The 144,179-nt window shown below is 42.9% G+C and overlaps 1 protein-coding gene, 1 long non-coding RNA gene and 1 other non-coding gene across 10 annotated transcripts; 2 read left to right on the top strand and 1 right to left on the bottom strand.

Annotated features, from left to right (window-relative positions):
* The first annotated feature begins 37,841 nt into the window (after positions 1 to 37,841).
* On the top strand, positions 37,842 to 45,557 carry LOC129622804 (uncharacterized). The gene is made up of 3 exons (XR_008700137.1): positions 37,842 to 38,100; positions 44,287 to 44,458; positions 45,195 to 45,557. It is a non-coding gene; the product is annotated as an uncharacterized LOC129622804 (long non-coding RNA).
* Positions 45,558 to 45,936: 379 nt separating this feature from the next.
* Positions 45,937 to 136,937, bottom strand: IL1R1 (interleukin 1 receptor type 1). 8 transcript variants are annotated; one of them, XM_055539512.1, is made up of 14 exons: positions 136,540 to 136,937; positions 135,446 to 135,613; positions 83,718 to 83,869; positions 79,912 to 80,011; positions 73,866 to 73,932; positions 64,646 to 64,880; positions 64,349 to 64,538; positions 63,295 to 63,463; positions 59,912 to 59,977; positions 56,671 to 56,788; positions 55,362 to 55,513; positions 49,726 to 49,869; positions 48,328 to 48,495; positions 45,937 to 47,489 (listed from the first exon to the last, which is right to left on the bottom strand). In XM_055539512.1, exons 5-14 carry the CDS (start codon positions 73,924 to 73,926, stop codon positions 47,071 to 47,073), a joined length of 1,722 nt encoding a protein of 573 aa, XP_055395487.1. In that variant the 5' UTR covers positions 73,927 to 73,932; positions 79,912 to 80,011; positions 83,718 to 83,869; positions 135,446 to 135,613; positions 136,540 to 136,937; the 3' UTR covers positions 45,937 to 47,070. The 8 variants fall into 8 exon arrangements, with proteins under 8 accessions (XP_055395487.1, XP_055395488.1, XP_055395490.1 ...); XM_055539513.1 differs by lacking the exons at positions 135,446 to 135,613; positions 136,540 to 136,937 and adding exons at positions 95,810 to 95,937; positions 96,531 to 96,682; XM_055539515.1 differs by lacking the exons at positions 135,446 to 135,613; positions 136,540 to 136,937 and adding exons at positions 95,810 to 95,934; positions 96,531 to 96,682.
* Positions 132,489 to 132,573, top strand: LOC129623929 (small nucleolar RNA SNORD86). Its single transcript, XR_008700678.1, has one exon. It is a non-coding gene; the product is annotated as a small nucleolar RNA SNORD86 (small nucleolar RNA).
* Positions 136,938 to 144,179: the final 7,242 nt, after the last annotated feature.

Here is a 144,179-nt window from a genome sequence, read left to right as displayed (position 1 = left end):
GACCTAAATCAAACCCCTTGCAATTATACAATGGAAGTGAGAAATAGATTTAAGGGACTAGATCTGATACACAGAGTGCCTGAAGAACTATGGACAGTGATTTGTGACATTGTACAAAAGACAGGGATCAAGACCATCCCCAAGAAAAAAAATGCAAAAAAGCAAAATGGCTGTCTGATGAGGCCTTACAAAGCTGTGAAATGAAGAGAAGAGAAAAACAAAGAAGAAAGGAAATATATATCCATTAGAATGCAGAGTTCCAAAGATACGAAGGAGAAGCAAGAAAGCCTTCCTCACTGATCAATGCAAAGAGAGAGAGGAAAACAGAATGACAAAGACTAGAGATCTCTTCAAGAAAATTAGAGATACCAAGGGAACATTTCATGCAAAGATGGGCTCAATAAAGGACAGAAATGGTATGGACCTAACAGAAGCAGAAGATATTAAGAAGAGGTGGCAAGAATACACAGAAGAACTGTGCAAAAAAGATCTTCATGACCCAGATAATCATGATGGTATGATCACTCAGCTAGAGCCAGACATCCTGGAATGTGAAGTCAAGTGGGCCTTAGGAAGCATCACTGTGAACAAAGTTAGTGGAGGTGATGGAATTCCAGTTGAGCTATTTCAAATCCTGAAAGATGATGCTGTAAAAGTGCTGCACTCAGTATGCCAGCAAATTTGGAAAACTCAGCAGTGGCCACAGGACTGGAAAAGGTCAGTTTTCATTGCAGTCCCAAAGAAAGGCAATGCCAAAGAATGCTCAAACTACCGCACAATTGCACTCATCTCACACGCTAGTAAAGTAATACTCAAAATTCTCCAAGCCAGGCTTTAGCAATACGTGAACCGTGAACTTTCAGATGTTCAAGCTGGTTTTAGAAAAGGCAGAGGAACCAGAGATCAAATTGCCAACATCTGCTGGATCATGGAAAAAGCAAAAGAGTTCCAAAAAAACATCTGTTTCTGCTTTATTGACTATGCCAAAGCCTTTGACTGTGTGGATCACAACAAACTGTGGAAAATTCTGAAAGAGGTGGGAATACCAGACCACCTGACCTGCCTCTTGAGAAATCTGAATACAGGTCAGGAAGCAACAGTTAGAACTGCACATGGAACAACAGACTGGTTCCAAATAAGAAAAGAAGTATGTCAAGTCTGTATATTGTCACCCTCCTTATTTAACTTATATGCAGAGTACATCATGAGAAACACTGGGCTGGATGAAGCCCAAACTGGAATCAAGATTGCTGGGAGAAATATCAATAACCTCAGATATGCAGATGATACCACCTTTATGGCAGATAGTGAAGAACAAAAGAGCCTCTTGATGAAAGTGAAAGCGGAGAGTGAAAAAGTTGGCTTAAGGCTCAACACTCGGAAAACTAAGATCATGGCATCTGGTCCCATCACTTCGTGGCAGATAGATGGGGAAACAGTGGCTGACTTTATTTTTCTGGGCTCCAAAATCATTGCAAATGGTGACTGCAGCCATGAAATGAAAAGATGCTTACTCCTTGGAGGGAAAGTTATGGCCAACCTAGATAGCATATTCAAAAGCAGAGACATTACTTTGCCAACAAAGGTCTGTCTAGTCAAGGCTCTGGTTTTTCCAGTGGTCATGTATGGATGTGAGAGTTGGACTATGAGGAAAGCTGAGCACTGAAGAATTGATGCTTTTGAACTGTGGTGTTGGAGAAGACTCTTGAGAGTCCTTGGACTCCAAGGAGGTCCAACCAGTCCATCCTAAAGGAGATCAGTCCTGGGTGTTCATTGGAAGGGCTTATGTTGAAGCTGAAACTCCAATACTTTGGCCACCTAATGTGGAGAGCTGACTCACTGGAAAAGACCCTGATGCTGGGAAAGATTGAGGGCAGGAGGAGAAGGGGACTACAGAGGATGAAATGGTTGGATGGCATCATCGACTCAATGGACATGGATTTGGGTGAACTCCATGAGTTGGTGATAGACAGGGAGACCTGGTGTGCTGTGGTTCATCAGGTCGCAAAGAGTTGGACATGACTGAGCAACTGAACTGAACTGAATTTTAGAAACTTTAATTTTATATTGGAATCAAGTTGACTTACAATGCTATGTTAGATTTAGTTGTAACAACACAGTAATTTATTTATATCTGTCTTCTTTTAAGATCTTCTCCCCTATAGGCTATACAGTACATTTAGTTGCGTTCCCTCTTTATACATTAATACGCAAATATGTATTTGTGCATAGTAGTGTGTATATGTTAACCTCTAACTCCTAAGTTATCCCTGCCCCCCACCAGTCCCTCTTCCCAAGCATAAGTTTTTCTTCAGTCTCTGAGTTTGTAAGTCTCTTTCGATGTTATAAAGAAGATCATTTAATTGTTAAGGAACCTCCTTACTGTTCTCCATGGGGCTGCCCAGGTGGCTTGGTGGTAAAGAATCCACCTGCAATGCAGGAGGTACAGGAGATTCAGGTTTGATCCCTGGGTCAGGAAGATCCCCTGGAGAGAGAAACGGCAACACACTCCAGTATTCTTACTGAAGAATCCCATGGACAGAAGAGTCTGGTGGGCTACAGTCCATAGGGTTGCAAAGTGTCGGACACAACTGAAACGACTTTGCATGCACTGTTCTCCATAGTAGCTGTACCAGTTTACATTCCCACCAACAGTGTAAGAGAGTTCCTTTTTTCTTTCACACCCTGTCCAGCAGTTTTATTTGTAGATATTTTAATTCTGGAAATTCTGATCATAGAGGTGATACCTCACTGTGATTTTCATGTGCATTCTTTAAAGAATTATTCGTGTTGAACATCTATTCCTTCGCTTTTACCTGTCAGTAGGTCTACTCTGGAGAAATGCCCTTGTAAATCTTCTGATGGGTTTTTTGGTTTTGTGTTTTTTTTTAGTTGTTAGTGTTTTGATATTGACATGAACAAGCTGTTTTTATCTTTTCCAGATCAGTGGCTTGTGGATCACATCGTTTGCAACTATTTTGTCTCATTCAGTGCCTTGTCTTTTTATTTTGTTACTGGTTTCCTTGCTGTGCAAAAGGTCATAATTTTGATTAGGTCTCATTTTCATATCATTGAATCATTTTCTATTGCCTTGGGAGACTAACCTAAGGCAAGAACTGTACAGTTTCTGTCTGCTAATCTTTGCCTACTTTTTTCTCTAGGGGTTTATGGTGTGATGTCTCTTATTTAAGGCTTCAAGTCATTTTGAGTCACTTTTTGTTGAATGGTGTGCTGGTGGGTTTTAATTTCAGTGATTAGGATGTGGCCCTATAACTTTCCCAACACTACTTGCTGAGGAAATTGTCTTCTTCCCCTTTCATTGGGTTGTCTAAAATGTTTATTCAAACTTTTCCATAACATCTTATAGAAAAATCAGAGTGAAATTTGTGGCTAGCCCAATATCTTCTCGCTCCCACTGTGGAAGATTAATTGGCTGTAGGTGTGCGGGTTTGTTCCTGGGGGCTCTGTGCTTTCTCATTGTCCCATAGGTCTGTTTTTGTGCCAGCACCCCCTTGTTTTGAATATTGTTGCTCTGTAGTGTGTGCAGTTTGGGAGGGTTATGTCTCCTGCTTTGTCCTTGGTTCTCAGTATTGGTTAGGGAATTCTGTGTCATGTATGCTTCTGCATAATATAAGGATCATTGGTTCTAACTCTGTGAAAAATATCATAGGGAATCTGATATTTATTGTCTTTTTTACACTCATATCCAAGTCTTTGAGACCCGTGGACTGTAGCTTGCCAGGCTCCTCTGTCCATGTGATTTCCCAGGCAAGCATACTGGAGTGGGTTGCCATTTCCTACTCCAGGAGATCTTCCCAACCCTGGAGTTGAAACTGTGTCTCTTGTGTCTCCTGCATTGGCAGGCAAGTTCTTTACCACTAGCACTGCCTGGGACACCACGAATCTGTAGATTGCTTTGGGTCATATGGCCATTTTGAAAATATTACTGCTCTCAATCCAAAGATATGTGATATCTTTCCATTTATTTGGGTCATCTTCAATTTTATTTGTAGTATTTTCTGGTTCTCAGCATATAAGTCTTTGACCTCCTTACTCTGGTTAATTCCTCATTACTGCATTCATTTTGATATTTTTTGTTTTTACTGTGCTTTTTCAAGTTTCTATATTGTGGTAAAATATATATAACATCACCTTTATGATCTTAATTTTTACAAACTTCTATTTCTTATTGAGAAAGTGTTGATTTACAGTGCTGTGTTGGATTCAGCTTTAATGCACAAAATTTTCTTTTCCCATACTGTTTGTACAGTATATTTATTTGAGTTCCCTAGGGTACGCATTAGGTATTTGTTGAATATGTATTTTGTATGTAGTAATGTGTATATGCTAACCTCAAACTCCTAATTTAACCTGCCCACCACCAGTTCCCTTCCTGAGCATAAGTTTGTTTCTCAGTTTCTGAATTTGCAAGTCTCTTTCTGTTCTGTAAACAAGATCATTTAGTTGTTCAGGAACCTCCTTTCTACTCTCCATAGATGCTATACCACTTTACATTACCACCAACGGTGTAGGAGAGTTCATTTTTCTCCCACCCTGTCCAGCATTTCTTATTAAGACATTTTAATTATGGAAACTCTGATAGTTCTGGTGACACCACATTTTGGTTTTCATTTCAGTAAAAAACTATTCATGTTGAGCATTTATTCTTATGCTTTCTGGCCATCTGTCTTTGTAGATCAAATACATCTATGTAGATCTTCTGCCCATTTTTTGATTGGGTTGCTAGTGTTTTGATACTGAGGAAATGAACTGCTTGTACATTTTTGAGATCAGTGTTGTGTGGACCACAATGTTAGCAACTATTTTCTCCCATTCAGTGAATTGTCTTTTCATTATGTTTATGATTTCCTTTGCTGTGCAAAAGGTCATAAGCTTGATTAGGTCCCATTTGTATACCTTTGATTCTTTTTCCATTGCCTTGGGAGACTGACCTAAGAAAAGAGCAGTATGATTTCTGTCAGAGGATGATTTCCCTACTTTTTTCTCTAGAAGTCCATGGTGTGTTGTTTCTTGTTTAAGACCTCAAGCCATTTTGAGTTCTTTTTGGTTGAATGTTGTACATGTGGGTTCTAACTGCAGTGATTTAAATGTGGCTCTATGACTTTCCCAGCACAACTTGATGAGAAGACTGTCTTTATCCCCTTATATTGGGTTGGCCAAAAGGTTCCTTCAAGTTTTTCCATAGCATTGTACAGAAGAATCCAAATGAAATTTGTGGCAAACTCAATATATTCTCGCTCCCACTGTGGAAGATTAATTGACGATAGAACTGTAGGTTGTTCTTGGGGTCTCCGTTCTTTTGCATTGTCCCAGGTCTCTCTTCTACCAGGACTTCCTTGTATTGAATACCATAGCTCTGTGGTGTTGTGTAAAGTCTGGGAGGGTTATGCCTCCTGCTTTGTCCTTGATCCTCACTGTTGCTTCAGAAATTCTGAGTCATGTATGGTTTTGTGTAAATTTTAGAATTACTGGTTGAATTCTGTGAAAAAATCATGAGTATTTGATAGAGATTGCATTAAATCTGTAGACAGCTTTTGTAGTATGACCATTTTAGGAACATTAATGTTTCCAATTTAAGAGCATGGGATATCTTTCCAGTTTTTTTGAATCATCTGCAGTTTCCTATCTTAATATTTTATGCTTCTTAGCCTATAAGTCTTTCACCTCCTTGGTTAAATTTATTCCTAAGTATTTTATTCATTTTGATGTGATTTTATTTAATATATTTTTTCAAATTTCTTATTGTGGTAAAATATGCATAACAGAACATTTATCATCTTAATTATTTTTTAAGCTTTTCTTTTATATTAGAGTAGAGTTATAGACCATTCAGGTATGACCTAAATCAGATCCCTTATGATTATACAGTGGAAGTGAGAAATAGATTTAAGGGACTAGATCTGATAGAGTGCCTGATGAACTATGGACTGAGGTTTGTGACATTGTACAGGAGATAGGGATCAAGACCATCCCCGTGGAAAAGAAATGCAAAAAAGCAAAATGGCTGTCTGGGGAAGCCTTACAATTAGCTGTGAAAAGAAGAGAAGTGAAAAGCAAAGGAGAAAAGGAAAGATATAAGCATCTGAATGCAGAGTTCCAAAGAACAGCAAGAAGAGATAAGAAAGCCTTCCTCAGGGATCAATGCAAAGACATAGAGGAAAACAACAGAATGGGAAAGACTAGACATCTCTTCAAGAAAATTAGAGATTCCAAGGGAACATTTCATGCAAAGATGGGCTCAATAAAGGACAGAAATGGTATGGACCTAACAGAAGCAGAAGATATTAAGAAGAGGTGGCAAGAATACACAGAAGAACTGTGCAAAAAAGATCTTCATGACCCAGATAATCATGATGGTATGATCACTCAGCTAGAGCCAGACATCCTGGAATGTTAGGTCAAGTGGGCCTTAGGAAGCATCACTGTGAACAAAGTTAGTGGAGGTGATGGAATTCCAGTTGAGCTATTTCAAATCCTGAAAGATGATGCTGTAAAAGTGCTGCACTCAGTATGCCAGCAAATTTGGAAAACTCAGCAGTGGCCATAGGACTAGAAAAGATCAGTTTTCATTGCAATCCCAAAGAAAGGCAATGCCAAAGAATGCTCAAACTACCGCACAATTGCACTCATCTCACACGCTAGTAAAGTAATGCTCAAAATTCTCCAAGCCAGGCTTCAGCAATACGTGAACTGTGAACTTCCAGATGTTCAAGCTGGTTTTAGAAAAGGCAGAGGAACCAGAGACCACATTGCCAACATCCGCTGGATCATGGAAAAAGCAAGAGAGTTCCAGAAAAACATCTGTTTCTGCTTTATTGACTATGCCAAAGCCTTTGACTGTGTGGATCACAATAAACTGTGGAAAATTCTGAAAGAGATGGGACTACCAGACCACCTGACTTGCCTCTTGAGAAACCTATATGCAGGTCAGGAAGCAACAGTTAGAACTGGACATGGAACAACAGACTGGTTCCAAATAGTAAAAGGAGTATGTCAAAGCTGTATATTGTCACCCTGCTTATTTAACTTCTATGCAGAGTACATCATGAGAAACGCTGAGCTGGAAGAAGCACAAGCTGGAATCAAGATTGCTGGGAGAAATATCAATAACCTCAGATATGCAGATAACACCACCTTATGGCAGAAAGTGAAGAGGAACTAAAAAGCCTCTTGATGAAGGTGAAAGAGGAATGAAAAAGTTGGCTTAAAGCTCAACATTCAGAAAACGAAGATCATGGCATCTGGTCCCATCACTTCATGGGAAATAGATGGGGAAACAGTGTAAACAGTGTCAGACTTTATTTTTGGGGGCTCCAAAATCACTGCAGATGGTGACTGCAGCCATGAAATTAAAAGATGCTTACTCCTTGGAAGGAAAGTTATGACCAACCTAGATAGCATATTGAAAGGTAGAGGTATTACTTTGCCAACAAAGGTCCGTCTAGTCAAGGCTATGGTTTTTCCAGTGGTCATGTATGGATGTGAGAGTTGGACTGTGAAGAAAGCTGAGCGCCGAAGAATTGATGCTTTCGAACTGTGGTGCTGGAGAAGACTCTTGAGAGTCCCTTGGACTGCAAGGAAATCCAACCAGTCCATTATGAAGGAGATCAGCCTTGGGATTTCTTTGGAAGGAATGATGCTAAAGCTGAAACTCCAGTACTTTGGCCACCTCATGTGAAGAGTTGACTCATTGGAAAAGACTCTGATGCTGGGAGGGATAGGGGGCAGGAGGAGAAGGGGACAACAGAGGATGAGATAGCTGGATGGCATCACTGACTCGATGGACATGAGTCTGAGTGAACTCCAGGAGTTGGTGATGAACAGGGAGGCCTGGCGTGCTGCAATTCATGGGGTCGCAAAGAGTCGGACACGACTGAGCGACTGAACTGATCTGAACTGTGCCTCTTTCATTTGTAAAGCCTGAAGATTTATTTATACATATATATATTATTTATTATATTTTATTTTCTTTTTTTTTTTTTTTTCAAATAAACTTGAAAGTGAAGTCGCTCAGTCATGTCTGACTCTTTGGGACTGTAGCCCATGTACTGCAGCCCACCAGACTTCTCCTTCCATGGGGTTTTCCAGGCAAGAATACTGGAGTGGGTTGCCATTTCCTTCTCCAAGGGATCTTTCCCACCCAGGAATCAAGCCTAGGTCTCCCACATTGCAGGCAGATGCTTTACCCTGAGCCACCAGGGAAGCTTGATATTTGTATATCTTAGGTTCATTTTCTCTTGGCTTGGGAGACTGGCTTAAAAAGAGAAGAGTTCGATTTCTTTCAGAGATTGTTTCACCTACATTTTTCTCTAGGAGTCAATGGCATGGTGTCTCTCATTTAAGACTTTAAGCCAGGGGCAGTCCTAAAGATGGCGGAGGAATAGGACGGGGAGACCACTTTCTCCCTCAAATTCATCAAAAGAACATTTAAACACTGAGTAAATTCCACAAAACAACTTCTGAATGCTGGCAGAGGACATCAGGCACCCAGAAAAGCAGCCCATTGTCTTCGAAAGGAGGTAGGAAAAAATATAAAAGACAAAAAAAGAGACAAAAGAGGTAGGGACAGAGCTCCATCCTGGGAAGGGAGTCTTAAAAAGAGAAGTTTCCAAACACCAGGAAACACTCTCACTGCTGAGTCTGTGGTGAGCCTTGGAAGCACAGAGGGCAACATAACAGGGAGGAAAATTAAATAATTAAAACCCACAGATTACGAGCCCAGCGGTAACTCCCCCAGCGGAGAAGCAGCACAGACGCCTGCACCCGCCACTAGCAAGCGGGGGCTGGGCAAGGAGGCACGGGCTGCATTGCTTAGAGTAAGGACCGGGCCTGAATGCCCCGAGGGCAATCTGAGGGAACTAACTTGGGCTAGCAAACCGGACTGAGGGATAGCTACCACATGAAAAGCCCTAACTTAAGACACCGCCGGGCCCCTGCACAGAACAAAGGACAACAGAACTAGCCAGCTGCAGACCATCCCCCTCTGGTGACAGGCAGCCAGAGCCAGAAGGGGGCATCGCAGCCCCAGAGAGGCATTATCTACCAAACTGCAAGCAGGCTTCTTTGCTAACTAACACTGCTTGGGGTTCTGGGCAGTCATCATCTGCCTGAGAAGGTGCACCGCTTGTACACCCAGAAAACTGAGCGGCAGGGACAGGGGAAGTGATAAGTCACAGCGACCACGCTCGCCAAACACCTCATCACCTGAGCTGCTCGGACCTGGGAAGGACACTAAATGCAGGCCCAACTGAGTCTGTGCCTCTGAGGACTACCTGAGTGCCTGAACCTGAGCGGCTTAGACCTTGGAGGTGCATGCAGCCCAGGGCCGGCCTCAGATGGTTCCCAGCAGAGCAACCTAGAGCCTGAGCTGTGTGGGCAGGGAGGGCACAGGCGCCGTGAGCGGGGGCAGGCCCAGTGTGGCTGAGACACTGCGAGCACATGCCATTATTTGTTTGCAGCGTCCCTCCCTCCCCACAGCGCAACTGAACAAGTGAGCCTAAAAAAAGTGTCCACCACTGTCGCCTTTGTGTCAGGGTGGAAATCAGACACTGAAGAGACCAGCAAACAGAAGAAGCTAAAACAGAGGGAACCGCCTTGGAAGTGACAGGTGCAATAGGTTAAAACCCTGTAGTTAGTACTGACTACATGGGAAGCGGCCTATAGATCTTGAGAAATATAAGCCAGACCAAGGAACTATCCAAAAATGAACTGACCCCACACTGCCCACAACACCACCAGAAAAAGTCCTAGATATATTTTTTACTATTTTTACAATCATTCTTTTTTTTTAATTAAAAAAAAATTTTAAGTCCTCTATTACTCCTTTAATTTTCATTTTTATAACCTACTATTACTTTGCAAAAAAAAAGACCCTATTTTTTTAAAGCAAACTTCATATACATATATATTTTTAAATAATTTTTGTGACTTTTGTTCTTCTCTTCTTTAATATTGTATTTTTTAAAATCCAACCTCTACTCTAGATTTTTAATCTTTGCTTTTTGGTATTTGTTATCAATTTTGTACCTTTAAGAACCCAATCTTCAGTACCCATTTTTACTTGGGAGTGAGATTACTGGCTTGACTGCTCTCTCCCTCTTTGGACTCTCCTTTTTCTCCACCAGGTCACCTCTGTCTCCTCCCTCCCTCTTCTCTTCTCTACCCAACTCTGTGAATCACTAGTGTGTTCCGGACAGTGGAGGACACTTAGGGAACTGATTACTGGCTGGATCTGTCTCGCTCCTTTTCATAACCTCCTTTTATCCTCCTGGCCACCTCTGTATCCTTCCTCCCTCTTCTCTTTTCTGTATAACTCTGTGAACATCTCTGAGTGGTCCAGACTGTGGAGCACACATAAGGAAGTGATTACTGGCTAGCTTGCTCTCTCCTCTTTCGATTCCACCTCATCTCATTTGGGTCACCTCTAACTCCCTCCTCCCTCTTCTCTTCTCCATGTAACTCTGTGAACCTCTCTGGGTGTCCCTCACTGTGGAAAAACTTTTCATCTTTAACCTAGATGTTTTATCAATGGTGCTGTATAGAAGGAGACATCTTGAGACTACTGTAAAAATAAGACTGAAAACCAGAAGCAGGAGGCTTAAGTCCAAATCCTGAGAATACCAGAGAACTCCTGACTCCAGGGAACATTAATCGACAGGAGCTCATCAAACGCCTCTATATCTACACTGAAACCAAGCATCACCCAAGGGCCAACAAGTTCCAGAGCAAGACATACCATGCAAATTCTCCAGCAACACAGCCCTGAGCTTCAATATACAGGCTGCCCAAAGTTACTCCAAAACCACTGACATCTTATAACTCATTACTGGACACTTCATTGCACACCAGAGAGAAGAAATCCACCTCCACCCACCAGAACACTGACACAAGCTTCCCTAACCAAGAAACCTTGACAAGCCACCCGTACATCCCCACCCACAGTGAGGAAACTCCACAATAAAGAGAACTCCACAAACTGCCAGAATACAGAAAGGTCACCCCAAACTCAGCAATATAAACAAGATGAAGAGACAGAGGAATACTCAGCAGGTAAAGAAACAGGATAAATGCCCACCAAACCAAACAAAAGAGGAAGAGATAGGGAATCTACCTGGTAAAGAATTCCAAATAATGATAATGAAAATGATCCAAAATCTTGACATCAAAATGGAATCACAGATAAATAGCCTGGAGACAAGGATTGAGAAGACGCAAAAAAGGTTTAAAAAGGACCTAGAAGAAATAAAAGAGTCAATATATAATGAATAATGCAATAAATGAGATCAAAAACACTCTGGAGGCAACAAATAGTAGAATAACGGAGGCAGAAGATAGGATTAGTGAAGTAGAAGATAAGAATGGTAGAAATAAATGAATCAGAGAGGAAAAAAGGAAAACAAATTAAAAGAAATGAGGACAATCTCAGAGACCTCCAGGACAATATTAAATGCCCCAACATTTGAATCATAGGAGTCCCAGAAGAAGAAGACAAAAAGAAAGACCATGAGAAAATACTTCCTAAAATGGGGAAGGAAATAATCACCAAATCCAAGAAACCCAGAGAGTCCCAAACAGGATAAACCCAAGGTGAAACACCCCAAGACACATATTAATCAAATTAACAAAGATCAAACACAAAGAACAAATATTAAAAGCAGCAAGGGAAAAACAACAAATAACACACAAGGGGATTCCCCTAAGGATAACAGCTTATCTTTCAATAGAAAGTCTTCAGACCAGGAGGGAATGGCAAGACATACTTAAAGTGATGGAAAAAAAAAAAAAAACCTACAGCCCAGATTACTGTACCCAGCAAGGATCTCATTCAATATGAAGGAGAAATCAAAAGCTTTACAGTCAAGCAAAAGCTGAGAGAATTCAGCACCACCAAACCAGCTCTCCAACAAATGCTAAAGGATATTCTCTAGACAGGAAACACAAAAACGGTGTATAAACTCGAACCCAAAACAATAAAGTAAATGGCAATGGGATCATATGTATCAATAATTACTTTAAACGTAAATGGGTTGAATGCCCCAAACAAAAGACAAAGACTGGCTGAATGGATACAAAAACAAGACCCCTATATATGTTGTCTACAAGAGACCCACCTCAAAACAGGGGACACATACAGACTGAAAGTGAAGGGCTGGAAAAAGATATTCTATGCAAATAGAGACCAAAAGAAAGCAGGAGTAGCAATACTCATATCAGATAAAATAGACTTTAAAACAAAGGCTGTGAAAAGAGACAAAGAAGGACACTACATAATGATCAAAGGATCAATCCAAGAAGATATAATAATTATAAATATGCACCCAACACGGAAGCACCAAAATATGTAAGAGAAATGCTAACAAGTATGAAAGGAGAAATTAACAATAACACAATAATAGTGGGAGACTTTAATACCCCACTCACACCTATGGATAGATCAACTCAACAGAAAATTAACAAGGAAACACAAACTTTAAATGATACAATAGACCAGTTAGACCTAATTGATATCTATAGGACATTTCACCCCAAAATAATGAATATCACCTTTTTCTCAAGCGCACATGGAAACTTCTCCAGGATAGATCACATCCTGAGCCATAAATCTAGCCTTGGTAAATTAAAAAAAAAATAGAAATCATTCCAAGCATCTTTTCTGACCACAATGCAGTAAGATTAGATCTCAATTACAGGAGAAAAACTATTAAAAATTCCAACATATGGAGGCTGAACAACACACCTCTGAATAACCAACAAATCACAGAAGAAATCAAAATATGCATAGAAATGGATGAAAATGAAAACACAACAACCCCAAACCTGTGGGACACGGTAAAAGCAGTCCTAAGGGGAAAGTTCATAGCAATACAGGCATACCTCAAGAAACAAGAAAAAAGTCAAATAAATAACCTAACTCTACACCTAAAGCAACTAGAAAAGGAAGAAATGAAGAACCCCAGGGTTAGTAGAAGGAAAGAAATCTTAAAAATTAGGGCAGAAATAAATGCAAAAGAAACAAAAGAGACCATAGCAAAAATCAACAAAGCCAAAAGCTGGTTCTTTGAAAGGATAAATAAAATTGACAAACCATTAGCCAGACTCATCAAGAAACAAAGGGAGAAAAATCAAATCAATAAAATTAGAAATGAAAATGGAGAGATCACAACAGACAACACAGAAATACAAAGGATCATAAGAGACTACAATCAGCAATTACATGCCAATAAAATGGACAACGTGGAAGAAATGGACAAATTCTTAGAAAAGTACAACTTTCCAAAACTCGACCAGGAAGAAATAGAAAATCTTAACAGACCCATCACAAGCACGGAAATTGAAACTGTAATCAAAAATCTTCCAGCAAACAAAAGCCCAGGTCCAGATGGCTTCACAGCTGAATTCTACCAAAAATTTAGAGAAGAGCTAACACCTATCCTGCTCAAACTCTTCCAGAAAATTGCAGAGGATGGTAAACTTCCAAATTCATTCTATGAGGCCACCATCACCCTAATACCAAAACCTGACAAAGATCCCACAAAAAAAGAAAACTACAGGCCAATATCACTGATGAACATAGATGCAAAAATCCTTAACAAAATTCTAGCAATCAGAATCCAACAACACATTAAAAAGATCATACACCATGACCAAGTGGGCTTTATCCCAGAGATGCAAGGATTCTTCAATATCCACAAATCAATCAATGTAATACACCACATTAACAAATTGAAAAATAAAAGCCATATGATTATCTCAATAGATGCAGAGAAAGCCTTTGACAAAATTCAACATCCATTTATGATAAAAACTCTCTAGAATAGAAGGACTATACCTCAACATAATAAAAGCTATATATGACAAACCCACAGCAAACATTATCCTCAGTGGTGAAAAATTGAAAGCATTTCCCCTAAAGTCAGAAACAAGACAAGGGTGCCCACTTTCACCACTACTATTCAACATAGTTTTGGAAGTTTTGGCCACAGCAATCAGAGCAGAAAAAGAAATAAAAGGAATCCAAATTGGAAAAGAAGAAGTGAAACTCTCACTATTTGCAGATGACATGATCCTCTACATAGAATACCCCAAAGACTCCACCAGAAAATTACTAGAGTTAATCAATGAATATTGTAAAGTTGCAGGATATAAAATCAACACACAGAAATCCCTTGCATTCCTATACACTAATACTGAGAAAATAGAGAAATTAAGGAAACAATTCCATTCACCATTGCAACGAAAAGAATAAAATACTTAGGAATATATCTACCTAAACAAACTGAAGACCTACATATAGACAACTATAAAACACTGGTGAAAGGAATCAAAGAGGACACAAATAGATGGAGAAATATACCATGTTCATGGATCGGAAGAATCAATATAGTGAAAATGAGTATTCTATGCAAAGCAATCTATAGATTCAATGCAATCCCTATCAAGCTACCAAAGGTATTCTTCACAGAGCTAGAACAAATAATTTCACAATTTGTATGGAAATACAAAAAACCTCGAATAGCCAAAGGTATCTTGAGAAAGAAGAATGGAACTGGAGAAATCAACCTGCCTGACTTCAGGCTCTACTACAAAGCTATAAAGCCACAGTCATCAAGACAGTATGGCACTGGCACAAAGATAGAAATATAGATCAATGGAACAAAATAGAAAGCCCAGAGATAAATCCACGCACATAAGGACACCTTATCTTTGACAAAGGAGGCAAAAATATACAATGGATTAAAGACAATCTCTTTAACAAGTGGTGCTGGAAAACTGGTCAACCACTTGTAAAAGAATGAAACTAGAACACTTTCTAACACCATACACAAAAATAAACTCAAAATGGATTAAAGATCTAAACGTAAGACCAGAAACTATAAAACTCCTAGAGGAGAACATAGGCAAAACACTCTCTAACATAAATCACAGCAGGATCCTCTATGACCCACATCCCTGCTGCTGCTGCTGCTAAGTCGCTTCAGTCATGTCCGACTCTGTGCGTCCCCATAGACGGCAGCCCACCAGGCTCCCCTGTCCCTGGGATTCTCCAGGAAAGAACACTGGAGTGGGGTGCCATTGCCTTCTCTGACCTACCTCCCAGAATACTGGAAATAAAAGAAAAAATAAACAAATGGGACCTAATTAAAATTAAAAGCTTCTGCACAACAAAGGAAACTATAAGCAAGGTGAAAAGACAGCCTTCAGAATGGGGGAAAATAATAGCAAATGAAGCAACTGACAAACTAATCTCAAAAATATACAAGCAACTCCTGCAGCTCAATTCCAGAAAAATAAACGACCCAATTACAAAATGGGCCAAAGAACTAAACAGACATTTCCCCAAAGAAGACATACAGATGGCTAACAAACACATGAAAAGATGCTCAACATCACTCATAATCAGAGAACTGCAAATCAAAACCACAATGAGGTACCATTTCATGCCAGTCAGAATGGCTGCTATCCAAAAGTCTATAAGCAATAAATGCTGGAGAGGGTGTGGAGAAAAGGGAACCCTCTTACACTGTTGGTGGGAATGCAAACTAGTAGCTACTATGGAGAACAGTGTGGAGATTCCTTAAAAAGCTGGAAGTAGAACTGCCTTATGACCCAGCAATCCCACTGCTGGGCATACACACTGAGGAAACCAGAATTGAAAGAGACACATGTACCCCAATGTTCATCGCAGCACTGTTTATAATAGCCAGGACATGGAAGCAACCTAGATGTCCATCAGCAGATGAATGGATAAGAAAGCTGTGGTACATATACACAATGGAGTATTACCCAGCCATTAAAAAGAATACATTTGAATCAGTTCTAATGAGGTGCATGAAACTGGAGCTGATTATACAGAATGAAGTAAGCCAGAAAGAAAAACTCCAGTACAGTATACTAGAGCATATATATGGTATTTAGAAAGATGGTAACAACAACACTGTGTGAGAGACAGCAAAAGACACACAGATGTATAGGGCAGTCTTTTGGACTCTGTGGGAGAGGGAGGGGGGATGATTTGGGAGAATGGCATTGAAACATGTATAGTATCATAGAAGAAACGAATCGCCAGTCCAGGTTCGATGCAGGATATAGGATGCTCGGGGCTGGTGCACTGGGATGACCCAGAGGGATGGATGGGGAGGGAGGTGGGAGGGGGGTTCAGGAAGGGGAACACGTGTACACCCATGGTGGATTCATGTTGATGTATGGCAAAACCAATACAATATTGTAAAGTAATTAGCCTCCAATTAAAATAAATTTAAATTAAAAATAAATAAATAATATTGCTTATGCTATTAAAAAATAATAAAAAAACAGAAACACTAATTCAAAAAGACATATTAACACCAATGTTCACAAAAGCATTGTTTACCAAGATATGGATGTACCCTAAGTGTCCATTAACAGATGAAGAGATAATGGATACACAAACACACACACACAGTGGAATACTATTCAGCCATAAAAAAGAATAAAATGTTGCCACTTGCAGCAACACGAATGGACTTGGAGGGCATTATGATAAATGAAATAAATCAGAGAAAGACAAATACTGTATGATATGATTTATATGTGGAATCTAAAAAATGCAATAAATTAGTGAATATAACAAAAAAGCAGCAGACTCACAGAAATAGCAAACAAACTTGTGGTTAACCATGGGGAGAGGAAGAGGGAAGGGACAAGATAAGGGTAGAGTATTAAGAGGTACAAACTAGTGTATATAAAATAAGCTATATTGTACAGGGAATTCCCTGGCAGTCTCATGGTTAAGACTTCACCTTTCCCAGGGTTCCAGCCCTGGCTAGGGAGCTAAGATCCCTTATGTTTTTGCTGTTCAATCACTAAGTCATGTCCAACACTTTGATCCCAGGGACTGTAGCATGGCAAGCTCCTCTGTCCTCCACTATCTTCCGAAGTTTGCTTAAACTCATGTCCATTGAGTTGGTGATACCATCCAACCATCTTGTCCTCTGTCATCCCCTTCTTTTCCCGTCTTCAATCTTTCCCAGCATTAGAGTCTTTGCTGCTGCTGCTGCTAAGTCGCATCAGTCGTGTCCGACTCTGTGAGACCCCATAGACGGAAGCCCACCAGGATCCTCTGTCCCTGGGATTCTCCAGGCAAGAACACTGGAGTGGGTTGCCATTTCCTTCTCCAATGCATGAAAGTGAAAAGTGAAAGTAAAGTCGCTCAGTCGTGTCCAACTCTTAGCGACCCCATGGACTGTAGCCTACCAGGCTCCTCCGTCCATGGGATTTCCCAGGCAAGCGTGCTGGAGTGGGCTGCCATTGCCTTCTCCAGAGTCTTTTCTAAGGAGTCAATTTTTCCCATTAGGAGGCCAAAGTATTGGTGCTTCAGCTTCAGCATTAACCCTTCCAATGAATATACGGGATTGATTTCTTTTAGGATTGACTGGTTTGATCTCCTTGCTGTCCAAGGGACTCTCAAGAGTCTTCTCCAGCACCACAATTCAAAAGCATCAATTCTTCAGCACTGCTCAACCTTCTTTATAGACCAACTCTCACATCCCATATACTTTGCAGCCAAAAAACCAAAATACAAAATAACAGCAATATTGTAAGTTCAATGAAGACTTTAAAAATGGTTCATATAAAAAAAAATCCCTTAAAAGGAATATATTGTACAACATGGGGAATATAGCCAATGTTTTGTAATAACCATAAGAGCAGTATAACATAAAAATTGTGAATCATTGTATTGTACACCTGTAACTTATATAAAAAGACTTCAAGCCATTTTGAATTCCTTTTTGCTGAATGGTGTGCATATGGGTTCTAATCTCAGTGATTGGCCTGTGGCAGTATGATTTTCCCAACAGCACTCTGAGGAAACTGTCATTTTCCCTTTGTATTGGGTTGGTCAAAAGGTTTCTTCGGATTTTTCCTTAATATCTTATAGAAAAATCCGAATGAAATTTGTGGCCAATCCAATATATTCTTGCTTCCACTGTGGAAGATGAATTGACCACAGGTGAGTGGGTTTGTGCCTGGGGTCTCTGTTCTTTTTCATTGTCCCCTCCCTCGGTCTGTTTTTGTTCCAGAACTCCCTTGTTTTGAATACTTGCTTGGTAGTCTTGTGTGCATTCTGGGAGGTTTATGCCTCCTGCTATCTTCTTGGTCCTCCGGATTCCTTTGGCAATTTTGGTTTTGTCTTAATTTAGGACTATTTGTTCTAGTTCTGTGAAAAAAGTCGTGAGTAATTTGATAGGGATTGCATTAAATCTGTAGATGGCTGTGACCATCTTGAAAATATTACTGCTATCAATTCCAAAGCATGGGAGATATTTCATTTCTTTGAATCAGCTCAATTTTCTTTTTTAATCTTTTATATTCTCAGCATAAAGGCTTTCACCTCCTTAGGTTCAGTTCAGTTCAGTCACTCAGTCATGTCCAACTTTTTGTGACCCCATGAACTGCAGCACTCCAGGCCTCCCTGTTCATCACCAACTCCCGGAGTTTACTCAAACTCATGTCCATTGAGTTGGTGATGCCATCCAACCATCTCATCCTCTGTCGTCCCCCCTTCTCCTCCCGCCTTCAGTCTTACCAAGCACCAGAGTCTTTTCAAATGAGTCAATTCTTCACATCAGGTGGGCAAAGTATTGGAGTTTCAGCTTCGGCTTCAGCATCAGTCCTTCCAATGAATATTCAGGACTGATTTCCTTTAGGATGGACTTGTTAGATCTTGCAGTCCAAGGGATTCTCAAGAGTCTTCTCCAACACCACAGATCAAAAGCTTAAATTCTTCAGCAGTCAGCTTTCTTTATAATCCAACTCACATCCATACATGACCACTGGAAAAACCATAGCTTTGACTAAATGGACTTTTGTTGGCAAAATGTCTCTGCTTTTTAATATGCTGTCTAGGTTGATCATAACTTTTTTCCAAGGAGCAAGCATCTTTTAATTTCATGGCTGCAGTCACCATCTGCAGTGATCTTGGAGCCCAAAAAAATAAAATCTCTCACTGTTTCCATTGTTTCCCCATCTATTTGCCATGAAGTGTTGGGACCAGATGCCATGATCTTAGTTTTCTGAATGTGGAGCTTTAAGCCAACTTTTTCACTCTCTTTCACTTTCATCAAGAGGCTCTTTAGTTCTTCTTCGTTTTCTGCCATAAGGGTGGTGTCATCTGCGTATCTGAGGTTATTGGTATTTCTCTCGTCAATCTTGATTCCAGCTTGTGCTTCCTCCAGTCCAGCATTTCTCATAATGTACTCTGCATATAAGTTAAATAAGCAGGGTGACAATATACAGCCTTGACGTTATTAGTGAGGTTATTCCTCACTAATGTATACATTTTGATGCAACTTTTTTTTCCTTTTTATTGTACTGTATTTTTCAAATTTCTTTATTGTGATCTAATATGCACAAGATAATTTGTATGATCTTAATTTTTAAAAGTTTAGCTTTGTTTTAGAGTTAAGTTGATTTACAATGTTGTGTTAGATTAAGTTGTAACAGCACAGTAATTCACATTTTATTTGTCTTTTATTAGATTATTTTCCCATATAGGTTACACAGTATATTTAGTGAGTTCCCTATTCTATACATTAGGTATTTGTTGAGCATGTATTATACATATAGTAGTGTGTATATTTTAAACCCAAGTCCTAATTCATGCCTGCCTGCCTGCCACCTGCCTACTTTCTTAAGCTTGAGTTTGTTTTCTCAGTCTCTGAGTCTGTGAGTCTCTTTTGGTTTTGAAGTAAATTCACTTAATTTTTCAAGAACTTCCTTACTCTTCTCCACTTTGCCTTCCCACCAACAGTGTAGGAGAGTTTCTTTTTCTTCACAACCACTCAAACATTTATTTGTAGATGTTTTAATTGGGGAAATTCTGATTGTTGTGACATCTCAGTTTGATTTTGATTAAAAATCATCAATGTTGATCATCTTTTCTGGTGCTTCCTGGCCATCTGAAGGTCCTCTCCAGAGAATGTCTATGTAGGTCTTCCATCTGGTTTTTTATTGGGTTGCTAGTGTTTTGATATTAAGGTGAAGGGGCTTTTTGTATAATTTGGAGAGCAGTGATTTGTGGATCACATTGTTTACAATTATTCTCTCCCATTCTCTATTATTCATTTCCTTTTTGTTGCGCAAAAAGCCATTGATTTGATTAGGTCCAGTTTGTTTATTTTTATACTGCCTTGGGAGCCTGATGTAAGAAAACAGTGGGAGAACTTCTGACCGAGTATGTTTCCGTTCATTTTTCTCTATGAGTTTGTGTTGTGATGTCTCCTTTTTAAGTCCGCTAGCCATCTTCAGTTCCTCTTTTTGGTAGGTGTGTGTGTGGATTCTAATTTCAGTGATATTTGTGGCTGTCCAACTTCCTCATCCCCAGTTGCGGTGGAGACTTTTCCCCATTGTATATTCTTATTCCTCTGTCAAAGATTAATTGACCGTAGATGTGTGGGTTTGTGCCTGGAGTCTGTGTTCTGTTCCATTGTCCCCCAGGCCTGTTTCTGTGCCAGGACCTCCTTGTTTTGAATACTGTAGCTCTGCAGTGCTGTGTGGAGTCTGGGAGGGTTCTGCCTCCTGCTTTGTTCTTGGTCCTCAGGATTGCTTTGGCAATTATGTGTCAGGAATGGTTCCAAGTAAATTTTAGGAACAGTGGTTCTAGTTTTGTGAAAATGTCACAGGGAATGTATTAGTGATTGCATTAAATCTGTAGATTGTTTTGGGCAGTATGGCCGTTTTTAAAAATTTCTGTCATCAATGTAAAAGCATGGGTTATTTTTCCATTTCTTTGAGTCATCTTCAATTTTATTTTTATTGTTTTATGGTTCTCAGCATATAAGTTTTTGACCTCTTTAGTCAGGTTAATTCCTCAGTTCGGTACTCATATTGATGTGACTTTTTGTTTTTTATAGTATTTTCTTTTTGAATTTCTATATTGTGATATGGAGAAGGCAATGGCACCCCACTCCAGTACTCTTGCTTGGAAAATCCCATGGACGGAGGAGCCTGATGGGCTGCAGTCCATGGGGTCGCTGAGAGTCGGACACGACTGAGCGACTTCCCTTTCACTTTTCACTTTCATGCATTGGAGAAGGAAATGGCAACCCACTCCAGTGTTCTTGCCTGGAGAATCCTGGGGACGGAGGAACCTGGTGAGTTGTGTATGGGGTCACACAGAGTCAGACGCAACTGAAGTGACTTAGCATAGCATAGCATAACATAGCATAGCATTGTGATATAGTATTCATAACAATTTTATGATCTTAATTTTTATGAATTTTTATTTTATATTGGAATCAAGTTATTTACACATGCTGTGTTAGATTCAGTTGTAACAGCCCAGTAATTTTCTTATGTCCATCCTTTTTTTCAGATTCTTTTCCCATAGAGGTCATACAGTATATTTAGTTGTTTCTTCTTCCATACATTAGGTACTAGTTGAATATGTATTGTATATTTTTTACTGTGTATATGTTAATCTCAAGCTCCTAATTTATCCCTGCCCACCACCAGTTCCCTTCTTAAGCATAAGTTTGTTTTCTCAGTCTCTGTGTTTGTTAAATCTCTTTTTGTTTTGTAAATAAGATAATTTAATTTTTAAGGAGCTGCCTTACTATTCTCTATACTGCTGTACCAGTTTACATTCCCACCAGAAGTGTAGGAGCATTCCTTTTTCTCCACACCCTGTCCAATATTTTTATTAGTAGACATTTTAATTCCAGAAATTCTGATCATAGAAGTGATGCTTCATTGTGGTTTTCATTTGCATTTTGTTAAACATTATTGATGTTGATTCAATAACACAAACCATCATTCCTGTGATTTTTGGCCATCTGTAGGTCTGCTGCTGCTGCTGCTGCTAAGTCGCTTCAGTTGTGTCCGACTCTGTGCAACCCCATAGATGGCAGCCCACCAGGCTCCTCCGTCCCTGGGATTCTCCAGGCAAGAACACTGGAGTGGGTTGCCATTGCCTTCTCCAGTGCATGAAAGTGAAAAGTGAAAGTGAAGTCGCTCAGTCGTGTCTGACTCTTTAGCGATCCCATGGACTGCAGCCCACCAGGCTCCTTCGTCCATGGGATTTTCCAGGCAAGGGTACGTAGGTCTACTCTGGAGAAATGTCTATGTAGATCTTCTGGCTGGTGGCTTTCTAATTGCATTGCTAGTGTTTTGATACTGATGTAAACAAACTGTTCTATAATTTCCAGATCAGTGTCTTGTGGATCACATCATTTACAATTATTTTGTCCCATCTAGTGGGTTGTCTTTTACTTTTGTTTATGGTTCCTTTGCTGTGCAAAATGATATTAGCTTGATTAGGTCCCATTTTTATATCTTTGGTTCATTTTCTATTGCCATGGGAGACTAACCCTAAGGCAAGAACTGTGCAATTTCTCTCTGAGAATCTTCGCCTACTTTTTTCTTTAGGAGTTCATGGTGTGATGTCTCTTATTTGAGTCTTCAAGCCATATTGAATTAGTTTTTGTTGAATGGTGTGCATGTGGGTTTTAATTTCAGTGACTGGGATGCAACTCTATACTTTTCCCAACACTGCTTGCTGAGGAGATTGTCTTCTTCTGCTTGTACTGGGTTGGACAAAAGGTTCCTTTAAGTTTTTCCATAGCATTGTACAGAAAAATCCAAGTGAAATTTTTGGCCAACCCCATATGTTCTTGATTCCACTGTGGATTAATTGACCTTAGGTGTGTGGATTTGTGCCTGGGGTCTCTCTCCTTGTCCATTGTCCCATGGGTCTGTTTTGTGCCAGGACCCCTTGTTTTGAGTACTGTAGCTCTGTAGTGATGAGTCAAGTCTGGGAGAGTTCTGCCTCCTGCTTTGTTTTTGGTCCTCAGGATTGGTTAGGGAATTGTGTGTCATGTATTCGTCCACATAAATTTAAGGATCAGGTTCTAGTTCTGTGAAAAATGTCACAGGGAATTTGATAGAGATTGCATGTAATCTATAGACTGGGTAGTATGACCATTTAAAAATATTACTGCTCTCAATCCAAAAGCATGTGAAATCTTTCCATTTATTTGGTCATCTTCCATTTTATTTGTAGTATTTTTTTTTTTTAATTTTATTTTATTTTTAAACTTAACATAACTGTATTAGATTTGCCAAATATCAAAATGAATCCGCCACAGGTATACATGTGTTCCCCATCCTGAACCCTCCTCCCTCCTCCCTCCCCATTCCATCCCTCTGGGTCGTCCCAGTGCACCAGCCCCAAGCATCCAGTATCGTGCATCGAACCTGGACTGGCAACTCATTTCATACATGATATTTTACATGTTTCAATGCCATTCTCCCAAATCTTCCCACCCTCTCCCTCTCCCACAGAGTCCATAAGACTGTTCTATACATCGGTGTCTCTTTTGCTGTCTTGTACACAGGGTTATTGTTACCATCTTTCTAAATTCCATATATATGCGTTAGTATACTGTATTGGTGTTTTTCTTTCTGGCTTACTTCACTCTGGATAATAGGCTCCAGTTTCATCCACCTCATTAGAACTGATTCAAATGTATTCTTTTTAATGGCTGAATAATACTCCATTGTGTATATGTACCACAGCTTTCTTATCCATTCATCTGCTGATGGACATCTAGGTTGCTTCCATGTCCTGGCTATTATAAACAGTGCTGCGATGAACATTGGGGTACTCGTGTCTCTTTCCCTTCTGGTTTTCTCAGTGTGTATGCCCAGCAGTGGGATTGCTGGATCATAAGGCATGTCTATTTCCAGTTTTTTAAGGAATCTCCACACTGTTCTCCATAGTGGCTGTATTAGTTTGCATTCCCACCAACAGTGTAAGAGGGTTCCCTTTTCTCCACACCCTCTCCAGCATTTATTACTTGTAGACTTTTGGATCGCAGCCATTCTGACTGGTGTGAAATGGTATCTCATAGTGGTTTTGATTTGCATTTCTCTGATAATGAGTGATGTTGAGCATCTTTTCATGTGTTTGTTAGCCATCTGTATGTCTTCTTTGGAGAAATGTCTATTTAGTTCTTTGGCCCATTTTTTGATTGGGTCATTTATTTTTCTGGAGTTGAGCTGGAGGAGTTGCTTGTATATTCTCGAGATTAGTTGTTTGTCAGTTGCTTCATTTGCTATTATCTTCTCCCATTCTGAAGGCTGTCTTTTCACCTTGCTAATAGTTTCCTTTGATGTGCAGAAGCTTTTAAGGTTAATTAGGTCCCATTTGTTTATTTTTGCTTTTATTTCCAATATTCTGGGAGGTGGGTCATAGAGGATCCTGCTGTGATGTATGTCAGAGAGTGTTTTGCCTATGTTCTCCTCTAGGAGTTTTATAGTTTCTGGTCTTACATTTAGATCTTTAATCCATTTTGAGTTTATTTTTGTGTATGGTGTTAGAAAGTGTTCTAGTTTCATTCTTTTACAAGTGGTTGACCAGAGTTCCCAGCACCACTTTTTAAAGAGATTGTCTTTAATCCATTGTATATTCTTGCCTCCTTTGTCGAAGATAAGGTGTCCATATGTGCGTGGATTTATCTCTGGGCTTTCTATTTTGTTCCATTGATCTATATTTCTGTCTTTGTGCCAGTACCATACTGTCTTGATAACTGTGGCTTTGTAGTAGAGCCTGAAGTCAGGTAGGTTGATTCCTCCAGTTCCATTCTTCTTTCTCAAGATCGCTTTGGCTATTCGAGGTTTTTTGTTTTTCCATACAAATTGTGAAATTATTTGTTCTAGCTCTGTGAAGAATGCTGTTGGTAGCTTGATAGGGATTGCATTGAATCTATAGATTGCTTTGGGTAATATACTCATTTTCACTATATTGATTCTTCCAATCCATGAACATGGTATATTTCTCCATCTGTTAGTGTCCTCTTTGATTTCTTTCACCAGTGTTTTATAGTTTTCTATATATAGTTCTTTAGTTTCTTTAGGTAGATATATTCCTAAGTATTTTATTCTTTCCGTTGCAATGGTGAATGGAATTGTTTCCTTAATTTCTCTTTCTGTTTTCTCATTATTAGTGTATAGGAATGCAAGGGATTTCTGTGTGTTGATTTTATATCCTGCAACTTTACTATAGTCATTGATTAGTTCTAGTAATTTTCTGGTGGAGTCTTTAGGGTTTTCTATGTAGAGGATCATGTCATCTGCAAACAGTGAGAGCTTTACTTCTTCTTTTCCAATTTGTATTCCTTTTATTTCTTTTTCTGTTCTGATTGCTGTGGCCAAAACTTCCAAAACTATGTTGAATAGTAATGGTGAAAGTGGGCACCCTTGTCTTGTTCCTGACTTTAGAGGAAATGCTTTCAATTTTTCACCGTTGAGGATAATGTTTGCTGTGGGTTTGTCATATATAGCTTTGATTATGTTGAGGTATGTTCCTTCTATTCCTGCTTTCTGGAGAGTTTTGATCATAAATGGATGTTGAACTTTGTCAAAGGCTTTCTCTGCATCTATTGAGATAATCATATGGTTTTTATTTTTCAATTTGTTAATGTGGTGTATTACATTGATTGATTTGCGGATATTGAAGAATCCTTGCATCCCTGGGATAAAGCCCACTTGGTCATGGTGTATGATCTTTTGAATGTGTTGTTGGATTCTGATTGCTAGAATTTTGTTAAGGATTTTTGCATCTATGTTCATCAGTGATATTGGCCTGTAGTTTTCTTTTTTTGTGGCATCTTTGTCAGGTTTTGGTATTAGGGTGATGGTGGCCTCATAGAATGAGTTTGGAAGTTTACCATCCTCTGCAATTTTCTGGAAGAGTTTGAGCAGGATAGGTGTTAGCTCTTCTCTAAATTTTTGGTAGAATTCAGCTGTGAAGCCATCTGGACCTGGGCTTTTGTTTGCTGGAAGATTTTTGATTACAGTTTCAATTTCCGTGCTTGTGATGGGTCTGTTAAGATTTTCTATTTCTTCCTGATCGAGTTTTGGAAAGTTGTACTTTTCTAAGAATTTGTCCATTTCTTCCTCGTTGTCCATTTTATTGGCATATAATTGTTGATAGTAGTCTCTTATGATCCTTTGTATTTCTGTGTTGTCTGTTGTGATCTCTCCATTTTCATTTCTAATTTTATTGATTTGATTTTTCTCCCTTTGTTTCTTGATGAGTCTGGCTAATGGTTTGTCAATTTTATTTATCCTTTCAAAGAACCAGCTTTTGGTTTTGTTGATTTTTGCTATGGACTCTTTTGTCTCTTTTGCATTTATTTCTGCTCTAATTTTTAAGATTTCTTTCCTTCTACTAACCCTGGGGTTCTTCATTTCTTCCTTTTCTAGTTGCTTTAGGTGTAGAGTTAGGTTATTTATTTGACTTTTTTCTTGTTTCTTGAGGTGTGCCTGTATTGCTATGAACTTTCCCCTTAGGACTGCTTTTACCGTGTCCCACAGGTTTTGGGTTGTTGTGTTTTCATTTTCATTCGTTTCTATGCAAATTTTGATTTCTTTTTTGATTTCTTCTGTGATTTGTTGGTTATTCAGCAGCGTGTTGTTCAGCCTCCATATGTTGGATTTTTTAATAGTTTTTCTCCTGTAATTGAGATCTAATCTTACTGCATTGTGGTCAGAAAAGATGCTTGGAATGATTTTAATTTTTTTGAATTTACCAAGGCTAGCTTTATGGCCCAGGATGTGATCTATCCTGGAGAAGGTTCCATGTGCGCTTGAGAAGAAGGTGAAATTCATTGTTTTGGGATGAAATGTCCTATAGATATCAATTAGGTCTAACTGGTCTATTGTATCGTTTAAAGTTTGTGTTTCCTTGTTAATTTTCTGTTTAGTTGATCTATCCATAGGTGTGAGTGGGGTATTAAAGTCTCCCACTATTATTGTGTTATTGTTAATTTCTCCTTTCATACTTGTTAGCATTTGTCTTACATACTGCGGTGCTCCCGTGTTGGGTGCATATATATTTATAATTGTTATATCTTCTTCTTGGATTGATCCTTTGATCATTATGTAGTGACCATCTTTGTCTCTTTTCACAGTCTTTGTTTTAAAGTCTATTTTATCTGATATGAGTATTGCTACTCCTGCTTTCTTTTGGTCCCTATTTGCATGGAAAATCTTTTTCCAGCCCTTCACTTTCAGTCTGTATGTGTCCCCTGTTTTGAGGTGGGTCTCTTGTAGACAACATATGCAGGGGTCTTGTTTTTGTATCCATTCAGCCAGTCTTTGTCTTTTGGTTGGGGCATTCAACCCATTTACGTTTAAGGTAATTACTGATAAGTATGATCCCGTTGCCATTTACTTTATTGTTTTGGGTTCAAATTTATACACCATTTTTGTGTTTCCTGTCTAGAGAATATCCTTTAGTATTTGTTGGAGAGCTGGTTTGGTGGTGCAGAATTCTCTCAGCTTTTGCTTGTCTGAAAAGCTTTTGATTTCTCCTTCATACTTGAATGAGATCCTTGCTGGGTACAATAATCTGGGCTGTAGGTTATTTTCTTTCATCATTTTAAGTATGTCTTGCCATTCCCTCCTGGCTTGAAGAGTTTCTATTGAAAGATCAGCTGTTATCCTTATGGGAATTCCCTTGTGTGTTATTTGTTGTTTTTCCCTTGCTGCTTTTAATATTTGTTCTTTGTGTTTGATCTTTGTTAATTTGATTACTATGTGTCTTGGGGTGTTTCGCCTTGGGTTTATCCTGTTTGGGACTCTCTGGGTTTCTTGGACTTGGGTGATTATTTCCTTCCCCATTTTAGGGAAGTTTTCAACTATTATCTCCTCAAGTATTTTCTCATGGTCTTTCTTTTTGTCTTCTTTTTCTGGGATCCCTATGATTCGAATGTTGTAGCGTTTAATATTGTCCTGGAGGTCTCTGAGATTGTCCTCATTTCTTTTAATTCGTTTTTCTTTTATCCTCTCTGAATCATTTATTTCTACCATTCTATCTTCTAATTCACTAATCCTATCTTCTGCCTCTGTTATTCTACTATTTGTTGCCTCCAGAGTGTTTTTAATTTCACTTATTGCATTATTCATTATATATTGACTCTTTTTTATTTCTTCTAAGTCCTTGTTAAACCTTTCTTGCATCTTCTCAATCCTTGCCTCCAGGCTATTTATCTGTGATTCCATTTTAATTTCAAGATTTTGGATCAATTTCACTATCATTATTCGGAATTCTTTATCAGGTAGATTCCCTATCTCTTCCTCTTTTGTTTGGTTTGGTGGGCATTTATCCTGTTCCTTTATCTGCTGGGTATTCCTCTGTCTCTTCATCTTGTTTAAGTTGCTGAGTTTGGGGTGTCCTTTCTGTATTCTGGCAGTTTGTGGAGTTCTCTTTATTGTGGCGTTTCCTCGCTGTGTGTGGGTTTGTACAGGTGGCTTGTCAAGGTTTCCTGGTTAGGGAAGCTTGTGTCGATGTTCTGGTGGATGGAGCTGTATTTCTTCTCTCTGGAGTGTAATGAAATGTCCAGTAATGAGTTATGAGATGTCTATGGTTTTGGGGTGACTTTGGGCAGCCTGTATCTTGAAGCTCAGGGCTGTGTTCCTTTGTTGCTGGAGAATTTGCTTGGTATGTCTTGCCCTGGAACTTGTTGGCCCTTGTGTGGTGCTTGGTTTCAGTGTCGGTATGGAGGCGTTTGATGAGCTCCTGTCAATTAATGTTCCTTGGAGTCAGGAGTTCCCTGGAGTCAGGGTTTGGACTTAAGCCTCCTACTTCCAGTTATCGGTCTTATTTTTACAGTAGTTTCAAAACTTCTCCTTCTATACAGCACCACTGATAAAACATCTACGTTAAAGATGAAAAGTTTCTCTACTGTGAGGGTCACTCAGAGAGGTTCACAGCGTTACATGGAGAAGAGAAGACGGAGGAGGGAGTTAGAGGTGACCCAAATGAGATGAGGTGGAATCAACAGTGGAGAGAGTGGGCTAGCCAGTAGTCACTTCCTTATGTGCACTCCACAACTGGACCGCTCAGAGATGTTCACGGAGTTATACAGGGAAGAGAAGAAGGAGGCAGGAGACAGAGGTGGCCAGAAGGATAAAAGGGGGAAATGAAAAGGAGGGAGACAGATCCAGCCAGTAATCAGTTCCTTAAGTGTTCTCCACTGTCTGGAACACACAGAAATTCACAGAGTTGGGTAGAGTAGAGAGGGGTTAGGGAGGAGATACAGGTGACCTGGTGGAGAAAATGGAGAGTCCAAAGGGAGAGAGAGCAGTCAAGCCAGTAATCTCGTACACTAGTGAAAAATGGGTCCTGAAGATTGGGTTCTTAAAGGTATAAAATTGGTAACAAATACATAAAAACAAAAATTAGAAATCTAGAGTAGAGTTTGGAATTTCAAAAATGCGATGTTAATGAAAAGAAGAAGGAAAAGAAAGAGAGAAAAAACGAACAAAGAAAAACAAACAAGGTCGTGAAAGTAATAAAGAAACTACAGGTACAAAATTGATAACTAATACCAAAAAGCAAAAATTAAAAATCTAGAGTAGAGTTTGGAATTTCAAAAATACAACGTTAAAAAAAAAAAGAAAAAAAGAAAAAAAAGAAGAAGAAGAAGAAAAATAAAGAGAGAAAACAAACAAACCAACAAAAACAATGTCGCAAAAATTATAAAGAAAATACAGGTACAAAATTGATATCAAATACCAAAAAGCATAAATTAAAAATCTTGAGTAGAGTTTGGAATTGCAGATATACGATGTTATATAAAAGAAGAAGAGAAAGAAACAGAGGAAAAAAAAAAGTCACAGAAATTATGAAAAAAACTATAGGTACAAAATTGATAACATATATCAAAAGGCTAAAATTAAAAATCTAGAGTAGAGTTTGGAATTTCAAAAATACAATGTTAAAGAAAAGAAGAAAAAGAAAAAAGAAAAAAAAAAACACAGTCAAAAAATTATAAAATATATATATGAGGTTTGCTGAAGAAGAAAAAAAAATAGGGTCTTTTTTTTTTTTTTGGCAAAGTAATAGTTATAAAAGTGAAAATTAAAGGACAATAGAGGACTTAAAAAAAATTTTTTTTTAATTAAAAAAAAAAGAAAGAAAGAAAGATTGATCGTAAAAATAGTAAAAATATATCTAGGTCTTTCTCTGGTTTTGTTGTGAGTATTGTGGGTTCAGTTCATTTTTGGCAGTTCCTTGGTCCGACTTATATTTCTCAAGATCTATAGGCCCCTTCCTATGTAATCCGTAGTAACCACAGGGTTTTAATCTATGGCCTGTAGCTTCCAAGGCGTTTCCCTCTGTTATAGCTTCTTCTGTTTGCTGGTCTCTTCAGTGTCTGGTTCCCACCCTGACACAAAGGGGACTGTGGAGGACACTATTTTTTTTTTTTTTTTTTTTTAATTTAGGCTCACTTGTTCAGCCGCGCTGTGGGGAGGGAGGGAGGGATGCTGCAAACAGGTAACACTGGCGTGCGCTCGCAGTGCCTCAGCCACACTGGGTCTGCCCCCGCTCACGGCGCGTGTAGCCTCCCTGCCCACACTGCTTGGGCTCTAGGTTGTTCCGCCGGGAACAATCAGAGGCCGGCCCTGGGCTGAGCTCCCAGGTCCAAGCCGCTCAGGTTCAGGCACTCGGGTAGTCCTCAGAGGCGCAGACTCGGTTGGGCCTGCGTTTTGTGTTCTTCCCAGATCCGAGCAGCTCAGGTGATGAGGTGTTTGGCGGGCGCCAATGCTGCGACTTATCGCCTCCCCGCCACTCGGTTATCTGGGTGTAAAACCGGCGCACCTTCTCAGGCAGATGTTGACCGTCCAGACCCCCAAGGAGTTTTAGTTAGCAAAGAAGCCTGCTTACAGTTTTATAGATCGTGTCTCTCTGGGGCTGCGATGTCCCCCTTCCGGCTCTGGCTGCCTGTCACCGGAGGGGGAAGGTCTGCAGCCGGCTATCTCTGTTCAGTCCTTTGTTCTGTGCGCGGGCCTGGCGGTGTCTTAGGTTAGGGCTGGCTTTTCGCGTGGTAGATGTCCCACAGTCTGGTTTGCTAGCCCAAATTATTTCGCTCAGATAGCGCTCAGGACATTCGGCCCGATTCTTACTCTAAGGGACACAGCCCGCGCCGCACTTCCCTGCCCAGCCCCCGCTTGCTAATGGCGTGTGCAGGCGTCTGCGCTGCTTCTCCGCTGGGGGAGTTACCGTAGGGCTCACAATCCGCGATTTTTAATTGTTTATTTTTTTTTTTTCCCCTCCCTTTTATGTTGCCCTCTGTGCTTCCAAAGCTCGGCACAGATTCGGCAGTGAGAGGGTTTCCTGGTGTTTGGAAACTTCTCTCTTTTTAAGACTCCCTTCCCGGGACGGAACTCCGTCCCTCCCTCTTTTGTCTCTTTTTTTGTCTTTTATATTTTTTCCTACCTCCTTTCGAAGAGTTGGGCTGCTTTTCTGGGTGCCTGATGTCCTCTGCCGGCATTCAGAAGTTGTTTTGTGGAATTTACTCGACGTTTAAATGCTCTTTTGATGAATTTGTGGGGGAGAAAGTGTTCTCCCCGTCCTACTCCTCCGCCATCTTGGCTCCTCACAATTCTATTTGTAGTATTTTATGGTTCTTAGCATATAAATCTTTGACCTCTTTAGTCCAGTTAATTCCTCAATACTATATTCATTCTGATAGGACATTTTTGTTTTTACTATACTGTACTTTTCCAAATTTCCATATTGTGGATAAATATGCATAACATTACCTTTATGATCTTAATTTTTACAAACTTTTATTTCATATTGGAAAAGTGTTGATTTACAATGCTGTGTTAGATTCAGTTTTAATGAATAAAATTTACTTATATCTATCATTTTTCAGATTTTTCTCCATATAGTCTGTCTAGGATATTTGTGCTCCCTGTTGTACACATTAGTTATTTGTTGAATATGCATTGGGTGTAAGTAATGTGTATACGTTAACCTCAACTCCTATTTTAACCTGCCCATCACTGGTTTCCCTTCTTAAGCATAAGTTTGTTTTCTCTGAGTCTGTAAGTCTCTTTTTGTTTTGTAAATAAGATCATTTAATTTTTAAGGAACCTCCTTACCATTCTCCGCAGTAGCGGTACCACTTACATTCACACCCAGGAGTGTAGGCATGTGCCTTTTTCTCCCACCCTGTCCAGCATTTCTTATTAGGAGACATTTTAATTATGGAAATTCTGACCATTGTGGTGATACCTCTTTGTGGTTTTCATTTGCATTTTGTTAAAAAATTATTGATGTTGAGCATCTCTTCCTGTGCTGTTTGGTCATCTGTAGGTCTACTCTGGAGAAATATCTATGCAGATCTTCTGCCCATTTTTTGATTGGGTTGCTAGGGCTGTGACTAGGGAAGTGAGTGAGTTGTTAGTACATTTTTGAGATCAGTGTCTTGTGGATCATAACATTTGCCTCTACTTCCTCCCATCCAGTGGGTTGTCTTATTTTGTATATGGTTTCCTTGGCTGTGCCAATGGTCATAAACTCGATTAGGTCCTATGCGTGTATCTGTGGCTCATTTTCTATCATCTTGGGAGACTTATCTAAGGAAAAGAAGCAGTATGATTTCTGTCAGAGAATACTTTGCCTAATTTTTCTCTAGGAGTTCATGGTGTGGTGTTTCTTAAGTCTTCAAGTCATTTTGAGTTACTTTTTGCCTAATGGTGTGCATATGGGTTCTAATTGCAGTGATTGGCACGTGGCTCTGTGACTTTCCCAGTACCACTTGCCATGAGACTGTCTTCTTACCCTTGTACTGTTGTTGTTATTTAGTCACTCAGTTATGTCTGACTCTTTGTGGCCCTGTAGCCCACAAGGCTCCTCTGTCCAGGGGATTCCCCAGGCAGGAATACTGGAGTGGGTTGTCATTGCCTTCTCTGGGGAATCTTCCCAACCTGGGGAATCAAACCCAGGTCTCCTCCATTGGCAGGCAGATTCTTTACCACTGAGCCACCTTGGAAGCCCTCCTCTTTTATTGGGCTGGCCAAAAGTTTCCTTAAATGTTTTTTCATAACATCTACAGAAAAATCGGAATGCAATTTGTGGCCAATCCAATATATTCTTGCTTCCATTGTGGAAGATAAATTGACCATAGTGTGTGGGTTTGATCCTAGGGTCTCTGTTCTTTTCCATTGCCCCATCGGTCTGTTTCTGTGCCAGGACCTTCTTGTTTTGAATACTGTAACTCTATAGTGTTGTGTGGAATCTGAGAGGGTTATGCTTCTGCTTTATTCTTGGTCCTCAGGATTGCTTTAGCAATTCTGCATCATATATAATTCTGAGTAAATTTTAGGATCTTGGGTTCTACTTCTGTGAAAAATGTCTTAGGGAATTTGACATGGATTGCATTTAATCTGTAGACTGCTTCGGGTAGTAGGGCCATTTAAAACTATGACTGCTATCAATCCAAAAGCTTGGGATATCTTCTATTTCTTTGAGTCATCTTTCATTTTATTTTCAGTGTTTTACAGCTCTCAGCATATAAGTCTTTTATCTCCTTAGGTTTAATACTAAGTATTTTATTTATTTTGATGTGTTTTATTTTATATTTGTAAACATTTCTGTATTGTGATACAATATGCATAACATAACATTTATTATCTAAATCATTTAAAGAATGTTTCTTTTATATTTGAGTAGAGTTAATTTATAATATTGTGTTAATTTCATTTGTGCAGTGTAGTAATGTGCTTATACAGAAATCAATTTTTTAAAAATTCTTTTCCCATCTAGGTTATACAGAGTATTAATTAGAGATCCCTGTGCTATGCAGTCAGTCTGTACTGTGCTTAGTTACTCAGTCATTTCGAATCTTTGTGACCCCATGGACTGTAGCCTGCCAGGCTCCTCTGTTCATGGGGATTCTCCAGGCAATAATACTGGAGTGAGTTGCCCTGCCCTCCTCCAAGGGAATCTTCCCAACCTAGGGATCGAACCCAGGTCTCCCACAATGCAGGCTGATTCTTTACCATCTGAGCCACCAGGGAAGCCTAGTGGCTCAGAATCTGCCTGCAATGCTGGAGATCCCGGTTCGATTCCTGGATCAGGAAAATCTGCTGGAGAAGCCATAGGCTACCCACTCCAGTATGTTTGGGCTTCTCTTGTGGCTCAGCTGGTAAAGAATCCACTTGCAATGCAGGAGACCTGAGTTGATCCCTGGGTTGGGAAGATCCCCTGGAGAAGGGAACAGCTACCCATTCCAATATTCTGGCCTGAAGAATTCTGTGGACTGTATAGTCCATGGGGTCACAATGTCAGTCAGTCCTTGTTAATTATCTGTTATGTGTATGGTAGTGTATATATGTTAATCCCAAACTCCTAATTCATCCATCCCCATTCAGTTCAGTTCAGTCGCTCAGTCATGTCCAACTCTTTGCGACCCCATGAATCGCAGCACACCAGGCCTCCCTGTCCATCATCAACTCCCGGAGTTCACTCAGACTCACGTCCATCAAGTCGGTGATGCCATCCATCCATCTCGTCCTCTGTCATCCCCTTCTCCTCCTGCCCCCAATCCCTCTCAGCATCAGAGTCTTTTCCAATGAGTCAACTCTTCTCATGAGGTGGCCAAAGTACTAGAGTTTCAGCTTTAGCATCAGTCCTTCCAGTCAACACCCAGGACTGATCTCTTTTAGAATGGACTGGTTGGGTCTCCTTGCATCCCCATTACCTTTCCCCTTTGGTGAGGATGGGTGCGTTTCCTCAGTCTTTGAATCTTTAAATTTTAAGGAACCTTCATACAGTTCTCCATACTGTCTGAACCAATATACATTTTGACCAGAAGAGTAAAAGGGCTCCTTTTTATCTACAACCTCCCCAGAATTTGTTATTTGTAGGCATTTTAATTATGGAATTTCTGATAATGGTGTGGTGATCACTGATTATAGATGTGATTTGCAGTTCTGTAATAATTGTTGATGTTCAGCATTCTTATATGTGCTTTGGGTCATCAGTATGTCTTCAGAGAAATGTCAGTGTAGATCTTCTGCTCATTTTTTCAATAGATTCTTTTTTTTTTTTTTCTAATATTGAGGTGAATGAGCTGTTTGTGTATTTTGGAGATTAGTCCTAGTCTGTCCCATCATTTGCAAATATTTACTTCCATTCCATGGGTTGTCATTTTTTGTTGTTGTTTATGGCTACCTTGCTGCACAAAAGCTCATGAGTTAGATTATTTTGCTGCTTTTTAAAAATATATAATTTCTTACTGCCTGCGCTGCGTCTTTGTTGCTGTGCGGGCTTATCTCTAGTTGTGGAAAGTGAGGGCTACTCTCTAGTTGCAGTGCAAGGGCTTCTCATTGTGGTGACTTAATCTTGTGCAGCACACGAGCTTCAGAAGTTGTGGTTCCTGGACTTTAGAGCACAGGCTCAATCGTTGTGGTGCACAGGTTTATTTGTTCCGCAACATTTAGGATCTTCCTAGATCAAGGACTGAACACTTATCCCTTGCATTAGAAGGGAATTCTTTACTACTGAGCCACCAGGGAAACCCTGTTTCTTGTTGCTTTTATTTGTATTGCCTTGGGGAGCTGACCTAACGAAACACTGGTACAATTAATGTCAGAGAACGTTTTGTGTATGATGTTCTCTAAAACTTACATAGTGTGATGTCTGGATATTAAGTCTAGAGCATTTTGAGTTCATTGTTGTGTATGATGTGAGGTTGTGTTCTAATTTCACTGATTTCCACCTAGCTGTCCAACTTTCCCAACACCACTCGCTGAGGAGACGGTCTTTTTTCTCCATTGTATATATTTGTTTCCTTTATGCAAGATTAACTGGCTGTGGGTGTGTGGGTTTACTCCTGGGCTGTCTTTTCTGTTCCGTTCATCCGGAGGTCTGTTCTTGTCCCAGTACCACTGTTGTTTTGATGACTTGCTCTGTAGTATTGCCTGAATTCTGGGGAGGGTTATGCCTCCTGACTTATTCTGTGCTCAGGATTTCTTTGGCAATACTAGGTCATCTATGGTTCCATATAAAATTCAGTATTATTGGTTCTAGCTCTGGGAAAAAAAAAAAAGTCCATGGGTATTTTGATAGAGATTGCAGTTAAATATGTAGATTTATTGGGGTAGTGTGACCACTTAATAATTTAATGCTTCCAATAAAAGAGTATGTGATATTCTTCCATTTATTTGAAACATTTTCAAATTTCTTTATTAATATTTCATAGTTTTCAGGACATAAGTATTTCACTTCTTTCGTCAGGTTAATTTTTAAGTATTTTATTTAATACTTTGCTACCATTTTATTTCATTTCAGTTTTATTCACATTTTTATTGTGGTACAATACGCATAACATTTTACCTTCTTAATTATTTAAGATTTGTATTGATGGTAAAGTAGCACTGAATTATAGTGTTGTGCTTTCACTTGTAGAGCCTATTGATTTATTTGTACATATATATATTATTTTTCTTTTTTCAAATATGACATTGACAGTAAAGTTCCCTGTGGTTGTTGTTGATGACCTATTTTTTATTTTTTAAAGAATGGTGTATCTAAATTATACCAAAACTCCTAAATCATACCCACCCATCTCTTCTGCCTTTGGTATCTGTAAGTCTCGCTCTGTGAGTCTGAGTATCTGTTTCTCTTTTCAAGGGAGTTCACTGAATTTTTAAGGACCTCCTTACTGTTCTCCACAGTGGCAGTACCGCTTTCTGTTCTCAACGGCAGTGCAACAGTTCTCCACATTCAGTGCAACGTTTATCTGTAGACATTTTAATTACGGAAATTCTGATCATCGTGGTACCTCACTGTGGTTGTAATTTGCATCTCATTAATAATAAATGTTGTTAAGCATCTATTCTGTGCTTTTTGGCCATCTGGATGTCTTCTCTGGGGAAATGTATATGTAGATATTCTGCCCGTTTTTTGATTGGCTTGTTAATGTTTTTGTTACTGAGCTGAATGAGCTGTTTCTGTATTTTGTAGATCAGTCTTGATCTCAAAAGTTTGAAACTAATTTTTTCCCATTGGATGGGTTGGGTTTTGTTTTTTTTTTTAATGGGTTTCCTTTGTTGTGCTAATGATCATAACTTTGATTAGGTCCCATTTGTTTAGCTTTCATTCATTTTCTATTGCCTTGGGAGATAAAAATATAATGGTACCATTAGTGAGAGAACGTTTTCCCTGCCTTTTTCTCTGGAAGTTTATGGAGTGATGTCCATTATTAACTCCTCAAGCTTTTTTGAGTTCCTATTTGTTGAATGGTGTGCACGTGGGTTCTAATTTCAGTGATTATTGATATGTGGCTACTAGGAGCGTTCGGAGAAGGCAATGGCGCCCCACTCCAGTACTCTTGCTTGGAAAATCCCATGGACGGAGGAGCCTGTTAGGCTGCAATCCATGGAGTCGCTAAGAGTCGGACACGACTGAATGACTTCACTTCCACGCATTGGAGAAGGAAATGGCAACCCACTCCATTGTTCTTGCCTGGAGAATCCCAGGGATGAGGGAGCCTGGTGGGCTGCCGTCTATGGGATCGCACAGAGTCGGACACGACTGAAGCGACTTAGCATAGCATAGCATACTAGGAGTGTTACGCCTCCTGCTGTATCCTTGGTCCTCAGGATTGCTTTGGCAATTCTGGTCATGTACAGCTCCAAGCAAAATTTAGAATCATTGGCTCTAGTTCTGTGAAATATCACAAGGAATATGATAGGGATAGCTCTAAATCTATAGATTGTTTTGGGTCATATGGGCATTTTAAAAATATTACTGGTATCAAACCAAAAGCATGGGATATCTTTTCATTTCTATGAGTCATCTTCAACTTTATTTTTAGTGTTTTATGCTTCTTAGCATGCAGCCATGAAATTGAAAGATGCTTGTTCCTTGGAAGAAAAGCTATGACCCAACCTAGACAGGATATTAAAAAGCAGAGGCATTACTGATGAAGGTCCATCTAGTTAAAGCTATTTTTTTCCCAATAGTCAGGTGTGGATGTGAAAGTTGGACCATAAAGAAAGCTGAGCACCGAAGAACTGATGCTTTTGAACTGTGGTGTTGGAGAAGACTCTTGAGAGTCCCTTGGACTGCAAGGAGATCAAACCAGTCAATCCTAAAGGAAATCAACCCTGAATATTCATTGGAAGGACTGATGCTGAAGCTCCAATACTTTGGTCACCTGATACGAAGAACTGACTCATTGGAAAAGACTCATGCTGGGAAAGATTGAAGGCAGGAGGAGAAGGGGACAATAGAGGGTGAGATGATTGGATGGCATCAACAACTTGATGGACATGAGTTTGAGCAAACTCTGGAAGTTGGTGATGGACAGGGAAGCCTGGCGTGCTGTACTTCTTGGGGTCACAAAGAGTCAGACATGACAGAGTGACTAAACTGAATGACTGACTGAAGTAAATTCATTTAGTTTTTAAAGAACTTCCTTACTCTTCTCCATAATGGTGGTACCACTTTTATCTTCCCAGCAACAGTGTAGGAGAGGTGTTTTTTTTTTCCTTCACACCAACTCAAACATTTCTTATTTGTAGATGTTTTAATTATGGAAATTTTGAATGTTATTATGATACCTCAATTTGGTTTGATTTGCATTTTGTTAAAAATTATCAATGTTGAGCATCTTTTTCTATGCTTCCTGGCATCTGAAGGTCTTTTCTGGAGAGATGTCTGTGTAGATCTTCTGTCTGGCTTTTTGTATAGTTGCCAGTGTTTTGATATTGAGGTGAGTGAGCTTTTTGTATATTTTGAGACTGGTGTCTTATGGATCATATTGTTGGCAACTATTTTCTCCCATTCTCTGTTACTTTTTTATTGTTCAAAATCCTTTTATTTGACTAAGTCTCATTTTTTATTTTTGTATTACCTTGGGAGCTAGAAGTGAGAAAACAATGAGATGATTTCTGACTGTGGTCTCCCTTTGTTTTTCTCTAGGAGTTTGTGGTGTGGTGTCTTCCTGTTTAAGTCCTCTAGCCATTTTGAGTTCCTTTTTTTTGGAGGGGTGGGTAGCTGTGTGGGTGTCTTCTAATTTCAGTGATTATTTGTGGGTGTTCAACTTCCCCACCTCCACTTGCTGTACAGACTGTCTTTTCCCCATTGTATATTCTTACTTCCTCCGTCAAAGATTGACCATAGGTCTGTGGGTTTGTGCCTGGGGTTTCCATTCTTTCCCATTGCCCCATAGGTCTGTTTCTCTGCCAGGACCCCCTTGTTTTGAATACTGTAGCTCTGTAGTGTTGTGTGGCGTCTGGGAGGGTTATGCCCCCTGCTTTGTTCCTGGTCCTCAGAATGGCTTTGGCAGTTTGGGGGTTATTTATGGTTCCCTATAAATTTAGAATTACTTGTTCTAATTCTGTGAAAAATATCATGAGTAATTTGACAGGGATTCCCTTCAATATTTAGATTGCTTTATGAACTATGGCCTTTGTAAAAATATTAATGCTTCTAATCATAGAGTATGGTATGTTTCCATTTCTTCAGTTTCCTTTTATTTTATAGATCTCAGCGTAGGTCTTTCACCTACGTGTTTATTTTAAAATATTTTATTTGATGTGACTTTCTCCTACATAATGTTTGTTTTTAAATATTTTATTTATTTTTTCCCTATCAGATTTCTGTATTCTTATAAAATATGCATAACATTCTCCCCTTTAAAAATTTTTTTTTGTATATTGGTGGAATATTGATATGCTGTGTTATTTTCAGTTATACAGCAAAATTATTTCCTTATTCAGATATCTATTCTTTTTCATGTTCTTTTTACACATAAGTTAATAAAGAGTATTTAGTACAGTGTTATACAGCATGTGCTTATGAATTATCTCTTGTGTATACAATAGTGTATGTATATTAATCTTAACATTTTAAATTATCGTGCCACCTTCCTCAAGTGGTAAAGCTCATTTTTCCTAGTTTGTGAGTCTGTGAGTGTGTTTCTTTTGTTAACAATAAAGTTTAACATACTTTTTAAGGAGTCTCTATAGTGTTGTCCATATTAGCTTTTTCCAATTACATTCCCCATGACAGTGTTGGAGGGATTTTTTTTTCTCCCCAGGCTTTGTTGTTTGTAGATAATTTAATTATGGAAATTTTCATCAGTGTGAGGTGGTACTTCATTGTAGTTATGATCTCTGTTTCTCTAATAATTATCTCCATTAAACATGTTTTCATGTACTCTTTGACCATCTCTATGTCTTTTTAGTAATGTCTGTTTAGATCTTCTGCGCATTTTTTGATTTAGTGTTTTTGATATTGAAGTGAATGAGAAGTTCATATATTTTGCAGTTCAGTTCAGTCACTCGTTCGTGTCCGACTCTTTGCAACCCCACGGACTGCAGCATGCCAGGCTTCCCTGTCCATCACCAACTCCCAGAGCCTACTCAAACTCATGTCCATTGAGTCAGTGATGCCATCCAACCATCTCACCCTCTGTTGTCCCCTTCTCCTCCTTTCTTTAATCTTTCCCAGAATCAGGGTCTTTTCCAATGAGTCAGTTCTTTGTATCAGATGGCCAAAGTATTGGAGCTTCAGCTTCAGCATGTCCTTCCAGTGAATGTTCAGGACTGATTTCCTATAGGATTGGCTGGTTTAATCTCCTAGCTGCTCAAGGGACTCTCAAGAGTCTTCTCCAGCACCACAGTTCAAAAGCATCAATTCTTTGGTGCTCAGCTTTCTTTATGGTCCATCTCTCACATCCATACATGACTACTGGAAAAACCATAGCTTTGACTTTTGACCTTTTTAGACGGACCTTTGTCGGCAAAGAAATGTCTCTGTTTTTTAATGTGCTGTCTAGGTTGGTCATAGCTTTTCTTCCAAGGAGCAATTGTCTTTTAATTTTATGGCTGCAGAATTTCATATTTTGTAGATTAATTGCTTTTTGGTCACATCATTTTCAAATATTAATATCTTCCCTCAATCTTTAACTTTTCATTTTTTTATGCTTTGCTGTGCAAAATTTCATAAGTTTGGTTAGGTCTTATTTATTTTTGCTTTTTTTTCTATTGCCTGAGAGACTGAACTAAGTAAAAATGGTATTAGTACAATTTATGTTAGAGAATATCCTGCCTATATTTTCCTCGAAGTTTTTGTTGTACTTGATCATACATAGTTTTTCAATCCATTTTGTGTTTACTTATTTTTAGGGTAAAAAATGGTCTCGTTTCATTTTTTTGCACGTTGTTGTCCCAGAACAACTTATTGAAGAGACTTCAATTTCTCCATTGTTCATTCTTGCCTCCTTTGAGGAGATTTACTAACCATCATTTCACGCATTAAGTTCCTGACTTTCTATTCCACTCCACTGATCTCTAATTCTGTTTTGTGTCAGTACCATGCTGTTTTGATTAACTTTGTAGCATAGTCTGAAATCAGACAGCTTGATTCCTTCAGCTCCATGGTTTTTTCTTCAAGATTGTTTTGGCTATTTAGGATCTTCTTTTATGCATTGGAGAAGGAAATGACAACCCACTCCAGTGTTCTTGCCTGGAGAATCCCAGGGACAGGCGAGCCTGGTGGGCTGCCGTCTATGGGGTCACACAGAGTCAGATATGACTGAAGTGACTTAGCATAGGTATCCATACAAATTTTAAAGTTTTTTGTCCTTGATCTGCAAAAAAAACAAAAGCCTTGGTGATTTGATAAAGATTGCAATGAGTCCTTTGACTGCCTTGGCTAATGTAGTCATTTTGACAGCTTTTATTCTTCCTATACAATAACATGATTTACCTTTCCATGAGGAGGGCATGGCAACCCACTCCAGTTTTCTTGCCTGGAGAATCCTCATGGACAGAGGAGCCTGGTGGGCTACAGTCCATGGGGTCTCAAAGAGTCGGACATGACTGAGCAACTAAACACAACTTTTTGTATCATCTTCCATTTCTTTTATTTGCATGTTTTAGTTTTTGTAGTACATGTCTTTTGCCTTGTTAGGTATGCTATTCCTAAGCATTTTATTCTTTTTGATGTGATGCTAAATGGGATTATTTCCTTAATTTCTATTTCTGATCTTTCAGTGTTAGTGTGTAGAAATGTAACACATTTTCTCTGTTTTGTTTTGTCTTCTGCAACTATAAAAAATTCATTAATGAGCTCTAGTAGTTTTCTGGTAGCATTGTTAAGATTTTCTATGTATAGCATCATGTCATATGAAAATTGAGATTTTTGCTGCTTCTTTTCCAGTTTGGATTCCTTTTATTTCATTTTCTTCTGCTTGCCATGGCTAGGGCTTCCAAAAATTTGTTGAATGAAAGTGGAGAGAACGGACATCCTTGTCTTGTTCCTGATCTTGGAAGAAATGCTTTCGGCTTTTCATCATTGAGAATGACATTGGCTGTGGATTTCTCATATATGGCCTTTATTATGTTGAGGTAGGTTTTGTCTATGCCCAGTCTCTGGAGAATTTTTATCAAAAATACAAGTTGAGTTTTGTCAAAAACTTCTTCTACATCTATGAGATAATCATATATTTTTTTATTCTGCAGTTTGTTAATGTGGTGTATCACTGGTTGATTTGCAGATACTAAAAAATCCTCACATTCCTGCGATAAATGCCACTAAATCATGGTGGATGATCCTTTCAATGTACTGTTGGATTCATTTTGCTTGTATTTTGTTGATGATGTTCCCCTCTACATTCTTTAGTGATATTGCCTGTAATTTTGTGATGTCGGCCTGTAATTTTCTTTTCTTTTGGTATCTCTGTCTTGTTTGGGTATCAGGGTGATGGTGACCTCATAGAATGTGTTTGAATGTGTTCTTCCTCTGCAATATTTTGGAAAAGTTTCAGAAGGGTAGGGGGCTTCCCAGGTAGTGCTAGTGGTAAAGAATCCACCTGCCAATGCAGGAGCTGAGATAGACGTGGGTTTGATCCCTGGGTCAGGAAGATGCCCTGGAGGAGGAAATGGCAACCCACTCCAGTATTCTTACCTGGAGAATTCCATGAACAGAGGAGCTTGGCAGGCTACAGTGCACGGGATTGCAGAAGAGTCAGACACAGCTGAGCACACACACACATTTGGTAGAACTCACCTTCCTCCTGTGTTCTCTTGTAATTGGATGACTTTCTTTTATGTTACATTGGATTGCTTTTTATCTACTGTAGATTTGGGGGTTTTGGTTAACTTGTGGTTTTTATATAGCAGTCTATATATATAAGATTTTTTAAGTTGCTGGTCTCTTAATTTTAAATGCGTTTCCACTATCCTACATTTGTGATTTCCTCTTCTCAGGATTGCTAGCTTTGAGATCATATGTGGTGTGGATGATTTTCTACCTTTACTGTTTATTTGTCTTGACCTATGAGCTTTCCCCTTTCCTAACTGTCTTATTTCTAGTTGTGCCTTTTCTATTCCTCCTACAGAAATTCCTTTAGCATTTTTTGTAAAGCTGGTCTGGTGGTGCTGAATCTTTTTAGCTTTTGCTTCTCTGTGAAGCTTTTGATTTCTCCTTCAAGTCAGGAGAGGCTGACTGGGTTGAGTATTCTTGGTTATAGGTTTTTCCCTTTTATTACTTTAAATATGGGCTTCCCAGGTAGCTCAGTGGTAAAGAATCTGCTTGCTGAAGCAGGAGACAAGGGTTTGATCCCTGGGTTGGGACAATCCCCTGGAGAAAGAAATGGCAACCCACTCCAGTAGTCTTGCTGGGAAAATCCCATGGACAGATGAACCTGGTGGGCTACAGTCCATGGGGTCACCAAGAGCTGGACACGACTGAGTGTGCATGCCCTGCACTGCACACTTTAAATACATCATGTCACTTTCCTCTTGGCATGAAAGGTCAAAACAACCTTGTGCTGTGTACGAGTTTCAAAACTGTGACAATGCAGAAACTTACACTCAGGTCTCTTTCCAACTAGGTAGAACCACTAGTGAGAAATAATTCCAAAGACCAAAAAAAAAAAAAAAAAAAGGTATTCTGAGGAAAGTTTATCTGGTAAAGAGAAGAATATAAATTCTCATGACCAAAAAAAAAAAAAAAAAAAATTGCTCTTAGCACTGTTTTATTCTGTTTGCTAAAAATATATTAACTGTTAAAAAAAAATCACCAAAATATGGTGAAATCTCTCTGAATCCTTCCACTGAGATAGTCTGTTTAGGCAAGTTTTATGGATAGCTGACTCCTCACTTTTCCTAAGTTCTTATATTTTTAATTTTTGTTGAAAAATCCCTCAGGAATGTGTTAAAGTAATCCCCTTCTTTCTTTAGAGCACTAAGCATCCTATAAAGTTTGGGGCTGGCAGAGGGTCATAGGGACACAGTCATTGGCCCTGAGAAACTCAGAAGCACCTGGGATGGGGGTGAGCCAGGCTTTGGTCTCCAGATGTCACGGCTCCACCTGACTGCTCTCTACTCTGGCCTTACTTTTACGTTGCTTTGCTTCCTCCCTAAGTGTCAATAACCAATTGTATGCTTCTCTATCCATTCTATTTGCAGATTTCAATATGACTGGAGAAACCAAGTTTATTCCCAGAATTACTAGAGACAACGCTACCATTCCCTGAGGACAGGCCATCTGCTTGACCCTGTGGACTTTAAAGTGACCTGCCACCTCTGCCCTTCTCCTCGGGTACTCACAGCACCATCTGCTTGTTAGAACAGCTACAGGGTAAGAAGAAAGATGCACTGACCCGCTGTGAAAGGCGATCTGATCCTTAGAGTTTGTAAACATTAGAGCTCGCATTTGGATATGAAATCTGTTGATTTTGTTAGGCTCCTGGGTCAAAGGAGAAAAATAAAAACTTTTTGTGAGATGTAAAAGTCTAAGAGGAATGGATAAAAAATGTGGTACATATATACAACGGAATAGCACTCAGCCATTAAAAAGAACAAAATAATGCCATTCGTAGTAACATGGATGGACCTAGAGACTGTCATACCACGTGAAGTAAGTCAGAGAAAGACAAATATGTTATGACATACCTTATATGTGGAACCTAAAAAGAAATGATACAAATGAACCTAATTACAGAACAGAAACAGACTCAGACTTACAGAAGAACTTATGGTGGGGGAAGTTAAGGAGTTTGGGATGGACAGGTACACATTCTATATTTACAATTGATAACCAACAGGGACCTACTGTATAGCACAGGGGACTCTGCTCAATGTCATATGGCAGCCTGGAGGGGAGGGGAGTTTGGGGGACATGCATCCATGTGTATGTACGCTGAGTCCCTTTACTGTCCACCTGAAACTGCCACAACATTGTTAATTGGTTATACTCCAATACAGTTTTTTGTAAAAAGCAAAAAAAAAAAGATTTAAAAGTCTATACAAATGTTGCCCCTATGAGTTTTTGGACCGGTAATAAGTTAAAAAGACTCATATTTAATCTATTTTAGGAGCAAGCAAACAGGCGGAGTGTAGCTGAGCCTACAAAGGGGAGTCAGCCCTCAGCTAATGACCTCTGATCTCCCCAGGAAGAAGGTGCCCTCACTTTCCACACGACCTGGGAGCACGCAGGTAAACTCGGGAGAGAGCCAGCAAAGAAACAGATTTGAAGGAGAACAATCAATACCAGGTTTTGACAATTTTATTGGAAAATAAGTACAGTCCATTGATCAATGATACGTGCTGTACATGAATCTGGTGTCTTTCTATATAAAAATATTTGGTATCTGCTGCAGAATTATATAAACAAGGTTTTTTTTTAAATCATTAACCAGTACAAATATAATTTATCAAAAAACTCATTAGAAAAATGGCTCAATACCCTCTTTTACTGCAAATAGAGGCAGAAGGGGGAAAATAAAAATTCTGCTAAGCCAGTTTTAACAACTGGAAATGGAATACTTCACTATACTTGCAAACTTTTCTTAAACACTCACACTGACCAAGAAGAAAAATTCCCATCAGATTATGCAGTAAAATCTAATTAATGGGGAAGGCCTGAAAGGAAAAGGTTAAAGGGAAACTGAACGAAGGTTTTCAAAAAATAAAATAACCTGTGGAAATTTTTGAACAGTAAAGCACAGTGTACATTATGTGTGCAAATTTCTTCTGAAGGCATTGCCAACAAAGAGACACCCCTGCCTTTTCTGCAGAGAACAGGGCTTGGAGCTGGAGGCAGAAGCAACTTCCTGGAGAGACAGCCTAAATACAATCAGACTGACAGAAACAGAACAAGTGCCTGAGGGCAGTTTCTTGAGGAAAGGGACTTGGAGTAAATTTTGAGTTTTAATAAAATTTGGGTCAGCTAGAGAAAACGTGAAGAGGATTTCTGGTCAGAGGAGACGGGAAAGAGAGGCAGAGATGGAGGGAGGCTGGGGACAGGTGTGAAGGTGAACGATCTGGGCGTGTGCAGAGCAGGACTGAGAGGTGTCAGATGCTCATGGGCGGAAGTGGGCTTTCGCCCAGGAGGAGCCCATGGAGGCGGTCTAGCAAGGGCATTTTAAGATCCGAGCATCGTAGAAAGACGTTTCATCTGTAGGCTGTGTGTGTGACAGAGTGAGAGGAGGAGGTGACTTGGAAGTGGACCTTCCAGAGAAGTGACGAGTCCAGGAATAGGCAGAAGAATAAAGGTGGAACCAAGTGGTCACTGCAGGGGGAAGGCATTAAGAGGTGGGTCCATACTCTGCTATTCTTGCTCCCAAAATTCTCTCTCTCCTGCAGAAAGGTAAGGTTATTTCAAATCCTTAAGAGTCAGGGGAATTCCTTTGCTCATTGAAATGACAGTTTTAAAGGTTCCATGAAATGAAATTCCATCTTTGGAAAGTGACTGCCAGCTGTCTGTCGAGAGGTATGGGAAATGCAAGGCAGACGGAAAGTTCTCCAAGAATGCTTCTACATCCTCTGGGAAGTACAGGTCTCAGTCTGCCAGTAGCTATGCCCAGGAGAACCCCTCGAGGGCCTGCTGTGCCCAGACTGGGCCACAGCCCTGCCCTCAGACCCTGGGAGACTTCCTAAATCTGTCTATAGATGGTGAATATTACCTGCATATGCATTCCTCTGGTTTGCTGCCCAGCGCCTTTTCTCAGCAGTCCAAACATTCAGACAGGGCATCCAGCGCCTTCTTAAAGGACTTCCCAAGCCCTCGGCCTGGAGTTGCCCTGGTCACAGAGCAACTTTCGCCACACCCTGCCCCCTTAATCCGGTCCCAGGTGACCTCAGGGATAAGGGACTAAACAGGTGTGTAGGATGACCGTGCAAGTCAGTGAGGCCCAGCCTGCAGTGCCCGAAGACAGGAGTCACCAAGGAACTCTTGGCCAAGCTTCTCCACTACCCAAGAGGCACATGGATCTCCATGGGTCGTTTCTCCTTAGAGTCCAGCAGGGTGGCCGGGGACAGCAGCTGGTGCTTGGATAAACGCCGCTGCCGCTGGACTGGCATGTGGTACCTGACCTTCTTCCAGAATCTCGAGTTCATAGACTGCGACCCCTCTCTAAAGTCCCCTGACCAGCGTATGACCCCCTGTTTCTGCTTAATGAATTTAATGGATTCTGGCATTTTCTCATAGTCTGGAATCTTCTCCAGCTCCAATAGGACGACTTTAATTCCTTCCTGAATGAGAGCATTGTACATGGCCACCTGCTCTTCAGATGAATTCCCCGGCCAGCTGAATCCTGACGTTTCTGGGACCAAAATGATAATCAGTCTCCTGCTTTTCTTTACATTTTCATTAACAACCTCAACAATGCCTGAAAAACATGAGACACAGCATAGTAAGTAAACTTTCAATCTATAATCCTTCCCTCCAGAACCAAGACCCCTCAAGGTTCTTCCCACCCCATCACCTATGTCTCCCGATACTCTTTCTTCTTGCCTTAAATTGAAGGAGTTTATCATTTTACAGAAGAGCTCAAACACTGACCCACAAAAGGTGAGTATTTCATGGCAGAGTAGGAGTACTTTAAGAATAAATTTTATAAACTTTCTTGCTAAACCACTGGATCTACATCACTCCTATTTTACCATCAGTTGTAAAGTAACTACTAGATCTAACTAGTTAAGTTCTGCAAAACGAAATACAATTTAGTTAATTGTTGCCCCAATAGAGTGTGAGAAAAGTAAACACTTGCATTTAATATGAAAATCATCATGTGCCACTACGCTGTTCTTGTTTGGTCTCTCGGTCGTGTCTGACTCTTTTCGACCCTTTGGACTGAAGCCCACCAGGCTCCTTTGTCCATGGGATTCCCCAGGTAAGAATACTAGAAAGGGTTGCCATTTTCTCCTCCAGGGGATCTTCCTGAACCAGGGATTGGCAGGCAGATTCTTTACCGCTGAGCCACCAAGGAAGTCCCACTTAAGAGGCTCTTCAAGTTGTCAAGTATGTATACCCAGGCTGCAGTCTTCCACCTTTAGTAACCTGGAGAATCCCAGGGACGGGAGAGCCTAGTGGGCTGCAGTCTATGGGGTCGCACAGAGTCGGACACGACTAACGTGACTTAGCAGCAGCAGTAATTCAATTAGTTATCCAACTTTAGTAATTCAATTAGTTATACAAGATGTTACTTCTTTCCACTGCACACGTACTTTCCCCAACGTAGTCGTCTCGGCCACAGATGAACAACTTATAGCCGCATTGTTTTTCCAAGACCTCAGGCATGACTTTAAACACAAAAATATCCAAGTTACAGGTGGACCCTTCCCCAGGGGTCTTTGGACATAGTATGTATGCATCATACGTCTTTCCATCTGAAACTAAAAGGGAAAATGCAATGGTTTTAGAACCAAAAGAAAAAATGAGATTTGCTAAAGTCAGTATCACAAACATGCATTTCATAGTGAATTACTAATTTTGTGTACAATGGTACACAGCAACAATACCAAAAAGTATAATGTCTTTTTATTTTTTTTAATATTATTTTATTTTTTAACTTTACAATATTGTATTGGTTTTGCCATATATCAACATGAATCCGCCACAAGTATACATGTGTTCCCCATCCTGAACCCTCCTCCCCGCTCCTTCCCCGTACCATCCCTCTGGGTCGTCTCAGTGCACCAGCCCCAAGCATCCAGTATCGTGCATCAAACCTGGACTGGCAACTCGTTTCATATATGATATTATACATGTTTCAATGCCATTCTCCCAAATCATCCCACCCTCTCCCTCTCCCACAGAGTCCAAAAGACTGTTCTATAATGTCTTTTTAAAGTATTCACCTCTGACAAGTTTTTTTATTGCGTTTCACTACTAAGTTCTCATATTATTCAAAGGTCCCCCATAAGGAAAGATTCTTCACCTGCCTAGTATGAAACTCTCATTTCCTTGTTCTCATCTTACTCAAATGTCTCAGTCCTGAATTCTATCCACTCTTCCTTTTATGTATTAGTGTTGTTGTTTAGTCACTAAGTTGTGTCTGACTCTTTTTGTGACCCCATGGACTGTAGCCCACTATACTCCCTTGTCCGTGGGATTCTGCAGGCAAGAACACAGGAGTGGGTTGCTGTTTTCTTCTCCAGGGGATCTTTCCAACCCAGGTATCAAACCCATTTCTCGTGCATTGGCAGGCAGATTCTATACCACTCAGCCACCAGGGAAGCCCATATATTAGTGGAGTAGTAGTTTTTTCTGAGATTTAAACAAAATAGAGAATGCTTCCCTGGTGCAGGAAAACTGAGTCATTTCTTTCATTTTATGGCAGATAATGGGGTGATCTCTGTGCTACCTAGCACAGAGCAAGTCTTCAACCGTGGCTTCTGAATAACTGGATTTATAAGCAGATGCTCTAAATGCCAGGCTATCCCACCATTATGAACACCAGAGCAGTAACTTAGAAAATATTAATACTATTCAGTCATGAAACTATAATTATGTATAATTACATTATTTTGTATGGACCACATTTCATTTTAAAATTTGAATAAAAACCCTCTTAACTACCCCCACTTTCTCAGGAAAATACTGCATAGAATACAAAATTGTACCTTTTTTCGGGAGGAAATCATAGAAGGAATCTCTGTACCAAAGCACAATGTCAACCTTGAAGACTTTGTAGATGCAAACAGAGCATGTAATTACCAATGTTAACATGACAAATATACCAACTGTGGGCTTCTGGAAATCAGGGACTATAGCAGAGAAGGGGGAAAAAAACACATTAGAACCCAAAGACTTAAAAACTGAGCATGGCAAATTAAACATTACCATCCCAGAGAAACCATATTTGGGATCAGTCTGTAAGTCCAAATTCCAGACAGTATTAACTCATTCATTACTGTATCTTAGTAATGGATTATTGTTGTTATTTAGTTGCTAAGTCATGACTGACTCCTTTGTGACCCCATGGACTATAGCCTGCCAGGCTCCTCTGTCCATGGTATTTCCCAGGTAAGAATACTGGAGTGGGTTACCATTTCCTTCTCCAAGGGATCTTCCCAACCCAGGGATCGAATCTGAGCCCCTTGCATTTACAGGCAGATTCTTTACCACTGAGCCACCAGGGAAGCCCCTATTAATGGATACTAATCTACAAAGGCATTGAGGATGGATACTGTATAAAACTAAGGTGCACTGTATTTAATTCCCACTTAAGTAGTATGCAATAACATAGAAAAAACACCAAAGACCATAAGATAGAGCACTTCATAGGAATATGAGTAAGTCAAAGTCACTCAGAAGCCTACAAACGTTCTACAAAAGTAGAAGAGTCGGGTGAAAAAAGTGGTAGACTAGAGGAAAGCAAAGAAGAGTTTAGGACTGCCAGACAGCGTTTCACACTGCACATTCTCCCAGCTGCACAGGCTAGTCACTCAGCTGATGACCACGGAGGAGTCTGGTGGAGAGGTAAGGGGGAGGACGGCGGAGAAAGAAGAAAGTGGAAATCAAGGTAGACTAATGTCCAATTGGCCTAATTGATAGTTCACATTTACACTCAATTATTGCAGCTTTTTAAAATATTTATTTATTTATTGGGCTGTGTCGGGTCTTAGGTGTGGCACTCAGGCTCTCTAGTTGCGATGTTTGGGGTTGGTTGCTCCACAGCATGTGGTATCTTGGTTCCCCAACCATGATCCAACCCATGTCCCCTGCATTGCAAGGCAGATTCTTAACCACTGGACCTCCAGGGAAGTCCCCAACTGTAGCTTTGTACAAGATCATCTTATCTGAAGTGTAAATCTTCCAGACTATTTTTATTCAAGACTACCTTAACTATTTTTCCAATATGACTTTTAGAATAAACACACCCACAACAACATGCCCACACAAACAAACACCCGCACCTACACAAATACTGCTGAGATTTTGATTGGAACTGCTTTCAATGTACAGATTAATTTGAGGGGAAATTAAAAGACGCTTACTCCTTGGAAGGAAAGTTATGACCAACCTAGACAGCATATTGAAAAGCAGAGACATTACTTTGCCAACAAAGGTCCGTCTAGTCAAGGCTATGGTTTTTCCTGTGGTCATGTATGGATGTGAGAGTTGGACTGTAAAGAAGGCTGAGCGCCGAAGAATTGATGCTTTTGAACTGTGGTGTTGGAGAAGACTCTTGAGAGTCCCTTGGACTGCAAGGAGATCCAACCAGTCCATTCTGAAGGAGATCTGCCCTGGGATTTCTTTGAAAGGAATGATGCTAAAGCTGAAACTCCAGTACTTTGGCCACCTCATGTGAAGAGTTGACTCACTGGAAAAGATTCTGATGCTGGGAGGGATTGGGGGCAGGGGGAGAAGGGGACAACAGAGGATGAGATAGCTGGATGGCATCACTGACTCGATGGACGTGACTCTGAGTGAACTCCGGGAGTTGGTGATGGACAGGGAGGCCTGGCGTGCTGCGATTCATGGGGTCACAAAGAGTCAGACACAACTGAGTGACTGAACTGAACTGAAGAGTATTTATAATACTGAGTCTTTCAATCTGTGGGTATCCCTCCATCTATTAGGTCTTTATCTCAGTAATTATTTTTAGTTTGTATCAGATTTTGAACAATTGTTGCTGCATTTATTCCTAAGTATTTGATAGTTTTGATGCTATTATAAATGCTATTTTTTTAAACTTTCACTATTGGTATTTAAAGATATACATAGAAATACTATATATACACACATATAGCAATCCACTCCAGTATTCTTGCCTGGAGAATTCCAGAGGTAGTGGAGGAGCCTGGCTGGCTGCAGTCCACAGGGTCACAAAGAGTCAGACATGACTGAATGACTAACTTTCACTATTGAAATTTCTAAATTCATTTACTTTCTAATAGTTTGTCCATAGGTTCTTTTCATTTTTTTCCATGTAAACATTCATAAATATTTTAATTCAACTATAAATTATCTTAAAATGTTTCACACACTTTAAAATTTTTATTTATTGCAGTATAGTTTATTTATAATGTTGTTTCAGGTGTACAGCAAAGTGATTAAGTTATATATATATGTGTGTGTGTGTGTATACACTTTTCCTGGCTTCCCTGGTGGCTCAGAGGTAAAGAATTTGCCTGCCACTGTAGGAGAGACAGGTTTGATCCCTGAGTCTGGAAGACCCCACAGCCAGAGGACCCTGGCTGGCTACAGTCCATGAGGTCACAAAAGATCTGGACACGATTTAGAAACTAAACAACAACATATATACTTTTTCAGATTTTCTTTCCCTTATAGGTTATTACAAAATACTGAGTACATAGTATTTGCTATGTACAGTATGTTCTTGTTGGTTATCTATTTTATATATATTAGTGTGTACATGTTAATCTTGACCTCCTAATTTATCCCTCTCCCTCTCCTTTGGTAGGGCTTCCCTGATAGCTCAGCTGGTAAAGAATCTGCCTGCAATGCGAGAGACCTGGGTTCAGATCCTTGGGTTGGGAAGATCCCCTGGAGAAGAGATCCCCTGGAGAAGGGAATGGCTACCCACTCCAGTATTCTGGCCTGGAGAATTCCACGGAATGTATTGTCCATGGGGTCGTAAAGAGTTGGACATGACTGAGTGACTTTCACATTCATTCTGATCAGAGGGAAGTGATAGAGAAATGCAGATCAGAACTACAATAAACTATTAATTATTGATGTTGAACATTTTTCCATATGCCTGTTGGCCATCTATAGGTCTTCTTTGAAAAAAATGTCTATTTAGGTCTTCTGCCCATTTTTTGACTGGCTTTTTGTTGTTATTGAGTTACATAACTAGAGATTAATCCCTTTCCAGTCACATTGTTTACAAATATTTTCTCTAATTCTTTAAGTTGTCTTTTCATTTTGTTTATAGTTTCATTTGTTGTACAAAAGCTTTTAAGTTTAATTAGGTCCCATTTGGCTTTGTTTTTATTTACTTTATCTAGAAAAATGGATCAGAAATAGTATTGCTGTGGTGGTGGAAATATTTCTAAGTCACGTCCGATTCTTGTGACCCCATGGACTGTATGTAGTCTGCCAAGCTCCTCTATCCATGGGATTCTCCAGGCAAAAATACTGTGGGTTGCCATTTCCTTCTCCAGGGGATCTTCCCCACCCAGGGATCAAATTCACTTCTCCTGCACTGCAGGCATATTCTTTACTACAGAGCCACCAAGGAAGTCCAATACTGCCGTGATGTATGTCAAAGAGTGTTCTGCCTCTGCTTTCCTGCAGGAGGGCAAGACATAACTCCACCCACCAGGAGGCCTGAACAAGCCTCTAAACCAGCCTCACCCACCAGAGGGCAGACACAAGAAAACTGTCATCTCGCAGCCTGTGGAACTGAGTTTGCAAACAGGTCAGAACCTACCCTGGGACCATGGCCCCGGCCCTTGGGTGATGAGAGGGAGGTGTACTGATGGGACAATAGAATGTTCCCTATAGAGGCCACTTCTCCAAGGTCAAGAAACACGACTAACCTTCCATATACACAAAAATTCAAATAGAAATCTACACAAAATGGGACAGCAAAGGAATACATTCCAGACAAAGGAGCAAGATAAAGCCCTTCACCTAGAAAAACAACTAACTGAAGTGGAGATACGCAGTCTACCCAAGAAGGAGTTCAGTATACTGATCATAAAGATCACAGAGTTCTACTCAGGAAAAGGGTGGATGTGAGGAGTGAGAAGTTACAAGAAGTTTTAACAACCCAGCAGAGCGGAAGGATACCATAAAATACACTAGAAGGAGTCAATGGTAGAATAAATGAGACAGAAAAATAAATCCATGAGCTGGAACACAAATACTGTCAATATTGTGTTTGATTATACAATGTATGAAACCAGTAACTTCTGACATCCTCTCTGGAAAGTAGATATTTTGGCTTCCCCTGTGCATCCATCATGGAGTTGTTTACCTAAAACTATATTCATTAGGCACCTAGGATGATCAAGATGCAGGTCAAGAAGCAACAGTTAGAACAGGATATGGAACAACAGACTGGTTCCAAATCAGGAAAGGAGTACGTCAAGGCTGTATATTGTCACCCTGTTTATTTAACTTATATGCAGAGTACATCATGTCAAATGCCAGGCTGGATGAAGCACAAGCTGGAATCACGATTTCCGGGAGAAATATCAATAACCTCAGATATGCAGATGACACCACCCTTATGGCAGAAAGTGAAGAACTAAAGAGCCTCTTGATGAAAGTGAAAGCAGAGAGGAAAAGGTTGGCTTAAAACTCAACATTCAAAAAACTAAGATCATGGCATCCGTCCCATTCCTTCCTGGCAAATAGATGGGGAAACAGTGAGAGACTTTATTTTGGGGGGCTCCAAAATCACTGCAGATGGTGACTGGAGCCATGAAATTAAAAGACACTCCTTGGAAGAAAAGTTCAAACTAGACAGCATATTAAAAAGCAGAGACATTTCTTTGCCAACAAAGGTCCATCTAGTCAAAGCTATGGTTTTTCCAGTAGTCATGTATGGATGTGAGGGTTGGACTATAAAGAAAGCTGAGCGCCAAAGAAATGATGCTTTTGAACTGTGGTATTGGAGAAGACTCTTGAGAGTCCCTTGGACTACAAGGAGATACAACCAATCCATCCTAAAAGAAATCAGTCCTGAACACTCATTGGAAGGACAGAAGCTGAAACTCTAATACTTTGGCCACCTGATGTGAAGAACTGACTCATTGGAAAAGACCCTGATACTGGGAAAGATTGAAGGCAGGAGGATAAGGGGACAACAGAGGATGAGATGGTTGGACGGCATCACCGACTCTACGGACATGAGTTTGAGTAAGCTCCGGGAGTTGGTGATGGACAGGGAAGCCTGGTGTGCTGCAGTCCATGGGGTCGCAAGGAGTCGGACACGACTGAGCTGAACTGATGATCAGACTTAAGTTGCTAACTAGCTCTGGAAATAGAATGATTAGCAATTGTCTGCATTATCATAGAACTTACAATCACGTAAAGAAAACTAAGTAAGATAGATATGGAAATACATAGGCAGAGAGATGCGTTAAGAGAAGGAAAGTAGGGCAAAAAAACTTCACAGAAGATACAGTTCACCTGAGAAGTAAAGTGAATGGAAGTCCCCAGGTTAAAAGGAATCTAAGAGCATTGTGGGCAGAGGAAATAGCATGGCAAACCTCAAGGTCATGATATCTCACCATGGGAATACAAAGCTGCATTTCAAATAAATGACTCTCTTGTTTACCTGGATGTATTAGTTGTATATATGCTGTGCTTATTCCTTCTGTATTCTTGGCTAAACAGGTAAATGGATGCAGGAAAAATTTACTTTCCACTGCCGAAATATTAAGCCGTGCGAGGACTGTACTCCTTCTTCTGTTTAAAGGATTCTCCACTCTGTTCAAAAGAATAAGTAAAATTGTACAGATGGCATCAATTATAGAAACAATACATATACCTGGTTTATCTCCTTGTCACATCCACTGCAGCAGTAAGAATCACCAGCCTAAAGCACAGCTGTAAGAATAAGGCTATAAGCAGCACACTGATCTGATATTTGATAGCTCTGGGACCACTTACTAGCAGAGAGAAATCAAATCAAAATGACCAGCTTCAAAAAAAATGGGGATTCTGGGCTCCATAGGACACAGAGAATATATGAAATAAGAGTAGATCGAGACAGATGGGCAAGGTTCCCGGGTGATGCTAAGGGTTGGGAGTTTCTCCCTGGAGAAGTGACAGGGAGCCATCAGAGACTTGAGCAGGAGCATGCTTTAGTTCTTGGTTACATTTCATGCTGCTGCTGCTAAGTCACTTTAGTCGTGTCCGACTCTGTGCGACCCCATGGACTGCAGCCTACCAGGCTTCTCCGTCCATGGGATTCTCCAGGCAAGAACACTGGAGTGGGTTGCCATTTCCTTCTCCATACATTTCATGAGTCTTCTCTAAACTACTTTAAAAATGAAATGACATGAAGGAAAATTCAGGACGATTGCATCATTGGAATGTTGCAATTTTTAACTGAATTTAAGAGAAAGCCTTCCAAGTGGTCTGGAATTGGTACCATAATAACATGTAGTTCACCTGTATTGTACAAGATCTTTTGAATCCTACTTAGCAAAAGTAAAGGGTCAATCAAAGACCCACTTGGAGAAGGAAATGGCAACCCACTCCAGTATTCTTGCCTGGAAAATCCCATAAGGAGCCAGGTGGGGTACAGTCCCCAGGGTCACAACAACTAAGCACAGTGGCCACTCATCCTTGGCACTAACCCTTGCTTTGTTATTTAGTCACTCAGTCATGTCCAGCTCTTTACGACCCCATGGACTGTAGCCCCCCAGGATCCCCATCCATGGGATTTCCCAGGCAAGAACACTGGAGTGAGTTGCTACTTCCTCCTCCAGGGAATCTTCTCAACCCAAGGACTGAATCTGCATCTTCTGCATTGTAGGCGGATTCTTTACAAATGAGCCACCAGAGAAGCCAAGCCTTGCTACCCTTGCAATTTAATACCACAGTTTGTCTAGGGCACAACTGACTCTTGGCATACTTACGTGATAAAGTCTTCCTCTAGCACAGGAGTATATGTACTAACCATTGACCCATTCCACTTCCAGTAGACATAGTTACTTAGCCGGCCAGTAACATTGCAGATCAATTGAAGCCAGGATCCTGCAAAGCAATGTATTTTTAAATCATAACATCAATGGACTCTGTTCTATCTAGATTAACAAATGACTGTTGAATAAAAATTTTAAAGTATAAGAAAGGAAAAAGAAATTGTTCTTACATCTACCACTGAGAGATGACCACAATTAGTAACTTCATGTATCTTATTCCTTACCTTTCTGTGCACTATGCAGCTTTGAAAATTGGGCATTAACATCTACTCTGACTATTGAGAATTTTGGCTCACATGATCAGCCTTCCAAAACAGGCTATTTCATAGTGGTTTAGTATTCCATCATACAGACATATTATGACAAGCTCCTTTTCTATTGCAAAACATAATTTCCTAATTTTTAATTATGATTGATATACCAGTGAACATGTCTGTACATCAACACTGCACATATTCAGAAATGTTATCCTCAATTTTTTGAGGTTTATAAGTCAGAGATTGGGGGGATTTTTTTTGTTTGGATGGCTTTTTTCTCCCTTATAAATCCAATATATTTTCTAAAGATTTTGCTAAGATACTTTATAGACAGCTCTGTTGCAATAGGATCTCTTTTCTTGTTATGTTTACTTGCTGGTTTTTGCTAAACAAGTCTAATACTATAGTATATTAATTTTATATCTGGCCAGTTAGTACAATAATTATTCTAACTTTCCCCAGTAATTCTCCTGAAATTTATAGGTATGTAATTATACAATCGGAAAACAAAGTAATTTTCTCCCCTAGAGTCAGCAAGCCTTGGTTCTTTAATCTTTGCATTAGTGGGCACTTCTGGAACAAGTAACTGTTACAGTAACTGTAAGAAGTTCATGTGGGCAGCTTAGTCTCACTCTTGACTTCAATAAGAAAGTCCAGGCCTGTATAAGGCTTAACACTATAGAGTTTCACAATTAAAAATGCTGGTGATGACTGGTTTGAATTAATGTTATTTATCAAGTGCAGAGGGCTTCCTAGGTGGCTCAGTGGTGAAGAAGCTGCCTGCCAAGTAGGACACACGGGTTTGATCCCTGGGTCAGGAAGATCCTCTGGAGAAGGAAATGGCAACCCACTCAAGTATTCTTGACTGGGAAATCCCATGGACAGAGGAGATTGGCAGGCTACAGTCCATGGGGTCGCAAATCAAGTGCAGAAAGTGTCCCTCAGTTCCTGTTTTTCTAAGTCATTTTATTGGGATTAATGTGAAATCTTATCAAATAAAAGCCTGACTATAGCATAACCTTATGCTACGGTAATGGGCCTCTGATCAATGTGATATTTTAAAATAATTATTTCTAATGTAATGTAGGCGGGAGGAGAAGGGGACGACAGAGGATGAGATAACGGTTGGATGGCATCACTGACTCAATGGACATGAGTTTGAGTAACCTCCAGGAGTTGGTGATGAACAGGGAAGCCTGGTGTGCTGCAGTCCATGTGGTCGTAAAGAGTTGGACACAAAGAAGAGACTGAACTGAATGTAGTTATTATTTTTAGATCTGTAGATCAAATCTAGGTTTTAGAGAGAGCTCTTAAGTACGCATTCCCAGAGCATGCCTTCTCAACAGGGAAAAATGTACTTCTTAGCGAGGAGAGCAACAAAAGCTTATCTATTGCAATGGTCTGCAGTCCTCTAAAGTGCCAGAGTACATATCTGGGCATTAAATATCTGAGAAAGTAAAGAGGATTGGGAAAAAAATGTCCTGTTAGGTGGTACTACTACTGCTAAGTCGCTTCAGTCGTGTCCGACTCTGTGCGACCCCATAGACAGCAGCTCACCAGGCTCCCCCGTCCCTGGGATTCTCCAGGCAAGAATACTGGAGTGGGTTGCCATTTCCTTCTCCAATGCACAAAAGTGAAAAGTGGAAGTGAAGTCGCTCAGTCGTGTCCAACTCTTAGCGACCCCATGGACTGCAGCCCACCAGGCTCCTTTGCCCATGGGATTTTCCAGGCAAGAGTACTGGAGTGGGGTGCCATTGCCTTCTACAGGGGAAGAAAAAAGGGGGAAATAAAAGGTTGAAAACACTGCTCTGAATTCTACTGGCCAATATTTAAAGTCTTCATATCTTTCTTTGTTTACATCTATGAATGTCTGTATATTACCTTCCAACACGAAGAACAACTTGGCCAAGTACAGAATTCAGAGGTCACACATTTTAGCTTTTAATCTCTGTACAGTTCTTTGTCTTCATGCAGTTACTATTACAGAAGAAAATTCTATATGCCAGCCTGAATTTTGATCCTCTGATACAAAAGAAAAGTCTGTTTTTATGTTGGGACCAGTGGTTTCCAACAACTTTCAGTGTTGGCAAAAACATTCTATAGTTGTGCTGTCTAATACATAGTCACTAGTCACATCTAAGCCAGTCAGCTCTTGACTGAGGGAATAATATTTAATTAAACTTAATTTACTTAATTTAAATTTAGTGTGGCTGTGTACATAACCACACATGCCTAGCTGCTACTGTATTGCACAGCTTAGATGTGAATGCCTATAGTATTATGTCTTTATTCTTGAAATAAAACATTATCACTAACTTGGAAAAATAATTCTCTAGAGTAATTTATCTTCTGGGTCTATAGTCTTAGTCTTCTACCTAAAAGCTTAACTCTCTCAGGAAAAGAAATCCATCCTATACCAAATATATTCCATTTCTTATTTCTAGGCCTATTGAACTTGGTCTTTGTTTTTTAAGATTTTTTTTTTTTAATGTGGAGCATTTTTAAAGTCTTTATTGAATTTGTCATAATATTGCTTCTGTATTATGTTCTGGTTCTTTGGCCACGAGGCAGGTGAGATCTTAGCTCCCCTCCCTGGGATCGAACACACACCCCTTATATTGTAAGGCGAAATCTTAACCACTGCACCACCAAGGAAGTCCCTGAACTTGTTTCTCGGCTGATGTCTTCATGAATAGTAACTGTCCATAGAAAAGTAACGCTGAGTCAATGAGACGTGGCTAGATATTTGCCATAAGAGGCAAAAAAATCCAAAGAAACAAGACACGACCTGTGCCACTTTCTAACTTTAGGTACATGCAGTGAACAGCTTGGGCTGTATGCAGCAAAGGTACAGTTTATCTTACTCTCTAGTTCAAAAAAACACTGATTTCAGCATATCCTAATTGTAGCCCACTTACCCAAGACCACTTCCATTGTCTCATTAGCTGGACTCACAATCTCAGGTTTTGTGTTTCTGGATTTCTCTGAAAGAAAAACACCCACAAGGTCTCTTATAGATTCGAATCTCCAAAGATGACAACACTCGGCAAAATATACCAAACACTAACATATACAACACAGCATCTGCTTCTAGGGGCACAGTATTCATGGCAGGAGACAGAGGGCCAGGATTTTTGTGAAGGCAGGAGGCTGACTCAGAAGCCACAGCAAAACCTCAGCCCTTCTGAACCCACAGAGTTTGGTGCTACAGAAAAAAAAAAAAAAAAAGACCACAAACATCACCAGGCTCTGGGTCTCCGGACAAGTGCATCTCTTCATGCAAATCAGGGAGAACAAAGTGGCTTCCCTGGATGGAGCGTTATAACCAGAAAGTCACGTAGTGCTAGATGTGTGTCTATTTGGTAATTTTCACAGTAACCCAAGAGTGAAAGCCACAGTTATCAAAGAATGCCACACACTTTGGCATACTTTATTACAGTAGGCAGAAAAATACTAAGAATCTCCAGAAATTAATCTGTCTTTTATTCTCAAGAAGTTAGGCTTCAAGAGTTGATCTGGGACCAAACCTGAGCAACTCCAAATTTGAATGCCTAGTATTCATTCTGCTACTTAAAAAAAATTGTTAGCTCCATCAGCTCAGGATATTCTGTCTCTTGTTCCCTACTGTATACCTAGAAAGTGCCTGGAAGATGGGAAATGCCCAACAAATATTTATAAATCCACCTTTAGAAGAGAAACAAAACAGAACCCCACCCCTGATTATATTATTTCTATATAAGGGATCAGAAAAGATGTCCGAAAGTAGTTAAAACCCATTTGAATTCTTAAAATTCTGCAGTACCCTGTTTTCCCTCAAATCTGGTCTGCTGGTCTGGCTGCAGTACACCAAGAAACACAAACTGGAGATACGCAACGCCCAGGGAAGTGCTGCTAAGGATGGTTGTGACTCAGGACATCTGAAATTTAGGAGTCACCGATACTTGTAGGATGTAGGCAAGGAATCGATTCTGAGACAACACAATTAACCTTTGGCAAAAATAAATAATTGTAGAACTGAGAAAACACGGCTATCTGAAAAGTGATCATCTAGGTTTACCTGGGATAGTCCCTATTAGGCCTGTTGTCCCAGAATAATTACTAATAGAGACTGCTTTAACTTTTCAAAGTCCTGGTTAGAGTAACTTTACTCTTTTTTTTTTTTTTTTTTTGTAAACAGCTTGATAAATTTAACTTTCTATTTCATATCAGAGTAAAGCTGATTAACAATGTTGTGATTGTTTCAGGTGGACAGCAAAGGGACTCAGCCATACATACACATGTATCCATTCTCCTCCAAACTCTCCTCCCATCCAGGCTGCCACGTAACACTGAGCAGAGTTCCCTGTGCTATGCAGTAGGTTCTTGCTGGTTATCCATTTAAAATATAGCAGTGTGTGCATGTCCTTCCCAAACTCCCTAACTATTCCTACCCCCCATTCTTTCCCTCTGGTAACCATAAGTTCATGGGAATAACTCTCTTCATACATTACTGAAAGCTTAGGAAATCCTAGTATTGAGAGAAAGGTTGAGTATTCTGCCCATCTCCAGGTAACTTATAAAGGTGCATTTGTTCTATTTTGTTTTAAAATAGTTTTTAATATGAAATATGGTGAATAGCAGCCTCAGGATGACTAACAAGAAAAATTGGCATGCACCTATTCATTTCTCAGCTGTCGGGCACGAGGCACATGACTACAAGCTGAGCACACTTGATCAACAACACAGTTCATGACAACCTTGGAAGCTTGAATCTGCTTACAGAGGAGGAAACGGGCTTAGAGAAGTTATATGACTGGGTTAACAAAGATCTGACAAGAGTGGAGCTTATTCCATGGATAAAGAAGCTGTGGTACATATATTCAATGGAATATTACACACCATTAAAAATAATGAAATAATGCCATTTTCAGCAACATGGATGGACCTAGAGATTGTCATACTGAGTGAAGTCAGTCAGACGGAAAAGGAGAAATATTGTATGACATCCCCCCATCAAGCTAAAAGAAATGATACAAAGGAACTTACAAAACAGAAGGAGACTTACAGACTTAGAGAACGAACTTATGGTCAGCAAGGGGGATGGGGGAATGGATAGTTGCTGCTGCTGCTGCTAAGTCACTTCAGCCGTGTCCGACTCTGTGTGACCCTATAGACGGCAGCCCACCAGGCTCCCCCGTCCCTGGGATTCTCCAGGCAAGAACACTGGAGTGGGTTGCCATTTCCTTCTCCAATGCAGGAAAGTGAAAAGTGAAAGTGAAGTTGCTCAGTCGTGTCCGACTCCTAGCGACCCCATGGACTGCAGCCTACCAGGCTCCTCTGTCCATGGGATTCTCCAGGCAAGAGTACTGGAGTGGGGTGCCCTTCAAGGGGGATGGGGGAACGGATAGTTGGGGATGGATATATCCATCCCTGAATGTGCACACACTGCTACATTTAAAATGGACAACCAACAATATATATACAATATATATTTGCTGTCACCACTGTGGTCTTCCCTCACTGACCCTAGCAGAGTACTCACCATACTGTGGATTGATGAATTTATAACTATGAAGAGTCATTTACTGATTTTAAGAGTGGCTTATGCAGATTGAGGAAATCAAGGAAGCCCTGTGGGGACTTAGAGAATCAACTTATGGTTACCAGGGGGGAAAGGTGCAGGGAAGGGATAGTTAAGGAGTTTGGGATGGACGTGTACACACTGCTATATTTAAAGTGGATAGCTGACAGGGCCTACCATATAGCACAGGGACCTCTGCTTAATGTCATGTGGCAGCCTGGAGGGGAGTTTGGGGGAGAGTGGATCCATGTATATGTGTGGCTTAGCCCCTTTGCTGTGTACCTGAGACTATTGCAACGTTGTTAATTAGCTGTACTCCAATACAAAATAAAAAGATGTTTTTGAAAAAGTGTAACTTATTTCAAGGTCTGTTAGGGTCCATCAACAACTGCTAGACACCCAGACTCCGCAGGTGAGAGGTCTCAGAACTGTCCTTTCCCCAGTACTAGCCAGAGGAGTCCCTGAAGCCTCTAGAGAACCATCTTTAGCCACGCGCCAAAACAAGCCTCCTAGTTCAGCTGGAAAACTTAGCTCATCCTGTCTGTTTAATCAGCACTGCATCTGAAACAGGAATGAAAACATTTACATAGCATAGAGCAACAAAAACTAAAGCCAGGTGACCTCTAGCAAGTCATCATGCTTCTCCTGGACTTAGTCCCTCTGTAGACAGTGAAGGTGATATTACGCACGGTCTCTGGACCTTCCCGGATTTAAACTCCTAGGACTGCAGCTATGACTCACCCAGAGTAATCAGCTTTATCGCCCGGGTGACACGATACTGCTTTCCCAAGTGTGTGTACGACGCATGACACATATAGTGCCCACTGTGTGCTGTGTTCACATTTGTGATGATCAGCTTATTTGTTACTCCAGCAAAGTTTACGTTGTCAAGAAGTAGAGGTTTGCAATCCTAGACAGGGGGAAAGGAAGTATTGAAAACCAATTATTCATAGTTATATTCATGTAAGGGCAACCCACTCCAACATTCTTGCCTGGGAAACACTGTGGACAGAGGAGCCTGGTGGGCTACAGTCCATGGGGTCACAAAGAGTCAGATATGACTAACGGACTAGAACACACATTCGTGTATATGTGAATACAAAGGTACTTGCGCAGAAGTTTTAATTTTGCTCTTTTTTGGCGAAGTCATAATTATATTCCCAGGATATTACATTTTTATGCCTATGAGTCTTGCACTTTGAAGACAACTGGAAACAAATCTACTTTGTAAGAAAAAAATGTTTGAGGAAAGAATGCCAGCTACAGTTTCTTAGTAATGATACACTTCCATTCTTCACTGATATTATTCTGTATTTTTAAACCTCTAAAAAATGATCATCCATGTAAGCTCCAACAAGCCAGGTAGATCAAAGACACCAGAATATGATGTATTCCATGCAGTGCTAGCTGATCACTTTTCAGTTACAGAAACCACTAAAGTTATCTAAGGACCACTTAGTATTTATAATAAAACATGAAATAATATACTTTGTAACAAAGAGTCACTTTAAAAAACCCTAAATTTATAATCCTTATTTTTAAACATCTTATATGCCCACTGTACTTTTCTCAGCTGTACCCTATTAAACAAAAATGACAGAAAATAAATTTTTAGTTAAGCTGCAAATTAAACGCATACAATCATAAAACTTTAAAATGTTCTATTAAGTTTCACCACTCAAAAGCAAATAATCTGCCAAATGAAAACGCCCTTTGCGGATTCATCCTAATATCTCTGACAGCAAACTGTTGTATTTGCTAGAGAAGCAAGAGGCCATATGTCATACAAAATTACCTTATACCACTGCACTCGGGGTAACTCGTTGTTTTCATCTTTTAGAAAATCCAAGTAAGGACATACAAGTTGCCCGTCTCCTGCGGTCAGCAGTCTCTGGGTAAACACAGTCCTTTCATTGTAACACAAGTTAGGCTCATGCTGCACAAACTCTACCACTATTTTAATTTTTAGGCAGTAAGTTGAATTTCTAAAATAAATCAAAATAGGTTCATTAAAAAAAATTGGTTTTTTTCCATCCTGAAGTATTGCAGGTACAGACACCACATGTTTGTAACCTGTTTATCGCTTGCTTACCTCACTGAGCAATAGTAAGCTCCTGAATCCTCCACTTCAGCAGGAACAAACCAGAGCTTGTCTTTGTGCTGGTGAATCCTGGATCCTCTTTCTGTAGATACAGGCGTCGCGCTGTCATTTTTATACCAAGTTATAGGCTCTTTGTGTACACTTGTGATGAGAGGACACGAGCGAGCGTCGATCTCACGTGCGGGTGAAACTAGTGTAATTTTCTCTTCGTGTTCCTCACATTTATCTTAAAAAGGAGAAAGGGAAAGTCATTTCTGTAAGAAATTTGGCAACGTTTCTTAATAGAATATCTAAATAAAAACACCAGTTATTAAATATATTAATTTGTGTTATACAGGAGAGTGTTAGCTCAGTTCAGTCACTCAGTCGTGTCCGACTCTTTGCGACCCCATGAATCGCAGCACGCCAGGCCTCCCTGTCCATCACCAACTCCCGGAGTCCACCCAAACCCATGTCCATCGAGTCGGTGATACCATCCAGCCATCTCATCCTCTGTCATCCCCTTCTCCTCCTGTCCCCAATCCCTCCCAGCATCAGAGTCTTTTCCAATGAGTCAACTCTTCGCATGAGGTGGCCAAAGTACTGGAGTTTCAGCTTCAACATCGGTCCTTCCAATGAACACCCAGGGCTGATCTCCTTCAGAATGGACTGGTTGGATCTCCTTGCAGTCCAAGGGACTCTCAAGAGTCTTCTCCAACACCACAGTTCAAAAGCATCAATTCTTCGGTGCTCAGCTTTCTTTATAGTCCAATTCTCACATCCATACACGACCACTGGAAAAACCATAGCCTTGACTAGACAGACCTTTGTTGGCAAAGTGATGTCTCTGCTTTTGAATATGCTATCTAGGTTGGTCATAACTTACCTTCCAAGGAGTAAGCGTCTTTTAATTTCATGGCTACAATCACCATCTGCAGTGATTTTCAAGCCCCCAAAAATAAAGTCTGACACTGTTTCCACTGTTTCCCCATCTATTTCCCATGAAGTGATGGGACCAGATGCCATGATCTTCGTTTTCTGAATTTGGAGCTTTAAGCCAACTTTTTCACTCTCCTCCTTCACTTTCATCAAGAGGCTTTTTAGTTCCTCTTCACTTTCTGCCATAAGGGTGGTGTCATCTGCATATCTGAGGTTATTGATATTTCTCCAAGCAATCTTGATTTCAGCTTGTGCTTCTTCTAGCCCAGTGTTTCTCATGATGTACTCTGCATACAAGTTAAATAAGCAGGGTGACCATGTACAGCCTTGACGTACTCCTTTTCCTATTTGGAACCAGTCTGCTGTTCCATGTCCAGTTCTAACTGTTGCTTCCTGACCTGCATACAGGTTTCTCAAGAGACAGGTCAGATGGTCTGGTATTCCCATCTCTTACAGAATTTTCCACAGTTTGTTGTGATCCACACAGTCAAAGGCATTGGCATAATCAATAAATCAGAAATAGATGTTTTTCTGGATCTCTCTTGCTTTTTCTATTATCCAGCGGATGCTGGCAATTTGATCTCTGGTTCCTCTGCCTTTTCTAAAACCAGCTTGAACATCTGGAAGTTCACGGTTCACATATTGCTGAAGCATGGCTTGGAGAATTTTGAGCATTACTTTACTAGCATGTGAGATGAGTGCTTTTTCCATGATCCAGCGGATGTTGGCAATTTGATCTCTGGTTCCTCTGCCTTTTCTAAAACAAGCTTGAACATCTGGAAGTTCACGGTTCACGTATTGCTGAAGCCTGGCTTGGAGAATTTTGAACATTACTAGCGTGTGAGATGAGTGCAATTGTGCAATAGTTCGAACATTCTTTGGCATTGCCTTTCTTTGTGTTATACAGGAGAGTGTTAAGAACCTGACAATTAAGAGAATTATCTTGGAAGTCTGAAAGATTTCTAGTCACTTACTACCTGTGTCCTTGAGCAAGTTATTTAACCTCTCTCATCCCTTCTGTGTAGCTGTTTTAATAAAAAGATGGAATAACCTTAATTTGCCCTACCACCTGAACAGCTAAAAAAAATGGACAAAGTATGTGAAACAACAATGTTCAAGACATTGAATGTCAGGGAACAAAGGACAGAAATACCACAAAGTCAGGACACAGAAGGAGGGGAACCCTAGAGTTTTCCCAAAGTACTGTGTAGAGGGAGATTCTAAACCGTGGCACTGCAGGGAGGAAAGTAGGCAAAACCGTGTTCTTTCTTGAGCTGAGGAGATGGACCTGGGAGTCCAGGTAAACCAAGAGACCGGAGGGCAGGATACCAAAGAGATTACAGCTGCACACAGAGGAGGAGCGAGTTCTGGAGGACTACAGGGCTGAGCATTCCTCAATTCATGTAACATGAATCCCTTAAGGGCAGGAGAGGGCCTGTCTTCCTGGAACAGGAAAAGTCTTTGAAGAAATACAAGTTGAAATTTTTCAGGATTTTATGAAAATGACGTACCCACCACAGACCCCAAAGTCCCAATGATCCCCAATGATCCCCAAAGAAACATGAAGAAAACCACACCACGTAAGACAAAAATGATGCAGCCTTCTTACCAGAAACAATACAAGCCAGAAGAGAGAAGAATTAAGATAAGTACTAAAAGGAAAAAAAAAATCATCTACCTAGAATTCTACATCCAGGGAAAGTATCTTTCAGAAATAGAGGCAACACTGTAAAATTCAAGCCAGACAACTGGTAATACCTGGTTAATAATATTCATCCCTATTCCATCATCACAAAAAATACACAATATCAGTATGCTCCATTTTCAGTGATGCAAAATTGTATCATCTGGCTAAATTTTATCCTCCAGGTCTTTCAACTATACAGTGTCTCTTTTCAAATAATAAGCAATTTGATAGGTGGTATTTTGAGATTATGTGCATAGTCTATAAATACTTTTCATACAATTATTTTTGTATTCACTGATTATCTTGCTTGAATAAATTAGAGAGGCAGAAACAGAGGCAAAATAAAGAAATAGAAGCAAAATACTTTTTCATACTTTTAAAATATTACTTTTTAAAATTTATTTTCATATATATATAAACTATCACCAGCACACTTGTACTGACAAAAAATGTAAGGAGGTCCTTTAGAAAGAAAGAAAAATAGTATCAGATGAAAAAAAAATGAATCTACATAAAGGAATAAATAGCCCCAGAAATGTTTACTACATGGGTAGTCATAAAATTTTTCATTTTATTTAAACCTCTTTAAAGATAACTGAAGATCACTTCATGGCAAATAGACGGGGAGACAATGGAAACAGTGACAGACTTTATTTTCTTGGGCTCCAAAATCACTGCAGACGGTGACTGCAGCCATGAAATTAAAAGATGCTTGCTCCTTGGAAGAAAATCTATGACAAACCTAGACAGCATATTAAAAAGCAGAGACATTATACCAACAAAGGTCCATATAGTCAAAGCTATGGTTTTTCCGGTAGTCATGTATGGGTGTGAGAGATGGACCATAAAGAAAGTTGAGCACTGAAAAACTGATGCTTTTGAACTGTTCTGTTGGAGAAGATCCTTGAGAGCCCCTGGGACTGCAAGGATATCAAACTTTTCAATCCAAAAGAAAATCAGTCCTGAATATTCATTGGAAGGACTGATGCTGAAGCTGAAGTTCCAGTACTTTGGTTACCTGATACAAAGAACTGACTCATTGGAAAAGACTCTGATGCTGGGAAAGATTGAAGGCAGGAGGAGAAGGGGGACGACAGAGGATGAGATGGTTGGATGGCATCACCGACTCGATGGACAAGAGTTCAAGCAGGCTCCAGGGGTTAGTAATGGACAGGGAAGCCTGGTGTGCTGCCATCGGTCCATGAGGTCACAAAGAGTCAGACATGACTGAGCAACTGAACTGTACTGAAAGATAATTAAATGTTTAAAGCAAAAACAATGATTGTGAGACCTATAACATCTGAAGATGTAACATGTGTGGAAACAAAGGGGCAAAGTTCAAGAAGGGAGTAGTGGATGTATTCGAGGTTTTTTATACTATTTGTGAACTGGTACCACAGTCTATGGGGTTGCAAAGAGTCGGACACGACTGAGCAACTTCACTTCACAATCACTTGAAGGTATATAAAAGTCGCTTAAGTGAAGTCCCTCAGTCGTGTCCGACTCTTTGCGACCCTATGGACAGTAGCCAACCAGGCTCCTCTGTCCATGGGATTTTCCAGGCAAGTATACTGGAGTGGGTTGCCATTTCTGATAAGTTAAAGATGGATACCGTAAGCACTAAGGCAGCTATTTTTTTAAAGTTATTATAAGCCAACACAGAAGATAAAATAAATCATGAAAATTCTCAATTTATCCAAAAGGCAGCAAAAACAAAAAGAGAAAAAGATAACAAAGAAATAATAGTACAAGGAGAAAATAAAATCACAAGCTCCTAAAATAAAACCCAAATATACTAATAATCATACACATTTTTTTCATGGTCTAAGTAACGCAATTGAAAGGCAGAGAGAGTCAGATTTGATTTAAAAAAAGGATCTTACTATATGCTAACATACACACAAACCCACACATATACACACTTTAAGTGTAAAAGCACCTTAAAAGTAAAAGTGGAGAGGGGAGAGAAATATTATGTTAATTAAAAGAAGATTTGAATGGTTACTATATTATTAACAAAGTAGACTTTACACTAAAGCATATTTCCAGGGGTAAAAAGTCATTTAATTACGACAGAGGAGTCATTTGTCAAGAGGTACATGGTAATCTTAGACATTTATTCACCTACTGACAGTGTTTCAGAATACATAAAGCAAAAACTGATAGAACTGCAAAAAGAAATAGAGAAGCCTGCAATTAGAGTCCAGAGATTTCAACACTACTCACAGTAACTGACACAACAAGTAGAACAATTAGAAAAGCAGCAGTGATGTAGAAGAAGATTTGAACCATACTATCAACCAATCTGGCATAATTAGTATTTACAGAAAACCTTACCCAACAACCAAATACACATTCTTTTTAATTGCACACAAGAAAACTTATCAAGATAAACCATATTCTTGTTCAAAACCCAACAGTTAACAAACTTAAAAGGGTTCAAAGGATGTTCTCTGGTGACAGCTGAATTAAATTAGAAATCAATAACAGAAAAATATCTAGGAATTCACTGATGTGTTTAAAACCTTAAAAAAATATTCTAAATAACCCATGCATCAAAGAGGAAATTAGAAAGTATTTTGATCTGAATGATAAAATACAACATATCAACACTTGTGTCATGCAAAGGAAAAAAATACCTAGAGGAAAGTCAATAGTATTAAGTACCTCTGTAAGAAAAAAGATCTCAAATAACTTCAGTTTCCACTTAATATATCAAAAAAGATTAAAACCTAAAAATTAAGTAAGCATAAGATAGTAAATGATATGGCTCCAAGAGAAAAATCAATGAAATAAAAAAAAAACAACAGAGAAAAACCAAAGATATCAAAAGCTAGTTCTTTCAGAATATTGTAAATCAACTATATTTCAATAAAAAAAAAATTTTTTTTAAGGAAAAAACCCAACAACAAGAACAACAAAATTTCAAGCCTAGATGGTTTCACTGGTATACTCATAGAAGGAAAACACCAATTTTACACAAACTCTTTCAGAAAATTGAAGAGTCAGAAACACTTCCCAATTCACTCTGTCAAATAAGTATTATTCTAATTCCCAAACCAAAGACATTACAGGAAAACCACAAACCAGTCTTTATCATAGAATACAGATGCAAAAATTTTTTTAACATCTTAGCAAACCGAATCCTACAGTATATTAAAAACCAACAGTGCATTGTGAGGTACATAACATGCTAGGAGTGCAAAGTTGGGTCCTTACCCAAGAAAAACAGCAACAAACAAAACTAGAAATAGGTGGGAACTTCCTAAACCTAATAGAGGACAGCTATAAAAAACTTACAGCTATCACATATAAGATTAGCAAGAAGGTAAGAATGTCCACTCTAACCACTTTTATTCAACATTGTATTGGAAGACCTAATTAGTGTACTAGGGCAAGAAAAAGAAATGGCATTAAGATTGAAGGAGAAAATAAAATGTCTATTTGCACACATTATTATCTATGTAGAATATGCTATGAAATCTTTAATATGCAAAGAAATCTACAAAAGATCTAGAGGGGTTCCTCAGTTGTAGGATATAATATGAATATGCAAATAGGAATGAGTTTATATTATCAAAAACAATTAGAAACTGGATTTTTAAAAATACCTTTTATAATAGCCTCAATAGATATGAATAATTTAAGGATAAATCTGACAAAAGATGCATCAGACCAATCCAATGAAAATTACAAAATAAATTTTAAAGATTAAATTTATTTAAATAAATGTTAAGAGATCAAAGACAATGAAGACGTCTATACTTCATTCTTTGATCAGAAGACTCAATATTGTTAAGTAGTCCAATCTCTCTAAACCAATTTATACTCATTTCAATATTATCTGGGATTGTGATGGTTTCATGGGTGGATATGTATGCCAACACATAAATTGAATACCTTATATGTGTGGTTTATTGTGAGTCTATTATAACCTCCTTTAAAGCTGCTTAAAAACAGTATTGAAACAGAAGTCACTAGGCGGTCAGCATGGTACCTGCACTGAGCCAGGACTGGTAAGTATTTCACTCCTAGGAAGAGCAGTAGCAACAACAATTAACAGTGATAAAAGAGTAAGCCTTAAGAACTCAGCTCAACACACTCTCCTGTTTATCTGGGGTTTGCCCAACGGCTCCACCAAAACTGTTCTGACCAAGTCACCTATGACTTTTAAGTTGCTAAATCAACGACTTTCAAACATCATCTTACTTAACACATCTGCATTGCTGCTGTTGTTCAGTCACTCAGTCCTGTCTGACTCTTTGCAACCCCATGGTCTGCAGCACACCAGGCCTCTCTGTCCTTCACTGTCTCCTGGAGTTTGCTCAAATTCATGTCCATTGAGTCAGTGATGCCATCCATTGCACTGCACATGTGTTATCCTCATCCTTGAAATAGGTTCTTCACTTGGCTTCCAGGACATTGTCTGGTTCTCCTCCTACATTTCTGGCCAGTCTGTCACTGGCTCTTGGATGAGTGGGAGCCTGACCATCCATTCTTGGAGAGTTGTGGAGTTCGCTACTTGACGCTCTGTTCTTTTCTAACCACCCTCACTCCCCATCGAGTCTCAGAGTTCGAATACCAGCTGCTTGCCAAGGTCTTCAACTTTATTCCTCCAATCTCTAGCTCCAGACTGCTTAATCAAATCACTATGTAGACATCTGCTACTGCTAAGTCACTTCAGTCGTGTCCAACTCTGTGCGATCCCATAGACAGCAGCCCACCAGGCTCCCCCGTCCCTGAGATTCTCCAGGCAAGAACACTGGAGTGGGTTGCCATTTCCTTCTCCAATGTAGACATCTAACGGACAGCTATTATGGTGCAAAGACTCTTGAGAGTCCCTTGGACAGCAAGGAGATAAAACACAGTCAGTCCTAAAGGAAACCAACCCTGAATATTCGTTGGAAGGACTGATGCTGATGCTGAAGATCAATACTTTGGCCACATGATGTGAAGAGCCGACTCACTGGAAAAGACCCTGATGCTGGGAAAGACTGAGGGCAAGAGGAGAAGAGGGTAGCAGAGAATGAAATGGTTAGATGGCATCACTGACTCGATGCACGTAAGTTTGAGCAAATTCTGGGAGATGGTGAAGGAACAGGGAAGCCTGGCGTGCTGCAGTCCATGGGGTCACAAAGAGTCGGACACGACTTAGTAACTGAACAACAACAGCCTTAACATGTCCAGTCTGAACACGTGACCTTCCCCCTCTCATCAATCGCAACTCCACTCTGCATGTGCTCACACTAAAACCCTCTGTCCCTCACACCCACATCCACTCTATCTGAAAATCCTCTTGGCTCTGTCATCAAAGTATATCCAGACTCTGACAACTCAATTCTCTTTGTCACCCTTGAATATTTACCTTCATAGCTTGCCTGAACCACTGTAACCACCTCCTAACTGGCCTATTTCTCCCTTTGCCTCCCAATGGTCTGTTCGCAGTTTAAGAACCAAAATGCGCCTGTAAAACATAGAAATTTCCTGGCAGTCCAGTGGTTAGGACTCCACACTTGCACTGTAGAGGGCCTGGGTTCAATCCTTGGTTGGGGAACTAAGTTCCCACAAGCCACAGAGTGCAACCAAAAAAAAAAAAAATCACCTCTCTAGGTTTACACAGGAAACCTACACAGTCTTCCCATTTCAGAGGACAAGCCAAGATCCTTAGAAAGGTCACTAAGTTCTCTACACGGTCAACCCTCCCCTAATCTCTATCACTCAAATCATACCCCTCACCTTTCACTCCGTTCTAGCCACAGGGGATTTTAGTTCCTGGAGCATGCCAGTACTCCTGGCCATAGGACCTTGGCACAGGCTGCCTAGAATATTTCTCCACCCCCAACCTGGTCTTTATAGCTTCCTTGACCCCCTCTTTCAGGGTCAATTCAAAGGTCAACTTCTTGATGAGATCTTTCCTGGCCACACTATCAAAAAAAAAAAAAAATGTAACCTTCTGCCCACCCCAATCCCAAAACTTTATACCTTCCTTTTCCTGCTTTTTTTTTTCTCTCTACACTTACCAACATATGACATAATATATATTTACTTATCTAAGGTATTGTCTCTGTCCATTACTGGAATGTAAACCCCATGCAGATAGATATTTCTGTTTGGATTATTCATGGTTGTAGCCCCAGTAGCAGAGCCTGGCACATAGTAGGGCTAAATGCATTTGCAGTAAGAGAGAGAGAGGGGAAGAGTGAAGATGAATAAATGGAGACAATAAAGAACTGTCAGCTGTGGGTTCATAAAGACTGCATTTTACACCTCTTGCAAATGAAAGCCAGGAACCCCCAGAACATACTCTTTAAGCAGCAACAAAGTGGGGAGAGACCTGGACTAGACATTGGTGGTATGGATTACAACTCTCGCTCTGAAATAGCCTCATGACCATGGGCTCCTAACCTCCCTGGGCTTCAGTTTCCCAATGGACAAATGAGAGAATGAAAAGTAAAGATGTTGAAAGGGCATCCAGCAATACAGTTCTCTGACCTGTAAATCCAAAGACACAGGTAAGAAAAATGATGCTGTTAAGGAAGGTACCACAGGTATTCTACATAACAGATTTTCTTAATGGACAGGAACACAAGGAAATGCTTTACTCACCAGTCTCCAGAGAAGGAATCAGTAAAGTCATGAAACAAAGAAGCCTGAGTAATACTTTCATATTCTCCTGGAAAAACAAACAAACAAAAATTTAAAAAGTAACTATTCCCCCAAAATCTCTAAAGCTACATATATTGACCCCCCACCTGGCTTCACCCTCACCCCGAAGTCACACTGATAGGCTAGTCTCCCTACATCGTTTATGCGATCATGCTTTGTGATGCAAAATGGGTAAAAGGAGGATGAAGATTTTTAACAGAACTGGGGACAAGCTCACATAATTTAAGATGAACAAAACTTCCATCATCTGTGCCATCATTCATTTCCATTTAAATTTCCCCCAAATCCAACCTATGCTACATCCCAAGTAGACTACTCACTAGACCATCAAAGCATCTTGTCTCTACTTAGATGGATCTGTTCCCCACCTAGAACCTAGCCACTGTCAGGACCCATGTGCAAAGCCCCAAACTTCCAGATCCTGCCAAAGGTCACACCTTCCCTTTATAATGTATGACACTAAACCCTTTGGATGAAATGGCACAGCCGCATAGAAATGAACCAGAAAGACCGCAAGAAATAATAACAATATATTACAATTGGGTTGATTCTTATGATTGGTTGTCTTCCCCTTTTCTGGGGGCTTGCTAGAGCTTTCAATTTAAAATTTCTACAATAAACATGTTTTAATCTTACCACAAAAAAATAAAACCTCCACAGCCCCTCTGCATAGTTGAGAAGCCACACCCACAGAGCAGCAGCTACAAAAGGCATTGACCAGCCACTGGGCTATGTATTAAACTGAGGTCCTGGTGGTACTTTAGCCACTGAGTCACGTCCAGCTCTTGCGACCTTGTGGACTGTAGCCCACTAGGCTCCTCTGTCCATGGAATTTCTCAGCCAACAATACTGGAGTGGGTTGTCATTTCTTCCTCCAGGGGAACTTCCTGACTCAGGGACAGAACCCAGGTTTCCTGCATTGCAGGCAGATTCTTTACAGACTGAGCCACCAGGGAAGCCCCTGGTAACCTGTAATTTTAATTTCATAACATTTTGTCCATATCCATGGCAGGGGGCATAATCAGGTCAAGCATTTGACTGATGCCAGAAGGAAAGCATGCCCAGGGTTTTATCCATTAAACATCACTAAAATAATATCAATTGGAATTGAAAAAGGGGAAAAAAATGCTCCTTTTGCCTACCTTTCTAAACTACTCAAGCCCACATGAAGTTAATGTTCAGTATGGCCCCTTTTCCTTTTGGAATGTTCCTGTTCGGTACCCCTGAGGCGGCGGCAGGGGGTGGAGGCGGAGTTGCAATTATGTGCACCAAACTCCAATCTCCTGCTTCCAATGAATTTATGAAAGTGAGAAAAGTGTTAATTCACTCAGTCATATCTGACTCTTTGCGACCCCATGGACTGTAGCCCACCAGACTCCTCTGTCCATGGGATTTCCCAGGCAAGAATCCTGGAGTGGGTTGCCATATCCTTCTCCAGGGGATCTTCCTAACCCAGGGATTGACCCTGGATCTCTTGCATTGCAGGCAGATTCTTTACCATCTGAGCCACTAGGGAAGCCCCTAATGTACACATTTATCCAACAACCTATGAATTCCTCATATTCCACAGGCCTCAAACCAAATTTATTCTCCCCACCGACCTTGCTCCCCACCTCAGTGATAGGGACAACTCTGCCATGTGCGCGCATGCGTGCACACACACACACACACACACACTGCATGCACGCGTGTGCACACACACACCCCCAATGAGAGATGCCGGCTCAGTGACCCTGACGCCTGCCACCCCAGAGCTGCTCTCGCCAGCACTAACTGGTCCATCTCCAGGGATTACCAAACTGGTTGAACCAGAGATTACCAAACGATCAGGTCAAAACACCTGCAACTGGCTCCCCAGTGCACCCCAAACAGTCCGCAGCCCTGAGCACAGCTCCTTGGTGCTGAGGCTCTGACTGCTCCCTTCAGACTCAAGCCTCCACCTCCCTGTTCCCCGCCCCTCCACTGTCAGCCTTCACCTTTCCCTGTGCTCCAACCCCAGAGCCCTTGGCTTGGCTCTGCCCTTCACCTCCCAAGGTCCCTCCCAATCCATCCAGTCTCAACCAGGGTCACCCTCCTCCCACCACCCCAGGGAGCCCCCAGTACACTTGCCTGGCTATTCCTTCCTCCTCTGCGCCCCCACAGCAACCAGCATGAATGTAATAATGTATGTCACTGCCGTTACCCCAGGACAGGAAGCCCCATGGGGACAGGAACCACAGCTTCCCTATCACTGCATCCAGCACTGTGCTGAGCTGGGAATTCAGAAGCCCATGGTAAGTGCTCACAGAATGGCTGAGAAAAAGAACTAAAAAATAGCTGTCCACTATGCCCAACCTTGGGGGTAGTGTCCAGGGCAGACCATATAATCTAATGCTTTGGAAAAATATCTGTCGTTTTAGTTTTACAGAAGATGAGACTTGCCTAATTTTCTCTAGCCATAAGTTACTTGCAAACACAAAATATTTTAACTAAGACATCACAAACCCAGATTCTAATAACATGAAGTCATTAGAATATTACCTGAAAAATATTCTATTTAAGGGAGAAGGGAGGGTGAGACAAATTGAGAGGGTAGCAGGGAAACATATACATTCAGTTCAGTTCAGTTCAGTTGCTCAGTCTTGTCCGACTCTTTGCGACCCCATGAATCGCAGCACACCAGGCCTCCCTGTCCATCACCATCTCCTGGAGTTCACTCAGACTCATGTCCATTGAGTCGGTGATGCCATCCAGCCATCTCATCCTCTGTCGTCCCCTTCTCCTCCTGCCCCCAATCCCTCCCAACATCAGAGTCTTTTCCAATGAGTCAATTCTTTGCATGAGGTGGCCAAAGTACTGGAGTTTCAGCTTTAGCATCATTCCTTCCAAAGAAATCCCAGGGTTGATCTCCTTCAGAATGGACTGGTTGGATCTCCTTGCAGTCCAAGGGACTCTCAAGAGTCTTCTCTAACACCACAGTTCAAAAGCATCAATTCTTCAGTGCTCAGCCTTCTTCACAGTCCAACTCTCACATCCATACATGACCACAGGAAAAACCATAGCCTTGACTAGACGGACCTTTGTTGGCCAAGTAATGTCTCTGCTTTTCAATATGCTATCTAGGTTGGTCATAACTTTCCTTCCAAGGAGTAAGTGTCTTAATTTCATGGCTGCAGTCACCATCTGCAGTGATTTTGGAGCCCCCCAAAAATAAAGTCTGACACTGTTTCCCCATCTATTTCCCATGAAGTGATGGGACCAGATGCCATGATCTTCGTTTTCTGAATTTGGAGCTTTAAGCCAACTTTTTCACTCTCCTCTTTCACTTTCATCAAGAGGCTTTTTAGTTCCTCTTTCTGCCACAAGGGTGGTGTCATCTGCATATCTGAGGTGATTGATATTTCTCCCGGCAATCTTGATTCCAGCTTGTGCTTCTTCCAGCCCAGCGTTTCTCATGATGTACTCTGCATAGAAGTTAAATAAGCAGGGTGACAATATACAGCCTTGATGTACTCCTTTTCCTATTTGGAACCAGTCTGTTGTTCCATGTCCAGTTCTAACTGTTGCTTCCTGACCTGCATATAGGTTTCTCAAGAGGCAGGTCAGGTGGTCTGGTATTCCCATCTCTTTCAAAATTTTCCACAGTTTATTTTGATCCACACAGTCAAAGGCTTTGGCATAGTCAATAAAGCAGAAATGGATGTTTTTCTGGAACTCTCTTGCTTTTTCCATGATCCAGCGGATGTTGGCAATTTGATCTCTGGTTCCTCTGCCTTTTCTAAAACCAGCTTGAATATCTGGAAGTTCACGGTTCACGTATTGCTGAAGCCTGGCTTGGAGAATTTTGAGCATTACTTTACTAGCGTGTGAGATGAGTGCAATTGTGCAGTAGTTTGAGCATTCTTTGGCATTGCCTTTCTTTGGGATTGGAATGAAAACTGAGCTTTTCCAGTACTGTGGCCACTGCTGAGTTTTCCAAATTTGCTGGCATATTGAGTGCAGCACTTTCACAGCATCATCTTTCAGGATTTGAAATAGCTCAACTGGGATTCCATCACCTCCACACAGCGCGGGCGACTGCAACAGCGCACATAACGTGGCTGAGAGGAGCTACCCCACGTCCAAGGTCAGGGGCCAGAGCCGAGAGTGCCAGGCTGGGCACGGGAGGACCCCATGCCCGAGGGGCGGCGGCCAAGAGGAGTTACCCCACGTCCGAGGTCAGGGGCCAGAGCCGAGAGTGCCAGGCTGGGCACGGGAGGACCCCATGCCCGAGGGGCGGCGGCCAAGAGGAGTTACCCCACGTCCGAGGTCAGGGGCGGCGGCCGAGAGTGCCAGGCTGTGACAGGGCAGGAGCAGCCGAGAGGACCTACTCCCCGCCTGAGGCCAGGGGCGGCGGCCGGGAGGAGCTACCCCACACCCAAGGAGCGGTGGCTGCGCGGGCGCAGGAGGGCCTAGAGGAACATATACATTACTGTATGTAAAGCAGATAGCTAGTGGGAATTTGGTGTATGACACAGGGAACTCAAACTGGGGCTCTGTGACAACCTAGAGGGTTGGGATGGGGTGAGAGGTGGGAAGGAGGTTCCATAAGGAGGGGACATATGTGACTTATGACTGATTCATGTTGATGTATGGCAGAAACCAACACAACATTAAAAATTAATTATCCTCCAATTAAAAATGAATTTTAAAAAGTGGTATTAAAATGTATAAAAATGTTACAATGTGCTTTTAAAATACAGGCACATTTTATTTTATTGCTCTTCGCTTTACTGCACTTCACAAATGTTGTGTTTTGTTTTTTTGAAACAAATTCAAGGTTTGTGGCAACCCCTCATTGACCCCATCTATTGGAAAAGTGATCCCACTTTTCCAACACCATTTGCTCCTTTCATGTCTGTGTCACACTTTGGTAATTCTCACAACATTTCAAACCTTTTCATTTCTATTATGTTTATGCTTATCAGTGATCTTTGATGTTACTACTGTAATTTGTTTTGGGGTTATCACGAACCATGTCCATAAAAGACAGCAAACTTAATTGGCAAATATTCTGTGTGTTCTGACGTCTCCATCAACTGGCAGTCCCTCAATGCTCTCCTTGGGCCTCCCTGTTCCCTAAGACACAACAATATTGAAATTAGGCCAACTAATAACCCTACAATGGCCTCTAAGTGTTCAAGTGAGAGGAAGAATCAATGTGGCAAACTTCACTGCTGTCTTATTTTTTTTAAATTGCCATGGCCATCCCAATCTTTGGCAACCACTCCTGTGATCAGTCAGCAGCCATCAATATTGAGAGCAGATCAGACCCTCCACCAGCAAAAAGGCTGTAACTCACTGAAGCCTCAGATGATGGTCGGCACTTTTTTAGCAATAAAGTATTTTTTAGTTAAGGTACATACATCACTTTTTTATTGCTCATTTAATAGACTGCAGTATGGTATAAACTTTTATATGTGCTGTGAAACAGAAAATGTGTGACTTGCTTTATTGTGGTGATCTAGAATCCAACTACAGTATCTCTGAGGTATGCCTGCAAACGCAGGGAATAAAAGACATTCTAAGCATGAGAGACCAGCCTCGTCTCAGGTGGTGCAGTGGTGAAGAATCTGCCTGCCAATGCAGGACTTGGATTTAATCCCTGGGTTGGCAAGATACCTTGGAGTAAGAAACGGCAACCCACTCCAGTATTCTTGCCTGGAAAATCCCACGTACAGAGGAGCCTGGCGGGCTACAGTGCTCGGGGTCGCTAAAAGTCAGACACAACTGAGTGACTGAACACACACATACACACACGCAAGCCTGAGAAACACCTCCATTCCCATTCTCCTCCACTTACCCTCAGCATGAGGAAAATGATTTCTATACCTGGTTCAAGCCTTGAAACCTACCTCAGAGCAGTAAGGCCACATTCCTTAAATATCCTGTAATTCTGACATTTTATTCACATAAATTAGCCTTCTCCCAAAATAATCGAGATTAACAATATTATCATCATATTTACCTTTAAACGGTACTCAGATTATCAAATAAGATAGGAGGCTTTGATGTCCTGCCGTCTGGTTTATTAACTCGGTCACCCCGAGGAAGTGTGTTTTAAATCTCTACAATACAGAGGAAGAAAATAAAGGGTTAATGCATTTCCCAATTACCTGTTCCAGGTCAAACCATAACCCACATTTGTTTATTAAAAATGAGATAAAGACATCACAAAATCAACTGAATTCTGCCAGCTGTTAGTTACAAGTTCTGGCTTGCTTGATGAGTAGGCAGAGAAGACAAGGAAGGTGCCAAGCTGAATTCATAGTGTGTGTGTCTGAAGATGTATCTCCAAATTAATTGCGGGCAAGCAATGCTTAATAATGACCAGTCCAAGACCAGCGTGATCTTGGACATAACTCCTCCTCGTGCAGTTTCCTCATCTATACAGGTGGTGATGACTTTAGAGCCCTTTGTATCCTGTTAGATACATAAAGCACTTCCCAGGTGGCTCAGGGTAAGGAATCTGCCTGCCAGTTCAGGAGACACAAGAGACATGGGTTCTATCCCTGGGTCAGGAAGATCCCTGGAGAAGGGAATGGCAACTCACTCCTGTATTCTTTCCTGGGAAATTCCATAGACAGAGGAACCTGGAGGGCATAGACAGTCCCTGGGATGGCAGAAGAGTCAGACAAGACTTAGCAACTGAGAATGCACATATGCAGAATCATAAAACACAGGAGACCAGCCCCAGGGGTCCAGGTTTTACTTCACCTGTCCTGGAACTGTTCCGGGAAAAAGGAGGAGGTGGGAGATGCCCCCTTCCCCTCCACAGGGGACTTTCTATCCCCTGATGAATCCCTGTCATTCCCAGGACTCTAGGGCCAGGGGATCAGCTCCAAACCATGGGGTGGGGGTTAAGAGTCAAACAACCCAGGGAGCAAGGACAGTGGAGAAGAAGCAGGTAAAGATGCACCACCCAAGGCCACGCTAAACATGCTCCCAACCAAAACTAACAAAATCCCCCTTATGCCCCAAAGTGACACAAAAATTCCAAGAGCAAAGCCAAACCAGACTAGCTTTTACCCTGAGAGTCCTTGAAAGGTTGGCCAAGTCAGAAAATCCCTCAGCATCATTCATGTTCTGTTGTATGCCAGGCAAAATGGGAGTGCCCGAGACAAAAATAATTTTAAAAATTCAAAATAGAGACTTCCCTGGTTGTCCAGTGGTGAAGACTGCATTTCCAACATAAGGAGCACAGGTTCAATCCCTGGTCGGGGAACCAGGGACCCCACATGCCACTCAGTGTGGCCAAAAATAAATAAAATATAGTTTAAAAATTCAAACTAAATCAAGTGAAATATAAAATGAGAACCTGCTCTTCAAGATGCTCACAATTTAGGCATCAGCCATATGTATAGGAAGATCCCCTGGAGAAGAAAATGGCAGCCCACTCCAGTATTCTTGCCTGGAGAATTCCATGGACAGAGGAGCCTGGTGCGCTATAGTCCAGGGGGTCGCACAGAGTCAGACACGACTGAGTGACTAACACTTTCACTTCACTTTCACAGGTGATCACAAGACACATCCCACATACTCACACTGGATAGAAGCTCAGCCTCTGTGTTTCAGTTCCCCCTTTGGATAAAATTGGAACCATGATAAGAGTATTTGTCCTTAAAGGACTATTGTGGGGATTAAATGAGCTACCACATGTGAAGGGCTTAGAACACTGTCTCACAAATGGTCATTCTGAGTTAAAACTGTTATCAGTCATCTCATGTTCTGATGATAGATATAAGTTCTGGTAAAATTATTTTGAGGTATCCATTCATTTCTTTACTCATTCACTGCTGAGTGAATAAGTAAAGTCAATATACAGTCATTGGTATATTGAAGATCTACCACATGACTGTATATTGAAGATCTACCACATGCCTTGAAAGGAAAGCTATGACCAATCTAGACAGCGTATTAAAAAGCAGAGATATCACTTTGCTGACAAACGTTTGTATAGTCAAAGCTATGATTTTTCCAGTGGTCATGTATGGATGTGAGAGTTGGACCATAAAGAAGTCTGAGCGCCAAAGAATTGATACTTTTGAACTGTGGTGCTGGAAAAGACTCTTGAGAGTCCCCTGGACTGCAAGGAGATCAAACTAGTCAATCATGAAGGAAATCAACCCTGAATATTCACTGGAAGGAGAGTTGGACTATAAAGAAAGCTGAGCACAGAAGAATTGATGCTTTTGAACTGTGGTGTTGGGGCAGACTCTTGAGAGTCCTTTGGACTGCAAAGAGATCCAACCAGTCCATTCTAAAGGAGATCAGCCCTGGGTGTTCTTTGGAAGGACTGGTTTTGAAGCTGAAACTCCAATACTTTGGCCACCTCATGTGAAGAGCTGACTCATTTGAAAAGACCCTGATGCTGGGAAAGACTGAGGGCAGGAGGAGAAGGGGATGACAGAGGATGAGATGGTTGGATGGCATCACCAACTCAATGGACATGGGTTTGGGTGGACTCCAGGAGTTGGTGATAGACAGGGAGGCCTGGTGTGCTGCAGTTCATGGGGTCTCAAAGAGCTGGACACGACTGAGCGACCGAACTGAACTGATGCTGAAGTTGAAGCTCCAATACTTTGGCCACCTAATGTGAAGAGCTGACTCATTAGAAAAGATCCTGAAGCTGGGAAAGACTGAGGGCAGGAGGAAAAGGGGGCAGCAGAAGATGAGATGGTTAGATAGCATCACTGCCTCAATGGACATGAGTTTGAGCAAACTCCAGAGGACAGTGGAGGACAGGGGAGCCTGGCATACTGCAGTTCATCGGGTCACAAAAAGTCAGACACAATCGAACAACAACTGCGTGCCTATGTCTATACTTGGTCCTGGAAACAAGACTAGATATACTGACCCAGGGGCTCAAGGAGCTCACCAGCCAGCAGGGAGAGTGGGCATGTCCACTGAGTCACACCATGATTCCGAAAGCTGCCCCAGGCGTGAGGTGAGCCTCATGGGGGGAGAGCACAGGAGAGATTCATCACGTTCCTGGCCGTAAGTCAGAGTTGAGGTGCAAAGCGGCAAAGCTTAGAGAGGCGGAAAGAGCCCAGAACACGCAGATCCTTGCTGAGAAGTGGGGACTGGAATCTGTAGGTGGCAAAACAACCATTGAAAGGCTTTAAGCCACAGAGTAGTGTATGATCAGATTTTTTTTTTTATGGAAATTTTGGCACCTACGCGGAATATAAATGGGAAATGAGTGAGGAGGCAGGGAGAGCAGGCAGCCAAGGAGGGGCCATCCAGGTTGAGCAGGGATGCAGGCATGAGCAGCCAACAGAGACAGACGGACAAAGTGAGACTCACTGGGAGGTAAGCCAGAGAAGCAGTGACTGAGTGGGTCTGGGACCCACTGGCCCTGAGTCACGCTTGTGGTGCCAGCAAGGGGCAGGGCAGGGTGAGGAGGGTGGGTTCCAGTACCCACAGAGCCGAGGAGATGCCCACAGGGGTGTCACTCACTGCACCACCAGCCTGGGTCTCCTGGAACCACACGACAGACCCTGCGACCATGAGAGCTGGGTGAAAGTTAAGTGAAATCCACAAGGGATCCGGGACGACCTGGAGTTGAGACAGCTCAGACCTGTACTGGGAGCATCATCACAAGATCACAGCTGGAGCTAAACGGGGTGACCCTGGGAAAGTGGGTGGGCAGTAATTCTTCCTAGGGTCACAGACCCCTTCAGAAGTCAGATAAAACCATGGAGCTGTCCCAAAGGAAAACACACCGACAAAAACAAAATAGTTTGTAAACAGTGAGAGATAGTCCAGAACCACCTTAAACACGGTGGGAAGCTTCCGCTGTCGGTAAGAGAAGGCAGGTGAGGCCCTGGGGTGAACCAGCCTGGTCACTGTGGAGAAGGTCGTTTCCTGTAGGAGGCGGGCCCACTTCTTAGGAGGGAGTTGGCATCTTCAGTGGCCGCAGCTGCCTGGGGAAGGAAGAGCACACACAAGAGCGTGAACTTGGATGGAGACGGTAAGTCATCCACCACGGCACAGGTCTCAAGGTGTCCAAAATAACAAAACAAGCTTGCAAAGATGAGTCACGCATTTAAAGAGCACGTCCTTTGAAAAAACAGATTCAGGAAATCAAGTCGGGGTGAGGAGCACAGAGGTTGACAACCCCTCGTTTGTTTTAACTGAACCTGGCACTTTGCTGTACCCTGGGGCACAGGAATGAGTCAAACCACCTCAAGGAGCCCATACCTAAGGCACCTTGAGAATAACGCTCCGAGAAACTTTCCAGCTGCCAGGAGAAACTTCCAGGCCCTGTTTAAAAACAGGCTTCCTCTACGAATCATCACTTGTCCTTTCCACTCTTCTTTAACACCTGCATTCCAAATTACATAATTTGCTACTGAGGTTGTGTTGTTCAGTTGCTCAGTCGTGTCCAACTCTTTTTGATCCCATGGTCTGCAGCATACCAGGCTCTTCTGTCCTCCACTATCTCTTGGAGTTTGCTCAAATTCATGTCCACTGAGTCAGCGATGCTATCTAACCATCTCATCCTCTGTTGCCCCCTTCTCCTCCTGCCCTCAGTCTTTCCCAGCGAATTGGCTCTTTGCATCAGGTAGTCAAAGTATGGGAACTTCAGCTTCAGCATCATCAGTCCTTCCAATGAATATTCAGGGTTGATGTCCTTTAGGACTGCCTAGTTTCATCCCCTTCTGTCTGGGTGGCCCTGCACTGCATGGCTTATAGTGTCATTGAGTTATGTAAGCCCCTTCGTCACGACAAGGCTGTGATCCATGACAGTTACATAATTTGAGAAAACTTCAGAAAGCTGAGATGGGACTGCCCTTCTGAGACATCCTGCAGCCAGTTCATCATCCACTCCTGAGTCTGCAGTTTACTTTTAGTATTCTGGAGTCTGATATTTTATTTTTTCTCAGGTCTGTATCATTTCCTTGGGCCTCTGAGAAGCTGGGAAAGCCTCAGCATAAGGGCTTTCAATGCCCGATGGGTAAAACAGCCTAACTCAATGCCAAACCTTCCACGTAGACTAAATGTGCTAAATGCCACCCTTGTTGTTCACTTTGGATTTACTGTGAGAAAGCACAGGGCATCGCATCAAGGTGTCAGAGCTCATCACCGTGAAGCATAAGACACCAGATCAAAGACACGCATCCAGGATCTACCCATCCCCAGGCCCCTCCCGCTGAGGGGCTCAGAATGACCATAGCTGATGCGAGCCCTGTGGATGATCTCAGGGAGAAATTAACAGAGTGGGGAAGGCGGAGGACAGATGAGCAGAATGGATTTATTTGGGAAGCCCAGGAAATCGTCTGCAAAGAAGTGGACACCACACCCCGCTAACCACTTCACTTTCTCTCTTCCTCTTTGCCCCAGAAACTTCTTAAAAGGATTTTCATATCCACTCTGAATGGCCTGCCCTCTGCTCCCCAGTCTCACGGACCTTGTGAAATGTGTCACCTAGGCCACCACAGGCTCTTGGTTGCTCCACGTGAAGGGACCACCCCCCCCAGTCCCCATCTTACTGGACGGCTCTACAGCACATGGCCCCCACCCACCCCTGCTCTGGGCCATCTCCCTGGAATAAGGGCCCAGCCCTTCTCCTCCGTCAGCTCCGAGCCGTCTCTGCTCCTGGCTCATCTGTAAGCCCTGTGTCCTTCTGCCTCCATGCTGCCTCTACAGTACTTCCCACAACTGTCATTCAATCCAATCCTTCCTAGTCGGCCAGCTTCTCCTATGACTTCTGATCAGCTCTGAGTGGATTCTCTGATCAACAGCCTCTCCCACGGGCTCCTGCACACCCCCTTCCTCCACAGTTAGGAGTGCCAAGTTACACAGGCTCTCCTTGACACCCCGCACTGGGTGCCTCAGGGATGCAGAGCTCTGGCCACGCTGGGCGGCTCCCCCAGTCACTGGAACTCCCTGCCCAGCCAAGGAAGAAGGGTCCAGGGCAGACCCACTGAGCCTCCTGCAGTCCTCGGAGGAGGGCCCCCCCTTACACATCCTGCATGTGCTAAGAGTTCAATAACACTTGTAGAAGTCAGGGTGGAAGGAAGGAGAGAGAGAGGGAGGGAGGCCAGAAGGAACCCACCCACCACCTTTGCACTAGACCAAAAAGGGACCAACACCCACCTGGAATGAAGCAGGGGGAGCACGCACTGCCCACGAGTCAGAGGACAGACAGAGGGGAGCCATCCCCGGGGGGCTGGAGATGCCTGAGACTTGCCCGGGAGAAGGTGCACCAGTGCTTAAGGCGGGGGACAAAGGCTCAGAGCTGGAGGGGGCAGGAGGTCCAGGGACTGGGGAGCAGGAGCTGGACTGGAGCACTTCAATGCCACGAGGAATTCTGGGTCAGCATCACCCCCCTTATCCAGAGGAAACTCAGCAAAGATTTCAAAAATGGTGTTTTGAAATCGATTTGTAATAAAATTCAATATATCCTTTTATTTGTTATTTGTTGCTTTTTCCTTGCTGCTTTTAATATCTCGACACATATATGTGGAACCTAGAAAAATATACAGATGAGCTTATTTGCAAACCAGAAATACAGACGTAGACGTAGAGAACAAATGTATGGATACCAAGGGAAGAAACGGGGTGGGAGGAACTGGGAGACTGGGACTGATGTATACACACTATCGATACCATGTATAAAATAGATGACTAATGAGAACCTGCTATATAGCATAGGGAACTCTACTCAATGCTCTGTGGTGACCTAAATGGGAAGGAAATCCAAAAAAGACTCCATATAGCTGACTCACTTTGCTGTACAGCAGAAACTAACAACATTGTAAAGCAACAAAACACCAATAAAGAAAAATAAATAAAAATTATTCTTTTAGAAAATATCTACAGTCACTGATTTATTCCACCACGTTATTTCTCAGGTGAATTTTCCACATAAAATAAGATGATTAACTCCCCCAGTAAATGAACAAGCGCCCTCTGCCCCCTGTCTTTATTACGTATGAAATTTCCCAGACTTGCTGACATTGTCTCCATCGCAGCTTCCAGCTGATGTGCAGAGGCGCGGCAGTGCATTGAGGTACCCAGGGTACTGTCTGACCCAGGGCACTGTCTGACCTGGGCAGTCATGGAGGGGTGGGGTGACCAGAAGCCTCGGCCAGTCATCCCACCTTCACCGGTCTGGTCTGCTGACTAGGTGCACCGGGAGTGAAAACACGCATAGCTTTCTCTGACGCTCCCTGAAACAGCGAGCAATCGTGAACTCCCCAAGCAGGGCTGCCATTGCTTCTTGGGGATAACATCTGGAAACCAGCACATCACAGCATAACTAGGTGGTCCACGGAACATACATACACAGCTACAGGTTTATTAAAGATAAGGTGAAAATGAAAATCTGAGGCATAAAGCAATTTCCTACCAGATCCAGAAAGACAAACTTCAACGTGAGCTAAATTAAGAACAGAGACTAAGTATCAGAATTTACAATGAACATACTGGCCCCATGGAAAGCCCTACTTCTGGGAATGGCGGACTTCATCCACAGCGCCTTCCTATCACGGTAAGAAACTGCACACCCGGTGCAGACAAAGGAAAAGAGACATGCTGTCATAGGAACCGAAGGAGTTTCCTCAAGGCCCAGGGTCCCAGCGCAGCGGGGGGACAGTTGCTCCCACCTTGTGGCCATAAAGAATCTATTACTATTAAGGCCTTCTATTCTTGAGGCATTTCCTTCTTGTATCTGAGGAATTCCCCCTCATTGTGAATCTTGTCTTCCAGGACAGAAGCCAGGCATGCAGGGGCTGAGGTGGCATACCACAGACACACACACGGCAGGCACGCACACACGGCAGGCGCGCACACACGGCAGGCGCGCACACACGGCTGGCACACACACACGGCAGGCACACACACGGCAGGCGCGCACACACGGCAGGCACACACACACGGCAGGCACACACACGGCAGGCGCGCACACACGGCTGGCACACACACACAGCAGGCACACACACGGCAGGCACGCACACACGGCAGGCACGCACACACGGCAGGTACGCACACACGGCAGACGCGCGCACACGGCAGGCACACACACGGCAGGCGCGCACACACGGCAGGCGCGCACACGGCAGGCGCGCACACACGGCAGGCGCGCACACACGGCAGGCACACACAGAAGATGCAGGAAGACACACGTGTGTCTGGGCTGCACCGTCCACACAGGGCCTACAGGGGGCCTTGCTACGTGGGGTTGAGGGGGTCTCTATCCACAGTAAGCTCCAAGCCTGACTCCCCGGCCTGCCCCCAGCTCCATCCCATACTGTGGGGGCCCTTAGCGTGCCCACAGGCAGGCATCCCCACCCTCCCCTCTCCCACCCTGCATATAGCCCTGGCCACTCTGCAGACCAGGGAGGCCCTCAGGCCTTGGAGTCCACAGAGGACTATTGGGAAAGAGGCCTGCATCCACCCTGGAATCTGAGGGCAGGCTATCTGGGCAGGGAATTCCAGGGCTCCTGGGTTCTGGACCATCCTCTAAGCTTTAAGACTCCTGGCCATGCAGAGGCCTGTGGCCAGCTGATAAGCAGGGCAGAAGCCCCCAAAGTACGGGGTCTGGGGGACTTCCCTGGTGGTTCAGTGGTTAAGGGGCTTCCCAAGTGGTTCAGCGGTAAAGAATATGCCAGCTAATGCAGAAGATGCTGGGGACATAGGTTTAATCCCTAGATGGGAAGATCTCCTGGAGAAGGAAATGGCAACCCACTCCAGTATTCTTGCCTGGAGAATCCCGTGGACAGAGCGGCCTGGTGGGCTACAGTCCTTGGAATCACAAAGAGTCAGACATGCCCAAGCACACATACCATACCAATGGTTAAGACTCTGTGCTCCCACTGTGTGTGTGTGGGGGGGGGGGGCGCGGGGTGGAGGGAGGAGGGGGCAGGGGCTTGGGGGGTGGGCACAGGTTCAATTCCTGGTCGGGGAAACTAAGATTCCACATGCCACACAACCAAAACCAAAAGCAAACAAACAAAAAATACAGGGCCTGGGTGGAATCTAGCCTATCCCAGTTTAAGGGAAGTTTCTGCAGAAACCCAAGGAGGCATATTGTAGCCCTAAGGAGCCCCTCCCTCTTCCAGAGACCTGAAGTAGCAGAGCCCCACCTCTCAATACAGAAGGGAAGTAAAGTGAAAGTCGCTCAGTCGTGTCTGACTCTTTGTGACCCCATGGACTATTGAGTCCATGACATTCCCCAGGCCAGAATACTGGAGTGGGTTGTCATTTCTTTCTCTAGGGGATCTTCCCAACCTAGGGATCAAACCCAGATCTCCCACATAGCAGATGGATTCTTTACCAGCTGAGCCATATAAAGGAAATCCTAATGGTACTTTCCATATTTCCACTTCATGCCAACTCACTCTCCACACTGAGCGTCTCCCTGTAAACTCTGTGTCTCCCTGTACAGACACAGATGGAATCATTTAATATGATGTCTCATCCCAAACATTAACAGGCACAGCCTACATGTGTGCCTGACATAATGGAGAAATATTTAAAGAATGACGTGCTAACTAATTCACCTATAATAAAAAGAGACGGTGTATGAGTCCCCAGGGAAAGCAAAGACTATAAGACTTATGAAATGTCACCACCCACATGCTCTATGGAAAATTAGTGGAAACATGCATGGGGAATGGATTATGGTATTAAAATGAAGCCCATAATGAGGACCTTCACCTCCAACAAGCATTCAGCCAGCTATTAATAAACAGTCAATATTAAAACTAAAAATGTCAGTTTTAAAGACAAGGCAGTAAAAGAACTTATAAAGCCAGAGAACTACATGATGGTGGAAAATACTTTAGAATTCTGTGTTTACACCAGTCTTTGTTTCTTAAAAGCAAAGTCCCAGAGAGATGCTGCCAATGGCCAGGGAGCTCAGTGTCTATCTTCCTGCAGCAATGATTCTCTCTGGGGGGAGTTTTTATAATAATATAAAATGAATTATTTATTATTTTATATTAATGTAAAATGTTATGTTATATATACATTAATACAATATATTACATTAAAATAAAATAATAAATTAAATGTAATTTAAATATATATTTAAATATACTATAAACTTTTATATTAATATGTATCAATAACATTAACATAAACATTTATATTAATATAAAATTAATTACATTTTATATTAGTAATTTTTATATTAGAGGATACAGGACTATGTCATGAAGCAGAAAGAAAAGTCTCCAAGAGATAAAACACAAGACAAAAAATCGTCCTTTAAGGTGACATCATGGCGTGCTCAACCGAGCATCCACTCTTGATTTTCCAAGAGGAACGTTTTGGAGGTAAAATCTGAGAGGCACTGTCCTGGGTGAGCACCACAGTCCCCTCTCCTCAGCCCCCCTGACACACCCACAAGGCTGGACACTAACCCCAAGGACAGAGAGGACCCCAGACAGGCTCTGCACCGGGAAGGAGAGCATGGACGTGTCCGCCTGGGGTCCCCACAGCGTGCTTCTGAGTGACATGACTGCCCCATTCTGCAGAGATGAACGACACGTCCTAAACCTCAACCACATGACCGGCATGGCCATCACCCATCCTCCCCCGAGAAAGAGCTTTCCATGACTCTGACCAAAAAAACCATCCCACCAGAAGCGGCAGGAATATACATACTCCCCCCAAAACCCCAAAGTCCAAAAACCCCTGAGATATTGGCAATATTCCTATCAGCAGACAGATCCAAAAGTGTAGCTCACAGAACTGACTTAGTTACCCAAACAAACAGGGAAAGGAAAGTTTTGGGGTTTTATCATAAGGATTATCGCAAACAGGACATGAAGATAAAGTAAAAATAGCCACAGAGGTTTCCGGTGTTGCTAGGAATCCTAAGCTCTTCAGCTCTTACACAGCACCATATTGGTGCTGTCACATGGGTTTTCAGGGAAGAGGTGAAAATGAGGCACGGAGGGAAGTGATTACTGTCACAAGTGGGCTACAGACAGGAACGCCCTTGACCTCCAGGCTGGAGTTTGGCAAGGTCTCCACTCTGCCTTCCTCGGACTCCTGGACGAGAGAAACCAGACTGAGTGATAGAAGTGACCCCGGTCTCCATCCCTGGTGCCTTTTTAATCTGTTGACCGGGGACTTCTGCAGAAACTAATGCCTGTGGCCTGAAGATTGTTATGTAAGTGAATACTGAAAGGTCTCCAGTCACTAACATCTGGGTAACAAAAGACGTTTTGCTATGCCTCTGGTCAATAATGTGTTAAGCACACTGCCTCGCCTCTTCCACCATCTTATCCTCCGGCACAGCCCCAACCCAGACACTTGCCAAAGGCTCTGAGACCGAGGGCAGCCACACAAGACTTGCAGAGTCAACAGGGAGAGAGGAGATGCCTGGAGCACTGGCTCCTGCTCAGGTGAGAACAGTCCCGCTTCCCAGACTGGGGTCCACAGATGAGTCTCAGAGCACCAGACAGTCTCTGCAAGAATCTTTCAGTGTTTTCACTCCTGCGGTTTTTTCTTACTGAAGTAAACCATGCACACAGTAAAACACACAACAAATCTTAAGTCTACAATCCCATAAACCAGGACTACTGCAGACACCAGGAACACCCCCATCAGGATACAGACATTTCCATTTCCATCTCCTCTGAAGTTCCTGTGAGCCTCTGAGCAGGCACCTCCCGGTAATGCACATGGCCCCACCAGGCTGATTTCTATCATCTCCTCTACAACCTTCTGACAGTTAGTGCGTGTGCGCCCCCGATGGCCAGCTCACACCTGCTGCTATTCTCGTGTTTAGTCACTAGGTCATGTCCAACTCTTCTGCAACCCCATGTAGAGCAGCCCGCCAGGCTCCTCTGTCCATGGGATTCTCCAGGCAAGAACACCAGAGTGGGGTGCCAAGTCCTTCTCCAGGGGATCTTCCTGACCCAGGGATCAAACCCTGGTCTCCTGCGCTGGCATGCAGGTTCTTTACCACTGAGTCACCTGGGAAGCTCCGGCTACCATAGGTGCCTTGCTGTTTCAGGGCGCACACCTGTTTTCATTACTTACTACCAACCGATGCAGCAAAAGCAGTGGTTCCCAATGGGGCCAGCACGCTCCTCAAGGGAGCATTTTGGCAACTGTGGGGAAGGGGACTCTGGGTGGTCATTTAGTGGCAGAGACCATGGATGCCACACATCTGGAATAGCACCCTCCCACCCAACAGTGAAGACCTGGCCCTCATCCTGCTTGAATTCCAGGCTCCCACAGACCTTCATGCTGACAGAAGCATCGTGTACCACTCTGGGAGCCTGGCACCCCTACTCCATCCTCCACTGGGATAAAATATATTTTGCTGGCACAGTTTCATAGATCCTGAATTTTCCTGGGATGCAATCACTGTGAAAACGGAGGGAAGACTGGCCTCCCATCACCACTCAGACCCTGATCACCAGTCAGTCCTCACCTAGGGGTGTGTGGACCATGTGTCTGCTCCAGGCTACATGGGCAGGCGTCTTGTACCCCCTGCACTCAGTCTGCATAAAACGCCATTGACTTCATCAGACCAGTTGGCCCCTACCCAAGCATCTACACACCAAAATACATCATTTTAACCCAAATTACTTTACTTATTCCTTACACAGACTACTATATTATTTGGAAATAATGTTGTAGCTAAGTTTTATTATATCAACTCAGAATTGTAAAGGGGGGGGGTAAAATATTTTCATGAAAAGGGAGTATTCGTTTAGACCATGAAATTTTTGCACCTTGTTTTATGTCCCTGGACATATTCCAGTGTCTCTTGATTTATAGTCTATGGGAACTTGAATAGAATTTGTATGCTGCTGTTGTGCAAAAACTGTATAAATCTTAATTATGTTGAATTGGTTCATAGTGCCTTACAAGCCTACTTTTCCTTCTAATTTTCTATTCATTCTATTAATTTTTGAGAATTTGATATTGAAACTCCAACTAAAAATATTAATTTATCTACTTAAAAATAATTATAATTTATAGTGCAACTATATGTAGTTTTGTTGTGTATTTTCCAAGTGTCCTGTAACTGTGTTATCATACTTTCATAATTTAAAAACTAAAAAAAGAAATAAAAAGGGGGAGGATATTCGGTTTTGAGTGAGGTGAGAAGCACCAGTCTAAAGTGATAGCATCTGACTCAATTTGACTCTTGGTCAGGAGCCATTGGCTGTATTTTCAGGGGTCCATGAGTTCCCTAGGGGCTCAGATGGTAAAGAATCTGCCTGCAATGCAGGAGATCTGGGTTCGATCCCTGGGTTGGGAAGATCCCTTGGACTAGGGCATGGCAACCCATTCTAGTGTTCTTGCCTAGAGAATCCCATGGACAGAAGAGCCTGGTGGGCTACAGTCCATGGGGTTGCAAAGAGCCAGACACCACTGACTGACACTTCCATTTCATGAGTTCTCTGGTTTGGGAAGCCAGCTCTGCAGAGCCTGGAATGCCAAGCTGCTCCTCCATCAACAGCACCCTGAGTCCCCCTGAAACCCAGCTACCAAACTGCACTTTAGTGGGGGTCATTTGAGAGATGGCCCGATATCAGGAATCAGGTACAGGTACTTGTACTCTGTACCTCTTAAATGGGGACTCTCAGGAGCGAGTGCCTGCTTCTCTCTACCAGGAATGCTTTTGCATCTTCTGAGCACGTCTTTCTCATCTTGAAGACACGGGAGGCCGTGCTATGCCAGGTACCTGCAGGAAAATGTGTTGGTGTTGTCGGCCTCAGCTACTTGTTAGAACCACCCTGGGGACTCTAGGAACACCAGTGCCCCGGGCACACCCCAAGATGCTTGTTAGTTTGCGCTGCAGTCCCATCCAGCAGTGCTGAGAGTGCCCTGGGCGGGGCTGAGAAGCCGGCAGGACGGAGCACTGTGCTTTCTTTTGTTCCTGCAGCCCCACTGGGGTCACCCAATAAGGTACACACTGAAGGAGAGTGAAAGTGTTAGTCACTCAGTCATGCCCAACTCTTTGCGACCCCATGGACTGTAGGCCACCATGCTCCTCTGTCCATGGGATTTCCCAGGTGAGGATACTGGAGTGGGTTCCCATTCCTTTCTCCAGGGGATCTTCCCAACTCAGGGACTGAACCCAGATTTCCTGCATTGCAGGCCAATTCTTTACCATCTGGGCTACCAGGGAAGCCCCTAAGGTACACACTAGTACCTATAAAGTAAACAACAATGGCCTACTGTATACCACAGCAAACTTTACTCAATATCCTGTGATAAGCCATAATGGGTGCAGGGCAGGGGGGAAGGTTCAAGAGGGACAGGACATATAAATATTTACGGCTGATTCACGCTGTTGTATCGCAGAAGACAACACAACACTGTAAAGCAATTATCCTCCAATTAAAAATAAACTAAAAAAAATGATGGGAAAGAATCTGCAAACTGAATTTTGCAACTATACTTCAATTTTTAAAAGTACATAGTTCATCAAGCTTTACCTTATACATTTCTAGATTTCACTTTGTCTCCACTTTAAAATTTTTTTGATGTGTATCATCTTTATTACAACATTTATTACAACATTGCTTCTGTTTTATGTTTGGTTTTTTGGCCCTGTGGCATGTGGGATGTCAGCTCCCCTGACCAGGGAATGAACCCACACCTCCTGCCTTGGAAGGTGACGTCTTAACCATGGGACCACCAGGGACGTCCTTGTCTCCACTGTTGTTTTGCTTTCTTCCTGTTTTTAATTCATGGTGCTGAACTCCAAAGTATGCTGGTAACCCACAGCCCTGGGGAAGCCAGCCCCGTCCCACACTCGGTGAAATCACTCTGCAAGTTCCCGCGTGCCACAGCCAGGAGGCCGTGCCAGCACTGCCTGGGGCCCCAGCACCTAATGGGGTTCAAGGGGGGGCAAAGCTGCTCACAGTGCAGATCCTGTCAGCCCACCTGACACCCTGGAAGACAGGAAAACACAGGCAACTGCCGGCTGACAGCAGCAGACGGGGAGCAACAGGAGGCAGAGTCCCTGACGACTCCTGTCCTTCAAAGCGGTGTGTTCACATTGAGTTTGTCACATGTTAATAGCATTAAGAATAACCCCTGTGCTTCCCTAACCCCAGTGCTATGGGAGCTTCACTGCGGTTGTCCAGCTTTGCCACTTTGATCAGTGAGATGCTCTCCACGACCTCTCTGCCTACTTCCAGATGGACATGGCTGCCACGGATGCAGCCCAGTCACAGGCTCTCCATCTGTTCCTGTCCAGGAGCACGGCTGAGCCAGAGTGTATCGAGTGATGCCCAGGACAAGCACACTTTGTCCACTGGGACAAATCTCCAAGAATCCCATTAGGCAGAGAGACCGCCAATGCCCTCTACCTCACCAAGCAGACTCCTGTCCAATCAAGGACAGCGATTAGCACCCATCTTGTTCACTACTCTATCCTCAGTACTTATCATAGAAGAGTACCCGGCACACAGTAGACACTCGATAAACATTTGTTAAGTAAACTGTTGTTTAGTCGTTCAGTCATGTCTGACTCTTTGTGAACCCATGGACTGTAGCCTGCCAGGCTCCCTGTCCATGGAACTCTCTAGGCAGAATACTGGAGTGGGTTGCCATTCCCTTCTCCAGAGGATCTTCCCAACCCAGAGATCGAATTCAGGTCTCCTGCATCGTGGGGAGATTCTTTACCATCTGAGCACCAGGGGGTATGACTACAAAATACTAAATGGAGTACTGAATAGGATATAAAATAGGTAAGAAAGAACCCACCTGCCAATGCAGGAGACACACGAGACGGGGGTTTGATCCCTGGGTCGGGAAGGGAATGACAACCCACTCCAGTATTCTTGCTTGGAGAATCCCATGGACAGAGGAGCCCGGCCGGCTACAGCCCATGGGGTCACAGAAAGTCAGACATGACTGAGCGCCTTAGCACATACCATGTGGAGTCCAGAGGTCTCTGTCTCCTTCTGGGTGCCAGCCCTCCACCAAGGTAATCACCCCATCTAAGCTTCTGTTTCCTCCGCTGTAACAGGAGGGTGATAATCGCGTGTCTCTCGGGAGACTGCTGGGAGGATAAAAGAGCATTAAGTATAAACGGTCTTATAAACTGTAAAGTGTGGTGCATGCCTGTTATGAATGAGTGGCACCCTAGTGTCTGCAGCTACACCACTCAGTGTCAACCTTCATCTGGAGGAGCCACAACTTACCCTTCCCCACGGTGGTTAGGGCATTCATTAACTATCTCCTCCAGGAGACAACCCTTTCCAGCCCAAAGCCCTAGGAGGGCCGCTCCCAAACCAGTTCAACTTGGCAGGACTAAAACGCCTGCAAGCAACTTACAGACACACCCTAGAATAAACCTCCAGAAAGACTGCCAAGTTCCCCAAAGACAGATTTGAACAACTTTTACTCCTGGTTCACACAGGAATAAAAACAACCACCCTCCCCGCAAAAAGAACAACAAAACACAGATTAAACCGCCATCACCTTCTTACAAGACAAACTGACAACCAAGAGTAGGAGGAAAGGACGCTCGCTTTCTGCGCGCTGTGCAGGGAAAGGGGACGCCCCGCGCGAAGGTTCCAAAGAGACAGTCGTCCACCTCCCGCCCCCCCCCCGCCCCCGCCCCGGACCCCAACCTCGCCCCCGCCCTCCTACCTGGCGCCCGGCGGTCGCGTGCGGGGAGGCCGGGCGGGCAGAGGCGCCCTGGGAGCCGGCACATCACATCCCCACGGTCCGGACCCGGACCCGGACCCGCGCTCCCTGCCGGCTCCGCCTCCTCGCGCCCGGGGAAGTAGGGGCGCGGTTCCGCTGGGGCGGGGACGGCTCCCACTCCGCCCCACCGCGGAGCCGGGAGACTGCCGGCCCCTTCCGGCGCCACCCTCCCCTTGGCATCCCCGCGCAGGACCCTGGACGGCGGCCGCGCGCCCCTCGGGACAGAGAGGGGATGACTCAGTGTGACCTCGGCCCCGTGCATGTCCCCCACCCCCACGGCGGGGCCCCTGGGCACGATTTCCAGTGGAGTTCTCGACCCCAGGTACGCTCACACTCCTGTCCCCAAGCCTGACCTTCAGCAAGCCTCAGGCGCTTTGTTGAACTTCTCTGAACCGCCGTTTCCTCGTCTGCGAAAAGGGATCTTAACAGCACCCACCTCGTGGAGCAGTTGTGGGTTTTCAAGGCGCTAATGGCCGTAAACCTGGGGCCAGGCGCAGAGTTGATGCTCCACAAATCACCTGCTGCTTTTACTGTTACTCTTCTGGGTCCGGACAAGAGAACAGCAGTGCATGTGGTCCAATCTTGATATCAGACTTCCTGGCCAGACCTCGTGGGCTTTTAAGCTTAAAACTCACTTAAGTTCGTTTTGAACTCAGAGGAATGCAATGAATGGGTCACACCTACACCTCCCTGGGGAGGGTGGGCGGAGGGAGGAGGCTGAAGTCCCAGTGCACCCCCTTGGTTCCAAGGAACCCTTCCCTTTCCAATCTGTGCCTCCAGCGAGTGACTGGCCCCCAGCTTGTTTTGAGGACTTCATAGGCCAACCTCCCAGGAGACACGGAGTCAACGATGATTGTTTCCTTCCTAATAGAACACACCACCCCTTCCTGTATCCCTTCCCGCCTGGGCAGACGCTGGTGTCCCTCACCCATCTCTTGATATCCACATCAGAAACTCAGGAACTGAGACAACTTCAGCTGCCCCAGATAATTCTGAGATGGAAGAAAGCATAAATCGTCCAGCAGCCACAGCTCTTCTGCTCTAATGCCTGTCTTGAGACCACAAATGATGATATTGTTCTCTCTTTTTTTTTTCTTTTTCTTTTATCTGGTTCCAGAGTTCATATGGGAAATAGATGGGGAAACAGTGGAAACAGTGTCAGACTTTATTTTGGAGGGCTCCAAAATCACTGCAGATGGTAATTGCAGCCATGAAATTAAAAGACGCTTACTCCTTGAAAGGAAAGTTATGACCAACCTAGACAGCATATTCAAAAGCAGAGATGTTACTTTGCCAACAAAGGTCCGTCTAGTCAAGGCTATGGTTTTTCCTGTGGTCATGTATGGATGTGAGAGCTGGACTGTGAAGAAGGCTCAGCACCGAAGAACTGATGCTTTTGAACTGTGGTGTTGGAGAAGACTCTTGAGAGTCCCTTGGATTGCAAGGAGATCCAACCAGTCCATTCTGAAGGAGATCAGCCCTGGGATTTCTTTGGAAGGAATGATGCTAAAGCTGAAACTCCAGTACTTTGGCCACCTCATGCGAAGAGTTGACTCATTGGAAAAGACTCTGATGCTGGGAGGGATTGGGGGCAGGAGGAGAAGGGGACGACAGAGGATGAGATGGCTGGATGGCATCACTGACTCGATGGACGTGAGTCTCAGTGAACTCCGGGAGTTGGTGATGGACAGGGAGGCCTGGCGTGCTGCGATTCACGGGGTTGCAAAGAGTCGGACACGACTGAGCGACTGAACTGAACTGAACTGAGAGTTCATATGGATCCTCTTTCTCGGAGGAACAGGCTTCAATTTGGGGCTGGTGATAAAGCATTATGAGAACTCGTCACATGTCCCATCTCGTAGTGAATTTCTATTTAGGTGATGGTTCTCAAAACCCAACTTGCATGTTAGAATCACCGAGAGGATCTGGACTGCTGATGCTCAGATAAGTGTCATCAGAATCTCTGCGGCTGACACCCAAATATCAGAATTTTGAAAGCTCCCGTGCATGTGCGCTAAATCGCTTCAGTCATGTCCAACCCTTTGCAACCCCATGGACTGTGTAGCCCACCAGGCTCCTCTGTCCATGGAATTTTCCAGGCAATAATACTGGAGTGGGTTGCCATGTCCTCCTCCAAGGGATCTTCCTGACCCAGGGATCAAACCCTTGTCTCTTAGCTCTCCTGCATTGGCTGGCAATTTCTTTACCACTAGTGCCACTGCAGTCCCTTGGATTGCAAGGAGATAAAACCAGTCAATCCTAAAGGAAATCAACCCTGAATATTCACTGGAAGGACTGATGCTGAAGCTCCCAACAATTTGGCCACATGATGCAAAGAGCTGACTCAGTGGAAAAGACCCTAATGCTGGGAAAGATTGAAGGCAGGAGGAGATGGGGACGACAGAGGGTGAGATGGTTGGATGGTATCACCAACTCAATGGACATGAGTTTGAGCAAACTCAAAGCCTGGTGTGCTGCAGTCCATGGGGTTGCAAAGAGTCAGAACTACTTAAGAGACTGAACAACATGTGTCACCGTAGACCCAGGGGATTGCAACATGTGTGCAGGATTGCAAACAAGTGTGTGTCCAGACTGACAGTGCTGCCGATTCTCTGCATCTTCCACTTGAAACTGCTTCATCGCATGTGTCCAAGTGGCAGTTAATGAAACTGACATGGGGGGACCAGCTGAACACTGCAGAACTAGCCCAGAAGTGATACAACTGTCTTACTGTTTATGCAATGGAAGTTTTTAAAGTCATTTACAAGTAGAAAGTAAAATTGATTTGTGTGATCATGTAGAAATAATAATTACATTTTCATCTTTCTTTATGTTCTGATGCCTCGGACAAACCCCTACCCCAGCTGTTCTGCTAGATGCCTGGGCCCATAGACCCAAGGAGGACCCTCAAACAGCCCCCCATTGTGGGGATGAGACCTGAAGGCCTGCCCTTCTCACCTGTGACCACTGTTCTGCTGGGATCCTGAAATCATCATCTCCCTCACTCAGCTGTGCTGAATGCCTTCCCTGGCTCCTCCTCCCTCTGTTTCCTAGGTAACAGGTGTGCCCACCTGCCCTGGTCCACCCTGGGTTGGAGGCTTCAGAAGGTGGAGACTGTCACATAAGTCACTGCTCTGGTCTCAGCATCGCACAGATACTGTAGATGCAGGGTATACTTTAGGTCAGAGACCTTTCATGAAAATAATGACACATGTAGTTTGACAGAAGTGTGTGAGCAACAGAAACAACAGAACACTTCTGGAATGCATGTCCCTCACTCCTCTCCCATCTCTGAGACTCTCACTTGGGAGACTCGACTGCCTGCTACCCTCCAGACCACCTTCCTTAAGAGAGACTGTGTGTGTTAGTCGCTCAGTCGTGTCCGACTCTTTGCGACCCCATGGACTGTAGCCTGGCAGGCTTCTCTGTCCATGGAATTCTCCAGGCAAGAATACTGGAGTGGATTGCCATTCCCTTCTCCAGAGGCACTTCCTAACCCAGGGATTGAACCCTGGTCTCCTGCATCGCAGGCAGATTCTTTACCGTTTGAGCTACAGGGAAGTCTAAGAAAGACTGTATTCCCTGAGAATTTTCAGTCTCTCTCCTACCCGTCAAGCTCCTCAGATCACGTGACCCTCTTCAGGAGGACCATCTTACAATGCATGAAAGAAACAGCACCTGGTCGACTGGTACAGCATGCTCTCATGGTCTGAAACACAAGACGCTGCCCATGGCCAATGAGGCATGACACTTTGAAGGACTGCCCATTGTGAACATTCAGGCCAGACATGACAGCTCTAAAGAGGGAGCATTTATGTGCTTGTTTCCTTGACTCCCCAAAGCTAAAATGCTGGTGAACTCTGAGCCTCTCATTTATATCATAAACCATCGAGTTCAGAAGGATGTACATTCATGTAACGAGCGCAAGGTATTTTTCCCACCCAGAGGAGCAGCGTTCAGCAGGAGGCAAGAAGGAAAGCAGAGAAGAAATGCCTGGTGTGTGCTGACCCTGGACAGTCACTGAGAGGAGACTCAGCACCCCATTCTCCCCTGCCACCAAGCAAAAGAGAGACCCTGGCCTCCTCCCGAGAGAGGAGGCTTGAGGGGACTCTGGAAGAGACCAGAATCCCTGGGCTCCCCGAGGTGTAGCCCTGGACACCACCCATGTCGTAGCAAAGACTGGGGTCCAGCATGGCCCAGGCCAAGGGGCAGCTGGACAACAGAAATGCTGGGCCTGGGCCAGGCTGCCTTGCTAGGTCCAGTGTTCAGAGTCCCAGACCCTCCAAGGGGACATCAGGGGGGCTGAGATGAGCTGGCACAGGTTGGAACCAGCAGGGCAAGCTCAATCTCCACTGGGGGATATAAGTCCAGAGAATGACCTTCAGGCAGAACCCTTATCTGGACCCCAGGACAAGCCGAAAGCTTTCCCTACCTCCACCTCCATCACGTCCGAAGAATCCCGGTTACCGTCCAGAGGAAAACAAGCTGCTTGAAGAGGGAAGAGTTCTGAACAGATTCTCTTAGGTTATGCAAAGAGACTGAGCCGTAACCCAGTGCAGACTAAACAACTCTGCATTGCCAAGATTTTTTTTTTTTTTTTTTTTTTTTTTTGCTGGCATCAGATGGAAATGAGGCTTCACACGCTAAGCTGACTTCAGTCATGGAAAAGTTTTTCAAAAATTACATGTTGGCACAAGGGGCCTCTGTGACTCTGGCTACGCCTGTTTCTTTTTGTTGTTGTTATTTATGGAACTGCCGGTAAGTGTTTACAGAACCACAGTGTTCCCTGAGAGGGGTTTAAAAACCACTGTCCTAGATGGACTTCCTTCTACGGTCTAGTTTTTTTGCTCCGTTCACACATTTTCCATCCACTGGCCTCCAAATAATGACTTTTTAAATCTATGTCTCTTTCTACGTCCTCTCACCGCAGCTTCGTAGCTTTAACAGGCTGGAGGCTTCCTTTCTCTACATAAGTAGTTTACGTGTAAAGTTTACACGTAAGTGTAAAAGTTTCTTCTTCAGAAGGACGCAGCTCTTCTGATGAAGGCTGTGGGACGGGCAAGCATTCGGGCCCACAATATTAGCAAGGACCCTAAGGAGAAGCACGAGGAACTTCCTTCCAACTGCTACCACCCCAGCAGGGACAGGCATTCCCACTCACATAGTGGCAGCAGCCGTGGTGTCAGTAAGCACAGCGCCGATGAGCTACCACCCACTGTTCTGAGGAGTCCTGTGGGCCTGAGCAGTGCTGGTATTTCCTCCAGTTCTGACTCTTCAGGGAAGAAGCTGCGTATCAATGATGCATCTCAGCAGCATCACTCCACAATGAGCGCAAATTCCATGAGTTCAGGTGGACGATGGACATCTCAGTGCCCTCGTGAAACTGGACAAGAAGCCAGTGGAGACCAATGGCTCTGATGTCAATCACGAGCACAGGTCAAACAGCCAGCATATGGACCTTCATCATGTTGGACTCACTGTTAAGTGCCCAAGGAATGAATGTGTATTCATTTCTTTAGGTCAATTTTTCCTTGACTTTTTTAATTTAAAAATTGTTAGCATGAAAAACTTCCTTCTGACATGGAAATTTCTGTGATCATCTTTCTACTCAAGTTCCTCTGATTGTTAAGAATTTTACCAATCAGACAGCTACACATGAACTAGAAGAGGAGAGCTGGGGAGAAAGTATAAAATATCAGAAAACTTCCATGGAAAATAAACTACTTCTTAACCTCCTTTGTGTGCTTCCCAGGTGGCACAGTGGTAAAAGAATCCACTGCCAATGCAGGAGATGCACGAGACACAGGTTCAATCCCTGGGCTGGGAAGATCCCCTGCAGGAGGAAATGGACATGCACTCCAGTATTCTTGCCTGGAAAATCCCATGGACAGAGGAGCCTGCCGGGCTTTAGTCCACAGGGTTGCAAAGAGTCAGACACAACTGAGCATGCACACACATGCACATAACCTCCTTTGTGAAGAAGAAAAGACACACACGGCAGGCAGCGCTGCCAACTCTTGGTTCTAATTGCAGTTTTCATCTTGTTCAATGAAAGTAAATGGCCACAGAGGCTCCTAATGTCTGGTTTTTGCCATGTTAGCATAGAAAGAACACAGCAAGTTCCAATGGCTGACTGCCTTAGTAACTTCCAAGAATTGTTAGCAACCTAGCAGAACTGGACTGGTGGGCCTTCTCTTTTATACCAGGCTGTCTTAGACTTGGTGACTGGTTCAACACATAACACAAAACCACGTATGATCACGTCATCTATCACCATCCAAAAGGCAGCTGTTACCAACTTCCCTGTGTCATCAAAAAAAAAAAGGGCTGAGCGAACCTTTTGTGCTTAGTCATACACAAAATACGTAACAAGAGTACCGCTTTCCTTAAACACAGTTCTCAGTCTAATGTTCTTTCCTTGTAACTCTACACTGTCCCAGCATCATTGGTTTTCTACAAGATTCTGGAACTGGTCACCTTCCCTTTTCCCCGAGCACCCAAGCACCTTCCAAAATCCAGATGTTGCAATCTCTCAACCCTTTGATCCTTTTGGAATATAACTGCCAAATTAATTTCTTTAAGTGGTTTCCTTCCTTTCAACGTGATCACTGTAATACATTAAAGGGATTTTCCAGGGGCTCAGTGGTAAAGAATCCACCTATCAACACAGGAGATGCAAATTCGATCCTTGGCTTGGGAAGAGCCCCTGAAGGAGGGCATGGCAACCTACTCCAGTATTCTTGCCTGGAGAATCCCATGGACAGAGGAGCCTGGCAGGCTACAGTCCATGGGGTCCCAAAGAGTCGGACACGACTGAGTGACTAAACAAATATATTAAAGGTGGATGAAAATTCTCTACTCCTCCTTTAATTTAGAGGCAAAGTCAGATTTCCCTTCCCTTGAATCTGGCATCCCCTTAAATCAGTGACTTACTCAACCAATTCCAACCAATAAAATGAGGTAGAATGGAATTTCTGGGACTTCTGGGGCAAGATCATCAGAAACCTTTCAGCTTCTTCCTGAGTCTCTTGGAGGACTCTCTTGGTGCCCAAAGCTGCCTAGTAAGAAGTATTACTCTCCGGAGACTGCCACACTATTAGAAACCTTAAACCCCATAAAGACCACATAGATATACCCCAGTCCACAGCCCCAGCTGACAGCCAGGACCTACCCCAGCCATGGGAGAGCCATCTTGGATGTTAAGCCAGTCAACTCTAGTCAGCTACTATCTGACTACATACCCAGGAGGGGCACCAAAGGAAAACCTCCCAGCTGAGTCCCCTCAACCCACAGAAGCATGAGTGATAATAACACACTGTTTTTTTAAGTCACTGAGTTTGTAGCATAATAACAGACCAGAAGCAATGGCCACACTCAGGAATGTGCCACGATTCTCCGTGGCCCATCCTGAACCATGGCAAGTCAGCCCAGCCTGCGACATCTCCCAGAATTAAAACGACACTGATCTCTTTTCTCCATCGTCACCTCTGAACACTGCCTAGTCACAGAGTTCCTTAATATCTATCTCACCAGCAAATAAAGGAAAAATGAGAGGTATGAGATGGTCAAATAGGTTTAGCTTTAAATACACTATTCAGAGTAAGAGAAGTGGCTTATAATCTTGTACTTTTCAGCAAATGCTAACTGCAAGAATGATTTAGTTTCTAGTGTTGTTATTCCGTGATTTTCCAAGAAATAGTACAACCCGTAAGAAGTAAGCCTCTGTCAGCGAAGATACTTAGAAGAGTAACGCGAGGCCATGACTTCTGACATCAGAAGCAGAAGGGAAATCTGGGCAGACTCAAGAATGGCAAAACCAATACAATATTGTAAAGTGAAAATAATAATAATAATAATAAAATTAAAAAAAAAGAATGCCTAGTTGTTTAATCGTTTCCCTAATATCCAAAGGTTATATTAACACTCACCTATTCCTTTCTCTTGTCTTTTCTCAAAACAAACAATTTGGCAAAAACTTGGCAGCTGATGAACTGCTGTCCAACAGTCACCCCTGTTCACTTTGCCCCCAAAGAGAATGGAGCTGGGTCCAAGGGTTGGGAGATGAGGCCATAGGACCACAGAGGCCTTCTTTGCCTCTTGCATTCTTATTAGTAAGTCTCTAAAGTAAGAGCTTTGATGGACAATGCTGAGCCATCCCAACTCTGGGATGGTTAGACCTACTGATGAGCTCAGCCTGTGGTCAAGAATACAGCTGGTATTGACCTCAGAGAAAGCCAATGCCACGGGGCCCGGAGTCATCCCAAGAGTGACCATAGTAGAAGCCTATGATCTTAATTCCTCAATAACTGCATAAAATATTCAGACTTGGGACCAGTTTTGGGCAGGAGACACAGAAGATTCCCTGAGTGTGACTTCTGTATGGGCACCAAAGATGTCTTCTTGTATTCCTCTAGATCTGTGCTACCCAATACATGTAGCCTCTAGAAGCATGAAGCTATTTTAAACATTAGTAATTGACATAAGTTTGAGCAAACTCCAGCTGCAGCCTGGCATGCTGCAGCCCATAGGGTCACAAAGAGTAGGACATGACTGAATAACTGAACAACAACATAATTACTTTACATTCATAAATATAATGCTTTGTCCATAATTATTTCATATCTATATTTTTTATTTCTCTGGTAAATATAATATCTTCAGGGATTAGAACCATGTATTTTGGGGGGAGGATGGGGAATCTCTCTGCTCTCTGTCCCAAAACACTCATATCAACCATATCACTACCCTGGATGTCAGAATTAGTCAACGTATAGGCTAAGGAAAGTCTTCCCTGGTGGCTGAGATAGTAAAGAATCTGCCTGCAATCCAGGCCCATTGACTCATTCTTGGCTGGCAGCAGAATTCTGCTACAGTTTCTGCAAGTTCATAGATATGACAGTCAGCCATGAACATGCCTCAGATTCCTTAAACATCTCAAAAAACTTTCTCTCAATTTTGGTTGGAAATGCTTTAAGAATATTTATAAAACATAGACCAGAAATAATGAATATTAGCCAGGATCAAGATTTTTGATGAAACAAGTAGATTGTGAATGATCTCAAGTGAAAAACAGCCTGGCGATTGCCAGATTCTAACAAGAAAAGCTCCCCAGGTTGTGAAGGTAGGAAGGAAAGTGAAGGGGGAGAGAGAAGGGGCGGCCTATGAATGCACTGTCTCCAGTCTTGCTGAACCCAAGAATACTGAAGAAAGACTTATTAGCCATCACGGTCGCTTGAACACAAGCATCAGGAGGAAGATGTTTAGAGGAAATTGTATGAATGTTAACAAAAGATTGTTAAAGAGTAAAAGATATTCTACATTAGTAGTTTTCAAGGGGCTTCCCTGGTGGCTCAGATGGTAAAGAATCCACCTGCAATGCAAGAGACCTGGGTTCGATCCCTGGGTTGGGAAGATCCCCTGCAGGAGGAAATGGGAATCCACACCTACTCCAATATTTTTGCCTGCAGAATCCCCATGGACAGATGAGTGTGGTGGGCTACAGTGAAGCACACAGTGGTTCTCAAAGGTCCCTGAGACCCACCCAGGAGGTCTACAAAGTCAAACCTACTATGATACTAATTCGAAGATAGCCTGTTCTTTTTCTGCACGTCTTCTCACAAGAAGCTTTTGTTATTGTTGTTCAGTCACCCAGTGGTGTCTGACTCTTTGGGACCACATGGACTGCAGCACTATAGGCTTCCCTGTCCTTCACTATCTCCTGGAGTTTGCTCAAATTCATGTCCATTGAGTCGGTGATGCTATCTAACCATCTCATCCTCTGCCGTGCCCCCTCCCCTTCTCTTCCTGCCCTCAATCTTTCCCAGCATCAGGGTTTTTTCCCAGTGAGTTAGCTCTTCATATCCAATGGCCAAAGTATTGGAGCTTCAGCTTCAGAACAGTCCTTCCAATGAATACTCAGGGTTGAATATCACAAGAAACCACATGACCTATAATATCTCAAAGACTATGTGCAGATACAAGAATTGTCTTCTGCTGAGCCAAATATTAGTGAGATTTCCACAACAATGGAAACAGTACAAAACAATGCCAGAAAAAATTCTATTTTTAAACTTTGTTTTAAAAATCTAATAATTTTTATAAAGGAGATGTGACTTATGGTAACAGGTAATGAAGTTACTATTTTCAATGATTAATAAAAATTCATTTTAATATTTAGTTTCATTTCTAGATCAATATAAATAGTTAATCCATATAAACAGATCTTTTTAAGTTTAAAGTTTGCAATAATTTTTAAGAGTGAAAGGAGGTCTTTAAATCACAAGTTTGAGAACTTCTGTTCTGCAAAAAGCTTGGGGAGGGCTTCTCTGGAGACTCAGTGGTAAAGAATCCACCTGCCAGTGTAGGACACATGGGTTCAATCACTAGTCCAGGAAGATCCCACATACTGTGCAGCAACTAAGCCTGTGTGCCACAACTACTAAGCTTGTGTTCTAGAACCCAGGAGCCTCAACAAGAGAAGCCACCACAACGAGAAGCCTGCACACCACAACTACAGAAAAGCCTGTATAGCAATGAAGACCCAACACAGCCAAAAATTAATTTTAAAAAAGCTTGGGCAGCTCTATGGAGACCACCATGAAGTTCATGGAAGTTATCTTCCCAGAAGCAAGGATCAAGGGAAGATCAAGGGGTGAGAAGGGAGAACCACCCCAACAATGGCTGCTTCACCTGTTCCCCAGACTTTGAAATGGAACTGCACTACACAGCGCCCCTCTGAGCCTCCCTAAGAAACTGTGCCCTAGTTCACCAGTGTGATCTGAACTTCTCTCTTGGGTTACACAAGTCCCAGCCTGAGTTTCTCAAAGGGTGTGCAAGACAGTCAGTGTCATTTATAGCTTACCTCACCACTGGGTCCCTAACTGTTCATCTGACTCAAACCTCAGTTCAGTTCAGTTGCTCAGTCGTGTCCGACTCTTTGTGACCCCATGAATTCCAGCATGCCAGGCCTCCCTGTCCATCACCAGCTCCCGGAGTTCACTCATACTCACGTCCACAGAGTCAGTGATGCCATCCAGCCATCTCATCCTCTGTCGTCCCCTTCTCCTCCTGCCCGCAATCCCTCCCAGCATCAGAGTCTTTTCCAATGAGTCAACTCTTCACATGAGGATCTGACCCAAACCTAGTAACTGATTATACAGGAAGGACACACAAACGTCAGGACATACACATATCTGACAATGAGTTATATGCTTTCATAGAACATCCATTCAGAGTCTGTCATACAGAGGGAAGGAAGGAAGTCAGAAGAAGAAAAACAAATAGCACATATTAACACATGTATGGAGAATCTAGAAAAATGGTACAGATGAACCTATTTGCAGGGCAGGAATAAAGATGTTTCCCTGGTGGCTCAGCCGGTAAAGCCATTGCAGGTGGCTCATTCCTGCAATGCCAGAGACCCGGATTCAATCCCTGGATTGGGAAGATCCCCTGGGAAGGGAATGGCTACCTACTCCAGTATTCTTGCCTGGAGAATCCCTTGGACAGAGGAGCCTGGCAGACTACAGCCCATGGGGTCAGAAAGAGTCAGACATGACTTAGTGACAAAACAACAATCCACTCAGGCTCTGTGAATCTATGGAAGGGTATAACATTCCTGCCCTGTTAACAGAGAAACTTCACAGGGTAACTGAGAAGCTTACAGATAATGAATGTACCTGAGAATATTTTTAACTGAATAGTACTGGAGTGGGTTGCCATTGCCTTCTCCAAATAATACTATGCTGCTACTGCTAAGTCGCTTCAGTCGTGTTCGACTCTGTGCGACCCCGTAGATGGCAGCCCACCAGGCTGCCCTGTCCATGGGATTCTCCAGGCAAGAACACTGGAGTGGGTTGCCATTTCCTCCTCCAATGCATGAAAGTGAAAAGTCAAAGTGAAGTCGCTCAGTCGTGTCTGACTCCTAGCAACCCCATGGACTGCAGCCTACCAGGCTCCTCCGTCCATGGGATTTTCCAGGCAAGAGTACTGGAGTGGGGTGCCATTACCTTCTCCAATAATACTATACAAAGCAGCAAATATTACTGAAGCTTTATGAGCCATAAACTCCTAATGTGATCTCATTTTGAAATAGGGATATTTCTGGTAATGAGTGGATTCATATTTCTGACTAAAAGGGTAGATACACTAGTATATACACCAGCCAATAAGTTTCTCATTCCAAAACACCAACCAAAGCCACAGCTAAAAAGCGGGGATTATCTGCACAAATACTCCAGTCTAAAGTAATCAGAGATGAAAAGTACAAATAGCTTGGTCTCAGGTGATAGGACACTAAATATAGTCAACATCACAAAGGACTCTCAGGAGCCGAAATCTAAACAGTACTCAAAGACCGAGTAGGGCTTCAAGGAAACAAAATGGTGGTTGGCAACCAGAAGTTTCTCAACCTTCCTCACGCAAACTCTGAAACATTAAGTGTTGCCTCGCTGAAGTGGTTCTGTTTCTCTTCATTTTTCATTGTTAAAAAGCTCTGCCCAAATTTGAATCATTTCCTGTCTGAACAACTGCAATCTCTCTTTCCCGTCCTTCCTACACAATTAAACTCCCTATCGCCTCTGCCAGAGAAATGCCCTCCTCGTTGCCAAGTAAGCATCTCAAGCTGTGAGATGGCAGGCACGCACGCGCATGCGCACACACGTTCCTGCGCCAGAGCACGTGTCGGCATATCACTTACTGCACACGGTCCTTCATGATCTTGTCTACTCACGGTCTGTTTCTACTAGCATGTGTGCCCCCAGGAGGATGGGAATTTAGTTTGTTTTATTCACCATCGCATTATCATTATCTAGAAGAAAGCCTGACATGTAGTAAATGCACATCATGGAAAATGAATATCATTGAACTCTGTACATTGAAAGCTCTTTTACTTGATTTCAGGGTTGTGTTTTTTTTGTTTGTTTGTTTTTGGTTTTTTTGTCCCTTCCATTTAATTTACTTTATCTTCTTTCAGGGGCTTTCCTGGTAGCTCAGATGTCAAAGAATATGCCTGCAAATGCAGGAGATTCGGGTTTGATGCTGGGGTGGGGAAGATCCCCTGGAGATGGGAATGGCAGCCCATTCCAGTACTCTTGCCTGAAGAACCCCATGGACAGAGGAACCTGGCTGGCTACAGTCCATGGAGTCGTGAAGAGTCGGACATGACTGAGCAACTAGCTTCTTTTCATCTAACTTTTTATTTCGTATTGGAGTATAGCCGATTAACAATATTGTGATGATTTCAGGTGGACTGCAAAGGGACTCAGCCATACATACACATGTATCCATTCTCCCCCACACTCCCCTCCCAGCAAGGCTGCCACATAACACTGAGCAGTTTCCTGTGCTGTACAGTAGGTCCTTGTTGAATAATACTTCTTCTTCTTACCCAACTCTTTGTCACAGCCCTTGAGAGGAATCTTCAGCTGTCTTTGTTTCATCTCACCATGGACTGTTCATGAACATGCAGGCCTTGAGTTTGAGAACAACTTTCCTATACTGGGAGGGCTTCCCTGGTGTCTCAGATGGCAAAGAATCTGCCTGCAATGTGGGAGAACTGGGTTTAATCCCTGGGTTGGGAAGATCCCCTAGAGAAGGAAATGGCAACCCACTTCAGTATTCTTGCCTGGAGAATTCCATGGATACTAGAGTTCTTGGGATTGCAAAGAGTCAGACATGACTGAGCGACTAACACTTTCCTATACTGGATCCTTCTGAAGGAAGATGGGGACCTGACTCAGCCAATGGGACTCACAGGATGGAGCACAGTGTTTCTCGGCCTTGACCCCATGGGGAAGTGAGAAGAGGAGAGAAACCTGATGTTTGAATCAGCAGTCAGCCATTTCCAGGGCTGCTGCAGGCAAAGGCCCAGAGGAAGGATGTGTGCAGGAGCTCAGACCAGCTCTCCCAACCCTGGCTTTGCCTCCTGGGCTCACAAGTGGGCTGAGGAGAGAACTGGCACTGTTGACGCTATTTACTGAAGCACAGTGCCTTCAAACCCAGGGTAGACCCAGAGGGCCCCGTGCCTGGCTATGCGCCAGAGTCTCCTGGGCCTTCTGTAGTCCTGTCTTCTGAGCAGACTCTACAGGGAGTGCCTGTGAATCTGGATGTTTTTTTATAAGGGCTTTTGGGGGGTTTGTTTTTGTTGTTGTTTATGTGGCTGTGTTGGGTCTTAGTTGCAGCACAGCGGAACTTCATTGCATCCTGCAGGATCTTTTTCTTTTTTCTTCTAATGTGGCATCACCTATTCAGTGGACATGAACTTGGGCAGACACCTGGAGACGGTGAGGGCCAGGGAAGCCTGGTGTGCTGCAGTCCATGGGGTTGCAAAGAGTCAGACAGGACTTAGTGACTGAACAACAACATGTACAAATGAATCACTGTGCTGTACAGCAGAAACTCACACATGGTAAATTAACTATACTTCAATGTTAAAAAAGGGTTATAAACCTCTTAACTCGTCCCTTAGAACAAACCTACTAGTTGGAGAAGAAAGCACTGTTTTCTTTGGTTTGTCCTTGTTGTCTGCTTGTTCAACCCTTGACTTGATTCCATTTCTCATTCAAAATTTGTGACTTATCCAGGAATAAATCTTCCAGGAGAAATACTTCAAATGCCAAGTCTTGCAGCATCTCAAGCATCAAAGGTTTGTTTTCTTTTTTTTTTTTTGCATGGACGGGCCCCCAGGAGATCCTCTCAGCTTTGCTCAGCTTTCCTTTAAAAGCACAGAGAATGTGAGCATTCTTTTTAGAACTTGTCTTCATGCATGTGAACTCTGCCTTGATATTTTACAGTCAAGACCACAAGAAGGGCTTGACACCACCGCACTGGCTGACCTGGCTGAGCAATAAATACCAGAGTGGGGCTGGAAGCACTTCATATTTAGTGCTTCTCCTTTGTAAACATCTTCCTGACTCCCGCCCCTCATGTGTATACCAGTGTACACTCTGGCTGCGAAATGTGACGTAATTCTGAGCCCATCTTTGAGACTTGCTTGAGACTGCTCTCAACACACATCAGAAATCCTCCTCTTTACTTCCTGGGGAAGTTCTCACTCCAAGAAACAAAAATAAGGTTACCAAGACCTACGACCAAGGAGGATGGAGATACTGTTTGTGCCAGACAAAACCCCACCTAAGAATTATTCTTCACTGGGGACCTCCCTGGTGGTCGAGGCATTGAAACTTTGCCTTCCAACGCAGGCAAAGAGCCCTGGTTGGGACACTAAGATCCCACATGCCTTGAGGCCAAAAAGCCAAAACATAAAACAGAGGGAAAATCATTACAAAGTCAAAGAAGACTTTTTTAAAAATGGTCCACATCATGGTACATATATACCATGGAATATTACTCAGCCATTTAAAACAATGAAATAAGGCCATTTGCAGCCACATGGATGGACCTAAAGAGAGTCATACTGAGTGAAGCAAGCCAGAGAAGGAGAAATATATGACATCCCTTATATGTGGAATCTAAAAAGAAATGATATAAATGAACTTACAAAATAAAGAGACTCACAGATAGAAAATGAACTCATGGTTGCTGAGGGGAAGGGATAATTAAGGACTTTGGGAAGGTCATGTACACTCTGCTATATTTAAAATGGACAACCAAGAAAAACCTATTGTACAGCGCATGGAACTCTGCTCAATGTTATGCTCCAGCATGGGTGGGAGGAGGGTTTGGGGGAGAATGGATACATGTATGTGTATGGTTGAGTCCCTTCACTGTTCACCTGAAGCTACTATTGTTAGTCAGCTATATCCAATACAAAATGCTTTTAGTGTTAAAAAAGATAAAAATAAAAAAAATTTTTTTAAGATTTTAAAAATGGTCCAAATCAAAAAAAAAAAAAAAAAGAATTATCCTTCATGCAGAGATGATACAGGAAGTTGTAAGAGAAAATGCTCTAGTATGGTTTTCCTAGCAAGTTGTTCAGAGAAGGCAATGGCACCCCAGTCCGGTGTTCTTGCCTGGAGAATCCAGGGACAGGGGAGCCTGGTGGGCTTCCGTCTCTGGGGTCGCACAGAGTCAGACACGACTGAAGCGACTTAGCAGCAGCAGCAAGTTGTTTGGCAGACAGAAGATAGCACCTGCTAAAAAAACATGCACTGATCCTTCCAGATAGCTGGGGAGTAGCTAAGAAAGAGCCTCCAGGGGATGCATCCAGTTGTCATCCTCCAAAGCTGTGAGGATGGCCACCCCGCCGTGTTCCTCTGCATCCTCAGCTAACCTTCCCCTGCCTCAGTAGTGGGGGCCATATCTGAGGTAGGGTTGTATTAAATAACTATATTCTTTCTAGGTCACTCTTTCATTGTTTCTGGTTGCCTGGCAGCTTCTACCTTTGAATGAGAGGCACCCATTACCTTAAGGAAAGGAAGACAAAGGCTGGAATAAAGAAGGTATTGCTCGTCTTTGAACTCCACAGTAGAGTTTAAGGCCATGGCCAGGCTATAGCCTAGGCTGAAATGTCCTTAATTGTGATATGTGCAATAGGAAAGGGAAAAAAAAAATGCTGACAAGTAACTATGACATCATCTGTTGCAAGATGTATCTTCAAATGTGGTGGGAAAGACTCCAGACTTTGCCAAGAGGCAAAAAGGAATTATTTGCAACTCTTCAAACTGGTCTTTACTTCTCAAGAATCAGGGAAGAAGAGTGGACCCACACACAAGAGAGTGAGCAGGACTGGACTAGGGTGGGGTGGACACGGCCAGTGGTTGTGGGAAGAGCCTGCAGAAAGCGGAAGAGGAGGAAGCAAGAGCTTAGCTCTGACAGTTAAGTCTGGAAGTGGGGCTAGAAACCTGTGGTCACTGGGCTGTGGTCTCTTTCCCTGGGGTGGCCTGGGAGGTGGAAGTTCCCCAGAGAGGTGGGCTCAGAGAGAGACCTGGCTTCTAGCCGGGCACTTGGGTGCGGCAGGCGGGGGGCAGTCACAGAGCCAGGGAGCCACCACCAGCAGAGTGGGAGGAGCCACCAAGGATTTCTGGAACCAGGAGACTGGAGTCCAGGGGCCTCACATCTGGGGGGCAATAGGAAAGCCCATGGCTGTTGGCACCAAGCGGCTTCTTGCCCCGCACCTGATGAGACCTGTCACACCCAACAGACACACGGGGCACCGGAGACCACAAGGACCCAAGGACAGGCTGCGACCTGACCCAGAAGAATGAGACATCCCTGCGGGGTGTGTGAGCAGGGGTCCCCCCTCCACCACCCCTGCAGACGCGCACCCACCTGAGAGGACCAGAGGAAGCCTGAGGGGGATGCTCTGAAAGGTCATTTCCCAGGAGTTACTAAGAATAAAAATAGGCTCAGTGGCAGATATAGTAATGCCTCCCACACCGAACTGAAAACCTTGACCTTGGACTCACATGCTGGAACTTACTGATCCTGACCTGTGCCCATTCAGTAAATATTTGTGCAGCTCATGCTCCCTGCCAGGCAGTGTGCTAGGGATTTAGGATGGCTCAGAGAATAAATCAGAAACCCCCCGCTGTGGAGCCCACATCCTGCAGGGTGTGGGCAGACAGTGCACTGTGAAGGTGATAAGGAAGGGACTTAAACGCAGATTGGGAGATGCGAAGCTGGAAAACTAGTGTCTGCCTCGAGGAGTCTGGGCCCGAGAGCAAAGCCGTGCCCAGTTACACAGCACTCACCCCCACTGCGCCCCTGTGCTGGGCTCCCCCAGCGCCGCCTCCCTGTGAAGAACACCGAGGACAGAAGAGTCAGCACAACGCAGGTCCCGTCCTCTGCGGCCTGCTGGCTCAGCCAGGGCACCGGCACCCCCGGCTTCACTGGGCAGGAACTGGGCTTTTCCGCCATCTCACAGTTGTTTACCTGGCACTCAGGGAAGTGGTGCCAGGCGCTGGGCAGGCACACAGCACGCTCACACGCACATGTGAAACACTCACAAAGTGCACACAAGCCACAGAAAATATACGCACGCGCACAACATACAGAACCGTCACACAGCACACAGTCACACAACATGCAATTACACACACAACACACACACACATTCATAACACATACACCAAACATCATGCAACAGATACCTACATACTCACACAATATACACAGGCATAACACACACAAAAGATACAACACAACACACACTCAAACAATACACCCTCACACAAAGCACACAGAAAACAGCCACGCAACACACCATATACACATAAAACACACACTTACACAACATATACAAAATAGTCACAATATACAATACACACAGAACACAGTCACACACTCATACAACATACACAAAACATACACACAGCAAACACAACCCCTCCCTACCCCACACACACAACATACACACTCACACAACACACACATCCAAGTCTCCATGCTAAAATGTTTTCACGTTAAATCCTCTGGACAGAGATGCAGGTGGACAAGGCCAACCAAGCAGGTGAAGGTGAATGAAACAAAAACCCGGAAACCTGGGGGCAGAGGTGTCCCAACTGAGCCACCTCAGGACTACACTTCGGGTCCCGAGTTCCCACAGGAGCCCCCACAGGGGCTTATGAATGGTTAATGACCATGAGAGTGGTTTACAGCCAAGACTTCTGGGTCTGCTCTCATTATGTAATTTCTGCTAAGATGTTCCAGATTCTGTCCATGCCAAGGCCGAGAGGGTGTCTCTCAACACCTGGCACTTAGGGAAAGTTCCAATCACATTATGCAACTGTGTCATTGGGTCTCCTTTCCAGAAGTTAGTCTGACGCAGTGATTTAAAACATTAACCCGCCAACTGCACGCAATTTATTTTCCGATTTTCAGCAGATCAAAGTCAGTGCGATATTTGCTTTTCTCTTATGTTGCCTATTCTTTAATCTGCTGAAACTTAGAAAATATTTTTTTTCTGCTATTGCTAGGTTATTGTTTTAAATTTCTCTACATCAGACTAGCTTCTGGAAAGAAACCTCGATGACATATATCAATGCATATACGTGGAATCTAGAAAAATGATACAGATGAACCTATCTGCAGGGTGGAAATGGAGACGTAGAGAATAGACATATGGCCACAGCTGGGGGATGAACTGTGAGAGGAGCATTGACAAGTGCACACCACCATGTGTGAAATAGATGGCTAGTGGGAAGCTGCTGGGTTGCACAGGGAGCTTAGCCTGGTGCTCTGTGATGACCTAGAGGGGTGGGATGCTTGGGGATGAGGGACTGGGAGGGAGGTCCAAGAGGGAAGGCATATATGTGTACAGCTGATTCACTTCGTTGTATGGCAGAAACCAATGCAACGTTGTAAAGCAACTATACCCCAATTAAAAAAAAAAAAAAAAAAGAAGTACCACACAAAAAAAGAAAGTGCAATTTGGTTTCCATAGTAAATAGCCCAGCTTGGCATGACAGCACAAAGTGATTGAGAGGCTTCTGTGGTTAAAGGCATATCTTCATTGAAGTGCCATAAGGAGCTTATGTTTTAACCAGATATGCTTGAATTATTGAAAGAAAGTTCTAACTGCAGCACCAAATTACAGCTTTTACCATTATCTTCTTATAAACATTTCCTTGGTACTGAGCTGTATACTTACTAGGAGCAATTTTAAAAGAATTGTGTCTGTATTTCTTTTCATGATATTAATACTTCCCAAACACATCCTTTGCCATGACTGTGATGAAAAACTCCCAGGAGGTAACAGTTATAGCCCCTTTTCAAGGTCTCAATAAATGAGAGTAATTCTTGAAACTCAAGTGCTCAGGATGTTTTCTGCTCAGCTGTGCCCACCTGCCCCAACACACAGCAGTATTTCTGAGAAACCCACATCACACATTCCCAAGGGGCCATACAGACTTGGACAAACATATCCACAAGCAACAAGCTGCTTCAAGTCCTTTGTGGAACACAGCAAGATTCACCTAAAGAAATAAAGAAGCAAGGAACACATGAGAAGAATATTAGGATGGAGACTGGAAGACGGCTCTATCAGTGCGGAAGTGACTGAAGTAAGACAGTGGCAACTGTTTAAAGATCTGAGATGTCGGAGGTAACCAACAGTAACATATGCAAGCATCCTGTTGCAATGTCAGCAGGAGAACGAGGCCACAAATATGCGTGGTGGAGATGCCATAAACACTTCACACTGGAGGCTCAAGGTGCCTCCAGCTCTACTCTTTCCAACAGGGCTATGTCAGCTCTACTCTTTCCAACAGGGCTATGTCAGCCTCAGTTTCCCATCAGTCACGTGGGGATAACAGGGCCCACCTGGCCAGGATGGTGGACATACAAGTAAACTGCTTACTGCTGCAGCTGGCACATAGTAGGTGCTTTGTGCAGTTATTTTTGGTCCCAAAAGACAAGTGGGGAAAGTGTTATGATTTCAAGCATAGAGTAAAGATGCCTTTCCAGTCCAAAACTGGACATGTGGTTTGATGAGAAAACAGGAAGATATGGGAAACATTGCCCAAATATTTCAATATTTCAATATTTTATCTCCTGACTTTGTCACATAGCTATGATTCATATGCAAATAAGCCTTCCCTTTATAAAGTAATTTTTTCCCTTCCTCCTTTGTGATCAGATTCTTTCAAACTAGGTCAAACACTTATTGCCATGGGATTATGAATTATACTATATACATATATGTATATGGATTATACATGAGAACAGTAAGAAGCAAAACTGATCAACTCTAGATATGCAAATTTATCTAGAAATATGTCCGCCTTGTAATATAGAAAACACTAGGCACAAGCATAGAAAGTCAGCTAATGTGATTTCACCCCTTTCTTCTGCTAAGAGAAAAAGTGGACCCAAGAGTTTTCAGGATGATTGTGTGTGGGGCTGGCAGGGGAGAAGGGAGGAATTCTCCAATGTCTCGAACATGATGCAAATAAATATTCTTAAATTGAAATATGATTGACATCCTATGTTAGTTTCAGATGTACAACAAAATGACTGAATATTTGTATATATTACAAAATGATCACAAGCCTAGTGAATAACCATTGCTACCCAACAGCTACAAATTTCTTTTCCTGTGATAAGATCTAATCTCTTAGCAATTTTCAAACATGCAATATTCTTAACTATGGTCATTATGCTGTATGTGACATCCCAGAACTTGTTTATTTTATAACTGGAACTCTACATTTTGACCCCTTCACCCATTTTTATCCTCCCCACCCCCTGCCCCTGGTAACGACCAATCCGTTCTACCTCCGAGATGATTTAAAATCAGACTTAGACAAAGTTATCTCAATTATAGAGAAATCACTCCCTTTCTTTCTTCCCCTTTTAGACAGAATCACTAGCAACATTTTCTTATGAATAAAATTCTCAAAATACATTGATGAATTTCTAGAGGCAATAAAATTAATCCAGAACCATCACTGGCAGAAGCATGTTGGCCATTTGTGCCAAAACCTGACTGACCTTTCAATGTGATTATTGTATTGTGAAAAGAATTTTTAAACAAGCAGTTACCATATTTACGTAAGAGTCAACATGGCCAAAAATGAAATAAATACTGTGCAAACCATCAAACCTCTTAATGACCAGAGAATCTTTTTATTTTCAGTTTCACTGTTACTATTTGAGACAAGAGTACATGTGTGGGAAGCTCTTCAATTTCTCCCTCAGGAGGAGGACTAGGGAAGAAAAAAGTAGAGAAAAGGAAAGATGGATAAGGCAGTGACAAGGAGAAGCCTGACCCACCCTGACGCAAAACCCACCCACCTTGTGGCTGCAGAACGGACGTGCACGACCTAAACGGGCTTTTTTCTCATTTTGTCAAATGAGATGTTTATACCGAGACTTCTCTTCTAGAGCATCCAGATTAGCTGGATAAATAATGCTAGGCAAGCCCTGACTTGCCTGTTGCTCGGTCTTGACAGTCAAACCCCACCCCCGCAGGGTGCCCCACTCCTCTGGATAAAGCCCAGAACCCTTGCTCTTGTTCCAGACCTGCCCTGCCTCCCTCGACTCCATCTTTCTGACAAAGTCCCCTGTTGCCTGGATGCTTTCAGGCTGAGGTCAAATCGCATACCAGTCTCCTTGGCAGTTTTCCCATTTCTCCCTCATTCCTTCTACCCAGAATGTCATCTTCTTCCTCCTCCAGCTCAAGACTCCCTCCTCCTCCTCCTCCTTTTTCTCCTCCTCTTCCTCCTCCTCCCAGGCCCATTGTCTATATTGTATGCCCCTTTCAGAGGGCATTTTAGGGTAGTTCCCACCCCTCCAGCCAGGGGAAGCCAGGGTGACCATCTCCACCTCCTCTGAGCCCTTGGCTTCCCTTCTGCCTCCCTGTAGCACCAGCACCCCAGATTCTGTATGGCTGAGTTCTTCTCTCCCTGATACTCATCAGATGCTTAAAGGTAAGCTCTTCCTCTGACTGGCCATAGCTGGAGCAGAGCAGATGTTTACATCTTTGCCCGATGAATGAAAGCACTCCATTCACACTGCTTATACCCACGGTCCCTTAGAAAATTCAAACCACATGGACAGGACAGAGAGCCCATGATCATGTCCAGGGATAAACTTTCTGGGAAATGGACCTAAATTCCCCCAGCAGAGGGATTTAGCAATCACTCAGGACAACTCGTGTGCTAGCCAGCTTCTTGTTGACTTGGGCAATTTATAGAAATTACGGCTGTCTATTTCCCCGGTCAGTGATTCTCAGCCTGCATTAGACCAGCTACCCCCAGAGAGTATTTTTTAAAAAATAACTCTTACCAGGCTGTGTCTCAGTCTTATTCCATCAGAACCTCTCGGGGTGGGGCTGCTGCTGCTGCTGCCGCTAAGTCGCTTCAGTCATGTCCAACTCTGTACGACCCCATAGACGGCAGCCCACCAGGCTCCCCTGTCCCTAGGATTTTCCAGGCAAGAACACTGGAGTGGGTTGTCATTTCCTTCTCCAATGAATGGAAGTGAAAAGTGAAAGTGAAATCGCTCAGTCATGCCTGACTCTTAGCGACCCCATGGACTGCAGCCCACCAGGCTCCTCCGTCCATGAGATTTTCCAGGCAAGAGTACTGGAGTGGGGTGCCATTGCCTTCTCTGGGGGTGGGGCTGAGGCACCAATATTTCTTAAGGCTCCCAAGTGATTCCAACAGGAAATCAAGACGGACAAACACTGACCTACATCATAGAGTGTGATGTTTGTTCTATCTATATGTAGCTGAGTGGGTCCCCTAATGCAGCCACACCATTTTCTACACTGACTGGGCAGACAGGGGCCAGGCAGAGGAAGAGAGTCCAGCTCCAGGGGCTTATTCACACCCAGAAGTTTTCCCTAGAACAACAGTTTATGATCCAGATATCAGTTCCAGACTAAAGGAGGTGTCTGTCTCCACCACCCCTCCTCCACCCCACCCCAGCATTTTTCACTTTCCTATGAACCTAGTTTCTATCCACCATGTCCCCATTACCTAAATTTCTTCAGTATTATAACTTGGGGTGGGGGGGGGTGGCGGCGGAATCTTAGAACTCTGATCTTGCAGTTAAGTAAATCTCAGAATTTGAGGTTGATGAGAAATATTCAAGCCTGGTGAGTGATGTGGGGTGCGATTTCCCACATCATTACAATAGCAAAAATGTAATCCCTCCTCCCTATGAGTCAGCTCAGTAACCCACTGTGTTCATCTAGAGAAGGGCTTAAACCTTGAGGGAAATGTGTTCAAAAGAGCTTGTCATGGCAAGTATCACATAAGATTTTTTTAAATCAACAAGTCAAATAGATACCCATTCCATCACCTCTGACAAGAAGCATACATTTTCTCTCCAGGAAAGAAATGCTGTAATTTTTTGTACATAATTTTACAGTTTATTACATTGCTTGTTTTCCAGCTTAATCAAAATATGATTTACATATTACATTTGTGTAAGTTTAGGACTGTACAATGTGTTGATACATTTTAATACTGACAAATATCACCACCATACTGTCAGCTAATACCTCCCCCCATCACGTATTTACCACTTCTTTTTTTTTGTGGGTGGGAACCTTCAAAGTTTGCTCTCTTAGCAATTTTTAAGTATACAATACATTAGCCACAATCAGCATGCTGTCCATTTGTTGGTGGTCAGTGGCTAAGTCGTTTCCTAACTCTCTGAGACCCCATGGACTGCAGCATGCCGTGCTTCCCTGTCCTTCACTGTTTTCCAGAGTTTGCTCATCTTATCCTTTGTCGCCCCCTTCTCCTCCTGCCTGCAATCTTTCCCAGCATCACGGTCTTTTCCAATGCTGCATATTGGCTCCCCAAATTTGTTTCTTTTTTAAAGATTTTTTTTTTTGATGTGGAGCTCTTTTTAAGAGTCTTTACTGAATTTGTTACAATATTACTTCTGTTTCATGTTTTGGTATTTTGGCCCCAAGGCATGTGGGATCTTAGCTTCCCAACTGGAGATCAAACCCACACCCCCTGCATTGGAAGGCAAAATCTTAACCACTGGGCCACCAGGGACATTCCCCAGACTTATTCATCTTATAACTGGAAGTCTGTACCTTTTGACCAACATCTCCACAATTTCCTTACTCCCCAGCCCCTGGCAGTACCACCCTACTCTCTGTTTCTCTGAGTTTAGCATTTTTGGATTCCACATGCAAGTGATATCATACAGTATTTGTCTTTCTGTCTGGCTTATCTCGTTTGCTTAACGTCCTCAAGCTATGTTCTTGCCAAAGACAGGATTTCCTTTCTCATGGCTGAATAATATTTTATGTCCAGTATATACCACACCTTCTTTATCCATTCATCTACTGACAAACAAATAGTTTCCATGTCATGGCTATTATGAATAATGCTGCAATGGACATGGGAACATAGGTATCCCTTTGAGATATCAGTTTCATTTCCTTTGGATATATACCCAGAAGTGGAATTGCTGGATCATATGCTAGTTCAATTTTTAACTTTTTGAGGAATCTCCATACTGTTTTCCAAAGTGGATGCACCCATTTACCTTCCAACCAACAGTGTACAAATGTTCCCTTTTCTCTACATACTCATTAACATTTGTCCTCTATCATCTTATCGGTGTACAGATTATTCATTAACAGAGAGATGGTATGATCTGTGAAACCAGGTTTCTCTCACCTATTTCAGGCAGGGGATGTTTAAACCTTCCAGAGAAATATCTATTGAGTTCCTACTATGGTTGAATTTTTACTTTATTGCATGTATGGTATTAATTTCAGCTTAAAAATTATCAGCAGTTCATTTCAGAGGCTAGAAAATAACCCTGCACATAATGCCTTTCTAAAACTCTCATCAGAAATGGTAGACAGGAGCCTTAATTATATTTCTCACATGAACAAACTCTGACAGCTTCAGCACTTCTACAAATAGGAGTTCAAATACATTGCAAAAAGAGCCACTCACTGACTAGCACTTTGCCTCTTGGAGTCTCATTATCGTGTCGGCACAATGAAGCGTGAAGCTCAACTGGGAGCCCGACTGATGATGCTGCCATTCATCTGCAATCGTCAGGAGGCGGCAGCGCCTGTCCCTGCCAGTCCTGAGCCCCATCTCCCTTTGGACACATTGAAAATAGTAAATCCTGTGTACAGAGCACAGGAGATGTCTGTAAAGCACCCAGATGTTGCCAGGAGGGGCAGGATGATGGCTGATCCTGGCTCATTCAGGAGCTGGAGGCTCTGTTGGCCCCTCCAGGACAGGATGACAAAAAATCAGCCCAGAGCAAAGAGATCAAAGGGCAAGCGAGTGAGAGCCAGGTAATAAAAGGTCTGAGAAAAGTTGTCCCAGATTTCCGGTCAAGTCTGCCCTCTCACTAAGTCCAGGAATGAAATGAGGGAAACCACAACAACCTTTGGGGTCATATTCATGGTTGTGGAATGTGTTGGCTCTGTGACCACATTGGAATATGTTGTTGGCATAACTGACGGAGTGAAAAGACAGCCTTCGGAATGGGAGAAAATAATAGCAAGAAGCAACTGACAAACAACTAATCTCAAAAATATACAAGCAACTCCTGCAGCTCAATTCCAGAAAAATAAATGACCCATCACAAAATGTGCCAAAGAACTAAATAGACATTTCTCCAAAGAAGACATACAGATGGCTAACAAACACATGAAAAGATGCTCAACATCACTCATTATCAGAGAAATGCAAATCAAAACCACAATGAGGGACCATTTCACACCAGTCAGAATGGCTGCGATCCAAAAGTCTACAAGCAATAAATGCTGGAGAGGGTGTGGAGAAAAGGGAACCCTCTTACACTGTTGGTAGGAATGCAAACTAGTACAGCCACTATGGAGAACAGTGTGGAGAGTCCTTAAAAAACTGGAAATAGAACTGCCTTATGACCCAGCAATCCCACTGCTGGGCATACACACTGAGGAAACCAGAAGGGAAAGAGACACGTGTACCCCAATGTTCATCGCAGCACTGTTTATAATAGCCAGGACATGGAAGCAACCTAGAGGTCCATCAGCAGATGAATGGATAAGAAAGCTGTGGTACATATACACAATGGAGTATTACTCAGCCATTAAAAAGAATACATTTGAATCAGTTCTAATGAGGTGGATGAAACTGGAGCCTATTATACAGAGTGAAGTAAGCCAGAAAGAAAAACACCAATACAGTATACTAACGCATATATATGGAATTTAGCAAGATGGTAACGACAACCCTGTATGCAAGACAGCAAAAGAGACACAGATGTATAGAACAGTCTTTTGGACTCTGTGGGAGAGGGAGAGGGTGGGACGATTTGGGGGAATGGCACTGAAACATGTATAATATCATATAAGAAACGAATCACCAGTCCAGGTTCAACACAGGATGCTTGGGGCTGGTGCACTGGGATGACCCAGAGGGATGGTACGGGGAGGGAGGTGAGATGGGGTGTTCAGGATGGGGAATATGCGTACGCCCGTGGTGGATTCATGTTGATGTGTGGCAGAACCAATACAATATTGTAAAGTAAAAAAAAATAAATAAAGCAGTGAAGTGATAAAAATAATAATAATAATAATAAATAAAAATTTAAAAAAATAATAAAGGCAATCTGAAAGGAAAAAAAAAAAAGCTGGCCATATCATTGTCATAGACAGATTGGACACAGCTATCAAAAAAAGCCTAAAAGTCTATGAATCCTAAAATAGTGATTTCAATTATAATTAGTACAGATGCAGTTCCAGCTTTATAAATATGTTTCTGGACTTGTCCTTTGTACTTGTCCTTTTGACTGCCACCATCTTTTACCTGGTGGCTCAGATGGTAAAGAATCTGCCTACAATGTGGGAGACCTGAGTTCTATCCCTGGGTCAGAAAGATCCCCTGGAGAAGGAAATGGCAACCCACTCCAGTATTCTTGCCTGGAGAATTCCATGGACAGAGGAGCCTGACAGGCTACAGTCCATGGGTTGCAAAGAGTCAGATACAATTGAGTGACTATTTAACGCTTTATTACTAGACAGTCCCAGCCTCTGCCCCATGTTGTGTTCGTTTGGGCCACTCTGTTTGGGTCAAGCACCTGGAATTCACCTGCAGAGTCCCTTCTCCTCAGTAACAAACCCTGCCCTCCCCTCCCTGGACCAGGAGGCAAAGCTCCCTGAGATGTTAACTGATCTCCCAGCTGTCTGACTTCCTGCCCAGGTAGTCCTATCTCCATGGAAACCTGCATCCCTGAACACATCTTCTTGATTAGCAGTTCCTAAAGCCTTCATTCCAGACTCATCACCTACACACACACATATACACAAACACACACAAATTTCCACTCTGCTCTGGCCACAAATGACCAGTGTGCCCTAGGGAGGACCCAGAGAGCCATGTTGCTCATCTGGAGCCAGAGCAGCTGGGCCCCTTCCCCACCCCCTCCTGCCTTCCTTCTGGCGTTGACATTTGTTTCTGTCTTGAAGCTGCACTGGAAGCAACTGCTCACCATCTTCCTCTCTGGGTTTTCCCGTCCTCCTCCTCCTATCCCTAGAAGCACTGAGCACAAGGCTCAGCCTGGACTGAATGTTCAAGAACCATTTCTTAAAACCCTTGGTTAATTTAGTAAAAGCTGAGATGCCAAGCAAGTCCCTGGTGCACGAGTTCCGTTCCAGGGAGGGTAGAGGGTGCTTCTGTGGAATGTCTGTGCCTCCAGGTTCAGGCAGAGCACCTGTTGCTTGTCACACGCCCAGGAATTCAGGGCTGGGTGAGAGAGTGCCGTGTCCTGGGTGCCAGCCTGCCATTGTCTCTCATAAATACAACATCCCCCAGCGCTTGCACAGAGGGACTGGGTCTGCCTAATGTCACACAGGTAAACACTTGTGGTCTGGGAGGTAAGGCTGTGCACACGCAGGCACCATCTCCTCAACCTGTGACTGGCAAGTTCAGAATGAAATCCAGGCTCTGCATCATGGCCCTACCACTGTCTACACCACTGTGATCTGGCCCCTGCCTCCATCTCTAAGCTCCCTCCCACTCACTCAGCCCCCACATACTGAGCTTCCTCTCCCCTCCAAGGGGCTCAAATCCCTCTGCCCCTCTGCCTCAGACCTCACCCCTGCTCACAAGGACTCCCCATCACCAGGTGACTCGCACCCAGCCCTTCGCCACGGTCTCAGCAGCCATCTGTGTCTTTCACAATGTTTATTACACCCTCAACTCAGGCTACTGCCCGGCCCCTCCATGTGATCCTCGAAGGCTGCAACCAGATTGCTCTGCCCTACCGTGGTGCCCCATGGGTGGACACCCACAAGGCTTAAAAAACAACTGCTGTGATCACAGCTGGTTTTAAAACGATCTCAATGCCACTGCACACATATTAGAATGACCAGTGGCAACTTGCTCCAGCATTCTTGCCTGGGAAATCCCATGGACAGAGGAGCCTGGTGGGCTACAGTCCATGGAGTCACAAAAGGGTCAGACGCGACCTATCAGCTAAACAACAGAGCGACCAAAATCCACAACCCTGACAGCAGATCCCGTCAGGGATGTGAAGCAACAGAAATTCTCAATCACAGCTGGTGAGAAGGCAAAAAGGTGCCACCACTTTGGAAGACAGTCTGACAGTTTCTTATAAAACTAAACACAGTCTTACTGTAGGATCCTACAGTCACTCTCCTTGATGTTTACCCAAAGGGGCTGAAAACTTGCATCCACACAAACACCTGCACATGGACATTTAATAGATGCTTTATTAATAATTGTCAAAACTTGATAGCAGCCAAGATACCATTCAGGGGGTGAATGGATAAATTAAGTGTGGTCCATTTAGACGATGGAATGCTATTCAGTGCTGAAGAGAAATGAGCTCTCAAGCTATGAAGAGACATGAGGAAATCTTCAGTGCAAAATCCTAAGTAAAAGAAGTCAATCTGAAAAGGCTACATAACATTTACATTCTGAAGAGGCAAAAGTGTGAAAACAGTGTTGGTCACTCAGTCATGTCTGACTCTTTGTGACTCATGAGCTTTGACTCATCAGTCTCCTCTCCTCTTGAAATTCACCAGACAAGAAAACTGGAGTGGGTTGCCACGGCCTTCTCCAGGAGATCTGCCCGACCCAGGAATCAAACCCGGGTCTCCTGCATTGCAGGCAGGTTCTTTACCTTCTGAGCAACCATGGAAGCCCAAAACTAAGGAGGCAGTAACAAGTTAAGTGGTTGCCAGGGGTTGGAAGGAGAGATGAACAGGTAAAGCACAGTGAAATGCCCCATGTGATACTATAATGATAGGTACATGTCATCCTACATTTGTCTAAACACATAGAATATACAACACTAAGAGTGAATCTTAAAGCAGACTATATGGACTTTGGGTGATAATGACGTGTTAGTGTAGGTTCATCAGCTGTAAGGAATGAACCACTCTGGGAAGGGGGCATATGCACAACGGAGCAGGTTATACACGTGTGGGGCAAGGGTTATATGGGAAATCTCTTTACCTTCCCCTCAGTTTTGCTGTGAACTTAAAAGTGCTCTCAAAAAATCAAGTCTAGGGACTTTCCTGGCAGTCTAGTGGTTAAGACGTCACCTTCCAAGGCAGGGTGTATGTATGAGTTTGATGCCTGGCCAGGGAGTTAAGATCCCATATGCCTTGTGGCCAAAAACTCAAAAGGTAAAACAGAAGCAACATTGTAACAAATTCAATAAAGACTTTAAAAATGGTCCACATTTAAAAAAAAACTTAAAAAAAAAACTCTAAAAATCCTCAGTTATATAAGATATGAAAATTTTAAAAACACTGAGTTAACTGCTTCCCCCGTAAGATCACCAAAGCTAAAAAAAAAAAAAAACAAAGAACAACAAAAACACCCCCCAGTTTGCTAGTAAACCTATTTTGGTAGGCACATGAGGAAATACTCTCTCAAACATTCCTGGCAGGGGTGTTAATTGTTACAACCTGTTGTAACAGGTGAGACATCTTGAAATATACATCAAATCACAAACCCACTCAGCCTTTGACCTGGCAGTTCCACTTCTAGGAATTCAGCCAACAAATACTCTTGCTAGCACTTCTGCAAAATGTCACAGGCAGGGCTATTTCTTATTCATTGCAACATTGGTTGTAATAGCAAAAGACTGCAAACAAGTTGAGTCAGCAAAAGGTTAAAAGGAAGCTTTTTTTGATGCAGATTTAGAACCAAGTACAGAAGAGCGTGGGCTTCCCTGGTGGCTCAGTGGAAAAGAATCCGCCTGCCAATGCAAGAGACCTGGGTCAGGATGATCCCCTGGAGGAGGGCATGGCAACCCACTCCGATATTCTTTCCCGGAGAATCTCATAGACAAATGAGCCTGGTGGGCTATATAGTCCATAGGATTGAAAAGAGTCAGACATGATTGAAGCAACTTAGCATGCACCCACACACAGAAGAGTGTATGTGCTTAGTGTGTGATGGTTCGCTTTCTGTGTCAACTGAAACGGGCCATGGGATGCCCAGATAGCTGGTGTGTCTGTGAGGGTGTTTCTGAAAGAGATTAGCACCTGAATTGGTGAACAGAGTAAAGCAAATAGCCCCCTTTCCAGTGTGGGTGGGCTTCCTCCAATCCCTTGGGGACCTAAATAGAGCAAAAAGGCAAAGGAAGATTGAATTAACTCTGCCTGAAAACTTGATCAAGGACGTCCATCTTCTCCTGCACTTGGCAATTCTGATTCTTAAGCCTTCGGACTGGACAGGAGTCTACACCATTGCTCTCTGGCCTTCTAACTATACCATCTGCTTTCCTGGGTCTACAGCTTATAGAGGGCAGCTCCCAGGACTTCTCAAGCCTCCATAATGGCATGAGCTAATCCATACCTTATTATAAGAATCTTCCTGGCTGGGGGAAAGGGATAGTTAGAGAGCTTGAGATGGATGTGTACACACTGCTGTATTTAAAATCGATAACCAACAAGGACCTACTGTACTGCACAGGGAACTTTGCTCAGTGTTACGTGGCAGACTGGATGGGAGGGAAGTTTGGGGGAGAATGGATACATATATATGTATGGCTGAGTCCCTTGGCTGTTCACTTGAAACTATCGCAAAATAGTTAGTCAGCTATTAGTTATTCAGTCAAGTCATGTCCAACTCTTTTGCGACTCCATGGACTGTACGCCACCAAGCTCCATGGGTTTTCCTAGGCGAAGATGCTGGAGTGGGTTGCCATTTCCTTCTCCAGGGGATCTTCCCAACCCAGAGAAGGAACCCACATCTCCTGCATTGTCAGGAGGATTCCTTACCACTGAGCCACCGGGGAAGCCCATTAATCACCTATATTCAAATATAAAATAAAAAGTTAAAAAAAAAAAGACTTTTCCTAGATAGATATAGACAGACAGGTATATAACCAACAGAAGACTGAAACAGCTATATCAATACCTATATATTAATACATCTACATACATATCAATCCCCCACTGGTTCTCCAAAGAGAGAACAGATCCAGTGAGAAAGAGGTGGAAGAGACTAGTAACAGTCACCTATTGATGAGAAAGACTTGGCTGAATAACCTTTTTAAAGCCTTTTAAATTGTGTGCTATTCGTTCAAAAGCACATGAACCGTGTGTTTTTATTCATCATCCCTCAAGTCCAGCAGCCTGTGAACTCTAGAGTGAGGCTGTCGTGAACCTCAGGCGTGCACTAACTGATGTGACTTCAGGCAAATCACATCTCTGTGCTTCCATTTCTTAATCTGCAAAGTAAGGTGATAATAAGGACTCCCTCATACACAGGGCACTCAGAACCGGGGGTCCCACATTAAGGAAGTGCTCTAATGGTTATTTGCCATGATTATTACTTATCCACTATAAGCGTCAAACTGTTGTTGAACGTGTACTTGATCCTGATTTTAACAGCCGACCACCGAGGTCAGAGTGAAATCCTGTACCCTCTCAAGCCTTCCGTACTTGTGGCAAGTCCATGGGACTTGCACTCACTAAAGCCACCATCTCCATTCTCCTGGTTCTACCCCTGGTTGGAATGCGTCCACTTCACACCCATTCAGAGCTTTAAAGTTGTACTCAGTAGAAATAGAAACCAACCCACACTAAACTAAACAAAGAAAACAGTCAATGCGCCCCAGGAAAAAAGCTCCGCTTTTGAATCTTCCGTAATTCCTCTTGGGCGATATTCATTTCCCTGGAGAGTTGGGTTAAACTGTTCCTAGCTTGCTTCCGCTGATTCATTCAAAAAATGTTTATGCCCCACCTCAAAGGGTGTCAGACCCCAAACCAGGACCTGGAAAGAAAGGAACACATAAAACCAGGCTCTGCCTTTGAAAAGTTCTGACTGGGGTTCAGAGCAGAGCAAGTGGATGGTGACCATGCAATGTGAGAAGACTAGCATGCAACCCCATACACAAATAAGCAAGCAATAAAATAAATCCATCTTTTATGTCCCTGTGCTACTGAATCTAAGAACAAAGAAATATGTTGAAGTTTAGAACTGTTAAGTTTAGAACTCTTTCGACAACATCATCAAAATTTCAGCACGCAGCTCTCTGAAAACTAGACACTTTCTAAGGTGAGGCTATATATAAACTTCATATTAATAACAACAGTAATAATACCATTTGGTATTTTTACTTTTTTTCTATTTAAAGAACATTCCTCTAGCCTTTCCCTTTATGTCCCCAGTTCAATCACGTGGTGGGGTAGACAGCCAGTCCTTATCTCTAAATTTAATAGATAAAAAGGAGATAAAAGATTGAGTTTGCTCTGGGTTGTTCAAATGGTAAAAAGTCAGCAAAAGCATTCAACTCCCCCACACACTCAGTGAGCTTACTAAGAGATATCAAATGAGGTCAAAGACCACAGAAATTAGGTTGGCAAAAGCTACTCTGAGTGAGGATTGCTTTGATGATGACTAACCAAAAAAAGATATGACGCTGAACCCAAAGGGGCAGAATAGGAAGCCAGAGGTTTCACAAAAAAGTTGTCCTTAAAGCAAATTAAAACAACAGAAGACTCCTTTCCAGTTATCAGATTAGAATACTTAAAAAAAAAAAAAAAAAAGGTGAAAAACCCAATGCTGGTGAAAGTGTGAGAAAAAAGTGTTCATACAGTGCTGGAGGGAGTGTACATGACTAGCACTTTCCTAGATTAATTGAGTAACAGAATGGAGAGCTTTAAATATGCTGATGCCCTTGACCTCTGGGAATTATTCCAAGGAAAGAATAAGGAAGAGAGAGATGCATAGGATCCCCTACAAGTGTGTTAGTTTGGGGGATGTTAATAATAGAAAAGAAAAAAAATCAAATATACCAACATGATTTAATAACTCATCTATGTCATGTGATTAAAAAGCTTTTTTAGGAAGAAGTTCATTAGCAGGACAGATCAGATCAGATCAGTCGCTCAGTCGTGCCAACTCTTTGCGACCCAATGAACCGCAGCACACCAGGCCTCCCTGTCCATCACCAACTCCCGGAGTTCACCCAGACTTATGTCCATCGAGTCAGTGATGCCATCCAGCCATCTCATCCTCTGTCGTCCCCTTCTCCTCCTGCCCCCAATCCCTCTCAGCATCAGAGTCTTTTCCAATGAGACAACTCTTCGCATGAGGTGGCCAAAGTACTGGAGTTTCAGCTTTAGCATCATTCCCTCCAAAGAAATCCCAGGGCCGATCCCCTCACAACATACTGCTGAAAGGCAAGAGCAGGTGCTAAAACAGCATGGACAGTCCAAGCATGCTTTTTCCAAAATGTAAATGTGTTTTGAGAAAACCACACCCACCCAAACACTAACAGTATTTATCTCACAATGTTAGGTTCTTATGTTCTACCTTTTTAATTCATCTCTATATATTCTTTTTCAATTGTCCTTTTGACCATGAGCATGTGTTGTCTGTATATGTTTTTAAAGACGATACTTAAGAAGTGGATCTTAGCCACTCCATGATCTTGCCTGAGAGTTTCATTCCTCAGCAACTTAACAGTGCCCCAAAAGGTTTGTGTGTTAAAGAATAAAAGCTGAATAATAAAGAATAATAAAAAATAAAAACTGTTGAGTAGAGACACTCCATAGGCTTCTTTTAAAATTCCTCACAGCTTGTCAACAGATGAATAGATAAAGAAGATGTGGCATATATATGGGTACACACAGAATAGAATTCTACTTAGCCATAAAAAGAATGAAATAATGCCATTTGTGGCCAAGTGGATGGATCTAGAGATCATACTAAGTGAAGTCAGAGAAAGACAAATACCGTTTGATATCGCTGATGTGGAACATAAAAATTATACAAGTGAACTTATTCATGGAACAAAACAGACTCACTTACATAGAAAACAAACTTATGGTTACCAAAGGGAAAAGAGGGGAAGGATGAATTGGGAATCTGGGATTAACATATACATACTACAATATGTAAAATAACCACCAAGGACCTACTGTATAGCACTGAGAACTCTACTCAATACTCTGTAATGACCTATATGAGAAAAAAAAATCTGAAAAAGAGCAGCTTTATATACAATTGATTCACTTCACTGTACACCTGAAATTAATACAACATTGTCAATCAGCTATACACTAATAAAAAAATTTTTTAATAAAAAAATAAAATGTACTAATATCTAACATTTAGGTTTAAAAAATGTGAAAAGTATTAAAAGTATCATAATATAAAGTAAATTAGAGCAAATATTGAAGAAACTCTAAAAAAGTACATTTTCAAATGAAGAAAATTCATCACTGCGATCAGGAAGATCAAATTCAGAAATGTCAAGAAATGTCCCCAGTCCTTCCAAACAGCACATCTCCTCTTTTCACAGCAACCCGCCCACCTCCAGGGGAACACAGACTTCCCCCGCCCCCAGCACACACAGGGTGGCCCCCAGGCACCTGTAGGGGGACGCAGTGATTCACCAGACCACCAGTCACTCACTGCACCTTGTGAACTGTCCTTTCCACCATCTAGCCCTTCATATGCTCACAGCCACCGTGGAAACTCACATTTGGCAAAAGAGCAAGAGGGAGATTTAAATTGAATTGAAAGGTTGACCTCATTTTGTTTTCTTCTTTCCTTAAACTTCCTGAATTCTGACTGACCCAACAACACTATTAGAGAGTATATGGAGGTCAAGGGTGTCCAGTAAGGCTTCCCTGATAGCTCAGTTGGTAAAGAATCCACCTGCAATGCAGAAGACCCCAGTTCAATTCCTGGGTTGGGAAGATCCCCTGGAGAAGGGATACGCTACCCACTCCAGTATTCTCGGGCTTCCCTTGTGGCTCACCTGGTAAAGAATCCACCTGTAATGCAGGAGACCTGGGTTCAATCCCTGGGTTGGGAAGATCTGGAGAAGGGAAAGGCTACCCACTCCAGTATTCTGGCCTAGAGAATTCCATGGATCCACAGTCCACGGGATCGCAAACAATCAGACACAACTGAGCAACTCTCACTCATCTCACTCAATAAGACAATATGGACCATCCCCTGAGAGCCTACAGTCTCCTTACAACTTCAGGTGTAATATTTGCAACGCCTCTGAAAAAGCATGCTCAATACAGTGCTGTCTGACCAGGACTCCCTGACCTACGCAGGCCTCTGCCCTGGGGGTGATGGCCAGTCCTAGTATCTGAGTGATTCCCTGGGCCCAGCAAACGGACTCAGTTTCCAGAGCCCAATAAAAATAAAAACCAATAAACAGCAACAACAACAAAAACCACACGCAAGTTTTCAAGATTCCATTGTAAGTCTTTGTGGAAGGAAGCATGCACAAGCCTTGATAATACAATATATTATAATCTTAAATGCAATCAGTCATGTCATTTTATAGTAATGCAATGCCCTCAGCCAAACAAGGGCTGAGATGATGCCACGCTAGAGTCGTAGAAGCATAAAGGAAAGTCATAAAGTAAGTCTTAATTCTGCTATCAGCTACAGCATTCTAAAAGGACTTTACAGGGACTTCTCTTGTGGTTGAGTGGTTAAGATTTCACCTTCCCATGCAGGAGGTGTGTGTTCGATCCCTGGTCAGGGAGCTACGATCCTGCATGCTTTCCAGGTGAAAAACCAAAGCATTAAACAGAATCAATATTGTAACAAATCTAAAAAACAGTTTTTTAAAAAAAAAAAGGACATTACAATATCCTTCACTTAAACCTCACGATGTATATGACTGTGTGTGTTAGTCACTTAGTTATGTTCGACTCTTTGCGACCCCATGGACTGTAGCCCACCAGGCTCCTCTGTGCATGGAATTCCCCAGGCTAAAATCCTGGAGTGGGTTGCCGTTTCCTTCTCCAGGAGATCTTCCCAACCCAGGGATGGAACCCAGGTCTCCTGCATTACAAGCAGACTCTTTACCATCTAAGCCACCAGAGAAGCCTTTGCTGGCTAAGAGGAAGTATATAGTCATATATCTCCCACATATTTCTTAGTTAATCTTCCATAGAATAAAACATATGTAATCATAGATGGGGCTTCCCAAGCGGCTCAGTGGTAAAGAACATGCCTGCTAATACAGGAGATGCAGCCTTGATCCCCAGATCAGCAAGATTCCCTGGAGAAGGAAATAGGAACCCATTCCTGTATTCTTGCCTGGGAAACCCATGGACAGAGGAGCCTGGCGGGCTACAATCTGCGGGGTTGCAAAGAGTCGGACGCATCTGAGCGACTATAACAGCAGCAACAATCACAGGTGATCTATTAGTAGGGCTCACAGGCAAACTCAGGGTTTTAAATATGCCTACAGAGCCGCATAACACTAAGAAATCCTTCAAATCTTGTTTTAAAAAACAGCACAATGCTGTCAGTTTTATCAGACTCCATTCCTCCTTCCTAAATACTTCAGCGTATAAGTAAACAAAGGAAAAAGGAGCGGGGGAGAAATGCAGAAACAAAAGCTAAAGTGCAAATCCATCATCTTACCCACTCCTTTCCTCGTGACTGGAGGTTGCGGGAACCGCGGGCTCCACCAGAGGCGGTAATTCAGGCTCAGCCCGCGGCGTTTCTTTTCCCACCTGTGAAGCCCGCTGAACTGACGGTGGTTATTAAAAACAAGAGTGCATCTCGAAAATCAGCCCTGAATGGGGTTGCTGATGGCGGTTTTCTTTTTCTAGAGAGCTCCAGGGCTGCTCAGCACACAGGAGGGCGAGGCCTCACAGCTTGTCAGAAGACCCAGCTGTGCAGAGGCCGGGCGAAAGGAGAAAGTGGGCTCCAATGACGCCTGTTAGGGCTTTAATCCTCAGCTGTGACACATGGAGGGAGCTATGAACAGGAAACTCAGAGCTGGGCAGCCAGCCAGAAACATTCAGAAAACGTGCCAAGCCCTTTCGAAATACCACACTCTCCACTGAACACTCACTGCTAACAGTTCACAGGCTGTCTCTCTTCTCAAGTGACGGAGCCATAGACCCGGGCCGGGCTGGCCCACAGACATCCAGTCTGTCAGAGTTCCCGTCATCAGAGTCTGGACCAGTCAAAGCCAGGCCTGGAGTCTCCCACCTCCTCCCTCTTCTCCTCCAGATCCTCCTCCTAACGACATCCACAGATGTGAGCTCCCAGCAATACCGAAGAACCCTTCCTTCACGCTTGTGTATGTTTCAGATGCAGGATCTCTTCCTAATGCACCCACTGCCTCTGCCACATGCCCTGGGGACCCTGCAGGGATCTCCTGAAGCATCCAGGAGGGGAGGAGACCCACTGGTCATCCCTGGACTCAGGGGGATTAGGGGAGATGGGGTCCCAGCCCGAGCCTCTGGCTCCCACTTGGAGCTGCTTGATCCCATCCATGAGAGAGGGGGCTGCCAAACCCCTCCTCTGTCTCTCAGGGGCCCCCCTGCACCCCACACCTGGATTCATGTTCTCAGCACAACCCAGGTCCCACCTATCAGAGCCCTACTCATAGTCTGAAACACAAGGGCCAAAGTGGCCAAAGTTTATATCCTGGCACCCAAGGCCCACCACCAGCAGGCTCTGCACACCTCTCCACCTTGTCCCCACTGCCCTTCAAAAGAATTCTCTGTGCCCACTCAGATGGGCCACCACTGACTCCAGAAGACAATGTTCAGGGACTTCCCTGGTGGTCCAATGGTTAAATACTTTGCCTCCCAATGCAGGAGTGTGGGTTTGATCCCTGGCTAGGGAAATAAGACCCCACATGCCTTGCGGCCAAAAAACCAACACATAAACAACAGAAGCAGTATTGTAACAAATTTAATAAAGACTGTAAAAATGGTCCACATTAAAAAAAAAAATCTCTTAAAAAAAGGCAACATTCAAATGGCATGGGTTCTGCAGCTATCCTCCTGACCCGACTCCCCTTCTCCTCCTGAATGTGATCCCCTTTCAGACACGACACTCCCCCTCCTCCTTGACCCCCTCTCCCCACATTTCTGGTCTTCACCAAGGTTCATGCAGGAGTACCCCCTTCCACATCTTGGGGTGAGGCCCGATGCTCTGAACCCACGGTTCCACTCCCTAAAAATAACAGAGACGCCAAGAGTGGGCACTTACCTGCATCAGGTGCATTTCTAGGAACTTCCAATTCTTTCAGCCCATTTTACAGATCAGGCAACTGAGGCACAGAAAAGGCAAATGCTTTCCCTGAGATCCCTCAGCCAGGTAGGGTGGAGCCTGGGTGGAGTCCAATCTGGCCTCACTCTTTCTTTCCAGGCACCTGTGCTGTTTATTTGGGAACAGGGTGTATGTACTCAGAGAGGGTGCAATTTCCTCACCCTTCTCGATAGCCGTTCCAGAAGGGCTTCCCGGAATACTTTCCCAGGCTAGGTAATTACAAGTAGCTGTGATTAATTGGTAGTTTAATGAGCTTTAATTGAGAGACCAAATGGTCCACCTGAACTTCAGTGGACTGGGCTTTCAACATTAGGAAATAAACAGAATAGTCTTGAGGTTAAGGCAACATGCTTGTAGTCCAGGGGTCCCTAACCTCTGGGATCTACTGCCTGATGATCTGAGTTGGAGCTGATACAAGAATAACAGAAATAGAATGCACAAGAAGTGTAACATGCTTGAATCTTCCTAAACCATCCCCTACAACCCCCAGTTGGTGGAAAAAATTGTCTTCCACAAAAGCAGTCCCTACCCTGGTGCCAAAAAGGTTGGGGACCACTCCTGCAGAAGTTTCACTGACATTTTTAACCTATCTTAATGGGTGCATCCAGGCCCTGGACATCTGGTGCATGAACGGACTGCTAAAGACATAACCTTACTCAAAGAGCTGAGATGCCCTGATGAGAAGAGCCGACTCATTGGAAATGACCCTAAGGCTGGGACAGATTGAGGGCAGGAGGAGAAGCCGACAACAGGGGACGAGATGGTTGGATAGCACCATTGACTCAATGAACATGAATCTGAGCAAACTCTGAGAGACAGTGGAGGAAAGGCAACTGTGGGGTGGCAAAGAGTCAGGCACAAGTAAACGACTGAACAGCAACAACCCTCAAAGGTCTAGGGTGATGAGGAGCAGGGAGAAGTCCCCACCCTTCCTCCAACACAGAGTAGCTGAGGTTTCGGGGACCTGATCCACCCCAGCTCCAGATGCAGCCCTACTGATCTGAGCCATTAGATCTTCAGAAATACTCGAGTACCTTCTAGGCTGCTGGCCAGGTCCTATAAATGCTGGAGGTGAATGACATTTCATTGAAGAGATGTTTCTGGCTCCCACTAGGGGCAAGACCCTCCCTATGCTCTTTGGTAGAACAACAGCAACAAAAGCAGGAAGACCCAGCTTTTGTCCCTAAGAAACTTACTACCCGGCTGATGGGGAGGCCGTGGACGAGACGCTAACAGGCTTAACCCACTGTAGGTATTGATATTTGCCTCCCAAAACAGGAGTTTGTTTTCCCAATTTTTCCCTAATCAGTTCATCTTCATTCAGCACTTAGTGGAGAGGAAAGATTTTTGTTTCCAGGATGTTTCTGATCCTGTTTTCCACTCCAGACATCATCTCCCTTCCTCCTGCCCACTTCTCAGCAAGGAGACACACACACACATGCACACACACATACAAACTCCCTAAGTTGCTTAGTCCCTCCCCCACACAGAGCTCAGGGGGGAAAAATAGTCATACCGGGCAATAGCAATCCAATACCAGAAGTTTACGGAAAATCCCCAAACTCCAGGGTCCTTTATAAAGGCTGGAGCTCAGAACTCACTGAGCAAAACCTGGAGCTTTTACCATGAAAACTCTCAAAGATGCCACTAGGACACAATTTTATCAGCAACATGGCCTTTGCAGAACTCTGGAACGCCCATATTTGTACTTCATAGGTCAGAAATAACTCATATCTTCCCCCAGAATACTTCTATGGAAAAGTTTACACATTCAGAATGAATCTGCATTTAAGAATACCTGGAATGTGGCTATAATCCATGTGCTTCACGTGTTTCCTTAATCCATGTGTTGTCCACATGTTCCCTACACATCAAAATTGATGAGAATGGAGAATGCAGAAAAGCATGGGAATGTGCGTGTACACGCATGCACACATGTGTGTGCCTGTGCAAGCATGTCCAGACCTGGAATCTGACCTCACTCTCCTGCCACGTACTACAGGTCCTTAAGAAAGGGTGGGAACCCTGTTTTACTAGGTTCAGCAATTTTGCAGTTAATTTGGTAATTAAACAGACACCTCCCTGGGCCCCAGGAGACCTGGTGAAAGGGCCTGCTTTAACTTCATGGGGGACTTAAGATGGCTCAGATGGTAAAGAATCTCCCCACAGTGCAGGAGACCTACGTTCAGTCCCTGGATAGGGAAGATGCCCTGGAGGAGAAAATGGCAACCCACTCCAGGATTCTTGCCTGGCGAATTCCACAGACAGAGGAGTCTGGTGGGCTACAGTCCATGGGGTCGTAATAACTGAGTGACTGACACTTTTAATTTCATGAAGGTGGCTTTGAGGAGTCAATTTCACTTCCCTGGACTTCAGTTTCTACCTGTGGGAAAAAATACAGCGTAATCTAAATCCATGCTACACAAAGTGTGGCCACCAGCCAGGGCAGGCATCATCAGGAAATATGCTAGAAATGCAGATTCACAGGCCCTGCCTCAGAACAACTGACTCAGAATTAGCATTTTAATAAGATTCCCACGTGATTTGTGGGTGCACGGTAAAGTTTGAGCAGCACTGGTCCAAACGTTCTCTGAAGTGCCTTCCAGAGCCACATTTTGTTAGTTTAACCTCTGTCCCTTTCAGCTAGAGCATCAACATGCCATGGCCAATGGCTGCCCATGACCTTTGTGGTCAGGCCCTGGGAGGATCTGGTCAGAACCCTGCAGGCTGACTTCACTCCCATTCCAGGCAATGACACACAAAAAGTCAGATCATCTCCATGACTGTCCCAGACCACTAAGTCACACTCTGTCTTCCAGCTTCCTACCAAGCCTCTTAGGAAAAAGCCACCCCTTAGTACTTCCTACCTCCAGACAGCTCCCACAGCCATCACTGGGTCTCAGGGGTTGTGCAAGCAAAGATTAGTGAACAGGAAAAATGCCAGATGGATTATTACAGTGATTGTCTTCAGCACTTAATGGAGCCATGATCACTAAGACGAAGAATGAGCCAAGCCTCAGGAAGCTCAGCAAATCTCCTGTTTGATGGGGCTATGATGAGGCGATTAGGCAAAGTGTGAATGTGTATATTAGTCGCTCAATCTTGTCCAACTTTTTGAGAGCCCATGAACTGTAGCCCACCAGGCTCCTCTGTCCATGGGTTTCTCCAAGCAAGAATACCGAAATGGGTTGCCATTTCCTGGTCCAGGGGATCTTCCCCATCCAGGGATCCAACCTGGGTCTCCTGCATTGCAAGCAGATTCTTTACGTCTGAGCTACCAGGGAAGCTCCATTAAGCAGAATACTGCAAATTTAATGAAGCAGGACTTCATGAAAGCATTTCAAATCTCTTTCTTTTGAGCAAGATGAAGAATGCAGTTAGCAGAGTTGAATACACCCACACTTCATGACACATGGGTTAATTTGAAGAAGGGTCACCAATGGAAAACCTCGGGCACTGCATTTGGTTCTTCCCATGAAAGCGGCTGCCAGGCTGGGTGTGGTCACCCTCCAGCTGTAATAAGTCAAGAGAGGAGACAGGGTGGATGGAAGGAAAACATTTCCTCCACACACCCAAAAAAGCAAATTCAAGATTAAAAAGCAAAGCTGAAATCTGAAATCAAAAAAGAAAAAAAAATTACCAAGTGAGCATTAGCCAAAAGAACCAGAGAGTGTGGAAGTGGATGTTGATAACATTCCTGGGGGTCATGAATGCAGACAAGAGAGGGCTACAGGACCTCCCCAGTGGTTCAGTGGTTAAGAACCTGCCTTGCAATGCAGGGGACATGGGTTTGATTCCTGGTCAGGGAACTAAGAACCCACAGACTGCCAGCAACTAAATCTGCAAGCCGTAACTACAGAAGTCCACGTGCTTTAGAGCCCACATGCCACAGCTGCTGACCCTGCACCACAACTAGCGAGTCTGCGCTCTACAACAAACATCTCACATGCCACAACTAAGACCCAATGCAGCCAAATAAATAAATATTAAAACAAAATTAGAGAGCGAGGGAGCCACAAACCCAAGCCAGAGGTTGGGAAGGGAACTGGGAGCTGCAGAGCAAGTTCTTACAACATAAAGGCACTCTCACCACACGATGGGAGATGCAGACTTAAAATCTGAATTCACGGAGTGAGTGAATCAGGACGCCAAAGACCCCATGAAGATGGAACCAGAGGCCAAATCTAACAGTATAAAATGTTATAGAGACAAATCTAAAGTTCTGTTCTTATTTCCCAAACCTAATTTCGTAAGTACAGGACAAGACACACAAAAAGCAAAAGCACGGGTGGCAGACAAAACCAGACAGGTGTCGGGGTCCTGGTTGACTGAACCCTTAGTTTAGTGGACCCTTTATTTTTTTTAAGTTAACCCTTGGTTGACTGAACCCTTAGAACATCTTTGAACCCTTCGTGTGATGGGAGAAACAAGCTCAGCTGCCCCAGTGGAAGCTTAACTTCTAATACAAGGGAGGGTGGTCACTCTTTGTGCCCCAGACCCTAATACAGAGGTGGAACTAAGACAATGGAACAGAACTTTCTGGAGGCCCATCTAAGACCCAATGCAACGTACCATCTACTTTGTAACAACAGAACTCTCCTCGATGAAATGAGTCAATCCACAGAGGGTGTGCTGCCCCATCCCAGAAGTGCTCAAGCAGAGGCCACCTGCGTGGTCAGGAGCATCTCACAGGAGCCACTCTGCCACCTCTACTTGGCCTTCTGATTTTACATTCAGCTTGTGGGTTGTTCTCTGTGGTTTTGTTTTGCTCTAGCGGCAAATCAGCGTGCTGAGCCGGGCATTTTCTCGTCATTCACATGCTGAAATAGGAAACCAAGGCCAGCAGGGACAAATCGCAAAGTAGAATTCGGATCTGGAGACCTTAAAACCTTTCCTGGTTACTCTCTCCCAGTGCCTGGTTATAATTTCTGTGCTTTTTTGGACTCAGTTTTCAGTTCATCCAGTGAATGAGGAAGTCACTGCTTTTAACAAGGAAAGGTGAAATATTTACCATGTGTCAAGTTCTAAACATGAGTCACAGCCCAGCAAATGTGCCCAACTAATCGTACCATTAAATTTTACGAGAAAACACTGTCTTCGGTTGTTCTTTGACACAAGTTAACTAGTGTCATAAGTGTGTAGGAAGGTTCAGTCATTCCAATTAGTACAGATTTTTAAAACATTTTATTATTAAAAAAATATAACCATGATACAGAAAATAAGAAGGAAAAAAGAGAAGACTCAACATCCTTCCTGATCTTGCTACCAAATTCTCATCACTGTTAGTTAGCATTTTGGAATATTTCCATCTACTCCTTTTTTCTTCTAGGCACATATATCTTTGTGATCTCTTTTAATATTATATCACAAGTGGTTTTTTTTATGTTATTACCTGACTTTCATAACTATCATTTTTAGTGCCACATACTGCATGTCACCTCTTATTCTGACACTTTGCCCCTTTTCCACAATCTTGATGGTTTCTATGGTTTTCATTTTACATTCAAGAAGAAAGATTTTATCCACACATTTTGTTTTAAAAGTCTGGATGAGGGGGTAAGGGGGGGGGATAAATTAGGAATTTGGGATTAACATATACACACTCATATATAAAATAGATCATCAAAAGGACCTGCTGCTGCTTCTGCTGCTAAGTTGCTTCAGTCGTGTCCGACTCTGTGCGACCCCATAGACGGCAGCCCACCAGGCTCCCCCGTCCCTGGGATTCTTCAGGCAAGAACACTGGAGTGGGTTGCCATTTCCTCCTCCAATGCATGAAAGTGTAAAGTTAAAGTGAAGTCGCTCAGTCATGTCCAACTCTTAGCGACCCCATGGACTGCAGCCCACCAGGCTCCTCTGTCCATGGGATTTTCCAGGCAAGAGTACTGGAGTGGGGTGCCATTGCCTTCTCCATCAAAAGGACCTACTATATAGCAAAGGGAGCTCTACTTAATATTTTGTGATAACCTATAAGGGAAAAGACTCTGAAAAGGAATATATATATATATATGTATAAATGCATCATTTTGTGGTACACTTGAAATTAACACATTATAAATAAATTATACTTCAGTAAAAAAAATCATTTAAAAAATAGATAAACAAGGACCTACTGTATAATAACATGGAACTTGACTCGATATCTTGTAATAATCTATAAGGGAAAATAGCCTGAAAAAGAGTATATATATACACATGTATATATGTATACACACACACACATACATACACGTATTAACTGAATCACTTTGCTATACATTTGAAACTAACACATTGTAAATTAACTATACTTCAATAAAAAGAGAGAAAATTAAAAAATAAAAGTCCAAGTAGCATCTCCATGGCACTCACAGTGCTTATTTGGAAAGGAAAGAATTGTAATAATACAGGCTTGATTTCATATTTATGTTTTTCAGGTGTGCTATAGATATTTTACTAAAAGTCTGCATATTTCCTTGTAGAAACTTTAAAAATCTGTAGACTATGACGTTACAGACTCAGTGACGACACCAACCCTTACGCACTCCTAACCCTTCTGTAGCCGCCACTGAGAATGTCCACAAGTACCGCTGCACACAGTGCAAGGAAAGCAACAGTTCATGCGGACTGCTTTAAATAGAACAGCCATCGTCATCAAATGCGTTAGGAGGTGTGCGCATGTGTGAGGCCAGAAAGTATCACTTCCCGAGCTTGCTTGCCTGTGCCTGTCAGTCGTGTCCGACTCCTGGCAACCCCATGGACTGTAGCCTGCCACGCTCCTCTGCCCATGGAATTCACCAGCCAAGAATCCTAGAATGGGTTGCTATTTCCTACCCAAAGGGATCTTCCCAACTCAGGGATAGAACCCAGGTCTCCTGCATCGCAGGCAGATCCTTCACCACCGCGCCACTAGGGAAGCCCTTTCCATGCTTATTAGACCTACATCCTGCTAGATAAAGATTTCAGGAGCAAAAAAACATTAATTTTCCAGCTTACTGCAAATATGGTTTCAATTATAGAAATCATAAAACGGTCTAAACATAGCTATAAGCTAACAAAAAGCTTGTGAGTCTACTCAGTTTTTAACTCAGTGCCAAACCCTGTTCTTCTAGAAGCAGTGCTCCTTGGAAGTCAGTTCATAATTATCTCTTTTTCTTTTTTCTTGTCTAATTTTTTATTTTTTATTTTATGAAAGTATGATAACATTTACAGGAGACTTAGAAAATACAGAACAAGGTTATATATTGTTTCACTACATCAATTCATAATTACTATTGTACAGCAGAAATTGTAAAGCAATTATCCTCCAATTTAAAAAAAGACAACTAAAAAAATACCTTAAACAATGTAAATGACATGTGAACAGCTGTAAACACAATATAACTGTAAACAGCTATGTAAATAGTTTCCAGTATGTAGCAAATTCAAATTTTTCTTTTTGGGAAAAACAAAGTCAGTTCAATCTCCTAACTATCCCCAGCCCCCTCATTGTTGAGGAATCCTTACTATTAATAATCATGTTCCTGAAAGCGATGCTTTCTTTTCAGTTTTTCTTTCGGACACCCTTGCATCAGCTTCTCTAAGAAATCCGAGTGCTTGTTGTCTAAGGGGTGGTTCTGCACAGCTATTCTCACCGTATCCTCCTCTTTGTATCACCAAGAGAGGAGAGGAAAGGCCGTTACTGGAGAGAAGAATCTGGGGTCTGAGTCTGACACCAATGGCCATGTGCTGTCCACAGGGCTCCTCTCCCCACAACTACTGCCCTATTTTAAGGCAAGTACAGGGTAAAATGACCCATAAGAGGTTTTGCGAAATTCAGAGACTATGATTCATTTACTTCTCAGTCTATGCTTAGTATGTGAGCTCACTGCTGAGGCTCAGCTCTCCCTTTGACCAGCTGTGTGGCCCTGAGCAAGTTTTCTAACCTGTCTATTCCTTGGTTTTACATCTATAAAACAGCAATGATATTTGTATGTTCTTCATTGCACTATGGAGCATTTAGAGTGAAGTCATGTACACACTGCTATATTTAGGATGGATAGCCAACAAGGACCTACTGTATAACATGTACGTGGAACTCTGCTCAATATTATGCAGCAGTCTGGATGGGAGGGGGGTTTAGGGGAAGATCAGTTCAGTTCAGTTGCTCAGTCATGTCTGACTCTTTGTGACCCCATGGACTGCAGCACACCAGGCTTCCCTGTCTGTCACCAATCCCCAGGCCTGGTCAAACTCATGTCCATCGAGTCGGTGATGCCATCCAACCATCTCATCCTCTGTCGGCCCCTTCTCCTCCCATCTTCAATCTTTCCCAGCATCAGGGCCTTTCCCAAGGAGTCAGCTCTTCACATCAGGTGGCCAAAGTATTGGAGTTTCAGCTTCAGCATCAGTCCTTCCAATGAATATTCAGGACTGATTTCCTTTCGGATGGACTGGTTGGACCTTCTTGCAGTCCAAGGGACTCTCAAGAGTCTTCTCCAACACCACAGTTCCAAAACATTAATTCTTCAGCATTCAGCTTTCTTTATGGTCCAACTCTCACATTTATACATGACTACTGGAAAAACCATAGCCTTGACTAGATGCACCTTTATTGACAAAGTAATGTCTCTGCTTTTTAATATTCTGTCTAGATTGGTCATAGGAGTAAGCGTCTTTTAATTTCATGGCTGCAGTCACCATCTGCAGTGATCTT

Source organism: Bubalus kerabau, chromosome 11 (assembly GCF_029407905.1).
Source record: "Bubalus kerabau isolate K-KA32 ecotype Philippines breed swamp buffalo chromosome 11, PCC_UOA_SB_1v2, whole genome shotgun sequence".
Classification (NCBI taxonomy): Eukaryota; Metazoa; Chordata; class Mammalia; order Artiodactyla; family Bovidae; genus Bubalus; species Bubalus kerabau.
Note: the sequence above shows the minus strand (reverse complement) of the source record. Positions and strands in the feature narration are given on the sequence as shown.

Excerpts from the sequence above, each read along its gene's own strand:
- IL1R1 (XM_055539512.1), bottom strand. The coding sequence starts at position 73,926 with ATGAAAGTATTACTCAGGCTTCTTTGTTTCATGACTTTACTGATTCCT. Across the intron at positions 63,464-64,348 it reads CCCGAGTGCAGTGGTATAAG|GATTGCAAACCTCTACTTCT; the intron begins GTAATTTTGTAT and ends CCCCCTGTCTAG. Across the intron at positions 47,490-48,327 it reads AGACGACTACGTTGGGGAAA|GCATTGTTGAGGTTGTTAAT; the intron begins GTACGTGTGCAG and ends CATGTTTTTCAG.